The sequence below is a fragment of the Macrobrachium nipponense genome, chromosome 13 (genome assembly GCF_015104395.2).
Source record: "Macrobrachium nipponense isolate FS-2020 chromosome 13, ASM1510439v2, whole genome shotgun sequence".
In the NCBI taxonomy this organism is placed as follows: domain Eukaryota; kingdom Metazoa; phylum Arthropoda; class Malacostraca; order Decapoda; family Palaemonidae; genus Macrobrachium; species Macrobrachium nipponense.
The window spans coordinates 90,765,142-90,899,317 of record NC_087206.1 but is presented as its reverse complement, the minus strand read 5'-3'; the positions used below and the strand labels follow the sequence as shown (position 1 = coordinate 90,899,317).

Here is a 134,176-nt window from a genome sequence, read left to right as displayed (position 1 = left end):
CAGCATAGTCCGGCGTCACAGGCATCTCCAATTCAGCCAAATTCATCATCGGGACGGCGGCAGATCCAGGGGCGAACTTTTCGGACAGCGAAAGTCGGGAGTCGCAGCACATAGAATCCAGGTGGCGGCGGCACGCCCCTCTTAGGTAACTGCAGCATCGGCTTTTGATTGATGCAGTGGGAGTCACAGACGCAATGTGTTGCGTGTAAACCACATGAGGAGGGGCGGCGTACGCTGGTGTGGACACTGTATTCGTAGTCGTTGTGACTACACCATGAGTTACAACTGCCGACCCCGCCAGTCGTTGAATTAAGCCCTGGATACTGGGAGCGCCCTGCAGTCCCAACGACGCCCACACCTGTCCAAGGTCGTCACTCACAGAAGGCACACCTGAGGGAGGAACCGGGTCAGTTAGAGGGGCACCCTCACGCCTGGGGGAGGACGAACCCCACCCAGAGCGGACGGAAGACCGAATACAATTGGACATCCGGGTATCGGGCGCCCTCCTCCACACTCGCGGATCGAGTGAGGAGAAGGACTCCGAAACCCCCCCCGCAGGGGAAGGCGCAAACCGTGGGGGCTGAGCTGGAGGTAGGAAGGATTGACGAGGTATCCGTCACCAAAGGAGTCGCTGGAGAGCTTTCCGACGACTCCTTGGTCGATCTACGCCTCTTCCTACCCTCGTACAGCACCCACTGCGCCTCGGACAAATTCACACAAACATTACATGGTTCGGTTCGGGAACACTCTTGCCCCCGACACCGATAACATAATTCATGTGGATCTATGTCAGGATAAGAGCGGAACCGTCCGCCGCATTTACGCCCCTCCAGCCCGGACACACTCTACGGGCAGCTGGTGGCGCGGCGAAAGCTCTTCAAGATCCATAATTAAATTCACTTCACAATCAATGAAAAATGAAAAAAAGAGTACTTACAATTTCATTCAAAACCACAAACAAACCAGTCAGAAGAAATTGTAAACATCCAAAGCACATGACGAAATAGCGGGCAGAGCGATGACGAGCACGTCCTGTCACACCATGGCCGAAAGCAAAAGTGATTCCTTCACCGCCGCGCGCGCGATCGGACAAGCAGTTAACTACCGAACCCCTTGTTCGAAAGCTTACGACCTATCCAGCTGCCGCTAGTACCTTCCTATTGTAAAAGGACCGAAGGTTTGTATGCCGTGTCGGAACAAGTAATTTTTATTACCATGAGATTACATGCAAAATTCTCAAGAAGAGTCTTTTCTTCCACTAATTAAGGACACATCCTTGCCTAAACATATTACAGTGGAGTCTCTTAAACAACCATTTACAAATATATTATGTAATTATAATGCAGTACTAATAATTTTTTGCCTAATTTTACATATAAAAACATTAACGCTAAATAAAAAAAAAAGTATTTCTATTTATTTAAGCGATAAAGCAATCTCCTCGAAGAATGCCGAGTTTTTCTCGGCATGAACGCGGAGGCCGACTTTTTCTCGGCATTGAAAGCTGGGTTCTCCGTCCGTAGAGTTTTTTCTCGGCAAATTGGCGGGAAAATCGGCATTTCGGCAACCCTGTCAGGCAGTTCAATACGCAGTAGCTCTCGGTGACTCGTCATCCTGAGTTGCCAGGTAACACATTATTCCACGAAGGAATGCGTTCGGCTAGAACCATCGAGCATAAAGAATACGCTCGAGCAATTATATTTAAACGAAACGGATTTCGGTAAATACAAAAGCTGATTTGGTGTTGTCATGACAATACCAAGTATCCAAAATCGAAACTGATAACTGCTGGGAGGTTGCAGGCAACCCCGAGTTGCAGTTCAATTAAGATACAATTCGTCTCGGTCACAAACCGTAGAGTTAACTACGGTATGCGCCTACCCCCCGGACAATTCAACTGTTAAAAGAATCATGTCGCGAGGGTAATATACGTAGTATATTTGTAGGTTCTGTACCACGACCTCCATCCTAAATTCTTTCCTCTCGAGGAATGAGAATAAGGATTGGAGATCGACCGCCTTCGTTCTCTAGTCAAGAGAGTGAAGGAGAAGTCTTTCCAAAGGAAAGCTTCAATGGTGAACAGAATACCGAAGACGATAGTTCAAGCCAAACTGGAAGTTCCCGTCCGTTCTTCTCTATTCCAGGTTAATCGCCTACTGTGAGATACTCTTCTTTCAGCAGCAGTCTTCTTCCAAATGCTAGAAATTACAGGAATTCGAGCATAAGCGAGGTTCCCGATTATCGTGTAACAATTATCGGGGATTCTCGCTCACTTTGGACCGTGGTCTCGCCTAAGTGTTTGGAATCGTAAAAAACTCGAACACTCTGAGTGCGCTAGAAATTCCGTAGAATTCTAAGCACTCTGCGAAACCCCCCACCGAATTCGTCAAACGATATCGGCTGGTGGTCCTCTCGATTCCCGTAGAAATCGAGAAAGGGGCAGGATCCCTCCTCAACGACCGGGGCTTACGTCAGGTAGGACCCGAAGGTCCCCCGGTAGCGCAGCCCCTAACGTGGGATCTTACAGAGAAATCTCTGTAGGATCCCTCCCCTTTCCCTCGTAGCCGTAAGGAGAGAGGGAATGGGGGAGGAATTGGATACTGGCTCGCCTTCCCAGCGGAACTAGCAGTTGGAGAAGAAAAAGGAGCAGCCATCGCCTTACGGCGATGGCCTCTCAGAGCCTGGGAAAACGTATCGTCAGGAGAAAACGTTTTCCCGAGGAGGGTTACGAACTCATACTGTAGGTAAGGGTCTGCCGCCACTGTGAACGTCGTCTGGGTGGGGCTGATCGACACCTGACAGGAGAGAGCCGATACCGTCCTCCGACTCATTCCAGTCCTCGTCGAGGTCGAAACCTCTCAGGAGGACCGAAGGGGTATTCAAATACGGTGTCCGAAGACACGTAGAAACGCCTCTGTCGCAGTAGAGGAGGTGAAGTAGCTTGTTCGACCGCCAGAACTGAGAGAGCCTTCTTGTCCGGAGACGAGAGACTACCTGGTTCAACACAGTCGGCAAGCTCCGATCGCGGCAGACCCACCGTCGATTTGGGTTCCCTCTCGGGCCCCAAAACGACTCGAGCCGAGACGTGGCTCTGCTGGTGGGAGCGGCGATCCTTCCCCGAGGTCGTTGTGCTGACGAATCGGAAGTCACAGCATCTTGCACAGTAGGACCGTTAAGCCCTTCGAACAAGAGCATATTCCGAGAACCTTCCTCCTAAGAAGGGGGAACAACAGCGACAGCCCTCTCGGTCTTCTCCATCCACTTGCGCATACGTCCTGGCCGGTCCAAGAACCGTGCCTGGCACGTAGGGCGTCGTGGTGGGATTATGAGGGGCGCACCCCTCACGATCACTCCTCAATACCTCGCTCCTCCCGGTGTAACCCGAGGAGGTTGAAGGTGCGGGAGAGGCAGACCTGACGCTCCCTCCTCGCTCGCTGGCAGAACCAGCAGGCTTGGAGGGCTGCAGGCGATCGTCAACCCGCGGTGGCGATCGAGCTGCAGGCCTGGTCGAACCGTCTCGCTGTGGAGAACGGCTGGATACTGAGCACAGCGGCCCCGATCTCGAGTGTCAGAAGAGCTGGTTGCTGGTTGCCGTACCCGATCGCTCTCTGTGAGAGCGACGGTCAGGCGACCTGCAGGCTCCACTGTCACAGTGAGACCGGTGCTTGTCCTCACGGCACGTCACGTCGCTGGTTCCAGCCGTGGCTGGCACCGGCGAACGGGAGGACCTCTTCCCAGCCTCAGCCCGTGGCCGGTCGTGGACCGTCACGTCCCCGGGTAGCCAGCTGGTCGCCGCGAGAGCGAGAGCTGGACTGGTGAGAGTCGCGTGAGCTGGTCTGGTGAGAGTCGCGTGAGCGGCTGTCACCAGTCTTCCGCCCAGTGCCGTGAACCTGACGCTGAGCGGGCTCAGAGGTCTGGTTCCTGGCTGCACGGTCGCTGGTAGGCGACCGTACACTCGGTACCTCCGCGAACGAGAGGCCGAGACGGACCCTGATGCAGTGGCAGAACCACTGACACCAGGTGAGGAAGTACCGGTGTTAGCCGGTACCCCTCTGGTCCCCGTAGTCTTCTTCCTTGCGGAAGAAGAGACGGGCCCCGCTCCCGAAGGAGCAGGAGGACCAGCGGAAGGAACCCTCCCGTCCCACCGAGGTGAGACGGGTCCCGAGAAGCTCCCGAGGGAGACTTCTTAGGAGGGAGGAGGCAACCTTCTTCTTCCTCGGCTGTGAAGCCTTAGAAGTCGAAGGGGAAGAGGCGGCAGCCGACGACGATGAAGAAGATGAAGACGACGACGACGACACCTTCCTCCTCTTCTTCGTCAGCTTCCTCAGGACAGACGTAAGATCTGCTATCCAGGGCGGAGCCGGGGCTGCTGTAGCCGAAGCCACAGGGCCCGGACGCACCTGTACAGACAGACCAAAGTCTGGGGTAGTACCACCACGAACAGGGACGACGTCAGCAGGTATGGGCATCTCAGGAACAGCAGGCACAGCCAGCACAGCATCGGTAGGGACAGCCAGCGCAGCAACGGCAGGGACAGCCAGCGCAGCAACGGCAGGGACAGCCAGCGCAGCAACTGCATGGACAGTCAGCCCAGAATCGGCAGGTACGGCAGGCAGCACCGGAAACACAGGAAGTGGAGCAGCAGCCAGCAACATCCTGGTACCGGCGGCAGGTCCAGGGGTGAGCTCTAGGGCAGCGGAAGTGTGGTCGCGGCAGCGCGGCAACCACGAGCGGCGGCGGCACGCCCCCCTCTCGGTACGGCGAACGGCACTTCACAGCGGCTGTAGGCAAGACTGTTACCACGTGAGGCGAGTACACCAGGTGAGGAGGGACGTCGTCACCTGGAGCGTGGTCCCCACTCCATGGGTGACCGCAGTAGGCCCAGACATAGAACCGCAGCCCCTGGACACTAGCACGCCCTGCAAATGGAAGGACGCCCATACCTCACCAAGGTCCACCCTCGTGGCAGTAGCACCTGCGGAAATAACAGTAGTAGTGATTAGTGGGGGGGAAGTCCCCTCGCGCGGGGGGGTGAGCCCCACACCGAACGAGTGGAAGACCCCGAATACAATTGTACATCGGGCACCGAGCGCCCTCCCCCGCGCTCGACGGATCGGGCGAGGAGAAGAACCCAGATAACCTCCCCCCGAAGGGGAAGGGCCATCTGTGGGAGCTGAGCGGGGGGGGGGATTCTCGTTCCCCACACCCGCACAGCACCCATGTACCCAACAATAATAAAAAGAGCCCGAGAGCAATCGTGCCCTCGGCCCGAATGCAAGGGCATAAGGATCAATTCCCTGACTGAGCGGAACTTGAACCAAATAAATATTGATGCAATCAATAATAAAAGGAATAAAATGAAAAAGAATCTTGCATTACGATTCACTTCACAATGAATAAGGGCTCGGAACGAGCGCATTTGCGCCCTCGGTACCGAGCGCAAGGGTAAAAGGACCCATTCCCGATTATGAACGGAAACCTTGATCCATAATGAATTGATGCAATCAAAATATATATGAAAATGAAAAAGAATACTGCGCTTGCGATTTCACTTCATACAAAATAAAAAGGGGAAGGATCAATTCCCGGGAAATAGCGGAAACATTGATCCAAGTAAATAATGCAATCTCAATAAAATATGAAAATGAAAAAGAATACTGCACTTGCGATTTCACTTCATTCAAATAAAAAGGGGAAAGGATCAATTTCCGGGTAAGAGCGGAAACTGATCCAAAATGAGTATTGCTACAATCAAAATAAATATATGAAAATGAAAAAGAATACTGTACTTGCGATTCCACTTCCATACAGAATAAGTTTTCGTGCCGAGCGCATTCGCTCGGCAACGAGCATACAGGTCAAAAAAAAATAAATGAAAAGGGCACTTACTTACGATTTTCATCTACACATTTTCAACCAAAATATAAGCTCGGAGCGAGCGCTCTCCCGCCCTCGGCACCGAGCATACACAATACGAGGATCATTTCTGGGAAAAATGAATTCCTGCACTTACGCCCTTCAGTCCCGGCACTCGGGTAATCGGAGGGCGTGGAGAAACCAAGATCCTTTAATTCACAATTGAATTCAATGGAAATAAAGATGAAATGATTGTACTTACAATTCAGTTTCACTAGATAAATAGAAAAAGAAAATCACAACCATGCGAAAGCAACGACGATGAAGCGGGCAGAGAGCGATGATACACGTCTACACGCCAGCAGGCCGAAAGCAAAAGTGGTTTGTTTACCTCCCAGTCGCGCGCGCGCCTGTCGGACAAGCAGTTAACTACCGAACCCCTTGTTCGAAAGCTTACGACCTATCCAGCTGCCGCTAGTACCTTCCTATTGTAAAAGGACCGAAGGTTTGTATGCCGTGTCGGAACAAAGAACGTTCTAATTCAGAAAAATAATTACTTAAATTTGAGTCAGAGTCGAGTTAATTTTTCAATAACAAATATTTTCAAATTAATCATCATAAATATGTAAAATATTGATGTTTTACTACTTATTTAAAAATTAGCTAAGAGCACGCTTCTCGTCATCTTCTACCAAAACAGCTGTTTACTCCTGGCTTGTTTGTTGGTGAGAAATTGTGTTTCGATTGTTGTGATGAAAGTGCTCCAGCGTCTGTGGGTACAAGTGGTGTGCGGATCTATCACAGGAAATGGAAAGTTTGTTGACACAAGCGACTCCGTAAACATCGAGATGGCGTCAATCTTCGAAACATTTTTAGTTGTAAGTAAAAATTTCTAAAGCGTTTTGGTGAGATTTCCACTGCCGTGGACGCCATTTTCAGTACCCTCTGTTTAAATCTTAAAATTTGGCCTTAATTTCTAACTTTGGAGAAAATACTTACTTCGAAAGGAGAGTAGAGGTCTTTAGCTCCGTTTCTCACCAACAACAAGTCGCGACTGATGCCCATCTCGGGTGTCAGGACGCGTTATAATGTACTTTTTCGGAGGGTGGCAAGCGTTGATTGTAGGTGGCCTGGTTGGCCTGCCGTGGTGATCTACCCTAATGCCCGGAAATCAGGCCTACCTACGTCCTTCCTTGATACCTAGGCCTGCTACCCTGCAAAAGGCCAAAAAGAAAACCGAAATAACGTACCTGATATTCTTCTAGCTCTATCTCGGTGAATTGGCTGTTGCCCTGACCCATGATGTTGGTCCAAACAAGTCTTTCACTTTTACTAGGCACTTTATACCAAGCTCAGATTAGCCGTACAGATGAATAAAAGGCCCAACTATCTTCCAAGAACAAAGAAGGTACGTCTGAGTATCCTTTAACGCTTATTTGTTCAATTTGAAGGCCTCAGAAATCCCATTTACTTTGATACTTCCGTTATGAGCCCACGAAAATGAACTTCGACATTGTGTAAACAAAAAAGTATTATAACAGTAGTAGTAGACTACGTTACACCATCTTTTCAACAGCTCCTCAATTTGCACGTAGAATTAGCTTGTGTTTTTTTAAATTTTATATAACCATTTCCAATAGGCTACGTCTACCTAAATTTTATCTCTTAAAATAAAAGCTGCTAATTTTCTAGCCATATCACGCCTTTTTCGTAAAATTACTGCTTTTCCAAAAGGCTGCAGGTACCTACGTTCGTTGCAGAGGCGGATTTAATAAGGGTTCGGGGCGGGACATTGGATATGAATATGAGAACATGTTTTTCTTATAATAGGATTGAATGAAATTAGAAGAACTGGGGAATCTTGTTCAGTTAAAAGAGGGTCATATATTTTGCTTCAGAGGACATGAAAGGAACAAACAAAATGGAGTTATTTTTCTGAATAGAAATGTTGCAGGTAGCATATACGAATTTTATAGTATTATTGATAGAATTGGAGGATTGATTATCAAAATAAACAAGAAGTATAAACTGAAGATCATTCAAACGTATACACCAACATCCCATACAGAGGAAGAAATAGAATTTTTTTATGAAGATCTGGCGATATCTTTGAAAAAACATTAGATTCAATTTACATTTGTTTTGGTAGATTTCAATGCTAAAGTAAGTCAAAAGAAGAGAGGAGAATCAGGTGTAGGTAAATTTGGAGTAGGCACAAGAAATGACAAGAGGAGACCTACTTGTAGAATTTACTGAAAGAAACAATATAAAAATCATGAACACCTTTTTTATATATATAAAAAGGAACATAGAAAATGGACATGGAGAAACCCAAACGGAAAAACGAAACACGAAATATATGTAACAGTGTTGAAAAACTTAGTCAAGCGACAATAGAATGGTAAGAATTAAGTTTGTCTAGATCTAAGTAAAGAAAGAGAAAAACTAATTTTAAGAAAAAAAAAAATAAACACTCCAGTAATAAGAGAAAAATCTGATGAGTTTAGTTTAGCAATAAAAATAGACTCCCAGCTACATGATGAAATGGAAGCAAGTAAAGAAGAAATGAAAAGTAACTTAACAAAATTTGTATATTGGAATCAGCACAAGAGATAGGTGGAACATTTCCTAAACAAGATCAAGGAAAACTATCAGAAAACACCAAAACTTAATAAACGATGGGAAATGATGGTAAAATCCAAGAGAGATGAAATAGAACCAGCAGAACTATCAAAAACAATAAACAAACTAAAAACCCAAGACGTTCGTAAGCACAATCAGACCACAATTGGGGAAACACTAAAGAATGAAAGCATTAAGTTGGTGAAAAGAAGCCTCTGAACAGGGCGCCAAAAGATATTTGCTTTAATGGATGAAAATGGAAATATTGTCAACAAAAGAGACGGAGTGATAAAAATTGCTGAGAATTTCTATAGAATGCTGTACAGTAGTGATATAGGAAATATCTGTCAGTAGAAATAACGAAACACCTGAGCCAGTACCACAAAAGTAACAGTAGGAGAAGTAAAGCAAGCATTAAAAGGCATGAAAAGAAACAAAGCTGCAGAAGATGGCTTAACAATTGATTTAATAATAGATGGAGGAGATTTCATAACAGTAAAACTCGCTTAACTTTACACAAAATGCTTGCAAGAATGCTTTATACCTATGGCATGGAAAAACTTAATCATTATATTATTCACAAAAAGGGAGACACAAAAGTCAGGAAAAATTACTGCCCAATAAGTTTACTCTCAGTAATATATAAAATATTTACAAAGATCATATTAGGCCAATTAGAAAGACAGCTAGACTATAATCAACTAAGAGAGCAGGCAGGTTTTAGAGGCGGGTATTCAACAACTGACCATATCCATGTAATTAACCAGCTAAAGGGAAAATCAACAGAGTATGACAAACCACTGTGTATGGCATTTGTAGACTATGAGAAAGCTTTTGATTCTGTCAAAACTTCAGCAGTAATGAAAGCCCTTCAAAAACAAGGAATAGATGAATCTTATCTAAGAACACTTGAAGATATCTACACGGGAAGTACAGCAATCCTAAAACTACATAAAGACGGAGAAATTTCAGAATGAGAAAGAGGTTAGACAGGGAGACCACATCTCTCCTAAATTATTCACAGCGTGCCTAGAAGTTTTTAAAAATTTAGATTAGGAAAATGTAGGAATTAACATTAATGGGGAATATCGTAACAACTTCAGATTTGCAGATGACGTAGTTCTACTCAGTGAATCAGGTGAGGAATTACAAAAGATGATATAAGATTTGAATAGAGAAAGCAGAAATGTAGAACTGAAAATGAATATGAGTAAAACTAAAATAATGTTTAATTCAAATGCAGAGAAAACAAATAATGGTTATGGACGAACCTCTGGAGATTGTTAATTGTTTGTTTATTTTTACGTTGCATGAAACTAGTGGTTAGCAACGGGTCAAACGGCTTTACGTGACGAGAGTGAACTTCTATCACCAGAAATACACATCTCTGACTCCTAAATGGATGGCCGAGAATTGAACTCACAGCCTCCAAGGTGGCATGCCAAGACCAAACTGACCATGCAAACAAGGTGCTTAGATGGCGCTGGACTGACGAGCTAAGAAAATTTGCAGGTATAGAATGGCATTGAAAGACCATAAACAGAAGGGAGTGGAAGGACATGTCTGAGGCCTTTGTCCTGCAGTGGACTAGCAATGGCTGATGATGATAATGATATATATATATATATATATATATATATATATATATATATATATATATATATATATATATATGTTGTCTCGAATGATATATATATATATCATTCGAGCTACAAATGTCCTTTAATATCTAATTCGCTCTACCTTGGAATTGATATATTTTCATATATGTAAACCGAAGGGGAAGTTTTAGTTGATAATAATTTCGCCCCCTCATCGGATTGAACCGCCGTCCCGCGGATAGGCACGAAATCAGGACGACATTGACGTTACCGATTTGGCTAACAGTGAGGTTATAAGTTTATACCGATTCTGACCTTACAAATCACCGTTGAACTCGTTTTTTTTCATAATTAGAATCGATATGCAATCCCCTCTACCATGTTAGCCAATTTGAACGTTTGACAAACGTAGCCATATTATGAATAATTATCACATCACCATGATTCATATAAATCATTCGAGCTACAAATATCCTTTAATATCTAATACGCTCTACCTCGGAATTGAGATATTTTCACATATGTAAACCGAAGGGCAATTTTTAGTTGATAATAATTTCGTCCCCTCATGGGATCGAACCACCATCCAGCGGACAAGCACGAAATCGTGACGACATTGACGTTACCAATTCAGCTAACAGTGAGGCTATAAGTTTATACCGATTCTGACCTTACAAATCACTGTCAAACTCGGTTTTTTCGTAATTAGAATCGATATGCAACCCCCACTACCATGTTAGCCAATTCGAATGTTTGACGAATGTAGCCATATTATAAATAATTATACATCATCATGATTCATATAAATCATTCCAGCTACAAATGTCCTTTAATCTCTAATTCGCTCTACCTCGGAATTGACCTATTTTGATATATGTAAACCGAAGGGGAATTTTTAGTTGATGATAATTTTGTCCCCTCATGGGATCGAACCACAATCCAGCGGACAAGCACAAAATCAGGATGACATTGACATTACTGATTCGGCTAACAGTGAAGCTATAAGTTTATACTGATTCTGACCTTACGAATCACCGTCGAACTCAGTTTTTTTATAATTAGAATTGATATGCAACCCCCTCTACCATGTTAGCCAATTCGAACGTTTGACGAACATATCCATATTATGAATAATTATCACATCATCATGATTCATATAAATAATTTGAGCTACAAATGTCCTTTAATATTTAATTCGCTCTACCTCAGAATTGATATATTTTCATATATGTAAACCATAGGGGAATTTTTAGTTGATTATAATTTCGTCCCCTTATGGGATCGAACCACCGTCCAGCGGACAGGCTCATATGAGATCAGGACGACATTGACGTTACTGATTCGGCTAACAGTGAGGCTATAAGTTTATACCGATTCTGACTTTACAAATCACTGTCGAACTCGGTTTTTTCGTAAATAGAATCGATATGCAACCCCCTCTACCATGTTAGCCAATTCGAATGTTTGATGAATGTAGCCATATTATGTTGGCTGAATTGGTAACGTCAATGTCGTCTGATTTTGTGCCCGTCTGCTTGACTGTGGTTCGATCCCATGAGGGGACAAAATTATCATCAACTGAAAATTCCCCTTCTGTTTACATATATGAAAACATATCAATTCCAAGGTTGAGCAAATTAGATATTAAAGGACATTTGTAACTCAAATGATTTGTATGAATCACGGTGATGTGATAAATATTCATGATATGGTTACATTCGTCAAACGTTCGAATTGGCTAACATGGTAGAGGGGGTTGCATATCGATTCTAATTACGAAAAAAGAGAGTTTGATAGTGATTTGTAAGGTCAGAATCGGTATAAACTTATAGCCTCACTGTTAGCTGAATCGGTAACGTCAATGTCGTCCTGATTTTGTGCCTGTCCGCTGGACGGTGGTTCGATCCCATGAGGGGGCGAAATTATTATCAACTAAAACTTCCCCTTTGGTTTACACATATGAAAATATATCAATTCCAAGGTAGAGCAAATTAGATATTAAAGGACATTTGCAGCTCGAATGATTTATATGAATCACGGTGATGTGATAATTCTATATATATATATATATATATATATATATATATATATATATATATTATATATATATATATATATATATATATATATATATATATCTATATATATATACATACATACAGTGTTCCCCCCGTATTCGCGGATTTCTCTCTGGACCATATCTACCCACTATTTGCTGGGGATTCGCCTATTCGCAGGATTTTCTGGCAAAAATCATCACCAATTAGTGTATTTTAATGTTATTTTCATGACAATGCATTTTTATGGTAAAAAAATTATTTACTAATTTTCAAATATTAATACTGATTAATACTGTATTAGTAAGTTTAATAAGTTTAAATGATATCACATAGTAAAAATAATAATTCTCTCTCTCTCCTACACAGACGCATGGTTTTTTGTGTGGTAAATAATTGATTTTATATTTTCAAATATTAATATTAATGTATACAGAAATAACATCAATTTATTAAAGAAAATACTAAAATGAATTAGTAAGATTTTAGTTTATAAATTTGAAAAATTATGGAAGAATGAAGGAAATCCCAGTCTTCTCTCTCAAACTCCAGGTACTAAAACTGTCAAACATATCAAATAATGGGAGGAGGGGGAGGAGCTGTTGTGTTGTTGCCACCAAGTGTTCATGCAATTTCTCTCTCTCTCTCTCATTTACTGAGACTTGAGAATTTTTATAGTACATGTACTATTTGTTTTTAATACTTTAAAATAATAATAATAATAATAATAATAATAATAATAATAATAATAATAATAATAATAATGATAATAATATAACTGTAATTACAAAATTCATATTATGTGATAGTATTTTAAAGAAATCCAATAATCTATCCATTTCACTCTTTTAATTAAGGATAACTCCTCTCTCTCTCTCTTTTGCCACACAGGATATGTATGTCATAGTGGTAACTCCCTCTGTTTTGCTGGAAGCGATATAAGTATTTTCTGAGAGAACAGAGAGATAAACACACACACTCTCTCTCTCTCTTTACTGAGATGAAAGAATTTCATCTATGTATGAGTATGTAAAATGTTTATTGATATTTTCTGTTGTTAATAATAATAATAATAATAATAATAATAATAATAATAACTGTAATTACAAAATTCGTATGTGGTAGTATTTTAAAGATAAAAAAGACCTTACCACTTCACTTACGTAAGGATAACTCCTCTCTCTTACTGTGATAAGAGAATTTTTACAGTAGATGAATGTGTTTATTAATATTTTCAAATAATAATAATAATATTATAACTAACTTCAAATGAAAATTCTTCCCTTCGTCTTTTTCTTTATCAATTTCCCTACCTTCTCATAACTCCAGTGACGCTCAGAGCTGGGAAACTGTCAAATTTGTCAAGTAACAGTGCCATACAATGGTCAACGAATTTAATGGTTTTTATGCTCTCTCTCACCGAGGAGATTCTTTTTATGGTACATGCATGTAAAAAGTTTATTATTAATATTTTCCAATAATAGTACTATTAGCGTAATAATACTATAAATGTAATTACAAAATTCATATGTGAGTATTTTAAATACAATAATCTTTCCATTTCACTCTTTTAAATACTGTAAGGACAATCTCTCTCTCTCTCTCTCTTTTGGCTGCAAGTGTTAGAAGTAGGTATGTATGTACGTACGTATATACCTTTAAGGGTGTTAATGTTTAGGATTACTTTGAAATTATATTGATACAGTCTCTAAGATTAATACATTAATATGATAATAATTTAAGGTAAATTTGATGTAGGATGTTACATAAGATTTACATTTGGTGTTTCTGTTTCTTCCTTCTCTCTCTCTCTCTCTCTCAGCAAAAGAATTGATATACAGACAAACATAATTGTTCAGTCCTTTCTTTCTCCCTTCTCTGGAATAGATATATGTATTTATGGGAGGGGAAATAAGTGTTGCCTATAGAAGTTCCTTTCAATCTATTGATATCGTAAGGAGTTATTCTCTCTCTCTCTCTCTCTCTCTCTGTTATTGGCTGTTTATATATTTCTAATGGTAAAATGTTTAAGATGACTTTGGAATGATATTAATAATACGAATTCAATGGTATCTTTGATGTAGGATGATACTTTAAGTATACATTTGGTATTTGAACTTTCAAGATAGGCAGATATGGGCATTTTTAGAGGGGAGTTCTAACTATTCGCAACTTTGTGCTGTTTGCGGGAGTCCCTGGTACACATCCCCTGCGAATATGGGCGGAACACTGTATATGTATGTATGTATGTATGTATGTATGTATGTATGTATGTATGTATGTATGTATGTATGTATATATATATATATAATATATACATATATATATATATGTATATATTTTTATCTATATATTTTATAATAAAAGGAGCCCATAAAAAACACCAAAATATAAAGAGAAAAGTACTATATATCTATATATATAAAATTATATAATATATATAATATATATATATATATATATATATATATATATATATATATATATATATATGATATATATATATATATATAATATATTATATTATATATATATATATATATATATATATAGATATATATATATATATATTATTATATATTTATATATATTGATATATATAGTACTTTTCTCTTTATATTTGGTGTTTTTGTATGGGCTCCTTTTATTATTATTATAAAATATATAAATATATAATATATAAAATATATATATCTATATATATATATATAAATATAGTATATATATATATACATATATATATATATATATATATATACTATATATAATATATATATATTATACACACACAGTAGTACCTTGAGATACGAAAGGCTCAACTTACGAAAAACTCGAGATACAAAAGCCAATGCGAAAAATTTAACGGCTCTACATACGAAAAGTTTTCAAGATACGAAAGGTTTCTGAAAGTCCGAGATTCGCCCGATAACAATTTTGAAACTCGCGCTGCGCGCCGCCATCTTAGTTCTAGTAGACTCGCCACCATCCTCCTACTCTCCCATTGGTTCCTGATGCTAGCCACTGCCATGAGATCCTTCTCTCCTATTGGACAGCATCCCTCCCATCATGCATCTTACACGTACGTGGTGGCGTGCCTACCCCGGCCACTTCGTACCAGAATCTTTATCGTACACACGTGGCATTCGTTCGGTCCAACCATTTTGTTTAGTAACGTAAATTTGTTAGTGATTTCGTTGTGCTACTTTATCATGTTGTGTGAGAACCTAATTAGTATATGTACTACATAACTTAATTACGTACAGTATAGTCATGGGTCCCAAGAAAGTTGCTGAAGTTCACAGAAAGAAGAGAATGCTTTCTATGCAGACAAAAATGGAGATAATAAAGAGGAGCCATGTACATAATGAAATGGAAAGGCTGCTTCTTGTATGGATTGAGGACAAAGAAATCGATGGCGATACGATAACCGAGACGGCAATCTGCCAGAAGGCCAGCGCTATTTTCAGCGATTTGATTGCCCAAGCCGAAATGACAGCGGAGAGGGGACATCAACGGCAACCCCAGAGTTCAAGGCTTCCCATGGGTGGTTAAAAAAATTCCATAAACGGACTGGCATCCATTCGGTGGTGAAGAAATTGAAATTACGTAAAGTATAAAAAAGTAAAAAGAAATGTAAAAATAAAAAAAAAATGACAAAATAAATTTTATTTTAAGTTTTTTGTAAAGTTAAGTGTTACAGTTTTGTTAATGTGTTTTGTAAAGTTTACTTTGTTTTTCTGACATTTTTTTATGTGTTTCGTAAAGTTAAGTGTACGTATCTGCCGTTTGTCCTCCTCCTCTGTTGCCACTTTCGGAGATAGCCTCACTCGAAAGGTAAGCTTCCACATTTTACGTACAGTATTTCTTGTATACCATGTACACTAATACACTTTATTTACAGGTTATTTTGCATTTTGTTATTAATTTAGGTATTGAATGGTCCAAATTGTTGTAGTATTTCATTGTTTATAGGTCAATTTAGCTTTATTATGAAATTTACTGGGGTGTTTTTGGAGGGCTTGGAACGGATTAGCCATTTTACATGTAAAATGTGGTCCAAGATATGAAAACCTCATGATACGAAGGGCGCCTCGGAACGGATTAATTTCGTATCTCGAGGTACTACTTATATTCTTGTGTATTGGTGGCCTTGAGATCCCAAATACGTAAAGGAAAAATATTAGAGGGAATAATGGAGGGTAAAGTGCTTCTAACTTACCTTAAAAAGGATTGATTTGGTTATTTTTACTCTGGAAAGGTTGCCATTAAAAACCAGCTAATTAATCTACATTATTTATTTACAAGAGGCCATTGAATGGCCTGGGATAAAGTAAGGGCAACTTGTCTGCACGTGGACCAATCCTCTCGCTCACAATAGGGAAAAGCTGGCCATAATCAGATTAACGTCAATGCTGGTTTCCAAAATTACTCATAGTTATCTTGCGTTAAGGAAGCACTTGAGACCAATGAGACGTGACACTCGACTAGGCAAAGATCTGGAAGAGTTCCCAGATTAGAGACAGAATAAAATAAAGACTTCTTGCACAAAGTTACAATTATTCACTTTTATCTAACACACTGGGGGGAGGAACTCTAGTGCTTAAATGAAATATTCAATGAAGACTTAAGCTTGAACAGGTCACAGGGGTAGCACGTGCCCCAATGATGACAAAGGAATTTCAATAGAAAAGTGATAAAAAAGGAGTTTTGAAATTGGAATTAGCAAGAGTCCTTGGAGAAACAGGGCTGGTTGGATTTTGCACTTTCTAGACGTACCTTTGATCCTTAGGGCTTGAACCTGGGTCATGATGTATGAAGGGGGCCTCCAACCACCTGGGACGACACAAAGGCTCACTTCAGTCAGATGAGAGGGCACGTCTGCCCTGCCGCAGTTACTGAGACAGAGGCTGGGCGTTTTTGAATCACCTGAGATTTCACACACAGCCTCCGGCATTGTCTGAAAGATGCGAAAACACATCCAGCGAATTGGAAGGAAAAGAGGTCTTATGTTGGGAATTCCTAAAGCTCACATCGAGGCCTATCTAATCCTGTGACCTGCCTTTTTTAATCTAACCTCGAGGCCTAAGTTAATGGCTTATTTTCTTTCTCCGCTCCTAAACGGAAATGCCTTTTCTGGCATGCGTTCTCCCTCCTACAGTCAGCTGATTTGGAGAAAATGGGTGCACTTCAACTGGATCTTTCAACTGGCTAGAGAGAGAGAGAGAGAGAGAGAGAGAGAGAGAGAGAGAGAGAGAAAATCGAGAGAGAGAAAGAGAGAGCGAGAGAGAGAGAGAGAGAGAGAGAGAGAGAGAGAGAGAGTCTTTCATAATTTACATAGATGCTAACAGGGTTAACCAAAGGGTTTGTTTTATACCCAAAATTTTAATTGTTTTATATATTGCAGTTCTTCTATAAGTTCAATTACCTCTAAAATAAGAAAAGATGTGTGTGCATATAATGATAACAGTATTACCATCCATACCATCAGTTCACATGTCAAGACCAGGTGTAGGTGAAGAGGCATGCTTTAAGCTAATAAGAGCCACATACTAAGCTATACTGGGTTCATCAACTGTACACCATTCACCAGAAAATAAATTTGACTGATAGTAAAAAGACTTAGAAATTGCTCTTATGGCATGAAGTTGAAGGGGATTTCCTTCTGACACAAGGCATCTAGTAACTCTGGTTGGCAAAACAATTGTAAACAGTAAGCTTTTGATTTTCCTAAAGGATGAATGTATATTTCTTAAAATTCTGCTTGTTATTTGCATTATAAGAAATTCAACTGGAGCCATCAGTTTTTGCCATTTGATGGCAAGTCGTTCATTGCAAATTTTAATGTGCTCTGTAGAATTTTCTGTACGAGTAAATCTACAATCAATTTGTTTTGACAGATTTCATATATGTGTTCCTAAAAAATATTTTTTAATTAAAATTAAATCTGAATTAGTTGTGCTAATCCCGTTGGGCTATCCAGGGGGTGGCTCTACCCTTATAATGCTTTCATAGCTGTCAGTTTGTCAAAACCAGACCCAGAAGAAACTCAAAGGGGAGTAATTTTTGCACTATGATATTGAAACTTGCACAGAATATTCACCTATATGCACAGAATACATCAGCTAAATTTCATCTTCCTAAGTTGAATAGTATTTATTTTTTAAATATTTTTCACTTTTTTTGGTTGTTTTTTCTTCTATCTTTAAAAGCTATCTCCTCCCTTATTTATGAATTAATTCGAAAAAATTTAAATCCAGCATAAAGCTTATAGTATACCAAATAGAAATAAACTAGCATATTTCATAGTTTTCCTTTTTTTTTGTCTTGTCTGAAAAAACAAAAATTTGAAGAAAAAAAATCAAAATTTTCAAATTTCAATATATTATTATAATTTTTTTTTTCGGCGATATGAAAAATGTAATAGGATGTTTTATTTCTACAATCACCCAGAATTATAATACTTTTTAAATTTTCAAAATTGGTTCATAAATAAGGAAGTAGTTAGCATTTGAATAAAAAAAAATGCTACTTTGAGAAAAAGCAGTTTAAAGTTTCATGATTCGTATTACTACTATCAGGGCAAATTGTATCATCTTCATCATCTGATAGCACTAATGAAAAGTCGTCCTCGATATCATCAAATAACCCCACAGTTTCACTTACATTAGTAGGTGTCTTGTAGAATATATTTGTAGGAAAACCAATGTTTTCCATTTCACACATGCTCGACGGAGTTTCCAAGTTGCCATTTCCTGTTCCATTCTTTCTTTTTTGTTCACGTTCCTTTTTCATCTTTTTGTGTAATTTTTGCATGGTTTTTGCAGACACTAAACGCTTGTTCGACCACTTCTTCTTAGGCATGATTATCAGCCAAAAAAACAAGCAAATACCCGATAAAAACAGACAAGAGCTGATCAAGAATAACAGCACATGCGCGAACACGCCCCCTAAACAGAATTGATCGGGAAACACTCACTGTCCACATGGTGATGGAGATGATGTTGTTGATACAACATTACGACGATGCCAGAGGGAAAAATATCGTACCATAACAAACAAAATAAAAATCAATATCAAAGCAAATAATTGAAAAGTAACTAGGACAGTGGACGTTATGGATGACAGATAGATTCTGCTGTCTGCATATAAACGCACAAAATTGCATTGTTTACCTATTAAAATACTTCAGATCGCTTTCATCTTTCGTTTGGCAACATTACACACCTCTAGGATGCTGGAGAGTGGGTAAACTAAAATTCGTGTTCCTGATCCAAAATTCGAGTTTTTCCCCTTAAAGGAATGGACGTTTTATAAAACTTACCTGATCAGACACATCAAATATCTGAGTCATACAGGTAAAGACAACGAACATCGTCCATTCTTAGCCTCTTCTCTGTTTTAGTACGTGTCAAGGTAATTATCAAAGAATACAGTAATCCATCTTGAAGGCTGTCAAAACTATTAAGAAACTGAGAAAATTGGTCAGTTGGATGGAAAGGGTAAAGGTTATATATCATCATAGTTAACATTTATAATGTCAGATATTAGGGGCTGGACAGAATGGGTATTAAAACCCTCGTGGAAGTTCTGATTGCAAATGGTAATCTATCACACAAACCACAGGTAGAAGGAAAACAGAAACCTCAACAATAAATCCTTCATCATTTACTCCATTTACGCATTTTACATGCGTCATTCAACTTCAATACTTAAGAAATCTGTACAATATATAACAAGTTTCTATTATAAAAAAAATTTAAAACAAAAAACTGGCAATTTATGCCCTAACTATATACAAAAGAATACAATTAAATATATGCTACTTTTTTTCACCCAAGTATGCTCTATGATTCTTACTTTCAATCATCTTTAAAATTAAGACTTCCCAAACAAGGTTTAGTTATACATAGTTATGGCAGTGTTAAGAAAACATACCTCCTTTGGGTTGAGAATAAAATTAAGTATGTGATTAAACAAAAAGAATCATAATCTTTGCAATGAAAACCTATAAGGGGTTAAATACTAACACAGAGCTTAAGGTTTGATGTGATTTGTCTTAACTACTTGTTCACATCTTGTACAAAATCCTACCAAAATTTGTACAGTGAAAGTATTCTTCCCATCCAAACTGGAAAGAGAAATAATTAAACACATGTCTTGTATAAGAAATTACACCCCATCAGAATTCAGAGAGAAAAAAATATTCAAACAATTATTAAAGATCATTTCATGTGGACTTGAATCTATCAAAAGATAATTTTGTTTCATTCAAGTAGTTTTTCTTCCAGATTGATCGTTCAAAATGCGAAATCAAATAAAAATTATGACAACAACTAAATATTTTGTACAATTTGCTTTGGCAGTGCTACAGCTTAGCATTCAAACTTAATGTGTAACAAACAGAAATCAACAAACGAAAAACTGCTTTCATCTCTGACACAATAAAATTTCCACCGTTCAAGGAGATAAACAAACCTAAAGTTGGTAAATACATTCACTGCATTTTGGTCAGGAGAGTATAGCCTTTGGGAACATTCAATTTGCATGTACAAATAAGTAAGTTTTCAGCCAAATAATACTCATTGGATGTCAGACAAATACTAGCACAGGTAATTACAAAAACATCACTTCCCAAAATGCTAAAGGAAATATGCCACAGTACAGTTGTGTTACAAACAATATATTAAGTACGTAGTTGGTAGGAACATGGCGTATGTTATCCGAGAGGTAATAATAGTACTGCTGTATACTTAGACCACTGAATTCAAATGCCACATTTCCTAGAGGGCTTGTCCAATAAAACAAAATAATGCAGGGAGACAATAAATACAAACTTACAATTATGTAGCTGGACAAATACAGTTATGAATAGCAACAAATACTGCACAGGTGTAAAAACATGGGAACTTTGGGCAGAAAAAAATAAATTATAATAACAAAGAACTCATTTAATAATGTATTTAATTCAATGACACTCAATTTACTTGTAAAACTGTATCTTACGAACAATTCTGATTGTATTAACCTTTAAAGATTTTTGAGGGTCCAGAGTTTGTTCACAGCAAAACACATTTTGTTCTGGCTTACTGCTTCTGAGAACCGAGACAGTTTTCTTTCATTAATGACTGAATAAGTGTAATGGTTTGTAGCAAAAATACTTTGAAAACAGAAAACAGAACTACATAATAATAATAATGTGTTGATGTTAGCTGAGAACAGAAACTGCTTTGCTTTTCAGAATTCTCTTTTCACACAATACAGCTTGACAAACCTATTTTACACTATGGAAAGTATTTATTTTGCTTCAAATGATGAAGACTATTGCAGCTTATGACTGCATAAGAAAAAAACTTGGAAAAGAAGCAAAAACACAGCATATGAAAAAACATGAAAACAAAGAAAAACATTGCATATGAAAAAAGATGAGAAAAGGAGAAAGGCAAAAACAATTCTATGATATCCTATTTAGAATGGGTTAATTATTCTCAGAACCACCATACTTTTGGGCAAAATTATATTAAACCCACCTCAATACCTTCCAGGTGTCATCACAATACTAACCGACATTCAAATCTTTAGGGTTAATTTTTTTCTTCTAAATTTTCACAGGGATGATGTCTGCAAAATCTCTTGGGATGAAAATCCCATGATGTCACCTGACATCAACAGAATCTCAAGTATGAAATTTCTAGTACATCACTGGACATCACCAGAATCTCGAAGGGTTAACAGATATCCTCCAGAAAGATGATGATGATGATGGTGACTACTTCTTTCCATGATTAACAGGACTGAAAGACTGGCAAATTTCTCAAGTACTACAAGCATGACAAGTCACATTCAAATGTCAAGCTTTTCAAAAGCAAAGGTTAAAGGAACAAGCAGTCCAATGATTTTTTTTATCCAGATCCAAAAAAAAAAAAGGTAGAACAACTGACCCTAATAATGAAAGAAACAAAACACTTACATCATGAAGGACTAAAAGTTATTGGAGTCAGAAAAAACTGAAGCAGGATGATATTTCAAAAACTTGAAAGCTGCCAAAATGTGCAATCTGAGGATACTAATTTGCACAAAGTAGATATGGAAGGAGCTGGACTGAAGGGTATTATGAGATCACTTTGAAGTTAGAGGAAATCTTTCCTTGAGTTCAACAGAAAGAAGACCAAGAGATGAGGTAAGAATTAGGTCACTGATCACAACCCTATAAATGATAAATAGTTATTGCTTTACTAATGGGATGAAGAAAAAGTTTGGAGAAATGAACTCCCAAAATACCAACAGAAGTGAGTGTCTTGTAGATATTAAATCTTGCAAAAAAAAAATTAAATAAAAAAGTATAACTATCTCACAGATAATGACTTTTGCAGTGACTAACTAGCAATTCAATACAGTAGGCTTAATGATTTTTTGTACACGGCATGTCAAATTAAGGAGACATCTGAAAACTCTGCTATGTTATTAGTTAACAGTTACTTAATCAATATTCTGTCAATTAATATATTTGCTTTTGTCAAGTGTTTACATGTTTAGCTGCTTCATACCAAAAGTAGCTTTGCAAACAGCTTCTTCATGGCTTACAAAAAGTATGTTTCCTGCTACACACTGTAGTTACTACATGTCTCCTTGGCTTGCTGTTGTGTACTGAAATTCACAAAGCTAAATGTATCTGCAAAAAAGTAAGTCTTGACCCCGAGACATGAATGGTTGTGGATTTACAACTCAAATGAGAAAATGATGTGTAAGGGAAAGGGTAAACAAGTGGCTAAAACAAATAGGTCACAAATACCGTATGAAGTTCACATACTCCCTGATGATAGATGCAAAAGTGACTGGACTTTGGTATCTTTCAAATCTACCAGCACAAGATCAGCTCTACAATTGAGGTTCACGAAAGGATTCAGATTCTCATAGGCCTTCACAGCCCCCCATGATACTCAACTATACATATAATGGACTGCAAAAACTGGACTGGAATCGTTAAAAACCTACAGTATGTGGCTTTCATGTTTACCATCTGGTCTATCTGCTATCCTGAATCACATGTAACTGAGATATTGTTGCAACATTCATACACTTCTTATTCTTGCAGTAAATGCAGTAAAACTTAAAAAAAAAAAAAAAGTGCTAAAAAGAATTTTATCTTGCCTTCTTAGTACAAAACTGTACAAAAACTGATACAGGAAATTATTTCACACTTATATGAAGAGTTTGTCCCACCTGAAATGACTACATAAAAGCTCTACAACTCAAATAACATTATTACATGTAATTAAAACCATAAACCATATAACAAAGTATGAGTGGTTATTCACTTGGCCGTCAAGTCTTCTGACCAAGCTTTTACATACATCTCCTTTACAAGTTTTATTTCTATTATAATTGTACTTCTATTCCAGATATAAAACCATTACATTTTATACATCTACCATTGTGATGGTACATGTCCAAAGCTTAAAATATTTTTCTACTGAAACTGATGAATTCAAATGATTTGTTTTGTCAAAACAGAATCCTGGTTCTCTGTTTAAGTGAATCAATTAGTTTTTAACCTTTTTAACATTTGTAAACAAGTGGCATCCATGGTACACATTGGCTGACAGTTAAACACTGATGGTCAAGGAAAGGGGAAAGAACATATACTGAAGTATATAGTCAAGGCCATGTAAGTTGAAACCACTTTTAAAGTAACAATTCTACCTCAAAATCGTTGATTAATAAACCCATCATCAATAATCGTTAAAGGATTCATCCACAAGTCCTGAGTGGTGAAATTTAAACTTAACAGCACTATTTTAAGAACTTACCAGCAGTTACTGACCAGAGAAGTGATATCACCAATCACTTGTTCTTTGCTTTGAAACTTCATATGCTGAACTTACCATTCCTAAATTACTTTAAATCTATCTTTCACAAAGGGTCATACATGCATAACATTCTGAAAGTGATACTATGAAGTCCAGTTATGACTGACTGGTCTGTACACAGATCACTTAACTGCCAGCAAGTGGGCTTTCTGTCAACTACAAAAATCTGAAAAAATTATGTTCACAAAAATGAAACCATAATACTACTGTCTTCACTGAATAAATATTAAAAATTCTTTTTCTTTGACAATACATACATTCACCATATATTTGCAATTGGCAGTGTGTAACAATCATCTGACATACCTTAACATAGGCTTAGTCTCAAATATGAAAAAATGCTGGAAACTGCTTACTGTAACCCAATGTGTAAATTATGAAAACATCCTTCTTGCAAATGGTAATCAAATACCTTGCAGACTAACACCATGCACTCTAAGTTGTGAACTAAATATCCTTTTCATTTAGTTTTAATCAGAGTAAACAAAACAAAGTAGCTTTTGAGATATCTGATTCCATATTGTTCATGCACACATCAAATGTTCTTATTTTATATCATCCTGCAACAGCTGGGGAGTGGAATCACACTTTCAAATAGCAGATTTCAATACACTGTGGTTTGCCTCTCTCAGTGGAGTGTAATATTAAAGGTACTAAAATCAAGTATCATTTATTTTGTTTTTTGTTCTTTCTAAATTTTGGCTTAATTAATTTTGCAAAATTTCAGGTTGCTCTAACATTAAAGGGAATGCTGTCTTATGGACTCAAAAAACTGCCAAATTAAATTTATTCTCATCTGTCAATCCCTTTAAATGACACTTTCATAAAATTGTGTAGTACTCCAGGTGAATTTAAATAAATCTGTTAATACCCTCCAACAAAACACACAACCCAACAGAAAGGCCTTTCTATATGTAATATATAAAACTACTTTCTTAATACTATTCTTTTGGTTCCAGCCATTGACTAAACTCACTCTGATGCATTTTCATAAAAACCAGATTCTACTATACAAGTCCCTTTCTTAATAAAACCCCACGTGAAAAAAATATAATAAACAAAATAGCACTGACTTTTACATATCTTTATGAAGCTTACAAATTTTCCACTTTCTTGACCATGAATCCAATATATGATTCTTGTCCATAAGTTCGGCGGGGGGACCTTCCAAAAGAATCAACGTCACTGGTAATAACAAACGCTTTTCCACCTTGTTCGTAAGAAAGACCTCAGCGGCAGCCACGCTGAACATGCTCTGCTCAACGTGGGCATGAAGAAACGGCAAAACAGTAATTTTCTGATAAAGTCTATATAAATCTGGGTACATCTGGGCTAGGTCTTGCTTTGATACAATGATGGACAGTAAATGCAAGAGACTACTGTCATGACTCTCCCCTAACTGCTTCCCTAACGAATGTAATTTTGCCAAGTATTGCGAACTGTTCCCTTGATATTCTGACATCAGATTTGGAGAGATCATTTCCAAGTCTGCTGAAGACAAGTGCCTCATATTTTTAGAAAATATATCAGTAATTTCTTTCCCAGGAGAGAGCAAGGTCAACATCACATGTGAGAGAAAGATATCTATAAGTGACATTACATTATACTCATTCAAGTTCTCGTGCTTCAGCTCAGGTAACCTTTGGCAGATCTGAGATCTAAACTCCTTCATTAATTGACATAATGACTGGGGATCAGTATGCTTGGTACTCATGATTGAATGAAGCTTAGTTAGCAGTGATGAACATCTCAACAAAGAATCATAGTCTTGTAATTCTAGGACACTGAATCCAAAAGCTTCCATATTACCAGTTGTCTTATATATGTCTTGAGAAATTTTTCTTAGCACTTTGATATTGCCAAAAAAGAAATTAACGATTCTTGAATTAACAATACAATTATGACTGTATGGTTCAGTCATGTTCATGAGTTCTGACGCTTCAGGAAACTGTGCAAACTTATGGTAGGATGCTTTACATAACCGAGTTAATACAGACAAATGTTGGAAGAGGTTCTTCAGAAAACTTGCCTTGTCCAGCCACTCAAGACAAACAGACAGTGGTGGATAACGTACTGGTACCTGAAGCATTACTGAAGAATCAATAGTTGTTTCAATCAAATTTGATAAACTAGTATATGATATCAATTTACTCATATTCACATTACGCTTTCTTAAGTAGGTTAAACATGACATTGCCTGACCTGGGTACCCTATTTGGCTGCAAAAGAAATGTTCCTCACTTTCACCCCTGTTGTTTAGCCATCGTATTATGGCATAGTCTTTATCTTTCACCGCTATGACACTAAAGAAAGGACTTTCTGAAAGAGATTCAAACAGTTTATCTTCTATGCACTCAGCTATGTGCTTGATCATGTATGAGATAAAATATTCTTTCTGTGGTGACTGTTGGGGGCCAGGAAATGTACCTCCAGCTAAATCACTGACGGTTCTAATGATGTCCTCCACACCAGAGATTTCTTGCAAGTGCCCCTTCAACACAGGATACACATAATCAAACAATTCTACCACTTTTTCTCTCTTAAAAGCCACTACCCTATGCATAGAGGTTTCTTTATGATACCGAAGCTGACCCGCAACTAAATACACATCTTTTGGAGTCTGAAGCCTGAATACTTCAATGTCATTACGATCTGAGGATGACCACTCACATATACTGCAAATAAAAGCCCTTTCATGCTCCACATAGTACATCCAAGGAAAAACCTTTTGCCAAGTCTCTATACACTCAGATACCTTTGGAAGTGAGGGCCTCTCTTCACCCTGTTTACCTTGCTTTGACTGGGTAGGGTGCACCTGTGCAGAAGACCAATTCCTCATATTGGCTATTCCAGGATTACTAAATAAGTTTTCTTGGGGGGCTATTGCATGTCCAGGTTGAATTCCCTGATTATTAATTCCAAAATGAGTGCCCATAGATGCTGGAATGTTAGGTGAAGAGATATTACCTGCAAGACTTTGGGGCATATGCAGTCTGTTCTGAAGGGACTCAAAGTCCACAGAAGTTGACCTAGAGGAAAGTGAATATCGATCATCTCTACAAGGATTCTGAATTGGTTGAAATATTTCACATTTAGTCTGAGAATCAGGTGACGCAGATAAACTCTGTTTAAACTGAGGCTGACTATGTGATTGCACTATTTGAGAAGACTGCAAATAGGATGGTCCACTCTGCCCTTGTTGACTGTGAGGGACTCTAACAATTCCTGGGGTAGATTGAACACAAGTCGATCCAGGAACACTGGTGGCTGCAAGGTTAATTCTGTTTAAGTCTCCAGGTCCAATAACTTGCTGATCATGGCTATATGCAGATTCCAACTGTTCTGGCCTTTTACTTTTAGGTCCACTCTTCTTTACTAGTGACAACACAGACTTTCCAAAAGTTTTGGAACTTTTTTTCTTTGTCTGTAAGGAATCAGTCTCCCATTTCATATCTTTGTAGTAATCCTGGTCTTTGTGCATATCTTTGGAGTCATCCTGGTCTTTGTGTTGCCACATGTGGTAAGCCCTGTCTTCAACACTTATGATTCGGGGCAAATTTTCTTCGTCATTTGCAGGGCTGCTTGATCGTTCATCCCTAGGAGAATCTTCCAGTTTCACTTGGGGAATCTTGCTTTCCCTTAACGAAGAACAGCTTTCTTGCTGAGGTTTATCACCTGCAGAAGAATGACCAAGCGAATGGGCTTCTTGGAATTTTGAATCACTCTGTTTAGGAGAGTTTCTTGTGGTTGCATCAATCATCATATGCTCGGAAGACTTAAGTTCTCTTTTGAAAGGGACATCACCCTTCTTGATATTTTCCTTACTGACTTCTGATGAAAAATTACCAGAATTATCTTGCACAAGACTTGATCTGGACATTTTTGCAACATCCTTTGATTTTTCTGACTGACGCTTCTCCTTACCCATTAAAAGATTGACGAGCCTATTGTTAACAAAAGTATCACATATCCCAAGACCCAATCCAGGTTTACTGACTGCATTAGAAAGCTGATTAGTATCAGTAGAGCCTTCAGCTTTAGCTGTCTTTATGAATTTTGAGGGTTTATTCACTGATGAGTTACTTTTTCTTTTTGTTATGTTAGTCTTTTCCACAGTTTCAGTTTTGACATTGTTTATTGAACTAAGTGCTAAAAGACTGCTTGGATCACTTTCACTACCATTAAATGACTGGTTACTAACTGTTTTAACTACAGATGCCGCCTGCAATTTTTCAGAGGTACACATTGAATTACTCTCTTCATCCGAGTCAGCTTGAATTTCTTCATCAGTTATTTTCCAAGCATCCAGTCGCATAATTCCGAGAAGCAAGGATTCAAGTAGCTCTGAAAAAAAATGCAAGAAAAATTCAACTATAGTCAAAAGAAAATGACTATGAACATGGCTGTCATTAGCTATGTTGCCAAACTTCTTCCTGACTTATAATCTGACTACAGCTAATATGCATTCCTCAACTCTGGGTTCTTTAATCTGGTCATAAGATCCTACTTATTCCTCCTAAGGGCTGTCCAGAAGAAAGAGACCATTCACAGACAAGGCCAACTTAATTTACAATTTACCATCGCTTGAGCAGCCAATAACAGTATTTTTTTGTTTTATCGCATTGTATCATTTATTTTTATCGGCGAGTCTGGACTAGATATTGGGCATAAGTATAATTCATTCAGATAATTAGAAATGACATCATCCTCATCCTACTTTCCAACCAAAGTAGTTCAATGATGATTTCAATTCTTCAGATTTCAATTCTTTGGTCCAATTTACATCTTCATGGTTAGATACACATGGGAAGATGTGGCACTGTGCTTGCCACATCTACATGATATCCCAACTTAGGTCACGGTTTTATGAATTAAATTTGGGAAAAGTGGTGATGGCTAAAATGTTCTACATTTTCGTAGTCATTTGGGCTTGACTGTATAAGTATTTCTGAAATTTTACATCATATATGAATGCTCTCTATTTACATGCCAAATAGGCTAGTAAAAAATTAGAACGAGTAATAGAACGGTAGTTACAAATAAAAGTAAAAGCTTCAAAAATTATATTACTGTCAATATGTAAATGCTTTATGATCAAGGAGATGGTACTTAGTGACTGAAATAATGTCTTCTGCTTCCTCACAATAATTTTTCCCAAAGTATTATTTCTTTGAACAGCTTTTTTTTTCTTCAATGTATTTATGAGTATTCATTTATTGGAAATAAGTACTCTTTTATGGTAATTATTTATCATTTTGAGTGACTAAGAGCATATCCCCACGAAACCCCTGGTATAACGGGGTTATTTCCCAAATAACTGACTAATGAGCTATTTCTTACAAATCAACTTAAATCATATTATGCCAGTTGGCTAAAAGACTGCTGATGTGAAATCATCAAACCAAAATTAAGAATATTTCCAATTCTGCATATTACCTGGCCTACGCATAACTCTCTCTGCTTCATTTCTCAAATTGCGTGTACCTTCTCGAACATATTTCTTCCAATTTTCTTCCTCCTCAGGATTTAGAGCCAAATAAAATGGATCTCTTTTTCCTGTGAAGAAAAATTTGTAAGTAAACAATTTCATTATAGGCTTTTCCCCACATTTTGTTGTTTTCCAAAGAAACATTTTAATATTATTTTAAACAGCTGAATTAGTAGTAAGTATATGGTAATAAAATTAAACACTGAATTATTTTTACAAAGTATATTTTTCTTTTAAACAAAGCCATCACTCATATAGGTCCATATTTATGGTCTCTAAATGTTACCAGGTGCACTCTTTCAACTAAGAAAGAAAAGAATCATTAGAAGCTTTGAACATGTGCCACCTTGAGCCTTAGGTATTCATCAATCACCTGGCTCAACTTAGGTGAAAAGATTGCGCTGATGAGTGTGTCCCAGTGGTGACTGAGACCTGACAACTATAGGAGACCACTTTAAGATGAGAAGTAAAGTAAGGAGTGGAGCATATGCTACCGAATAGAGGGTTGGATATTTGTATACCAAGTGACCACACTATCAGTATGACTATCTTACTCACCTGTATCAGACCAGTCCAGGGAATGACGTGTCAATTCCTTAACCCGCCCGAAGGAAGAAGGAAAGGTACAAGAGAAAGAAAGAGACCAGCCAACTCATCACTTACTTTCATCCACACAATCATCTCAGGTAAGATACAAAAGTGCCCTGTTAAGGGCAACTATGAGTTACACAACCTGTTGGGCAGCCACCACAGGACCAAGGGAAAACGTGTCAGCAGATCTGTGGGCAACATCCTTAAGACAGGAAAAGGTGAACTTGGACTGGCGTAACCAATTACCAGCGCTCAGCACTCTATGTAAAACCAAGTTCTTTTTGAAAACTATAGAGGGACCAATACCCCAAACATCATGCACTCTAAGCGTGCACAGACGTAGTGACGGAATCATCAAGAGTCAAATATGCCTGTCTGATGGCTTCCCGTATCCAAAAAGAGATAGTATTCTTCGACACCTCTTTCTTTGTACGTCCTGTGCTAACGAAAAGTCTGTGGCAGCCTGGCCGAAGGTGCCATGTCCTTTCAAGATAGCAATGCAGGGCCTGGACAGGACACAACAAAAGCTCTTGAGCATCACCACCCACAAAGTCATTCAGTGATGGAATGGAAAATGAAGTGAACCTATCATTGTACAGAGGGATTTTGGGTCTTGGTCACGAATTCTGGGACAAACTTGAAGGACACCGACCCCCAACCCCTGGTGTGCTTCACATTATATCTCAGCCGTAGAGCTCTCCTACCCTCTTCAAAGATGCCAAGGCCAGGAGGAAAACCGTCTTGAGCATCAAGTTCCTGTCAGATGAGTGATGCAAAGGCTAATATGGACCCTTAATGAAGCTCTTGAGAACCAAGGAAACATCCCACGTCAGAGGCTTGAGCTCCCTAAGAGAACTCGATTGCTCAAACCCCTTAACTAGCAAAGAAAGTTCCCAGGATGAGGAGATATCAATACCTCTAATGCATAACACTAAACTCAGGGCCACCCTGTAGCCTCTAATGGCAGAAACGGACAAATGTTTCTCATCTCTGAGGAAGGTTAAAAAGTCTGCTATTCGCTAAATAGAGGTTGAGAGTAGAGAAAAACCCTGTTTACGATACCAATCACAGTAGATTGCCCATCTGCCTTGGTAAACTGCAGAGGTCGACCTTCTGAGACTGCTGGACATATGCCCTGCTGTTCTCTGAGAAAAGCCTCTAGCTCGGAGGAGATACTTGATAGCCTCCAACCGTAAAAAGACAGGGATTCTACTGACTGGTGGAACCTTTCCGCCAAGGGGGAATTTCCCTTGGAACCTCCGACAACAACGACAGCAGATCTGGAAATCATTCTGCCTGAGACACTGCAAACTTATCAGCTGTTCAGAACTTGACGGATCAAACAAAACGGAGGGAAGGCATACACCTGTAGGTTGTCCCAGGGATGTTGGAACGCGTCCTCTGCTAACGCTTAAGGATATGGAACCACTGAACAGAATATCTCCAGTTTCGTATTGAACCAAGTCACGAAAAGGTCCAGCATGGGTCTCCCCAAAACCTGGAAGAGCTTGTCTGCTACTACCTGATACAGGGACCACTCTTGTGCCTAGGATCTGATCCCAACGACTGAGTTTGTCTGCGACCACATTCTGTTTGCCTAGGATATACCTGGCTGAAAGCTCTACCGAACTGCTGACTGCCCACTGGTGAACCTCGATGGTCAAGGTGTGAAGTTGATGTGAAACTAGGCCTCCCTGCTTGTTCACATAGGTGACCACTATGGTGTTGTCCAACATGAGAACGACAGAACAACCCTCTACCTTCTCCCAAAACTCCTTCAGACCCAGGAAGGCTGCCTTCAACTACAAGACGTTGATATGCTGCTGTTTGTCCCCCAAACTCCAAACGCCTGAGGAAATGAGGCTGCCTACATGAAACCCCCAACATGTGAGGGAGGCGTCTTAAAATGGAAGGAAGTCCGGTGGGAGAGAACGCAGAGGGGCACCCTTCAAAAGATTTCAGTCGTCCAACCACCAACGAAGGTCTTCTCTCACTTCCAGAGACAGAGGAACCTTTAACGGGGTGAGTCCCCTACTGGAGACCAGAATTCCCCCACTCTCCATTGTAGAGACTGAAGATGAAGATGCCCATGAGGGACCAGCTTCTCCAGGGAAGACAAAATTCCTAGAAGAACCTGCCACTGATGAGCTGACAGATGTGGTTCCGACAGGAAGTCGCGCGCCACCACTCGCAACTTCTCCAACCTTTGATCTGATGGGAAAACTCTTGCAACCGCCGTATCGATGACCATGCTCAGGTAGAGGATCCTTTGACTAGGTATAAGGTTTGACTTTTCCTGGTTGACCACGATGCCCAGTTCCAGACAGAACCGAAGCAGACAATCTCTGTCCTGCAGCAGCTTTTCCCTGGAACCTGCTAAAACTAACCAATCGTCGAGGTGCCTCAGCAAACGGACCCCCTGAGCATGGGCCCAACTTGAAACGAAAGAGAAGACCCTTGTAAACACTTGAGGGGCTGTGGTCAGCCCCAAGCACGGGACTTTGAATTCGAAGACCTTGTCCCCGAGAGAGAAGCGAAGGAACTTCCTGAACGTTGGATGACTAGGGATCTGGAAGTATGCATCCCTTAAGTCTATCGACAGCATGAAGTCGCCTTCCCTCACAGCTGCCAAAACTGAACGTGGGGTCTCCATCTTGAACCGTGTCTTCCTGATGAAGTGATTCAGGGTGGATAAGTTGATCACAGGCCTCCATCCTCCCGACGCCTTGAGCACCGAGAAGATGTGACTGTAAAACCCTGGAGACGGACGCACTACTTCCTCTATCGCATCCTTGTCCAGCATCTTCTGCACTTCCTCCCGAAGAGCCAAGAACTTCAGAGAATCTGGAGGATACGCCCTCCTGAGCTGTGGCTTGTCCGAGAGAGGAGAGAAGTCGAACAGCAGTAGGTACCCACCCGAAGGACATTACCACCCACTTCCCCACCCCATAACTCTGCCACTGTGCCCAATGGCCCATCAGGCAACCCCCCTACCTCTGGCACAGGAGAGGGAGAGGCGCCTAACCTACCAACGACCCCCTTTAACTCTGCCCCTGGGGCCCCTTCTCGGCTTAAAAGGAATGGGAGCGAAAGGGACACTGGTCCTCTCTCTGACTTAGGCTGGGACAAACAGGGAGGCCCTGCTGAAACCAAACTCCTCGACAGCCTACCAGGCAATGATCTTTGTGACTGTTGCTGGGCAGGGGGAGGAGGAGGAGCCAGACGTTTCTGAGGACGAGACTTAGACTTAGACACAGCCTGGTGCAACTAGTCTGTCCTTGGTGTCAGCCCGGCGCCGGTCTATCACATCCTCCAGCTCAGTCCGAGGGAACAAAAATTGAGACTCCAACAGATCCCCATTCCTCAAAGCCAGCAAGGACTCAGGGTCAACTGATTTTTCCATATAGGATAAAGCTGCGTCTCTTCTAATCAGGAGTAGGTTAGCCAATAAATTAACACTTAACACCGAGGTGAGCCATATATGAAAACGCCTTGCCCCCGGACAGCAACAAACTGGCAAGAGAGGACGCACACACCAACCCTTCTGGGGACCTGTCAGAAGCTATCTTGGCCAAGACCACCGACCAGAAGTCCAGCCAAGAAACCGTCTGCAATATGGAGGCTGCCGTAGATTCCAACGCTGAGGCATCCTATGGAGACAAGGATGGAGCCACCGACCTCACCTGCTCCAAAGTCAATCCTGGCTTCAGACGAATGACGTCCTGGTTAAGATGACGCGACGTTTGTAGCATAGTACATCCTATGCCTCTTGAGAGGTGGGGGTAGTAGCTTGGCAGAGCCCCTAGAGCGAAGCAAACCGTCCCACCAGTCCAGCTCTCAAAAGAAATGGTTCTTGGAGAGGGACAGAAGCCCGTTGAGAAGCTAGGTAAATTGATATCTAACCACTCAGAACCTGAGTGACGTACAATGATACATGGGATAACCATTGTATAGGGAACCAAAGAGAAACTTTGACTGTCCAATAACAAACCAAGACACCAGGGTTTGTATTACTCCAAACTCCTCCTTGCCAAGGAGTGGAGCATATGCTACCATATAGCGGGTAAGATATTTGTATACAGTAATCCCTCACCTATCGCTATTAATGGGGACCAGAACCGACCGCGATAAGTGGAAAACTGCAAAGTAGGTTCCCCCTGTTTTTTAAATATGTTATTGTTATAATACAATTAAGTTTGTTCATACTTACCTGGCAGATATATATATAGCTGTATTTCTGACGTCCGACAGAATTTCAAAATTCGCGGCACACGTAGTGGGGCGGTCAGGTGGTAGTACCCATTCCCGCCGCTGGGAGGCGGATATCAGGAACCATTCCCATTTTCTATTCATATTTATTCATGGCCCTTGTCTCCTGAGGGGAGGAGGGTGGGCACTCTAATTATATATATCTGCCAGGTAAGTATGAACAAACTTAATTGTATTATAACAATAAAATTTTGTTCATGAAACTTACCTGTCAGATATATATATAGCTGAATCACACCTTCGGATGGTGGGTAGAGACAGACTAGGATTTTTTAGGAAATTTAAATTAAAATAAAAGATTAACTTATTGGTTCCTTACCTGATAGCAAAGTAGACTATGTGATTACTGTCACCTAAAGCCTGCTTATGCTTTATCAGAGTTGCCAGCCAGGTTTTGACCTGTAGTGCTGGTGCTCTCTGGATGCTCTGTCAACGGGGACGTGACCACAATGCGACAAGACCATCTAGCCAAACATATGGCAGTAACATATGGCAGTAACACAGCAACCGACCACCACCTGACCAACTAACCAAAAAACCCCTGATATTAACACTATGGAATGGGAGATTTTCACAGAAGATCTCACCATCAACCAAAAACACAATAAACTAACCTAACTAAGCTAAGGGATAGGGAGAGAGCTACCTTCAGCCCCCAAAACTGTGTCTGCCGAAATGTAAGGTCCCAAAGAACTACAGTTCTCGTAAATCGTTCTCACATCCCGGAGGTAATGTGAGGCGAATACGGAATTGCTCCTCCAGAAGGTGCTATCAAGAATATCTCTGATAGACATGTTCCTTTGGAAGGCAAGAGAGGTAGCTACGGCTCTGACCTCGTGAGCTTTCCACTTTAAAAAGAGGCTCATATCAGTCTTCTGGCAAGATGAATGAGCCTCTTTAATGACGTCCCTCAAGAAGAAGCAACAGCATTCTTCGACAACGGCAAATCTGGTCTCTTCACCGAGCACCAGAGATTACCTGAGGGACCTCTTATCTCTCTAGTCCTATTCACATAGAACTTGAGAGCCCTGACAGGGCACAGGGCTCTCTCTGGTTCTTGACCCACGAGACTCGATTTCCTTTGATTTCAAAGCTCTTTGGCCAAGGATTAGACGGGTTCTCGTTCTTAGCCAAGAAAGAAGGGTTCAACGAGCAGACAGCGCTGTCTCCCTTGAAACCCACTAGGCTACTGAACGCTTGGATTTCACTAACTCTCTTCGCCGTCGCCAGAGAAGCTAGGAAAAGCGTTTTTCTCGTTAAGTCCCTTAGAGAAGCTTCATGGAGAGGCTCAAAGGGACTTAGCATCAGATGTTTCAACACCACATCTAAATTCCATGAGGGCGGTCTTGCTTGTGGAACTTTGGTGGTTTCGAACGACCTTAAGAGATCGTGCAGATCCTTATTGTCGGAGAGGTCCATTCCTCTGTGGCGAAAAACGGCAGACAACATACTCCTATAACCCTTGATTGTAGGAACTGCCAATTTTTTGCACATTTCTTAGATAGAGTAAGAAATCTGCTATCTGATTCACAGAGGTCGTGGAAGAGGAAATTCCTTCCTTCTTGCACCATGCCCTGAAGGAGGACCACTTAGACTGGTAGACAGCTCTTGAAGAGGCTCTTCGAGCATTAGCGATTGCTCTCGCAGCTGCCTTTGAAAAGCCTCTCGCTCTGGCCAACTTTTCGATAGTCTGAACGCAGTCAGGGCCAGAGCGGAGAGGTTTTGATGAAACCTTTTGAAGTGAGGCTGTCTGAGTAGATCTCTCCTCCAGGGCAACGTTCTTGGGAAGTCCACAAGGAACGTCATGACCTCTGTGAACCACTCTCTTGCTGGCCACATTGGGGCAATCAGAGTCAACCTTGTCCCTTCTGACGCTGTGAACTTCCTCATTACGTCCCCCATGATCTTGAATGGGGGAAAGGCGTAAAGATCCAGGTCTGTCCAGTTCCAGAGCAACGCGTCCACTGCAATTGCCCCTGGGTCCAGAACCGGGGAGCAATACAGAGGAAGCCTCTTCGTCCTTGATGTAGCGAACAGGTCTACTAGAGGACGTCCCCACAATCTCCATAACTATTGACAGACTTCCTGGTGCAAGGTCCATTCTGTTGGTAGAATCTGATTTCGGCGGCTGAGAAGGTCCGCCCCGACATTCTGAACCCCTGCCACGAATCTTGTCAGGATCTTGATGCGCCTTGCGTCTGCCCATAGCAGAACTTCCTTTTCGCCAGGAGAAAAAGGGATCTGGAGCGAGTCCCTCCCTGATTCTTTAGATACGCAAGGGCTGTGGTACTGTCCGAGTTGACTTGAACAACCTTGCTTGACAGTTTTTCTTCGAAGAACTGCAGCGACAGGAATATCGCTGCCAGTTCCTTTACATTGATGTGCCAGGCTACCTGTTCCCCTCTCCAGGAGCCTGACACTTCTTCCCCCCCTAGTGTTGCTCCCCAACCGGAAATGGAAGCGTCTGAGAACAACACTAGGTCGGGGCTCAGAAGATTTAAGGAGAGGCCCTCTCGTAACTTCTGAGGGTCGAGCCACCATCTTAAGTGTACTTTTACTTCGTTGGAGATCCTTAGGATCGCATTCAGGTCCTCTTTCGACGTCCATTCTTCCGCAAGGAAAAATTGAAGAGGCCTGAGGTGCAGTCTTCCCAGCGAGACAAACTTTTCTAGCGAGGAAATGGTGCCCAGCAGACTCATCCACTCCCTCACCGAACAAGCTTCTCTCTCTAGGAAGGCTGCGACTTTCTCTAACCCCAGTCGCTGACGTTCCTGGGATGGAAACGCCCGAAAAGCCACTGAATCCATCTGAATCCCCAGATACACGATGGACTGTGTCGGGGTCAGATGCGACTTTTCGGTGTTGACCAAAAGACCCAGAGACTTTGCTAGGGCTAGCGTAAACTGAAGGTCCTTCAGACACTTCTGCCTCGACGACGCTCTGATCAGCCAATCGTCGAGGTAGAGGGATATCCTGATTCCTGACGAATGGAGCCACTTCGCTACATTCCTCATAATCATTGTGAAAACCATCGGGGCCGTGCTGAGACCGAAACAAAGGGCTCTGAACTGCCAAACCCTGTTGTCCAAGACGAATCTCAGGTACTTCCTTGAAAGAGGGTGGACTGGGACGTGGAAGTACGCGTCCTGCAGGTCTAGAGACACCATCCAGTCGCCAGGTCTCAATGCTCCCAGCACCGACTGAGGCGTCTCCATTTTGAACTTTATCTTTTCTACAAAAAGATTGAGCCTGCTCACATCCAGGACCGGGCGCCAACCTGACGACTGCTTCGGCACTAGGAAAATCCTGTTGTAGAAGCCCGGTGACTCTAGGTCCAAGACTTGTTCCACCGCTCTTTTTTCGACCATCTGGTCTAATAGATCGAAAAGAACACTTTTCTTCTCTCCCTGATAGGATGGAGAGAGGTCTCTGGGAGTTGATGTCAAAGGAGGAGGATGTAGAAAGGGGATCTTGTACCCCCGCTCTACTATCTTGAGGGTCCAAGGATCTGCCCCTCTCTGCCTCCAAGCCTCCGCAAAGAATTCCAGTCTGGCCCCGACTGGTGTCTGAAGGACGAGATCTTCATTTGCTGTTTTTGGGTTTGAATGAAGCTCTTCCTCTCGAAAACCCTCTCCCTCGAGGGAGCTGCTCTCGATGGGTGCCCCACGAAAGGGTTTGACTTTCTTAGGGGGTTTGCTGAATGTCGAAGTGGAAGGAACCGCTGGACGTCTTGAAGACTGAACCAAGAGGTCCTGGGTCGCCTTTTCTTGCAGACTCTGTGCAAGATCCTTTACCATAGCCTGGGGGAAGAGATGGTCCGAAAGAGGCGCAAAGAGCAATTCCGCTTTCTGAGCGGGAGATACCGACTTAGCAGTAAAACTGCACAGCAGTGCTCTTTTCTTCAGGAAGGCAGTTCCAAAATTCGAAACTAGCTCCTCCGAACCATCCCTGACGGCCTTGTCCATACATGACAACACGCTGGACAGCTCCCCAGACTAAGAGAATCAGGACTCCTAGACTGAAGGTCCAAAACTCCCAGACACCAATCTAGGAAATTAAACACGTTAAGGGTACGAAGCAGTCCCTTCAAGTGGTGGTCAGTCTCTACCGGAGTCCAGGACACCTTAGCAGACGCTAAGAGAGACCTCCTCTGGGCGTCCACTAAACTGGAGAAGTCACCCAAAGCGGACGAAGGGACCTTTACTCCCACATCCTCCTTGGTCTCATACCAAACTCCTCCTTTCCCGGCGAGTCTAGAGGGTGGATGGGCGAAAGTGGTCTTGCCCTGATCCTTCCTTCTGGACATAAAGTCTTGAAGTTTCTTAAACGCCCTCTTGGTCGACAGCGATGTCTTCATTCCGACGAATTCAGGGGTCTTTACGGTCTTGGAAGACGAAAGTTGAGAGGGAGGAGACCTAGGGGCTGTCGGCTGGAACTTCTCCCCGAAGGCTGAACGTAACAGCCTAACAAGAACCTTGTAGTCCGAGACAGCTGAAGCTACCGGTTGTTCTTCTTCGACGGAACTCCCCGGACTACTAAGTTCCCCTTCCTCCCTAAGAGGAACTGGAGAACGCCCATCAGGAGAGGGAGTACGTCCCGCAGTCTCAATCCTGAACAAAGACTTCCGTTGGTTGGAAGTATCCGCTACAGGTACGGAAGCGGCCTTACGTTGATCTTTAGAGGTACGGACATCCTGCGAAAGAGGAGCGTCCTTAGAAGCCACGTGAACTGTCTTAACAGAAACGTCTCTACGAAAGGAAGCGCGAGCTTCCTGACGAGCGGCGCCAAAAGCGTCCTGCTTAGCCAAGCGAGCGTCCTGCTTTGCATTCTCAAAAGCGTCCTGCTTCGCTCGAAAAGCGTCCTGCTTCACACGGCGAGCGTCCTGCGGAGCGTCCTCAAAGGCGTCCTGTCTATAACTAGAAGCGTCCTGCTTCGCGCGCCGAGCGTCCTGCCGAGCGTCCTTAACAGTGTCTTGAAGAGAGCTCAAAGCGTCCTGTCTAGAACGCCGAGCGTCCTGCCGAGCGTCCTCAACCGCTACCTGCCGAGAGCGCAAAGCGTCCTGCTTCGAACGCCGAGCGTCTTGACGAGCGTCCTCTCCTGAGAGAGTAAAAGATCTGCTAGGAGAACGAGAACGTTGACGATCCGGAGGCGGAGAGAGAGACGAGCGAGCCGAGAGAGAATGAGGCCGCTTCGTCCTCTTGACGGGCAGCCGAACGTCCTTCCTACGCTTAGGCTCGACTGCTGCTGGGCAAGTCCTCTGAGCCATCAGCGACGTAATCTGGTCCTGAAGGGACACAAGGATATCCTTCGTAGGTGACGAAGGAGCAAAAGAAGGGGCAGGACTGAGACTGCGAGAAGGCGAGGGGCGAGGGGACGCCTCCTTCCTTCTAGCAGGTACAGCTATCTGCCTCTCAGGTGAACACGCCTGTGCGTGGAAACGAACGTCCTCATCGGTAGAAAGCCTTCCTCTCTTCTGCGGAGGAAAGGCGTCAAAAGCGTCCTCTGACGAAAGAGGAGACATAGGACGTGAAGCGTCCTCAAAGCGAAAGGTCCTTTTCAACGGACGCGAGTCTCTCCGAGCGCTCCACCCCTTGCGCGGGGAGGACGCTTCGGAGGACGAAAAGCAGTCTTTCAGGACACGCGCTCGTGCGCGCTCCTTGGCAGCCTGGGATTTAGCAACAAGGCCTGCCGAAGGGACGCCAGATCGGTGGGGAGCCCCCGTAACCCTCTTGCGGCTTTCGACATACCCACTCCCTGAGTCCTGGGAGTCCGATAGAGGTCTAGGCCTAGAGGCATTATGGGGCCGATCTGACGCCCCCTCCACAACACTAGGGGCACTAACACAAACTTTCACAGGGCCGGTTTCTAGGGCCAATACCTTAGATTCGAGAGCACGAATAGACTCTAGAATCAGAGAAAGGGTGTTACCTTCTCCAGACACAGCACTGGGGCCCGAAGGCAACAAAACAGGATTAGGTTGGGCAAAATCTACTGGTGTTAGAGGAGGAGAAATGTTACTATCCTTACCTTTAGTAGAGCTGCCCTTGGAGGAAGACCTCCTGACTCTATCGCGCTCCAATTTACGTCGATAGGTCTCATACATCCTCCATTTATCATCATCCAAATCCTTACATTCATTGCACCGATCATCAGCCACGCAAACATGCCCCCTGCAATCCATACAAATTGTGTGAGGATCAACTGAAGGTTTAAGAAGCCTCACCTTACATTCACTCCTCACACACACTCTGAAACTTCCCGAACTTGATCCAGACATCATGTATCCAGAAAAGCCAATCCAAAATCAAAAACCAAACCACTATAACGCGTGCCAATCCAACAATCCAGAAGTCGATACCAAAAGTCAATCCAGATAATATTAAGCGAGATAATGAAAAAATCCTAGACGGAGGTACTGTAAACAGATGTTTGCAGCACCGGCGACAGAAAAAATATGAATAGAAAATGGGAATGGTTCCTGATATCCGCCTCCCAGCGGCGGGAATGGGTACTACCACCTGACCGCCCCACTACATGTGCCGCGAATTTTGAAATTCTGTCGGACGTCAGAAATACAGCTATATATATATCTGACAGGTAAGTTTCATGAACAAAACGTACGTTTTTTGTGTGTACACGTACATGTATAAATAATAACTTTATTCTTATAACAAGATACATAACTCACCTCTATCAATGACGATGATCTTGATAAAGGACGATTACTATCTTGTTACATGACGATGAAACACCTGTGCAATATGATGGAGGTGAAGAAGATGAAGATGATTTACTGCACAGGTTAATGAGAGCTTTACTTTACTGTTCCTCAGGTGACGCCTCATCGTCAGTTGTTAGAGGCGGTGGATCGCCGATGGCAGCTTCCGATAGAGCTGGAGAAACTGCAGGAGGCCGCGTAGTGGCTCGGTAGGAAGCCCGAGAGGCAGCAGGAGGTGTATCCAACACTTCTGCAGGAGGTTTTCGGCGCACCAGGAATATCGTATCGTGATGGACGTTGTTGACGTTGTTTTTTCATCTGAGCAAAGATGCTCTTGTACAGTGCCATTACACCGTCAATACGGTTACTGAATTCGATGGCTCTGACCATGTTATCATCGATTTCTTGCGCCCTTTGTTGCATAGCCCGTGTCATGTTACAGAGCTCTTGCAGACTGTCCAATGTAAGGCCACATTGCTAAGGTTTGTCGTCGTCACTGTCGTCGGCTGCCTCTTCTTCTTCCTCACTCGCCGATCTTGTCATTTCGACGAGGTCCTCATCGGTTAGGGGCTCCGAGTGGCACTCGATCAGTGAGTTGAAGTCTTCCGCCATCATGTCGGAGAAACCTTCGTTGGCTACCAACCGCGCCAGCCTCACAGCCTTATCTACGGCGGAGTGATGAACTTCGTCTGGCGTAAATCCCTCATAGTCATGAACAGCGTCTGGCCACAATTTTCTCCAACTTGCATTCAGTGTTTGCTGTTTCATCTCCTTAAGAGCGTTCTGAGTGTTGGCCAGGCACGTCGCAATGTTGTACTTCCGCCAATATCTCTTGAGGCTGAAGTCATCGTTGCCTTCATCGATGGAGGAGATGAGACCCTCCATTGTGGACCTCGTGTAGAGGGCCTTGAAGGCCCGAATGACCCCCTGATCCATTGGTTGTATGAGGAAAGTGGTGTTGGGGGGGCAGGAACTCCACTTGGACCCCGTCGTAATGCAGGTCCGTTGCATGTCCTCCTGCACAGTCCATCAAGAGGAGGACCTTAAAGGGCAGCCCATTTTCCGCGAGGTACAACTTCACCTGCGGAATAAGGCAGTTCACGAACCAGTCGAGTGTGAGGGCTTTAGTTATCGATGCCTTCTTATTACTCATCCAGTAGATGGGGAGCAAGGCTTTGTTTTTGTTTTTCAAAGCAAGAGGATTCAACGACTTGTAAATTAAGCTGGGCTTGAGCATGAAGCCTGCTGCATTCCCGCACATGAGCAGAGTGACTCTATCTTTGTGGGCCTTGAACCCTGGCTTCTTCACTTCGTCCTTGTAAAGGAATGTCCGGGACGGCATCCTCTTCTAGAAGAGGCCAGTTTCATCCATATTGAACACCTGTTCCGGGATATAGCCGCCCTCTTTAATTAATTCAGGGAACTCGTCCTCGGCGTAACGAAGAGCTGCCTCTTGGTCTGCTGAGGCGGCCTCCCCATTCCCCATACAACGGAACGCTGCGAAGGCCAAACCTCCTCTTGAATTTCTCAAACCAGCCCTTGCTGGCAACAAAACCACGTTTTTCTCGTGGGGCAGGATCATCTTCATCGTCGTCACCTTCATTCGATCCCCCTTCAGGAACGAGGCTATCATAAAGGGTTTTGGCTTTAGTTCGAATGACGTTGGTATCGAGACTAACCTTCTTTTCCTGACATTCCTTTATCCACACTGATAACGCTTTCTCCATTTGCACGATCCTCTTATTACAAGGAGTCACAACGTGCTTAGTGTCCTTGGAGAACGTTATTGAGGCAGTTTTACGGATTTTTAATTCATCTTTTATTATGTAGCGAACCGTTGATTCATTCAGTCCGTACATGTGGGCAACACGCATAGCTACTGCCTTCCTTAAGCATGTCCAATAATTTCACTTTCTCATTCACCGTCATCATTTTTCTCTTCTTCTTGGGTTCACCAGAGGATGTAGAGGGTGTAGGACGTTTAGGAGCCCTTTCCAAGGGCGTCACAAGCACTACTTTGCACTAAAAAAGCACAAAAGAACAGCTAAAACTTTCATGCGGCAAGAGTAAGCGACACGAGCGCGAGAGAACAATGAATGCGGTCTTCCTTCGCTGGGCGCTCGGCAGGGAGAGATGCTGGGTAACACGTCTCGGCGGCTCGGCCAATCAGCTTGCGAGATTCAGGAGCCGAGATGGCCAGCGAATCAGAGAGGGGGATTTTGAGTTACGCGCCATCTCCGTGTTGATACCTGATGTTCTAATATACTCTCTTTGCCTTCTGCTAGCGCCCGCACCATTTTTTCTCAATTTCGAATTTTTTATGAATATTTTTGAAAATCCGCGATGCACTGAGGGTGCGAAACTTGAGGCGCGAAGTATCGAGGGATTACTGTATTGCACGACCACACTATCAGTATGACTACCTTACTCACCTGTATCAGACCAGTCCAGCGAATGACGTGTCTATTCCTTAAACCGCCCGAAGGAAGAAAGAGAGGTACAAGAGAAAGAAGGAGACCAGCCAACTCACTCATTCTCTCATCCACACAATCATCTTAGGTAAGATACAAAGGTGCCCTGTTAAGGGCAACTATGAGTTACACAACCTGTTGGGCAGCCACCACAGGACCCAGGGAAAACGTGTCCGTAGATCTGTGGGCAACATCCTTAAGATAGAAGGAGGTGAACGTGGACTGGCGTACCCAAGTACCAGCACTCAACACTCTATGTACAGCCAAGTTCTTTTTGAAAGTCAGAGAGGGACCAATACCTCTAAGGTCATGTGCTCTAGCCTGCACAGACATGGTGGTGGAATCATCAAGTGTCAAGTACGCCTGTCTGTTTGCGACAGCCTAGACTAAGGTGCTGAGGCCTTTTAAGATGGCAACGCAGGGCCTGGACAGGGCACAACAAAAGCTCTTGAGCATCACCACCCACAAAGTCAGTCAGTGATAGAATGGAAAACGAAGTGAACCTGTCATCATGCACTGAGGAATTTTGGGTCTTGGCCACGAATTCCGGGACAAATTCAAAGGACATTGACCCTTAACCTTAACCTCTGGAGTTCTCCTACCCTCCTGTAAGATGCCAAAGCCAGAAGGAAAACTGTTTTGAGCGTCAGGTTCCTGTCAGATGAGCGACGCATGGGCTCACATGGACTTTTGGTGAAGCTCTTAAGAACCAAGGAAACATCCCACGTTGGAGGCTTCAGTTCTCTAGGAGAACTCGACTGCTCAAACCCCTTAACTAGCAAGGAAAGTTCCCAGGAAGAGATGTTGATACCCTTAAGGCATAACACCAAACTCAGTGCCGCCCTGTAGCCTCTAATAGCAGAAACAGACAAACGTTTCTCGTCTCTGAGGAAGGTTAAAAAGTCTGCTATTCGCTGAATAGAGGTCGCGAGTGGAGAAAAACCCCGTTTACGACATCAATCACAGTAGATCGCTCATTTGCCATGGTAAACTGCGGAGGTCGACTTTCCAAGACTGCTGGACATGTGCCCAGCTGTTCTCTGAGAAAAGCCTCTCGCTCGGAGGAGATACTTGATAGCCTCTAACCGTGAAGAGACAGGGATTCTACTGACTGGTGGAACCTTTCTGCATGGGGCTGACACAGATGATGTCGCCAAGGGGGAATCTCCCTCGGAACCTCTGACAACGACAGCAGATCTGGAAACCATTCTGCCTGAGGCCACAGAGGGGCTACCAAAGTCATCCTGAGACCCTGTGAACTCATCAGCCTGTTCAGAACTTGATGGATCAAACAAAACGGAGGGAAGGCATACATACACCTACAGGTTGTCCCAGGGATGTTGGAATGTGTCCTCTGCCAATTATAAAGGATCTGGAACCACTGAACAAAATACCTCCAGCTTCCTGTTGAAGCGTGTTGCGAAAAGATCCAGCATGGGTCTCCCCACCCAAAATCTGGAAAAGCTTGTCTGCCACCACTTGATGAAGGGGACCACTCTGTGCCTAGGATCTGATCCTGGCGACTGAGTTTGTCTGCAACCACGTTCCGTTTCCCTTGGATATACCTGGCTGAGAGCTCTACCAAATTGCTGACCGCCCACTGGTGAACCTTGATGGTCAAAGCATGAAGTTGATGTGAAACCAGGCCTCCCTGTTTGTTCACATAGGCTACCACCATGGTGTTGTCCAACATGAGAACGACAGAATGACCCTCTACCTTCCCCCGAAACTCCTTCCGACCCAGGAAAGCCCCCTTCAATTCCAAGACGTTGATATGTTGCTGCTTGTCCTTCAAACTCCAAACGCCTAAAGCAATGAGGCTGCCTAAATGAGCCCCCAACCTGCGAGGGAGGCATCTGAGAACAGAAGGAAGTCTGGTGGGAGAGATTGATTGATTGATTGATTGTGTATTATATCTGGCGTCACAACATCTGGGTAATTGACACCGAAATAAATTAAATATAAAAAAATTAAATTTTTTATAAACTAAATATAAAAAGATCTATAAATATATTATATAAAAATTTTGTTCATATATAAGTTCTTACATAGACAATCTATGTATAATTTAAATTTGGTTAAGGAGGCCCGCCTCCCTCATAAAAATATATATCTGCTCTATATTACAATCCTTTCCAAGAATTGTAGCTAGGATAAAATTACCTACTCTGTCACGACCCCAAGACAGTAACCTATGTCTCAAATTCAAGAATCTGGGACATTCAACCAGCAAATGTCTAACAGTCAAGGGCACAGTACAGTTCTCGCAAAACGGAGGATTTTCACGAGACATCAAGAACCCATGGGTGAGTCTTGTATGTCCAATCCTCAATCGGCACAACATCGTTTCTTGTCTCCTTGGCATATACGGATATGACCAAGGAGACACTGATGACGTGATACTACGCATTTTTTGATTATTTAAAATATCCTCCCACTGGGACTGCCAACATTTTTTAACTCTCTGACCTACTAGAGGATACAAATCCCGATATGGTAGTAGGCATCTTGTGGGTTCTGAGGAGCTGACTGCAGACTTTGCAAGTTGGTCAGCTTTCTCATTCCCAGCCACCCCAACATGGGAAGGCACCCAACAGAACTTTATTTCTTTCCCTCTACTTTTTAGTAAAAGCAGCCATTCCAATATATCTAAAATCAGAGGGTTTAAAGGGTTAAAAATTTCCAGTGACTGAAGAACACTTCTTGAGTCACAATATATAATAAAATTATTTTCATTCCGAATTAAAACTTCCTTTAAAGCTTTTAAAATTCCATATAGTTCTGCTGTAAAAATCGATGCAACAGATGATAACCTGCCACTTCTCTCTACATCAGGGAAGGCTACACCAAAGCCGACGCCAGCATCTGACTTTGAGCCATCCGTGAAAACTGCAATGGAGTCATCATGTTGCACGGAATGTTCTAAAAATATTGACCGCATGGCCTCACTGGACAATTCTGTCTTGGTAAAGTTAAAATATCTACAAAATTTTACCTCTGGAAAGTTCCAGGGGGGACTAACTGAATATTTTGCTGGTAAAATCTCGATTCTTGGCATATTTAATTCACGGACAATAAAATTTACTCTAAAAGCAAATGGATGAGGTTGCTTGGGGTGATTTTCATAAAACTGCCAATGCCTTTCATTTTTCATACAAATGCTGGTTAAAGACCTAGGTAGCCTCTGGAATCTATACCAGCTCCGAACCAGCAGACGCTTGTAATGAAGATCCAGTGGCACCTCATCAGCATCTACAAGCATGCTCTCGGTGGGAGATGATTTAAATGCTCCTGTACATAATCGTATTCCTCCATGATGAATTGAGTTGAGCATTTTAAGGCTATTTGGCTTCGCAGAAGTGTACACCTCACACCCATAACTTAATTTTGAAAAGACCAAGGCTTTATATAATCTCAACATCTGAGTTCGGTCTGCACCCCACGAAGTGTGAGACACGACTTTCAGCAAATTCATTGCTTTCAAGCATTTTGCCTTAATATATTTCAGATGTGGAATCCAAGTCAGCTTACTATCAAAAATCAAACCAAGAAACCTTGTTTCACCAACACAAGGAATTCTCTGCCTATGAATGAATAGATCTGGATCAGGGTGTATTCCCCTTATACGACAAAAGTGCATAGTTATCGTTTTACTGGCAGAAAATCTAAAACCATTAACCTCAGCCCATTTTACTATATTATCAATGCAGAGCTGAAGGCGGCGTTCAGCCACTGCCATCCTTGATGCTGCAAAGGAAATTGACAGGTCATCTACAAATAGGGTATAGGTTATATCTGGGGGAATTATTTTAGAAACCCCATTGATTACCAAGGCGAACAAGGTTACACTTAAAACACTTCCTTGTGGTACTCCTTCTTCTTGATTGAACACATCTGACAATGTTGCTCCAACCTGAACCTGAAATATCCTATTTTTTAAAAAAGCCTTATAAACAGGGGCAAATTGCCTCTCAGGTTACATTCATAAAGGACCCTCAAAATGCCATATCTCCATGTTGTATCATAAGCCTTCTCTAGATCAAAGAAAACGGTGATGTGATGCTGTTTGTTGGCAAAAGCTTCACATATTGAAGATTCCATTCGTACCAATACATCAGTTGTGGAGTGCATACTCCGAAAACCACACTGAGCAGGCGAAAGGTATTTACCTCTCTCCAAGTACCACATCAATCGTGTGTTCACCATTTTTTCCATGATCTTACACAAACAAGATGTCAATGCAATAGGACGATAATTTTCTGTCTTGAACGGATCTTTTCCAGGTTTCACAAATGGCAGTAATTTTAACTTCTCCCAAAGCTTGGGGAAGATATGTTCTCGGTAAATTCTGTTAATTAGGCTTAATATGAAAAGTCTGGTATTTTCAGGGGTATGCTTAATCATTGAATATGTTATATCATCCAGTCCAGGAGCTGATTCATTACATTTATTCAAGGCCGATTCAAATTCTCTAATCGTAAAAGGAGCATTGTACTGCTCATGTCTTGAGGTATTAAAATCAATTTCGACCTGTTCCATTATCCGTCTTTGAGCTGAATAGGGTCTATCATCATTTTTCTTAGCAACATTAGCAAATGATTAGCAAACTCATTTGCCACTAACTGGGGGTCTGCTACCTCGCAACCATTCACCTTGATAACTGGAGGTTGACAAGGAGTGAACTTGCCTGCTATTTTTCTAACTCTCTTCCAAACTAGGGTCAGAGGAGTTTTTGAATTTAGTGAAGATATGAAAATTGTCCAAGATTCTTTTCGTGCTTTTTTGATTTCCAAGCGAAAATGAGCTCTCGCTTTTCGAAATTCTACACGATAATACTCACATTTTCGTCTGCGGTATCTGGTGAAGGCAGATCTCATAGTTCTATGGGTTTCCTGGCATTTACGAGTCCACCAGGGAACTGGTCGGCGGACAAATTTGCCTGAAGTCCTAGGTATAGATTGAAGACCAGCCGAGAACATTATTGTATTCAAAAAGTCAAGAGCGTCATCTACACAGGGAAAGTCATCAGCAGAGTCATCTATTGAGCTGTGCTCCTGGAACGTTGACCAATCAGCTTTACCAATGTTCCATTTGGGTAGCCTTGAAGATGGAGGACTTGATGCTACACTCACCACTATTGGAAAATGGTCACTGGTAAATCTATCATTTATAGCTTTCCAAGTAAAGTCAATAAGACAGTCATCACTACATATAGATAAATCAATTGCTGATAACGTGCCTGTTTGAACATGAAAATGCGTAGACTCCCCAGAGTTGAGGATCCCCACATTTTCATCTTCTATGATGGAACCTAAGCACCTTCCTCTTTGATTGGTGATGATATCACCCCAAAGAGGGTTTCTTCCTTACTTCCATATCTCCCAAAATCAGAAAAGGACGTGGTAACTGTTGAATAAGAGATTTGAATTCATTGATGGGGAAGACTTCGTTAGGTGGTAGATAGAGAGAGCATACTGTATATTTTCTTTGCAAATGGATCTGCACACCAATCACTTGCAATGCTGATTGAATAATAATAGGATTTTGTGGGTGTCATTTCGAACATACAAAACACACCACCATGGCTTCCAACATTTAAATTATAGGTGGACGTGATAGGATGTATACTCTCGTGGGCTGGGGCACATATTATTACCAATCATGGTCTCCTGCAGAGCTATACAAACAGGAGACACTTCTGATATGAGCAGCCTTAACTCTTCCCATTTAGCTCTCAATCCCTGACAGTTCCACTGGAGAAAATTAATGAATTTTATTTTTCCTTTAGAGGCTGTTACATTAGAGCCTCTTTTAAGAGCTTTCAGCTTACAACCTTGCTCTTTTTTTTCTGGAAGGGGACCGATTGTTTAGGGCTGCCTTCCTTTTTAGAGGGTTATCAGTCTCAGGAACAGCAGACAAAGCTGGTGTCGCCTGAAGAGGGGTGTGAGGATTGGACACTGGTGCATCCTCCAAAGCATTTATAGCTAGTACATCCTCCAGAGAGGTGGGAGTGCCAGGTATACCCTCCACAGCCTCCACAGAGGAAGGTGTACCAGAAATCACTGGTTTTGCTTCCATAGAAGCAATGGTGCCAGAAACCACCGGCACTGCCTCTAAAGAGGTGGTAGTGCCAGAATCAACTGGCACCACCTCTGAAGAGGCAGGAGTACCAGAAATCACTGGCACGGCCTCCGAGGAGGCAGGAGCACCAGATATCACTGGCGCAGCCTCCGAAGAGGCAGGAGCACCAGAAATCACTGGTGCAGCCTCCGGAGAGGCAAGAGCACCAGAAATCACTGGCGCAGCCTCTGAAGAGGAAGGAGCGCCAGCAACAATTGGCGCCACCTCCAAAGAGGCACGAGTAAGGGTCGTTACCAGTTTCTTATTTAAATTATCCTTATTAACATTTATATTTCTCTTTCGGTTGGCAGCGACACTGGAAAAGGATATTCCTGGTCTAACATATTGATTCGATACTCTCTCTTTTGCCTCCCTAAATGTGATACGTTCTGTTACCCTTAAAGTTTGAATCTCTTTTTCCATGATGTATACATCACAATTAAGTGAAGATGATGGATGATTTTCTCCACAATGTATGCATCTGGCTTGATTATTACATATGCCATGCTCTGGTTCACTGCATTTGACACAAATGGCTGGCTTGCCTTGCAGTTTCTGTCTACAGGACCCTAACATATGTCCAAATTCTTGGCAATGGAAACATCTCCTTGGTCTTGGGATATATTGTTTAATCTTGAAATGTAGCCAGGCTGCTTTTACTACAGTAGGTAATCTAGTAGAATTAAATGTAATAATCAAATTGGGAAGTGGTACAAAGACTCCATTTACCTTCTTCTTCATTCGCTCAACTCTTATTACACCTTGATCTTTTAGTTCCTCTACAAGTTTTTCTTCGGCGTATGTCATCAGTTGGGGAGCATATATCATTCCCTTGGAGTGATTCCAAAAAGCATGTGCTCCACATTGTACTTTGACTCCTCCAAGGTGTGATAATATTTTCAGTTTTTCAGTCTCTTTGGCTGAGGTAGATTCCACCGTCAGCTTTCCTCTACCTTCATGGGAAATCTTAGGCTCACGGCCACAACACTTCACAATGTCTCGATATACAGCAAAAATATCATAACCATCTTCTTCCAAATTTAAAGTTAAATACTTTTCATATGACTTTTCAAATATTCCAGGTCCAATTTCAAACATATGTCTGCTTAATTTCCCTTTACTCTGTACAGGAGCATAGGGTTTCAGTGTAATTACACTGGAAGATTTTTTTGATTTTTGCCAGAGGAAGGTTGTCAGGGGAGGTTCCAGTAGTCGTTACCTGTGCCGATTTACCGCCATCAAAGGGTCCAGGGGTACTTGTATCTTTATTTTCTGATTCCATAAAGATCAAAGTAAAAAAAAAAAAATATATATATATATATATATATATATATATATAAATAAAACCTGAAAACCTTAAAAAGATATCATCAACCTTTCATGGAGATTATTCTTCCACTAATGGCACAAGTGAGAACCGACTCCCAAATGTCCGCATCCCTACCCTACCCCACAGGGGGATGGCACAACATAATTCGAGTGGCCCAAGTGTAAGCCAAACCCGCTTGATAGGACTGAGAGTATTACCAGAATACAATCATCCCCACTCTAATCACATTATGGGCAAACCGGACAGAATGCCGAGAGTCCTATCCACAAAACTAGACCCCCCTGGAATCCGTGGTCCAGCCCTGCAAAATAGTTCCGCCTGATATCACTCAGGTCCGAACATTATCGGGCAGTTGATGGTCCTGCCACAGTTCCCACTATTTAGCTTCAGATATAAAACCCCAGTCCCAGCTATGATATCTCTTCTGTTTACCAGGTCCAGTAAATTTTAGCAAAGGTGGAAATTTCCAAATAATTAATCCAAAAAAAAAAAAAAAAAAAATTACATGAAGGAGAAGGATTTAGTAAGAATGAAAAAATTGCAGAAAGAAGAAAAAGTTCTGACTAATTTAGTTGGATCAGCAGCTGGGCCCCAAGGACCAGTGAGAAAGCAACCCCACCAGGCATCACGCCCCAGCTGCTGGTCCCTAAGCCCCCTACCCACGTCAAGGGGTCAGCATCTAGGGGGCCGGTGGGAGAGAACGCAGAGGGATACCCTTCAACAGATTCTGGTCGTCCAACCACCAACGAAGGTCTTCTCTCACTTCCTGAGACAGAGGAACTATAAACAGGGGAGAGTCCCCCACCAGAGACCAGAATTCTCCCAGTCTCCATTGCAGAGACCGAAGATGAAGATGCCCATGAGGGACCAGCTTTTCCAGGGAAGACAAAACTCCTAGACGAACCTGCCACTGATGAGCTGACTGATGTGACTATGACAGGAAGTTGCGTGCTACCGCCCACAACTTCTCCAATCTCTGATCCGACAGGAAAACTTTTGCCACTGTCGTATCGATGACCATGCCCAGGTAGAGAATCCTTTGAGTGGGTACGAGGTTCGACTTTTCCTGGTTGACTAATATGCCCAGGTCCAGACAGAACCGAAGTAGACGATCCCTGTCCTGCAGCAGTTTCTCCCTGGAAACTGCCAAGTCTAACCAATCATCGAGGTACCTCAGCAAACGGATCCCCTGAGCATGGGCCCAACTTGACACGAGAGAGAAGACCCTTGTGAACACTTGAGGGGCCGTCGTCAGCCCGAAGCACAAGACTTTGAACTTGAAGATCTTGTCTGCAAGAGAGAAGTGAAGGAACTTCCTGGACGTGGGATGAACAGGTGATTTGGAAGTATGCATCCCTTAAGTCTATTGAACCGTGTCTTCCTGATGAAGGGATTCAAGGTGGATAAGTCAATCACAGGCCTCCATCCTCCCGACGCCTTGGGCACCAAGAAGATGTGACTGTAAAACCCCGGGGACGGACGCACTACTTAATCTATCGCATCCTTGTCCAACATTTTCTGCACCTCCTCCCATAGAAGCAAGAACTTCAGAGAATCTGGAGGATATGTCTTCCTGAGCTGCGGCTTGTCTGACAGAGGAGGAGAGAAGTCGAATGGCAGTAGGTATCCCACCCGAAGGACATCTACCACCCACTTCTCTGCCCCATAACTCTGCCACTTGGCCCAATGGCCAGCCAGGCACCCCCCCACCCATGCCGCAGGAGAGGGAGGGGCGCCTAACCTACCGCCGACCCCCTTTACCTCTGCCCCTTGGGCCCCTTCTTGGCTTAAAGGAACGAGAGTGAAAGGGGCGTTGATCTTCTGACTTGGGCTGTGTTGAACGGGAAGGCCCTTCCGAAATCGAGGTCCTTGACGGCTTACCAGGCGACAATCTCCTTGACTGCTGCTGGACAGGGGGAGGAGGAGGAGTCGGGTGTCTCCGAGACGAGACTCCTACTTAGACACGGTCTGGTGCACCAGTCGGTCTTTGGTATCAGCCCGCGCCGGTCTATCGCATTTTCGAGTTCTGTCCGAGGAAACAAAAATTAAGACTCCAAAAGATCTCCGTTCCTCAATGCCAGCAAGGACTCGGTGTCGAGCGATCTCTCCATCCTAGACAAAGCCACGTCCCTTCTAATCAGAAGAAGATTAGCCCATAAATTGGCACTGAGGTGAGCCAAATATGAAAATGCCTTGCCCCCAGACTGCAACAGACAGGCAAGTGAGGAGGCACTCATCAACCCTTCCGGGGACCTGTCGGAAGCTATTTTGGCAATAACCACAGACCAGAGGTCCAGCCAAGAAATTGTCTGCAACATGGATGCCACCGTAGATTCCAATGCTGAGGCATCTTGCGGAGACAAGGACGGGGCCACCGACCTCACCTGTTCCAAAGTCAAACCCGGCTTCAGGCGAATGACGTCTGGGTTAAGATGGCGTGACAGCAAAAATGCAGAGCTCGTAGCATAGTACTTCCTATGTCTCGTGAGAGGTGGGGGTAGTAGTTTGGTAGAGCCCCTAGAGCGAAGCAACCTATCCCGGTCCGAAACAGAGGCGTTAACCTTCTGCAAGACCAACAGAACGTGCCCCGACAAAGGAAGCTGAAAAGATGATTTGGGGTCCTGAGTAGCTCCCATCAAGGCTTCCAAGCAAGAAGGAGTGTAAAACGACCGAGCCTGAGTTCTACTTTCCAAACTGTTAAACCCATGAACGAGATCAACAACTTCTGAAAAGGAAGACAGAAACTCTTGCGTGTCTCCCTCCTCCTGCTCTGGCAACGGAGACCGACGACGAGAAGGATGTGTAGGCTCTTCTAAGGCGCCTTCTCCACCAAAATTAATGAAAGGGTTAGCCGCCAAACAGTCTGAAACCCCAACTAACCTGTCTGGGTTGGGTCCAAGCTTCGGCCTCCAAGACAAACCCACTATAACACTAAGAACATCACTTACCTCAACAGATGACTCCACATGTCCATGAATGGTCACGGTCATGGCGGACGTACGTACGTGAGATGGGAGGGAAACTCGAACACTTGAGATCGAAGGAGAATCCCTTAGAGTCGAACTCTTGGAAGCACCAGTGAGAGAGGCAGGCAAACACTACAGCTGCACCAACTCCTTGCTCACTACCTTCGACCTCTTGCCAGGCGCATTGAGAGCCTTACGACAACGAATAGGCCTTGGAGAAGAAGGAGCACTAACATCACATGCACAGGCAGGGGAGGTTGTAACACTCATCTGTGCAGGCTCATCTAAAGGGCCTTCCTCGTTTAAATTAACGGAAGAACCAGCAGCCAAACAGCCCGAAAGACCAACTAACCTGTCTGGGCTGGATCCAAGTGCCGACTCCGTGACGAACCAACCACAACACCAGGAACATCACTGTGCACTCTCCCAACAGATGACTCTTTAACATAGCTGTGAACGGGCACGGGCGTGGCAGACGTACGAACGTGAGCTGGAGAGGAATCTCGAACACTTGAGATCGAATGAGAATCCTTCGGAGTTGAACTCTTGGAAGTACCAGGGAGAGGGGCAGGCAAACACTCCTGTTGCACCAACTCCGCGCTCACAACCTTCAACCTCTTGACAGGCGCCTTGAGATCCTTTCAGCAACAAATAGGCCCTGGAGAAGAAGAAGTGGGAGCACCTGCAACATGTGCACGAATGGGGGAGGTTGCAACACGCTCACAATTCGATGCAGAGGACGAAGCAGCCACTGCAGATTGCACACGGGAAGATACACAACACTCTGAAACACCAACACTCAGGAACACAGGCGTGTTGCTCGTCACTCGCAGGCGAAGAAAGGGCAAAGTCCTTAGCCTTCCAACGCTTGATACGCCGATGTGGCGGAGATGGGGGAGAAGGAGAGGAAGACAGCACTGGTTCCTTACGCAATCTCTTCGCAGGAGGTGGGGGTGATGCAACACGCTTGCTTCCAGTCCTCCTAGCCGACATGGCAGCCAACTTATCTTCCAAAACAGAGTCCAATCTCTTAAGAACTGCCTGGCATAAAGCCTCAGATGGATCAGTAAGAGAAGGCTCTGATGACACGGAAGGGAGATGCAGCAAACTGGATAGCAGAGATGATGTCAAGGCAGCGAACGATGACGACACAGATGAGCGAGGCAGCGCAGTGGAGAAGACTGGGAGTGAGGTCATAGATAGAAGTGACATCTTAAGTGGCGATGACGTCACGGCTTCCCTTCAATCCGAACGAGAAGCAGATGCCACTGGCAGAGGGATACAAAATGACTGACCCTGTGACGTCACTAGCGGGCCTGACGCCACGGCTTCCCTCTGACTCGAAGAAGCGGCAGCTGTCACTAGCGGAGCAATACAAAATGGCTGACCTCGGCTACCCACAAAGACGAGGCCAGGAGGAGGGGGGAGGGCCTGGACAGCATGAGGAGGGGGGTAGCGAGCATCCATGAAGTGCATCAGCAAACCCTCCAAGGACGGAGAACCCCATATCCCAAGTCTTCCAAAGTGCCGCCATTTTGGACACCTCTGACGGCAATAAAAGACAATGATCAAAAAGCTTCCTCCCTCTCAGGAATCAAATTAACTCCCAAAGAAGAAGGGGCGACATTACAAAAATCAGCCTGAGGGCCCCCCGATTCTTCCAACGACGAATCGATGGAAGAAAAGGAAGAGGACAGAGGCGCAACACTACTGTGGGGTGTGATCGCAGCAGGAGGCCAAGAAGGAGCACAAGAACCCATAATAACAGCACACACACATACACACTCAACACAATCAAAACAAGCAATGAACCGGATAAAGGCCAAGGGAGGTCAACCACAACTGTCGCCCAGGTGGTTAAGAAAAGACTGACGCGGTGGCATAGATGTGTGGTCCTTGACCACTCTTCACCCAATAACTGCATGCGTTGCCAAATCTCACAAGATTCCTTGCTTTCATCTGTGATTTAACCGGATCCTATCCTATTGTCAAGACTGAAGGTTTGTTCATGTATGAACAAAATAAAGATCCATGAAAGCTACTCTGTACCTGTGTCAGTTCCATTCAAAGCTGGCAATGTTAATTTTAGAAATAACTACTGTCCTGTAACCAACTTACCTCCAACACGTGATTTCAAGAAGTACCCCTTGGCTCTCTTCACAGCAGCAATTGAAAGTTTTTTCCCCCACATCTTCCCACCAAGTTCCTTGCAGTAAGATGGGAACAGGTAACTGTGATAATAATATAGAATTAATAATTAACATATGTGAAAAAGCAAATAGTGAATAGTACTACTCAAAGCTATACAATTTTATCCTTCTTTCAATATACTTCTTGACAATAAAGTCATACCAATCATAATGGCACTAGTTATAATATATCAATGCATCAAACTATTTTATCATACTAGCCTAGGCTAGTGAAATGATGTATGGCCTAAGCTGTATCATACCAACATGAGCTTTAGAATAAAGCAAGTCCAAAAATCTACTCTGCTTACAAATCCTGTGTCTATGATGATTATAATAAAATACAGTAACCACTGAATCATCAAGGTTAATAGAGCCAAGGACCTGTTGGATAATGGCAAAATCCAGATAAGGCAGAGTAAAAAAAACACTACCAGTGTTCTAGGACAACTTCATAGCCTTCCTCAACTTTGTCAGTACCACATAACTATAACCACTCAATAAGCTTATAAACAACAACCATCACACTTTGATCTGAAAACTTTATACAAAAGGCAGTTATCTACCTTTTTCTTCATTTTCATAACAAAATATACAGCGTAAATACACTTTGAAAAAATGCAACCCCCTTCTTTTCTCTCTCATAAAGGGCACAATTAAGTATAGCCTATTGTGTTTACTCACAGCCTACCATCATTTTATGACCATTAATGTATTTTTACACAGCAACTTTCTTTGTAAGTTACTATACTGTATTACCCTGCACAAGATATAAAACATGTGAGTGAACTACTAACCTAGGCTAGGTATTACACTCACAATATCCATTTGCAAAAGTCAAAAAGGCTATTACAGCTTTATCTAAGACCAGTAGGGTGCCCTAAAGGCGATAACTCGTAAAGCTTAAAGTTAAACCATCAAAGGGTTAACTTGGTAACTAAGAACTCCCTGCTATATAAACGTTATCATTAATTGCATTTCAGTCTTTCAACATCACACTGTTAATGTGACAAACGTTACCTTCTCTACACAGTGTGTAAGTTCAAGTGTGAGTTTCTTAGCTCGGTATCGTGCTTGCCAGTTCTCTTTTTTGCTTTGCTTGATGTACTGTTAGAGTATTTAATCATAAGCTGACTCTAAGTATGATTATCCCATATATCATAACAGTACACAACAGAATATCTTATCACTGTTGACATTTCAACTCTGTTATCTCTCTCTCTCTCTCTCTCTCACACGTGCATGATATAGTTTATCTTTTCGGTTCTAAAAATACAGTAAAAATATAGATGAGAATAGCATAAAATATAAATAAAAAATCATAAGCATAACAACTTGAAACAAGCCCTAACAAGTAAGAAATCTACCTAGCCCTCTTCACCCATCCAACATAGCATCCCCACCATTCGAAGTCCAGGTAACTGTTTCCCAGCTCCACCCACCTTCCAAAACAACCCCTTCTCTTGTGTGAGTTCCTCTACACAACCTTACTGGCCCTCCTCTCCCATGGGGCCAATCTATCTGACCCACCCAAGGTATCTGGAGAAAGAGGTAGCATCATCCCCATTGAATGCTATGGTAATAAACCCAAATATGATTATTACCTATTTGTTTTTTGTTTCTCTATAATAAAAATAGCTTCGCAAGCTTAAAGGAAAGTTTAGATTTTTTGTTGCACTGCTGATACTGATACTGACAATAATAAAAAAATAAAAAACAATAAAAACCCAGCCGTACTTGAAAACTACTTCATCCTGATTGGCTAGCTCTGAGTGACATCTCTGAGCTCCTCCCCCTTTATACCATGCTCGTCATCTTTTAGTTGTCAAAGCGAAAAGGCGGTCTTTTTAACTATGTTGACATTTTAACATAGCTAAATTATGGTGTCTTGTGCCACATAAATCAGAAAAACAAGGAAATGGGTACTAACCACCTGACTCCCACTACGTGTGTCGTAAGTTTTTTAAATTCTGTCGGACTTCGGAGAATACAGCTATATATATCTGACAGGTAAGTTTCATGAACAAACAGAAAAACAAGGAAATTTGTAAATTTTCATTGCTTACCGAGACGTCATATCTATAGTAAGACGTCTTCATCCATTTAACATACGAATTTTTGTCAGTCAGGCTTGGAGTAATTACATTATGCTTGATGTCAATTACAGTTACATTTATAATTACCAGGCCTATTATGAAATTACAATTACAACTATAATTAATATTATATAGAAATAAAGAAGTACAATTACAATTACCTTAAAAATGTGTAAATATTACATTTCAGAGCCGTTGTTAGGCTCAGAGGTCTGGATAAACTAATCCTTTATAATAATAATAACAATTAAATGGCAATCAAAATTACAACAACCCTGCTATCAACACACAGCCCTGGTGCAAAGGGGGTGTGGCCTAGGCAGGCAAGAGATGCTGACGAGTCAATTTCCTTCGCTCCAGATGCAACTACTTTACTTATAACCACCTTGGACCCACCCACCAACCTTGGAAACTTCTCAAGACCTCCCCCGCCCCCAAAACCCTGTCTCAGTCTGTTGAGTGTAAGCAGTGCTATCAACATTTTCCCCAAGGCTGCACAGCATTGTCAACCATAGGAGAGCAGTTTTTTCAAACTTTTTCAAATTTATTCTTATATATACAGTCGGTCCCCAGATATCAGCAGTTGTGGTTAATGGCAATCTGGTTTTATGGCTCTTGTCTTGTGCCATAAAATCTGTGATTTATGGCGCCATAACAGGCCAAGTTTCGGTTAATGGCGCCATAAGGTACTGATAATAGAGTTATGGCCCCATAACGTAACTAAAAGAGGTGCCATTAACCGGTTATCGCTGCCTTTAACCGAAACTTGGTGCCACAAATCGCTGAGTTTCGGCTAATGGCAGTTTTTGCTTATCAGCAACTTGCTGAGAACAGGACCCCCACCAATAACTATGGACTGCCTGTATCTTAGGGGCCTTGGTCCTTGGTTTGGGTGCATCGGATACAGGCGGCCCGCGGTTAATGCCACAATCGCTCAGCGGCGAATCAGTTTTATGGCTGTCGTCAAAATTTTCATTAAAAAAATAAGGCATTTTGAGGTATTTTTATGGCACAATTTTTGGTCAACAGTGCCGCTAGCGCCTGTCTGTCTAATGAGTACATACATTTGTAGAAATACCAATTAGCCCATAAAGGTTATGCAAATGATATTAAAAAATTTATAGAGAGATATTACATAGGTATTGGGGGTAAAATATATGCCTCTGAAGCTGTTCTATGCCAAAAATATAGAGTTAAATGAGTGCAAATCTAGCTATGGATGTGTCGATTTATAAATGTTCATGCTTTTATGTTTAAAATGTGTATGAAAATGTATTACGTACACGGTATTTTTATTTCTGCACAGAAATATGATACAAAGGCAGCTTTTGAAACTGCCCTTCATGTTATCAAATACGATGTTTTTTCATGTTCATTCTTGTAAGCCGCTGTCTGTCGCTCTTCAGAAAATATGGAGTTTTAAAAAGTGCAACTTTAGAAATCGATGTGTTGATTTTATAAATGTTCATGCTTTTATGTTTAAAATGTGTATGAAAATGTATTACGTATAGGGTATTTTTATTTCTGTGCAGAAATATGATACTAAGGCAGCTTTTTGAAACTGCCCTTCATGTTATCAAATACGATGTTTTTTCATGTTCGTTCTTGTAAGTTGCCTCCTGCCGCTCTTCCGAAAATATTGAGTTATAAAAAGTGCAACTTTAGCCATCTATGTATCAATTTTATAAATGTTCATGCTTCTATGTTTAAAATGTGTATGAAAATATAATATGTATAGGGTATCTTTATTTTTGTACATAAATATAATACAAATTAAGGCAGCTTTTGTAACTACCCTCCGTGTTGTCAGAGGATGTTTTTTCATGTTTGTTCTTGTCTGCCACTGTTCCGAAAAATGCAAGGTGTTATTTTATTAATTATGCATCTTTTCCATAAATCCTTTAACCCTCTTACGCCGATTGGACGTATTAAACGTCGAGTCAAAATGTCTCCCGTATGCCGATTGGACGTATCATACGTCGGCTCAAAAAAGTTTTTTTTAAAAATTCGCGGAAAAATACTTATAGGCCTACCAGCCGAAAACTTTTGTATCACGCGCCTTGGGGGATGCTGGGAGTTCACGGATCAAGGCGTTGTTTTGTTTACAATCGCTACGCAGGCGCGCAAGCGCGAATTTCTTTCTTATCGCACTAAAAAGTATCAGTGACATCTCGGAAATTATTTCGTCACTTTCACATAATTATTGTACCATTTTAAATTATCCTTTACATGAAGTATTATATATGAAAATGTGCGCAATTTCATGCACAATACAACTAAAAAATATTCATGATTGTAGCTTTTATCAGTTTTGAAATATTTTCATATAAATAATGATAAGTGCAAAAATTTCAACCTTCGGTCAACTTTGACTCTACAGAAATGGTCGAGAAACGCAATTGTAAGCTACAACTCTTACATTATAGTAATATTCAATCATTTGCCTTCATTTTGCAACAAATTGGACGTCTCTAGCACAATATTTCGATTTATGGTGAATTTATGAAAAAACTTTTTCCTTACGTTCGTGCGATAACTCTTCCGATAAATTTTTTCGTGCGATTGTCCTAATGTTTGCACCCTTTTAAATTTGCCGTTACATAAAGTTTTATATATGGAAATGTGCGCAATTTCATGCACAATACAACAAAAAACAACCCATGGTTGTAGCTTTTATCAGTTTTGAAATATTTTCATATAAATAACGTTAAGTGCAAAAATTTCAACTTTCGGTCAACTTTGACTCTACCGAAATGGTCGAAAAACGCAATTGTAAGCTAAAACTCTTATATTTAGTAATATTCAATCATTTACCTTCATTTTGCAACGACTTGGAAGTCTCTAGCACAATATTTCGATTTATGGTGAATTTATGAAAAAAAAAAAAAACATTACGTTCGCGCGGTAACTTCCGAAAAAATCAGAATTTTTTTGTGCGATTGTCGAAATGTTTGCACCATTTAAAATTAGCTGTTACATAAAGTTTTATATATGAAAATGTGCGTAATTTCATGTAGAATACAACTAAAAATGATTGAAGGTTGTAGCTTTTCTCTTTTTCGAACTATTTGCATATAAATCACGATAAATAGAAAAAAAACCACGTTCGGTCAAATTTGACTCTACCGAAATAGTTGAAAAACGCAATTGTAAGCTAAAACTCTTACGGCCTAGTAATATTCTGTCATTTTTCTTCATTTTGAAACAAATTTGAAGTCTCTAAAACAATATTGTGATTTATGGTGAATTTTTGAAAAATATATTTACCTTCACTCCCCGCGCCGATTCGCGGCCGCAAGTCTCCGAAATACGTACATGGCATTATCCTAATATTTGCTCCTTTTCATATTAGCCTTTTTATAGAGTTTCATATATCAAAATATGCACAAATTCATGAAGAATACAATAAAAAATAATTGAAGGTTGTAGCTTTTTCGATCTTCGAAATATGTCCATATAAAAAAATATATATATTAAAATTTCGACATTCGGTCAAATTTAACTCGTCCGAAATGGTCGAAATCTGCAATTCTAATCTAAAACTCTTACAGTATCGTAATATTCAATCATTTTTCTTAATTTTGAAACAAATTGGAAGTCTCTAGAACATTATTTAGAATTACGGTGAATTTTTGAAAATAACATTTTTTTACGTCCGCTCGTTACGAATTCGTACATCATTTTGTGATAATATTTTTCCGGTGTTGCTTTTATTGTTTTACAATGTATTATATATCAAAATGATTGCAATTTAGTGTACAATACAACGCAAAAAAAAGTAACTGGTTAGCTTTGACCGTTTTCTGCACAGCGTGATTTGAATACAATTATGTATGAATTTTTTTTTTTCGCTACCATATATCGCATTTTTTACATATGATAATGATATCATTTTTCATTTCTGATGGTTGCATTCTAAAATTCAGGCAATGACAAAAAAAGGAGCCAAAAATGAACTCTTAATCTTCAAAAGTACGCGCGCTGTAATTTTTTGAAAAAATTATTTTTTCCACTTCCGCGCTCACTCCAAACCAGGCCCGGCATACGGGAGACGTTTTGATTTTTAGGGCTCCGGCGTAAGAGAGTTAAAAAGTTATACATTACTTCACTGTATCCAATAATATTGTATGCATTCTCATATTATTGTATTACAAAATACTACGGCAAATCTAAGCCAGTATTCTGCAGAGCGGCCAATGTTTTGGTTTCAAATCAGCTGATGCTGAATACGAGTTTGTTTTGCCACGTTTCGCCATCTTTAACGCAATTCTGAGCAAATTATCTTGCTTCTAGTTAGCTTAAACGAATATCTAGATACTTGACTTATATGAGACAAGGTTATTTTTCCTTATACGACGTGTTTTTAGGTGGAAATATGAATTGAATATATCTCGTTGTGATTGTGAACTCATTTTTTTTCCTTAACAGATTACATTGGAGGCATGTTTATTGCGTAAAAAAATTATGTGAATCAGTTCACAATTTTCCTTTATATCACCGTAATACGAACTTTACGTTATTTATCTTATATCGGCGTAAAACCAACATTAAATGTGTTCTTTCAAGCACAGTAGTTTTGATTAAAATGGTAGGCTAAGCCTCGTCCAGTTCCGATAACCAGCAAATGCATGAACAGATTCACATTATGATATTAACTGACAATAAAGGTAATAAAACCATTCTCACCTTATATTATTGGCAAATCTTCATAATATATAGCCTATTCATGAATAATTCCACATCATTGACATCAACTTGTAGTTGAGCGGCCAGCAGAAATGTAAACATCAAGTTACACTTCACAGCACCTTTGTCATTCTTAACCTTTTAGAAATGTTAATAGTAGAAGTGTAATTACATTAGTAAGAACATTTAGGAAAACATTAATTTTCAATTCGAACTTCATTATTGTTTTGGTATAACATACGTAATCAACTTCTCTGAACACTGCAGTCATACAAACGATAATTGTCATAAATTATCGTATTGTTGTTTGTGATCGGCGACGAAGTGTAAACGTCATAAAACCATTTTCACCTTATATATTATTGTCATATATTCATAATAAAACTCATATCTTATATATTATTGGCATATCTTCATAATAAAAAGCCTCTTCAAGGAATAATTCCTTGGGGAATGCATTTTTCAAAAAAATACACTTTACATGTTGACAGTATGCAATGATTACTTTATTTTGATGTGATTACATTAATATTACAGTATGGTACTCTAAGCAGTACAGTAACTATTTTTTTATCATAAATATATATTCATTCACGAAAAAAATATGTATGACCACCGTGACATCACCAAACCTACAGTCTCGTCGGTACATGCTATTTTTACACAATGTGATAGTGGTTACACCGTTCTACAAACTACCAATGTATTTTTATGTAAGTATCCTCTAAATTCTGTCATAAATCACTTTACTTACTTTTTTTGTGGAGCCCAAATACTACGTATATCCTGGAAAATTAACGAAATCGCGAATTTTATCATAGAGCAAGATTCACTAATTACAATAAAAGAACAAGATGGTCTCCGACATTTGTAGGTACATGTGTTGCCATATGTTTATTCTTTCTTTGATTTACGAAACTGTGCTTCAATACAACTTTTATATTTGACTCAGTGATGATCACATATTATAACACTATCCATGTTTCATTTCTGATCACCATAAAAATATTAAAAATACAAATTTCATTATGTTATTCTCGAGCTAAGCTAGTAACAATACTCTCGCCCTAAGCTGCTCTCTCAAGCTATTCAAGTTACTCTCGTCCTAAGCTGCTCTCTCTCTCTCTCTCTCTCTCTCTCTCTCTCTCTCTCCTCTCTCTCTCTCTCTCTCCTCTCTCTCTCTCATCTCTTCTCTCTTTTTCACCATAAAAAATTTAAAATAAAATACAAATTTCATCATGTTATTCTCGAGCTAAGCTAGTAACAGTACTCTCGTTCTAAGCTGCTCTCTCAAGCTATTCAAGTTACTCTCGTCTTAAGCTGCTCTCTCTCTCTCTCTCTCTCTCTCTCAATGAAATATGAATTACTGTATCATGATATCATAAACTATTATGTACAAAGTTAAAAATGATAATAATTCCATTAAAAAATTCATTTCTTTTAGCAACTAAATTGTTTTCCAAAATAATTCTTTCGGTAATAAATGTCCATCAGCTGATTCGAAACTAAACAAAAGACAAAAATAGATTTTTATTGCTGTATTTTGCTGTTTATACATTAATATTATAGTTGGGTGCTGTAATCTTTACAGTAAATCATGTTTTTTTTTATCATAAATATGTTCATTCACAAAATAGATATACTATGTACTTTTAGTTTGGTGCAGCAGCCAAATCATGAAAATAGGAAGGAATTGTTAGGTAATGTACTTTTGTTTGCTGATCTGATGAAGGGGAAATTGAAGATAGGAAAGAATAACTTTGAAACTGTCTTGGGTGGGTTAATTAATAAAGTAGGCAGTTTAAAGCAAATTTTACGGGGGGTACCAGGATAACACGGGTATTTACTTATCACGGGGGGTTCTGGGCCCTATTCCCTGCAATTATCGAGGCCCTACTTTACTGCATAAATATAATTTCACTTTTTGTGCCATCGCGGGATTACGGCGCTGTTTGACTGGTCAGGGCACTGTTAACTGGTCTAGAATTTTGAAAGGTGTGCGGCGGCCGTGGGCTTTAATATCGCTTAGCGTCGAAAATCACTTAGCGTCTGCAGCCAGGAACGGAACCCCTGCCGCTAACCGATGGGTGCCTGTTTTGTCACATTTCGGATGTCAATTCGGAAAATTGAATGCTTATTGTAGTAAAAATCTTTGTAATTGTTGCATACATAATTTAGTGTACAGGCAGTCCCCGGTTATCGGCAGTTTTGGTTAATGGTAATCCGGTTTTATGGCACTTAACTGGTGCCATAAGGGCCGAGTTTCAGTTATCGGTGCCATAAAGTGCCGATAATAGTTATGGCGTCATAACATACCTAACAGAGGTGCCATTAACCCTTAAACGCCTACTGGACGTATTTTACGTCGAGATAAATCGTCTGTCGTGTGCCGACTGGACGTAATTTACGTCGACATAGAAAAGTTTTTTTTTAAATTCACAGAAAAATACTTATAGGCCTACCAGCCACAAACTTTTGTATCACGCGCCTTGGGGGATGCTGGGAGTTAACGGATCAAGGTGTTGCTTTGTTTACAATCGTTACGCAGGTGTGCAAGCGCGAATTTTTTTCTTATCACACTAAAAAGTATCAGTGACACATCTCAGAAATTATTTTGTCACTTTGACATAATTTTTACACCATTTTTAATAAGCCGTTACATGGAGTATTATATATGAAAATGTGTGCAATTTCATGTAGAATACAACAAAATATACTCATGATTGTAGCTTTTATCAGTTTTGAAATATTTTCATATAAATAACGATAAAAGCCAAAATTTCAACCTTCAGTCAACTTTGACTCTACCAAAATGGTCGAAAAACGCAATTGCAAGTCTCTTAGCACAATATTTCGATTTATGGTGAATTTATGAAAAAAAAAACTTCTATCTTACGTCTGCGCGGTAACCGAAAAAATCATACATGCCATTGACGTAATGTTTCCACCATTTTTAATTAGCCGTTACACAAAGCTTTATATGTGGAAATGTGCACAATTTCATGCACAATACAACTAAAAACAACCCATGGTTGTAGCTTTTATCAGTTTTGAAATATTTTCATATAAATAACGATGTGCCAAAATTTCAACATTCGGTCAACTTTGACTCTACCAAAATGGTCGAAAAATGCAATTGTAAGCTAAAACTCTTATATTCTAGTAATATTCAATCATTTACCTTCATTTTGCAACAAATTGGAAGTCTCTAGCACAATATTTCGATTTATGGTGAATTTATGAAAAAAAAAAAAATTCCTTACATCCGCACGGTTAACTCTTCCGAAAAAATCATATGTGCGATTGGCGTAATGTTTGCACCATTTTCAATTAGCCGTTACATAAAGTTTTATATATGAAAATGTGCGCAATGTTATGTAGAATACAACAATAAATAATTGAAGGTTGTAGCTTTTCTCATTTTCGAAATATTTGCATATAAATCACGATAAATAAAAAAAACCACGTTCTGTCAACTTTGACTCTACTGAAATGGTCGAAAAACGCAATTTTAACCCCTTCTTTACCGGGTGGGTGAGCAGAATGTAAACATTGTGTTCGCTGCCGAACTGAATCTCTCGGTAGTGACTCGAGTTTGGAGGGGTGCCCATCGTAAAAATATTTGCCAAAAATACACTAATCAAGACAGGCTAATGAAATTATCAGGTATTATTAGCACTATAATAACGCATATTCTCTGTTAGTTTTATCATCCTACAGGGAAAATAAATGATTTTATGAAAAAAAATGTGAAACTCAGTGTCCCTTGTACAAGGGACACTGGTGGTCGATGAGAAAACTACGGTCTTGAATAGAAATTCGGTCTTACAGAATGTTGGTATATTGCACCTGGAACATGCACATAAAGTATTATCAAAATAGAACAGTAAATAAGCACGTAATAACAAAAAAAAAGAGCAAAAACTAAAGCGAAAGCCCCGCCAATAAATATGGAAATCGCAAATTTTATAGTATATCTTTCAAAAATTGGGCGATGTCATTTTCTACGTTTTCTAAGATTAGTTTCATCACAGAAAACAACTTTAGGGGCATTAGGGGTATCTAAACTAATTTTTCAAGTTTCTTGTCCTCAGAAAAAATCGCTTTTTTGCTTTTTCTCTGGTTTGGTTTTTTATATATAAAGTTACTATAAGGCTTTATTTCTACCTTCATTTATCTGGTGTTCATATCTTTTATTTGTAAAATGTAATAAGTGAATAAATAAATAAATACAGTAAATGATGATACAACTGGTTTTTTACTTGGGTAGAAGTTATTACATGTTTACGCTTGTCTGGTTTTGAGATTTTTTGTTGAGACGCAGTTCATCTGTCACCTACACACGACTATAAGCAGTAATAATACTATTTTTTGGGGTTCATCATACGTCTGGCATCGTGTCATACTGTTTATTTTGCTCCAAACTCTTCAAACTGAAATTACAGAATGATTGGAAGTCCCTATCTGAAAAGAGGAGTTTTGGTGGTACTATGCGTACCACCTTTATGCACCCGGTGCGGTATAGTAGACTTCAATGGTGGTACCCAGGTACCTCCAAACAAACTTTCGGTAATGAAGAGGTTAAGCTAAAACTCTTACAGTCTAGTAATATTCAGTCATTTATCTTCATTTTGAAACAAATTCGAAGTCTCTAGCACAATATTTAGATTTATGGTGAATTTTTAAATAAAACTTTCCTTCCCTCCGAGTGCGGATTCTCTGCCGCAAATCTCCGAAATGCGTACGTCGCATTCTCGAAACCTTTGTTCTGTTTCATATTAGGCGTTTCATAGAGTTTTATATATGAAAATGTGTGCAATTTCATGTAGAATACAACAATAAATAATTGAAGGTTGTAGCTTTTCTCTTTTTTGAAATATTTACATATAAAAAAAAATATATAAAAAAATCTGACAATGGTCAACTTTAACTCGTCCGAAATGGTCGAAAACTGCAATTGTAAGCTAAAACTCTTACAGTATAGTAATATTCAATTATTTATCTTCATTTTGAAATAAATTGGAAGTCTCGAGAACAATATTTAGATTTATGGTGAATTTAAAAAAAACAATTTTTTTACGTCCGCGCGTTACGAATTCATGCATCATTTTGTGATAATATTTTCTCTGTTGCTTTGATCGTATTACAATGAGTTATATACCAAAATAATCACAATTTAGTGTACAATACAACGAAAAAAATTAACTCGTTAGCTTTAACCGTTTTGCTCACAGCACAATTTGAATACAATTATATATGAAATTTTGTTTTCGCGCTATCATATATCGCATTGTTTATATTATGATAATGATCATTTTTTTCATTTCTGATGGTTGCATACTAAACTTCAGGAAAAAAAAAAAAAAAAAAAAAAAAATGAACTCTAATCTTGAAAAATAAGCGTGCTGTGATTTTTTGAAAAAAATATTTTTTCTGCTTCCGCGCTCACTCTGAGACCACCCAGGTATACGGGAGACGATTTTTAATATACTGCTTAGGTGTTTAAGGGTTAACTGGTTATTGGCACCATTAAGCGAAACTTGGTGCCATAGGCGCCATAAATTGCTGAGTTTCGGTTAATGGCGGTTTTCGCTTATCAGCATCCCGCCAAGACCGGAACCCCCGCTGATAACCGGGGACTGCCTGTACTAATTTTGTTGAGTCCTGCAGATAAAAAGCAAAAACATTTTATCAAATGACAAATTCTTACCATAACAGCTTCTTAAGCTGTATATATGACAGAGATCTTGTTTCCGTGTTTTGAAGTATCATTGCCATAAGTACCGATAGTGTGCACTTGGGTTTTTTGAATACCTTCTTGACTTTCTTAAGTGGCCCACTTTCTGGACAAATGGAGATATCTTTCTTCTCCTTTACAGGACTATCTGAGCCTTCCTGAGATGCAGAACTTTCAGAACTGTTTTGTCTTTCCTAGAAAGAAAGAAGGATGTGGTAGGCAATACATACAACAGTTTTAGATACATATTACAGTTGGGAAACGCTTTACAGTATCTAATGCCCTAGAGTTAATAAAGTTATTCTTGTGGATACTAGACATCTAATTTAACGTGTTATCTCTGCTATGCAAAGATAATAGCATCATTTACATAAATAATTAGTTTAATCACTTGTTTTAAAGATCAAATCACATAGCATATGAATATACATTCAAACAAAAGCAATGGGGCAAGAACACTATCCCAAGGAACACCAAATCCACTAATAATATTAAGATATGGTCCAACGATGCCCTTTTAAGTATGAAAACAAGGGCTCACGATCAACACTAAAGTTACAACCAAATGTATGAAAGAACATCTCAAGCATCCAGCCTCTTGTGAAAGCCAGACTACAAACTATGCAACAGATAATTATTCAACAAACATTCAATGTTTTGCCAACAGACATTAAAAAATTTGAGATGAACAAGCATTACAGACAGTATTACAGACAGTGAATAGTAATCAGCAACAGACAGTGAATGGTAATCAGCAGACTGGAGGTACTCAAACAACATTAACTCACTGGATAAATATTAAAATTTTCAAACAAAAAAACTTGTGTCTACATCTCCATAAACATCAAGACTGTAAAAGATTTTTAACTTCACAAAACCAAAAACTAAACTCATCAGTTAAGCATCAGGAAAGAGAAAATGATACATATGAATTTTTCATTGCTCTCATGCTGTCAAACACATTGACTAAGTGTTATCTTTTCCTTAGGATAGTGAGTGATATACAACAAGAATGGGTTTTTCACTTAAAAAGTGATGAAGGTCAAGCCATAACACATAAAAAAATTAAACTGAAGATGACTAGGCCAAGGAATGTTCAATACTGTCTTCCTAGCACACTTCTACGGGATAGTTGACCAATCGCAACATGGAGAGCAAGATGAGCAAGATGGACTAGAACAATGCTCATTCAGCACCTGTATAATGTATACAGGTGCAGGTTTCTGTCAAAATTGGACATAAAAGCATTGGAAGGTTTAGCTAGTTCAACCCAACACATCTTCACCAAGTCATCTTTAAATGACCTAGCAGAATTCCAATGAAATATACAGTAAAAATAAAGTAGGTACTAAAGGCAAACAATACAAATGAAACATATAAGTTCACAATACTTACAAAAATACTTAAAAAGCACTATTCAATTAAGGCAAGAAAAGAAGATTACTAAACAAAAAATATATATTATACAAGTTATCCAAATAAAGCCAAAAACATTCCTCAAGAAGTGCTTAAAGAACCAGTTACCAACTGCAATAGCAGTATTTACTGTCAGCAGTAATGTCATGGAAAAAACCTGTACTGAAACCACAAAATTAAAACATTAACACACAATAAAAATGCACTAAATGAAGGTATGATGAAAAGAAGAATGCAAACACAACTCACCCATTGAAATATTTGAACAAATTCTGAGGACTAGTGAAAAGTGAACATGTTATCAAGGACTAACTACCAGTTAGTTCTCTTTTCACTACCTGCTCAATTATTTTCTCTTTTGTGAAATTTAGGACGTCTGTGGCATGTAGCTAACAACAAAATGGGCTGAATTATACATGAAGGGTTTGTTGTAGGACAAAACAGATTTGGCAAGGAGTTATTAAAGACCCTTCAAACAATAAAGGCCCCAATAAACATGGACTTGTAGATGTAACATGCAATGCATAAATGACTAAAGCACAACCAAAACTTTAAACAATATCAAAACTATATAAAATGAGTCACACATGCCTTGCACGTAAGCAACAATTAAGCTTACTATACGGTGACCACAGTAATTTATAAACAGTACAGTTTAGAAGCACAGGACATGGCCTACCAAACTCACATATCAATTTTTAGACATACTGTATTATGCTTATTTACAAAGGACTTTCTGCCTAACCATTACTAAATCTTATTGCTGTTAATGAAACCAAAAAAAAAAATTTACAATATACAAAACAATGACTGTCAGCACAAAAATCTTGACTTACTCTTATCTTCTCATTTTTTAAACGCCGTAAAGTTTTCAATGTGGACTTGTTAATCCCGTACTCATGTGACAGGGCCTCTATCGATACTCCACGCTCAAGCTTCCCCATAATCTTGACTCGGGTGGAAAAGGTCAGTGCCCTCTTGGAGTTACTAGAAGATTCACTACCGATATGGCTTGCTAACTTAAAGGACTTGAAAAAAATAAATGTACAAATATAAATGCAATATTTCAATTCATGACATGTATAGAACTACAAACAACAGCATATCAGTTTATGTGGTTACTATGCATTATAAGGAAATATTAATCAAGAATACTGATAAAAAGTTAATGAGACTGCATAAAAGTATGAAAGTGCTCAATTAAGGAAAAAGATCAGAATAAAAATGTTTGTTTCATAGATACATACAGTCTTAATTCTGCTTAAGCAATTAAAGAAAGTCCTGCACTGTTTCAACTGTAAATGACTAAAGAGCTGGACCTGGTAAGAACTATCCTGTCAGAGGATGTGTTGTTTTACCGACTAAAGGTAATTAATTCTTAACTGTTTGCAAACTAGAAAACTTATAAGTTAATGGCTCATCTTTAAGCACTTGATACTTATTACTAAGAAACAGCTATTTCACCCTTAGATGGAAAATTATCCCTCAGTGTGTGGCTGAGTGACAACTGTTCAGATGACCTGAATGTAGGTTAAGATCCTCAGGGTGGGAGTGCCCCACTTGATAGCCTCTACTTGGTGATGAAAGCTCAGTGTGAGGAGCTGAATGCTGTGTGTTTGCAGGCGGAGGAATTTCCATGGTGATGAACATCTTACAACTTGAGATCAAAACCATGAGATTCAAGCTCTCTCCTCTTCCCCTAGCCCTCTAAGTACATCCTAGAGCTCTCTTTCATCCTCAAAGTAGGCAAGAGCACCTTCACAAGATTCTACTTACATGATGTTACACACAAATTACTTGATGTTTATTGACTGGGCCAATCATCGAGACGGATCATGTTTTACAACTGGAGGAATCTGTGTCAGTGATCCTCACCTTCATTCTAATCTCTCACAAGTAGCTTGAACTGCAATTCAGGCTAGAATTGGAAGTGTCTGTTTCCTGGAGTACCTGCCATTGCACCTCCTGTGTTTGGTAAGTATCCTATATTGTCATTATGACTTATACTGCAAACCCAATACTTTTTCAATGAAGCAACAAATAGATCATTTTAAATTATCTATTTGTTGCTTCATTGCTGTCATTAGGAAGGGATTGAACGTCTTAGTCTTGGTCTACTCTTTTCGCCCATGGCTCATCTTTTATCATCCTCTTTAAATTACATTTCAGGCTTTTTTATATTACAATTAAACATTTGTTTATAAAACCATTCATCATAAACCTGTACACTCCTCCCCATTTAACACTTCAAAATAAGTTAGCAAGATGAAATGGTGCCCTGCCTCTCAGGCCAGTGGAGTGTGAACTGAGCATGAGCAGTAAGACTTCTCCTTTCCTTCAAGATCTATCAAAAAATGTTGTTGGCAAGGGTGGTCAGTATACTTCATAATGCTCTACAAAACACTATGCAGTCATAACAACCAAAAATGTAGTTTGAAATTACAACAAGTCTCAACCAATAGTATGCCTACCAAATTACAATATTTATAGGTGCTTCTGAAGAAAAAAGAGGTTTTCATTGGACTGCACTTTAAATACAACACTGCATCACTCTTGCTTTCATATAGTCTATCTGTTTAATTGATTTAAGTATGTTTCTGCACAAGGTAGACCAAGTATTGCAAGACTAGCTCACAGTTTAGGTTAAGTTAGCAAGGGCTAGGGGTAGGTAACAGCCTGTTTTAGCATTTCATGCCCATGGCTCTACTGGTGTGAATAAACGAGAGGTTATTGTACACTGATCAGAGAGGATGGGAGGATTTGCTGAATGCTGAGGACAGAGGAAAAGCACATATAAACATACAAAAGTGGAAACACTTTTGTACAGTTGAAAAAAAATTGCCAAGGGTGTCTCACTTTTAGTCTTACCATCATCATTATGGTAAGACTATTAACATAACATCTTTATAATAAAATCAAGTTTTATATATACTTACCCAGTAATTAATTAGCTAACAACTTGTTGCCTCAGCAGCTTGAAAATTAAAAATTTGCTGGTAACACTTCACAGATTTACTGCAGGTGACTGGTCCTGCCCCCTAATGGGAATACTACCAAGAACTACTAGCAGACAACTTCATTCTGTTTATTCCCAAATGTCCATCAGCGAGGAGGATGGAGGGCTCTGTCCGTAAATACTGTGTAATTATATATAAAATTTCATTTTACCATAAAAATGTCATTTTTACATAAGTAACTTACCCAGTAATTACTTGGCTGATTCCACATCAACAGGAGGTGGGATACATTGACATATTCTACTCCAAAATATTAAGTCATGTAATGAATTTTGAAATAGAAAGAGTTGCTGACATTGAGTACAAAGCTTGTAGTTCTTCATTAGTTAAGAGAACCTGCAGTCGCAAACAGCCTCTGGTTGCTGCTCAACTTAACCTGTAGCAGTGTGGCAATAAAGCCAGGAGCGCCTCTTATTAAGTGGGAACACTGTAGCAAAGGAGTACAGGTAGTATTCAAGTTATGATAATTCGATTTTACGATGGGGTTAGCAATTAATACCGGTACGATAATATTTTGAAAATACATATTTTATGTAGTAACTTTACTTGCTATGAGATCGTCAAGGAAATATACTGTTAAATTTAAACTGCAAGTTGTAGCTGAAGCTGAAAAAATAATATTGAGGCTGCTAATGACTATTACCATGCATCAGCAACATGGATAAAACTCCCAAACTTTGATATGAATTCAAACACAACCATAGATAAAACAGAGAAAATTATTTTAATCAAAACTATTGGGCATGAAAGAGCACATTTTATTGTTATTTTCATACCGATAAACGATGGATGTAAAGCTTTGTATTACGATGAAAGCAAATGAAACTAATGAACGGAATCACTGGATTTTTACGCAATCCATTAAAAAAAAAAAAAATAATTTTGTTTACAGAGAGATGAATTAAAGTCAAATTTCGACTTGAAAACACGTCATAAAATGAAAAATTACTTTGTTCCATACAGGCATCCCTTGGTTAACAGCAGGGGGTTCCATTCCCAGCCGATGCTGCTAACCGAAAATCAGCGATAACAGCACTATAAACCTGCTTAACGGTGCTGCTAACTGAATATCAGCGCTGTTAACCAGAGATTGGCGCTGCTGTTTACTAGAAAATGGCGCTGCTAACCAGATATTGGCACTGAAAATCCAGTTAACAGCATCGCTAGACAAGCACTGTAAAACCGGACAGCCGTTAACTGATACCGCTGTTAACCGAGGGCTGCTTGTATAGGTAAAGTACATGTATCATTTATGCTAACTAGGAGCAAGAACATGCTCTAAGAATGGAAATCAGCCATCAGCTGATTTCCAAACCAAAACATTGACCACTATGTTAGTATTTTATATTATGAATAATATGAAAATAGTATATACAATATTATTGGATACAGCAAAGTAATGTACAACTTTAAAAAAACTTCGGGGAAAACATGCATGTTAATTACGTTTGTATTTTATAATCATATGTAATGATCAGCATGCCTGACACCGTTCATTTACGCTGAAGTCAGACTGAATCTGATTCTCGTTTCTTGTTCAATTTCTTTTTGTACTGAATTATCATGTGATCTGAGTCTCGTTTTGTGTTCAATTCTTTCTGTACAAAATTATCATATGTCAGAATTCATTGAACCTCCAGAATTAGCCAATATTAATAATTACTATACTGTATGGAAATACACAGGTTACTGTCATACAGACATATCTCAAATTCTATCAAATGCTATTGAAAACTGCAGATATGCATATCATTACTGAAAATATATGTCCCGTGGCTAACATAATGGTATTGACGTTTAGTATGCTGCTCAGAACGAGCAATTAACCTTCATCAACCATAACTGAATTACACTGAGTACAGTTGACCTCCGCTATTTGCAGACTCACAATTCATGAATTTTTCTATGGATTGTATACAGGGTGTTTCGAAATTAAAGGGCTCCCTCTACAGCATAGACTAAAATTGATATGAACAAAAACAAAAGAAATTCAGAACAGGTATTTATTTAAGTTTCTCTCTGAGTATTTTATATTTTGTTTGGCCTCCATCTGCCTGTACCACAGCCTGCATTCTTGAGGGGTATGATTTCAGCAAATCGCAAAAAAGCTGAGACTCAAACTCCATTTCCCTCAGCACTTTGGTCACCTCTCTTCGCAGGTCGTCAAGGCTTGGTATACCATCATAGTTCATTGCACATGCTTCAACATGATCATTTAAGATACTACCAATATTTTCACACACACTGAGGTCAGGGGAGCTACCTGGAAATTCACTTGACAAGTAGAAATCTAACCACTGTTTTGAAGCAGCTCCTGTGTCTGAAGAGCCTTGAAACATGGTGCCTTATCATGCAAAAATTTGACTTCTTCAACTGATAACACATTTTCAGGATCTTTGAGGCAAGGAAATACTCCACCAGTAAGCACAGTTTCTCTGAAGTATTCGCCATTCCATGACTCCCTTTTCTTTGATGATCCACATTAACCGTTTGGCTGTGAAACAGAGAAAAATTCCCAAACATTCAGAAAATTTCACAACTTGGCGATAGCGCACATCATTGCTAATATCATCCAACTTTGCAGCCCAAATGATGTCATTTTTATGATTTGGCTTCCTGACTGTGTAAATGAAGAATTCATCTGATACGGCAACATGGAGAAAGTCAGCTTCATCCCAATCTTTAAGAAATGAACCACAAAACATGAACGGTCTTCTCTCTGTTGCTGAATGATGCTGGGCTTGCTGATAACATGAAATGACTTGATACCAGATTTTTTCAACTCACGATATACAGCACTATAACTTCTCATCTTTCTTGGTCTACCCGCTGCCTCAGCTATGATGTATTTTGACTCATGAGAAAGGACTTCAGGCCTTCCAAGATTCTCAACTATTTTGCAATGACAGCCATATAGATTTTTGTTCCAGTTTCTTTTAACAAAGGAACATGAAATGAAGGATGCGCTAGCATCCCTGGTCTCTCTGAAGGTTATAGCCTGGATTCAGTCAATCCATCTGATTTCCTCCGATTCGTTAGCCATGGCTGTATCTAACTCCGTCACTCAGTCTGAAAATACAAGAAATGTAAAATGGAAAATAGCTAAATAGAAACTTGGAGATAGGCTGTAGCAGAAAACTTCATAACTTCCCATTTGTTCTGGGGAGGGGGGAGCTCTAATTTCAAAACACCCGGTATATACATTATTCACTGAAAATTTGCCTATTCGCTGTATTTTTCACTGAGAAATATTCACGAATGACTATTTTTTTTATTATTTTTGTGACTAAATGCATTTTTAGAGATAAAACTATTAAAAAACTTGGGTATAAGCATTTTTAGAGGTTTTTTGCGTCTTAACTACCAAAATAGGCAGTTCTAAGCAATTTTAGTGGGGTTTTTAGGGGGTTTAAAGTACTATTCACGGATTTAAGCTATTTGCAGGGGGTCTGGTAACCATCTCCAGGGAATACGGGGGATCTACTGTACCATCATATATACATATCCAAACTACTATCACACATTATTGAGACGTGCAGATATGCATTTCATTACAAAAAAAAAAAATTGGTCCGTTAGTGAATACAATGGTATTACTTTCATTACGCTCTTGGACAAGGAATGCTAACCTTTATGGACACTAGTTGAAGTACCCAGAGTACTATTTACAAATGCACCTCAATTCATATCAAACATTATTGAGACTCATAGATATATACATTTCAATATCGAAAATATTGGGTAGGTAGAGAAAACAAAATCTACTTTTGTTATGCTAATCAGTAAACTAGGTAACGAACGCAAAATTAAGTTGCTACGATAGTACTCAGAAAAGAGAAGTGTACCTTTACCGACAAGGTTTCCTCAAATCTATCTAATATCAATTGAGACTCTCAGATATGTATTCACTTCCAAAAAATATGAGCCCGGTAGCAAACACAAAACTATGGCAATGAATGCAATGTACAAAGTTTACATTATTATACTACTTACTTGTAGCATGTCTCGAACATAAGTATTGGTTCAGCAACGTATGCAATGTTTACGTTATTATGTTAACCTGTAAGGGTAGTAGCGCAGCAAACTACACTAGTGTTAGTTAAACAATTTGACTGTGAATTTGCTACTGCAGTAAAATATGAAAAACTTGAATCAGCCCCATTAATAACAAAAATATAAAATACTGTCCTGAGAGCTAAAAGTTTGAAGGCCACCCGAAATCAGCGATAATCCTTCACTGAAATCCGATCTCCAACTGGAGAATTTAAGAACACAGGTGACACCAAAATCAGTGTTACTCAAACATTAGCAGAAATAGAATGAAGTTGTCTGCTAGTAGTTCTTGGAATTCCTGTTAGTGGGCAGGACCAGTCACCTGCACTAAATCTGTGAAGTGTTACCCGCAAATTTTTTAATTTTGAAGCCGCCGAGGCAAGAAATTGTTAGCTAGGTAATTACTGGGTAAGTTACTTATATATAAAACAATACTTTTAACAACATTCAGGTAAGAGACCTCTACAAGCAGAACGGTTGAATATAATAGCTGTTATTACTGCATTTAATTACAGCTTCCTTTATGCATCTTAAAACCTTTTCTGGTGTGTTTCCTAAGGTCATCTTATGTTCTGATGTAATTCCTGATTTCCTTTGATGCTAAGACTTACCCTGATGGTCATCCTACCTGTGGCAGAGGATACAAAAAATAGTCAAGTTCCTTGATGTTAGCCCTAAAAGAAGTGTGAAGGAAATCTGGAAGAGCTTCATGGTAAGGGATGCAATTGCCTAGACTATAGGCGGCTTGGATGAGCTGCATTCATCAATCTAGGCAGCTTGGATGAGCTGCATCCATCAATGGTAAATGCCATTCTGGGATACAGTATTCTCTGCATGCATGACCAAGATGCATTCCATCATGACGAATGGTATTGTGAAAAACCAGATGTCAATCTTAAAAACTTAGGGTAAAACAAGGATGGGTTTCAAACTTACAACATTAAATAAGGTTATATGAACACCTGCAGTCTTAAAGACAAACTCAGGATAGTATCAATAAATATGATATTGTTATGATACAATAAAGTTTGTTCATACTTACCTGGCAGATATATATAATCAAGTACCCACCAACCTCCCCTCAGGGGACAGTGGAAATAAAAATTATGAATAGAAAATGGGAATGGTTCCTGATACCCGCCTCCCAGCGGCGGGAATGGGTACTAACCACCTGGCCAACCACTGCATGTGCCGGAAGTTTTTGAAATTCTGTCGGACTTCAGAAAATACAGCTATATATATATCTGCCAGGTAAGTATGAACAAACTTTATTGTATCATAACAATATCATTTTGTTCATGAAACTTACCTGTCATATATATATAGCTGAATCCCACCGTTGGAGGTGGGAAGGGACAGAATAGAAGGATTTTGGGAAACAAATGCATGCAGATGATTTACATCTTGGTCCCACCTGTTAGCATAGCTGACTTCGTGATTACTGTCACCCAAGTCTGCTTCTGCTTTACTAGAGTTGCCAGCGAGGTAGAGACCTATAAAGCTGGTGCACTCCAGATGATCTGTCAACGGGGGCGTGACCACAATGTGACTAGACCATATTGACCATACCATGAGGGCTAAGAAGTAAAATAAATACATGATATATATATATATATATTATATGATATATATATAGATATAGTATATATATATATATATATATATATATATATATACATATCACCACCTGACCAACCTAGCCAAAGTTAAGGTGTTTTAACTAAGGCTTAAGAGTTAAGAAGTCGCCATTGGCGGCGACTCAATAACTAAATTAAGAGCTCTTCCTAACCATTTTCTACAGGATAGGATGAGTGGTACTTCTTGCCCCCAAGATTGTGTCTGCAGACACGTATGGCCCTAGCGAGCAGCAGATCTCATATGCCGTCTTCACATCCTGCAGGAAGTGAAGCGAACACAGAGTTGCTTCGCTAAAACGTGGTACTCAGTATGTTACTGAGTGCCATGCTCTGTTGAAATGCTTCCGAGGCTGCGCCCTCACCTCGTGAGCATTCAGATCAAAAGATTTCAAATCTTTGTGCAAACACAATGAAGGAGCCTTTTTGAAAGAACTCCTTAACACTAAAGCTAGGGTGTTCTTTGATATGGGCAAGTCTGGTCTTTTTCAGAACACTGCAGATTGTCCGAAGGACTTCGACTTTCTTTAGTTTTATGTAGATAAAACTTGAGAGACCCGACAGGGCACAGGACTCTCTCTGGCTCTTGCCCAATAACTTTTGCCATCCCTTGATTCCAAGCTCCTGGCCCAAGGACTAGACGGGTTTCCATTCTTAGGCCACAATGGAAGGTTTAGCGAACACACCGCATTGTGTTCCCTAAAGCCAAAACTTCTGACGATGGCTTAAAACCTCACTAACCCTCTTTGTCGTATCTAGAGTGGTTAGAAAATAGGCCTTTCTGGTCACGTACAATAAGTTAACCAAAAGGAGAGGTTCGAAATGCTTTGACATCAAGAACTTCAGACTACGTCTAAGTTCCATATAGAAAGCTTCGATCTGGACATGCACAGTCAGTCCGTCTGTACTAAAGTCAGGTGACCGACCAGTTGACCAGTCAGACGAATCAAGGACAGCAAGGCTGTACCCTGAAGACCATAAGGCACTATTCTTCGCTGAAGGATGAGTGTCTGGACTGCCTGGGCGATTCAAGCTAAGCAAACCTTGGGGGGTGTATCAACGCAACCCAACATCGTTAGCGAATCAACTCCTGAGCAACTCCTGACTCCAGCTTCTGGTGCCAGGAGAAAGGAGCGAGGAGCAAAAAGGGGATTCAGTCCTGAAGGACGAATGCCTGACAGTCCAACCTGGTCTCATGTAAAACGATCATCGGGGGTGTATGAACGCAACCGACTTCGTCAACAAGAAACTCAGGGCTACTATATGTCGCCTGATCTCGCACGAGTGTCTGACTCCGAGAAAACAGGTGCGACAAAAAGTAGATGGTGAGCGAGTTTCGAGATTCCACAGAACTCAAAGATCGGGAAGGGCTTTGTTGTTTGACAGAAGCAAATCTCTGAGCCCAAAGGCCATCAACAACATATTTGCGTATTCTTTAATAGTTGTGACTGCCAGCTTATCCCATTCCTCAAACGGAAAGGGAAGACGGTAATCTTATGCTGTCAACATCTCGATAGTCTGAACGTGGTCAGACTCAGAGCGGAGAGGTTATAGGTACCTTTCGTGTTAGAGTAGACCGACTCTCTCGGAAAAGGTCCTTGGAAAGTGAACTAAGAAGGACGTGACCTCTGTGAATCTAGGATCTTGAAGGCCAACATGGGGCGATCAGCGTCATTGTCGCTCCCTGTGACGTCATAAATCATATTATTACATTTCCTAAGCGTTTGAAAAAGGGGAAAAGAGACTAAACATCCATCCCCGTTCAATATCATAGGATGGCGTTTAATGGTACCGCTCCCGGATCGAGAATAAGGGAGCAGAGAAGAAGAAGCCTCTTCGTCCTCAACATAGCATAGAGATGAATGAAAGGACGTCCCTAAAGTCTCCACAACTCTCAACATACTTCTAAAGAAAGATTCCACTCGGAAGTCAGTAGTTGCTGCCGTCGATCGAGACGATTCGTACGGACTTTTGCAATCCTGTAACGAACCTCTAGAGGATCGTTACATTCTACGTCTGTTGTTATAATATGCTCTTTCTCGTAAACCCGAACAGGGACCGAGAAAAGATATGAGAGAGCTGTGGAAGATCAGAGTTGATATGGACCACTGGTTCCAAAAACTCGTTTCGAGGACTGGAGGGACGACCGAATTGCTTCCACTTCTTTCAGATTATGATCCAGGACATCTGAAACCCTCTCCAGATGTCCGGCACCTTCTTTCTATCACCTCAGGTGATACTTGACGCACTGAGAGATGTTCAGAATCATTCCTAGATCTTTAATAAAATTTCAGTTTCCCGGTAGGAAAAACATGTAGAGGTCTGAATTGCAGTCTATTCAGGGAAACAAACTTCTTTAGGAAGGAAATGGTCCCCAGCAAGCTCATCCATTCCCTCACACAGTATGTTTACTTCCCTAATAAGGCTGCGCTTTACCTAAGCAGGAGAGCATATAAAAGTGCAATGTTGCGGTAGACTCGTAGTCCTATACCGTGCGGTAACGAGCACCGAAAGGATTAAGAGATATCTCTGTTGAACACAGTAAGGCAAAACGAATGCAATGTTTATTCATTCATGTAAGAAATCCCCTCAATCTTAGGCTAAAGTCCGTGATTGTAGGGCAGAGATACAGTTAGTCAGTCAATCCCGCAGGAGAGACGTAACCGCCAGCACAGAGATACGGTTAGTCAGTCAATCCCGCAGGAGAGAGAGACGTAACCTACCGCGCATGACAGCGCACGAGCTGGTACTGGCTCGGTTGGACTGGAGGACAGTCACAGCAGCAGCTTACGATCGTCGTCTCTTAACTTTATGCCTGGGTTGCCAGCTACCCTATTCTACGAAGAAATAGGTCCGTTATTTTTGAGCAGAAAGAGACTCTCAAGCTGGTATATTTCAGCAAAACAGAAAACGTTAAATATATAGATGCGTTTGTGTCGTCATAACACTACCATACAACGGTAAAAGATAAATCGGAAACTCCTGGAAGGCTGCAGGGAGTAACGATTAAATGTCCTTAAAAAAAATAGACAATAGACCTCTCGGTTGCCATCCGAAGAGGTAACTACAGCAAGCGTATATGACTTGAACCAACCAGTAGTAAAATAACGCAAGGCAAAATATGATATATTACAATAAAGTTTGTTCATACTTACCTGGCAGACATATATATATAGCTGAATTCGGAAATACAGCTACATACATATCTGACAAGCAAGTTTCATGAACAAAACTTAAGAGAATCGAAGCAGACAGCTCAAGCCTCTTATGTTATTGGACATAAGCGTTCACTGACGTAGTCTACAAGTCTATTTCTTGTACGAGTCTGCGAATGACGAATGAGAGCTCTTCCGAATCTTGTCAATAAGAGCTTATCCGCTTACGCAATATCAAGTTAATGAGATGTTTGTCAATGAGAACTAACCCATTTACGGGACAAAGAGATATTTTGTCAATGAGGGGATACCCACTTACTTGACAAAACGATAGTATATTGTCAATGGGGGAAAGTCACTGAATTGACAAAACGTAATCCAGGAAGTCAAGCATTTTATTTTTCCGATTCCCGTCTCAAACGAGGAAGGGGCAAGAATCCTGTTAAGAGACTGGGCTTACAGCAGGTAGAACGACGATGTTCAATTCGGCAGCGTAGTCCCGACTAGAAACTAACAAAATCTATCATCTGAAAAATCCTTTCAGATGGGCTAAAAAGCTTGCAAAATTATCCTGGGAAGAGGAAGAAACTCTCCAACCAGCTTCCTCTCCCGTATCACAACTAATGCCTGCTAAAGCTTAAAATTTATTGGCAGTATGGCAAAGGAAGTCCTGTCTTGCGCTTTCCTGAAGAGCGTCCTTTTGATGAGTGCCTTTGCAAGAATCCTACTGAACGTTGCCGAGAGTCCTGACGTGCAGGACGTCGAGCTTTTACATAACCCGTAACTGCCTTATCGCAAAGTCTTGACTACGGTAGAGCAAACGAGATCTTCCCTTGAGCTTTCCTTAACTCCATCCACCTTTGAGAAAAGCAATATAATATTGACAGAGACCTCTTGAATTCACGAAACCCGAGGTCTTGCTGGGTTTCGAAGACGAAGTTGTCTGTTCACTTTAAGCTTCCTCCGAAGCACTGCTTACTTCACATTCTTTGCATGTGAGGTATAAGGTATCACCGAAGGTAGAGGTAAAAATTCTTGAGGCCCAAATTGTAAACAAGAGCTTGAAGAGTTCAACAGAAACATTCAGCCAGGCGACACACCTGGCGTGCGCTCGGCGTCCACTGGCGAGCACGCTTGGCATCCACTGGCACGCGCGCTCGGTATCCACTGGCGCGCGCTCGGCGTCCACTGGTGCGCGCACCTGGCGTCCATCCAAGCGTCCCGTCCAAGCCGAGCGTCAAAAGAAGCGTGCAGAAAAGCGTCACGCTCCTGACAGGCGTCAAAACAAGCGAGAGAAACTGCCTTCAGGGAAGAGCGAGATACATCTTGGAGAGAAATCCGACTGCACGAAGCAGTCTCAGGAGAAGGGTTGATCGTGTGAGAATACGAGGGGCGAGGGAACGCCTTCTTATTCTCACAGTAACAAAGCTCGGACGTCCGCTCTCAAAAGCGTCCTGCTACTAAGACTTCTTTTCCATATTTCTCGGTGGAAAGACGTACACGTGATCAGGCAACGTTCGCCTTCTTACTTCTCACTGAAACACATAACGAGAGAGAGAGAGGACGTGAAGCGTCCTCTTCTATAAAGCTTCTATTTAGAGGGCGCGAGTCCTTCCGCTCCAACCCCTGCGCGGGGAGGACGCTTCGGAGGACGAGAAGCAATCCTTCAGGATTCGTGCACGTGCACGCACTTTGGCAGTCTGGGGATTTTCATCAGAAACTGCCGAAGGCACGCCAGATCGGTGGGGGTTCCTCGTAACCCTCCTTCGGCTTTCGACATGCTCTCTCCCCGGGTCCTGGGAGTCAAGCAGAGGTCCCGGCCTAGAGGCGAAATAAGGCCGATCTGACGCACCCTCCACTTACACAAGGGGCACTGTCACTGCACTTAGCCACTTCACTATTGCTCTCTAAAGCAAGCACTTTCGATTCTAAGTTACGAATCGAAAGAGTATTAGAGAAAGGGCAATAACCTCTACAGACACTGTTTTAGGGCCCGAAGGCAACATTACAGGGTTAGGAGTAACAATAACAGAAGTAGCACTCTTCACAACAATGAAGGAGAGCGATCACCTCTCGCAGACATATTCATAACCCGTAGGCCATACTACAGGGTTAGGCAAAATAAAGTCTACATGAAGGTTAGCAGGTTCACTACCCTGACTTTTGTTTACTGATTAATTGCGTACATACGAATCATACGTCTTCCTTACGGAATTAGACATGTTTACTGATTAATTGCGTACATACGAATCATACGTCTTCCTTACGGAATTAGACAAAGTCTCACACTCCTTACATGACAAATCTCAACAAAGAAGCAAGACCCATTCCCCTCGTGCATACCAAGTGCGGATCTACCGAAGCTTTCGGTAGCCACACCCTATCTTTGCAGACAACACCCTCTGAAACTAGCCTAACTAGATTCAGATATCTTATGCAAAAATGAATCAAATTCAAATCAATTTAAGATAGCGTATGCCTAGCCACAAATCCAAGTAAATAAATTAAAAGACAATTAGGATACTTAGCGGCAATGAAGTTTCCAAAATCCTAAGACGGAGGTACTGAAAACAGGTGTTTCCAGCACCGGCGACAGAAAAATTATGAATAGAAAATGGAAATGGTTCCTGATACCCGCCTCCCAGCGGTGGGAATGGGTACTAACCACCTGGCCGACCACTGCGTGTGCCGGAAGTTTTTGAAATTCTGTCGGACTTCAGAAAATACAGCTATATATATATCTGACAGGTAAGTTTCATGAACAAACAAAGGAATTTTGCAAAACAATGCAAAAATAGCTTGTCATTTTGCACTTCTATAACTGTAGCAGCTTGTCCTTAACTATTCAACTGCAATTTTGTAATTGGTTTGGTAATGTTTGGTATTAAGCTGGCCTAGGCTAGATCACACAAACTCAACCCCAAATATATTTCTTTAAACTAAGAAATCCAGCATATCAGCATACATCAAAAGGATCTCAACCACCTATTAGCACAAAACAACAAGACTTAAAACTAAAAAAAAATTATCATAACTACCAAAATATTGATAGAAAACAAGAGCTTGCTTGTAACATAAAGCAACAGAGTTACCCCTATAGTTATGTCACCTAACCTGAAAGTAAAATGTGCAATATCGATTCAAATATTGTGACATTCCTCACTTATATATATATATATATATATTATATATTAGCTCTATATATATAATATATATATATATAATATATATATATACATATATAATATATATATACACATATATATATATATATATATATATATATATATATATAAAATTCTTTATCTCCTTTATATTTCTCTAGGACATCAGTGCATTCTGACATTATCACATTAGTCTCCATCCTGAGGAAGAATTTTCACCCAAGAGAGACAAACCAAGTGCTCAAGCTCACTTTTGAATAAAATAAGAGGTCTGTATACTGTATAGTTATACTTTAAGTTTTTTATTTAGGTCACAAAATGTATAGGTAACTTAAAGGAAAATTTATATACACATCTAGACAAGTGCCAGTTTCCTTTATCAAACAGGGCACTTCTAAAGACATTTCTGTTCCTCATATTTAGCATGGTATACTTATCCTTCTTGCTTCCTATTTTAAGTACAAATAAAATGGTGGTGCTAAATTAATATGTAATTTCCTTAAATCTATAAGAACACTAAACTATTTAACTCTAACAATCACCTCTAATTCTATTACATGCCTTAGACAATAAAAAAAAAAAATCACTAACATAGCACAAACCTAACCTCAAACGTCTAACTTACATTAAGATCCTTACCTTTCTTTCTTTTAATTTCATTTTCAGCTTTATTCGTTCAACTGTACTTTTACTGATGCCATAAGCAGAAGCAACTTCACTTGATTTTTTTCCAAAATTCAAATCCTTGACAATTTTGAGCCGCAGGGCATTAGGGATGCACAAATACCGCTTAATATTTTTCCCCTACGGGTGGAAAAAAAAATAAATAAGGGAAAAAAACTCCAATTCCACGATGGTTTTTTCATGCGCTAAAAAACTGATCTCTAATTAGATGTCATATAACCTGGCAGTATGTCATAGCCAACCAGGTAAGAACTGAAAGGTAAGGATAATATAAGGAACTTAGTTAGAGACCTGAAATATGAGGAACTAGTATCATATATACAATCACTGCTATAGATTTACAGCATCAAATGGAACTCCTAATGATTAAACACATAACTCTAAATTTCCATTTCACAAAAGTCAAGGTACAGTATTGCTTTGTAGCAAACTTCATGGCATAGGAAATGCTTTCTTTAAACCATAAAAGTTTAACGTTTACCATTTAAATGCTTTCTCACAAGAAGAGCAGCTTCTATTATACAGTAATTCAAATGACTGTTATTGCTTTACAAATACCTTATCGACTGGTTTTAGAATGTGAGACTATCTGAAGCTTCAATAGAAACAGTTAACTGGAGAGTGTGGTCTAATTTCAACTCTTCCTGTTCAAATTTCTTCTCATTTGAAAACAAATCCTTTAGTGTGCTTTAAGTCAAATAGTATATATTTGGCTTAGTCTACTTTATAATAATAGTGACAACTTGTAATCACAACTTCTGTATTCAATTGCATAGCAAGGAGATTCTCAACAGCCAATTTGCAGGAAGGGAAGTGAAGAACTCCATAAGAGCAATATAGGATGGAATGGAATATAGAAATTAGGCAAATGGCCTAGGACTGGTACCTATGAGGTCATTCAGTGCAGAAGAGAAACTGAAAGTAGAAAAGTCTGAAAGATGTAACAGGAGGAAAAACTCGCAGTTGCACTATGAATCAATTTGTCAGGAGAAGGTGGATAGCAAAGTCTACAGGACAAAAATATTCCATCAAAAACCTCTGATGGGTTCATATAAAGAACAATATTTGTTTTTGAAGGCATTGCAGCAAAGCATCCTTAAAAATAGCATTTTCTTTTGTCAATAAACAAGAACATACATCAAGTAAGCATAGCATATAAAGCCTTCAAGTATTGTATATACAGGTCACTTTCAAGTCTGGTCTTTACAGCTGTGTCCACTGGTCCAACATGTTAATTAAAGGAAAACCAATAAAATAACTGAACTTCACAGTTTTCATAGCCAGACTTTACAATGAGGCAGTCATACATATTACACAAGCTATGAGTTGGACTAGTAATTTACCTTTATAATAATGATTTTATGAGAAAAATTATCTTTTTATGATGAAATAAAGTTTTATTTATACTTACAGAGTAATTATATAGCTAATATTTCAACTTGCATGGCAGCTTAAATAGAGAAATTCGCAGGTGACCAGTCCCACCCACTACTAACGGGAATACCAGGAACGACTCAGCAGACCACCTCATTCTGTTTATGCCTTATGTCCATGAGAGAGGAGGAGGAGGTGGCTCCAATCATGTTATTACTTGGTAAGTAGTACATATAAAACTTTATTTTATCATAAAAATGTTATTTTTTATATAAGAAACTTATCAAGATGACAGGAGGTGGGATACATAAGACACAGGAATTCAAAATAGAAAAGTTGCTGGCATTGAATACGTACAATGCTTAATTTTCCTTGTTAGCTAAGAGAGCTTGCAGTAAAAAACTGCCTCTGGTTGGTGCTCAACTTAACCTGTAGTGGTGTGGAGAAGGAGCTGTCCGATGGCAGGCAAATTATCAAAGGGGCTTTGCAAGGAAGGATGTAACCAAAGGCTAGCAAAAGCTTCCATAATGTCATTTTTACATAAGTAACTTACCAAGTAATTACATAGCTGATTACACATTGACATGGACTAATCTACCCCAAACCATTATGTGATAATGAATTTGTGAAAATAAAAGGGGCTGACATTTCTGAAATGCTTGCTGTTTTCTTACCTTGTAAGAGAGCTGCTGCAAGAAAATACTGCTCTGGTCAGTACTCATCTTATGTGGTAGAGGCTGGGTAGTTTCACTTGGGTAGCATACTACCTTAGTGGGAGCTTTGAAGCGAAGCCTATGGTCTAATCGCTTGCAAAGATTAAGCACATAATGCCCCTGCCCAGGTCACATTACCAACAAAGACCAGAACAACAACGTTACCTATACCAAAAAACTAAATTCCAACTCTTCACCAAAACAACTGGAGGGTATCCTGGTACCACGTACCCCCAGACTCCCCAAAAACACAACCATAAATCAAGGCAAAAAGGTAGGAAGGAATGCTGCCTAGGTTCCCTTCCCCAACACCATGCCAGCCACTGATAAGGAGCCTAACGTACTACATTCACTATATACAGATTCTATCTCTTTTAGATAGTGTGATGCAAACACTGACTTGCATCTCCAGAAAGTCGTTTGAAGGACCTCCGTCAGGGAAAGGTTCTTTTTAAATACCATAGAAGTGGAAATCGCTCTGATTTCATGCGCTTTTACCTTGAGAATAGGCAAAACTTCTTCACCTATTTGAGAGTGTAATTCTCTAATCACTTCCCTTTCTTCACCTATTTGAGAGTGTAATTCTCTAATCACTTCCCTTAAGAAGAATGACAGGGCATTCTTAGAAAGAGGATGTAAGTGATCCTTAACAGATGTCCATAAATTACTGGAAGGGGCCCTAGTCTTCTCCATCCTTTTCAAGTAGAACTTCAGGGCTCTTATTGGGCAGAGGCCTCTCTCCTCTTCTTCAAGCCCTAATAATTCTGACAAACTCTTAATTACATAAGAATGAGGCCAGGGTCTACTAGGATTCCCATTTTTTGGCAAGAAAATTCAGAGATAGTGAACAGATCGCATCTCCTCCAGAGAACCTGACACTCCTATCCATAGCCTGAAGTTCACTTACTCTTTTTGCAGTCGCTAAGGCTATTAAAAAGAGCGTCTTCTTTGTGAGGTTTCTGAATGAGGGATCCTCCATTGGTTCAAAAGGAGGGCCTGAAAGCCACTTCAAAACCATCTAAATGGCAGGCCACTGAATCTTTTCCTCTTTTACTTGTATTAAAACATTTAATCAAGTCTGAGATGTCTCGGTTTACCGACAAATCTAATCCTCTGTCTGAAAACGGAGTTGAGCATAGCTCTATAACCCTTGATCGTAGATGCAGATACTCTTTTGTTAGCACCATGTGCAGAAGATTGGTCACTTATTTTGGTATACTGCTGCAGAAGATTTACGTCTACATTCTGAAATTGCTCTAGCAGCCTTTCTTAAAAATCCTCTTGCTCTAACTAATCTGTTGACAGTTTGAATCCTGTCACAGCAAGAGAGGATAGCCCTTGATGAAACCTCTTGAAGTGCAGTTGTCTGAGCAAATTTGTCTTCAGAGGGAGCAATCTTGGGAAGTCCACTATCAGTGCCAACAGAATGAGAAAACACTCTTTTAGTAATCAGAACAGGGCTATCAAAATCATGGACACATTCCTGTGTGTTAACAACTTGTTTAGTACTTCCCTTATTAATCCAAACGGAAGGAAGGCATAAAGGAATATTTCTGACCAATCCTGTAGCATTGCATCCTTAGCCAGTGCTAGCAGACCTGGTACCGGGGAGAAGAATGTTGGTAGTCAAGAATTTCTGTGCCTTGTAAAAATAATTAATCACAGGTTTTCCCCATAACTTCCAGAGGAACCCATATACCTCCTGATCTAGTCTACTCTGTGGGGATTACTTGATTTTGTCTGCTTAACTGATCCGCAAGGACGCTGAGTTTACCCTTGTCCGATTCTCCTTGGACCACAGCAGGAGCTTCCTTGCTGCTTCGCACAGTGAAAAGGAGTGAGTTCCCCCTTCCCCCCTAGAGTTCTCCAGTAGTCCTCACCCCCAGAGTTTCCCTTTCAACAGCAGAAATATAGGGAAGGCATAAACAAATAGGTTAGTCCAAACTTGAACTATAACATCTACTGCCCAGGCTTGATGGCCAAGAAATGGGGAGGCATACAACTGGACACACCCTCCAAATCTCCTTTCAAGCTACAGGGTAAAGATCAATCGCAAAATTGTACCTATCCTGGATGATTTAATGTGTCCACCAAATATACAGTCAACCAGGAACCAACTGAGGCTCATGAACTATGAGCTAGAGAAGGCATGTTCAAGAAAACAGAAATTACCTAAATCCCTCCTGGATAGCCAACAACCTTTGCAGTTAATGAGAAGAATCACTTCTACTGGTAACCACACCTTTAAAGCGACTGGTTCCCAATAACCACTCCACCATCCTCATCTGAGGCAATTGAATAAAGTGACAGGTCTGGGCTCAAGGACACTACGGACTTCCCTGAAAGAAGAAATACTATAGACAAATGACCAATGAAGGGAAAAGACCCGTTCTCTGCTCCATGGCTACAACTCTCTCTCTCTTTAAGCCTATCCTTCTCTTCTAACTCGGCAATTTATCATCTTCTCTATCTCTTCCAAAGACCAATCCTTGCAATGATCACAAAGGTTGCCTGAATAGCAAGTCATTCTCAATGATCCATGCAAAGTTAATGCATACCTACATCAATCAATCCAACCTGGTCTTGCAACCACTACCTTATAATATCTAACAGATTTCAATAGGACAGATCAAGAAGAATCTGCATTGCGAATAAAAACCAAAATCCAGACAATTCATTCGTTAACCAAAAAAAGGAAAACCAAATGTTAAAGCATATGTCTAAACAGCCGGCTGTATTCGCCGACAGAGAAGAATGACAACCAAAACATCTGCTGTTTTACCCCCACCTTCCAAGGGTGAGAGTTCCACGCTGGACGAGTGGTTTTCGAGCTGGGCTGCCAATCCGGTGGTCCCAGGTTCGATTCCCGGCTCGGTCAACACGGAATCAGAGAAATTTATTTCTGGTGATAGAAGTTCATTTCTCGATATAGTGTGGTTCGGATCCCACAATAAGCTGTAGGTCCCGTTGCTAGGTAACCAATTGGTTCCTAGCCACGTAAAAATATCTAATCCTTCGGGCCAGCCCTAGGAGAGCTGTTAATCAGCTCAGTGGTCTGGTAAAACTAAGATATACTTAACTCCAAGGGTGAGATAACTACTGGGAGTGTTCATTAACAATTCTTTCAATTCTGACACTTGTCAAACCTGCACCAAGTAGATGCAGATAAAGCTATACGTATGTACTTGTTGATGATATCTATACAGTCTCAGAGTTGTGACTTTTTACTCCTGGGTTTCTTCAATTAAAATGTTGCTTTTCTTCATATTGGCAAAGCTCACACCATCTGCCAAGGTGTTAGTCTCTGATACTGTCACAAATCAGGAAGACATTTCAGTCATACCTCTCAAGAACGCTCATATTGGGTGTGTCACCATCTGAATTTGTTGCTCTGCCAGTTACCTGAGAGAAAGATCTGACATACCCTGCAGATATCTGCAAAACATCTCAATTTTTGTACAGAAGCACAACCAGTGTAGCCAGTGTCTTCCTACCATGAAAACCCCCAACCATGAAAAATCACCATGCAGCCCTACAGTTCAGTTCATCGCTATTTGAAGAATAGAATTTCTTCACATCTGCCCCCAAAGACTGCCAACCACTTCTTGGAGACCTGTGGTTGAAGGACCAAGCTTCCCCAGTGACATATAATTATTAATGAATCTCTAGAGGTGATGGCAGTAATAGACTCCCATGAAAAATTATATTTTTATAATAAAATAAGGTTTTGAATATACTTACCCAGTAATTATGTAGGTAGAAAGCTCTTAACTATATAATTACTGGGTAAGTGCCATATACAAAATTATTAGTTATGTGTATGAACACATTCAACCTTACTCACTAGGGGCTAGTAAAACCATTTCACAAGATCACAAAGGATATATATATATGTAGTACATGTGCATATATGATGATATATATATATATATATATATATATATAATATATATATATATATATATATATATATATATATATATATATATATGGGCTATGGTGAAGACACAAGAAGAGGAGGTGATCATTATGAGAGAAGCACCTACTGCCAAGCCCAGTTTAAAAAATATACAGTACAGGATTCTTGCACTCTTGGTGGGCGCAACTCTGTAACTACAATCGCCAGGTATCAGAAGAAAAGTACTGTTTCCAATTGGGCATCGTTTACCGTTTTTAATTAAGCATCCTTAACTAGTGAGCTATCTGTGGAACGCTGTCTTGAAGCAGGTACTCCAATGAGTGCATACAGACATGCAGGTTATTACAGATCTAAAAATGGGAAAAAGCAGATTCATACATACATATAAACAAAACTTTAAAAAGAAGACCTGTCATATGGTCACATGATGAACTAGTCCCAAAGTGGCATGTTATACAAAGGCCTTAATGACGAGCATAATAAAAGTGACCACAACACAAAGAAAAAACTCCACAACTCGGCATGCCAGAGGAAGGACTCAATGAAGATGATCAATATCCAGTAGTAACAAGAAAATACTGAAGCAAATAGCCATGTAGTTAATGACAGTGCATACACAACAGCTTCCTTACGGACTGGAAGGCTGGTGTACATTAATAAAATGTCAAATGTCATAAGGGGGTGCTTTTTTGTGGAAAATCTGAGGGGAAAAGTACAGAACATCAGTGCCCTTAATTAGGAACTCACAGAATCATGAAAGGGAAGTTGTACAGTAAACACTGAAAGAAGCAATAAACCTGTTTCTTGGAAGAAAGATAATTGCAATAAAAAACTGAAACTGAAAGAATTACAAAGCTTCCCAGTTCAGGGAACAAAATATCATTGAACTCAACAATCTGAAGGTTGCTGATTCTCATAAAGAAAATCCTTAACAAGTTAGGGATATAACATGGGGTAAGGTAACAACCTGACACAATTACCAGCTTACCCAATAAAAAATGCAATAGGTCACAGGTGTGAATAATTTAAATTGAGGGTCAAAGGCAGAAACATTGGATAAGCAAGAGCTACATATGGGACAGAAAATGCAGGTTAGGCAAACCCATAAAGTCAGATGAGAGATTATGACTACTGTAGGATACCTGGTGGTCACAGGTAAAGCAAGATAATATAGATAGCTATGGGTTCAATTGCTGCACTTTCCTTTAACAGTTGTCAAGAGAAATTAGTCCCCTGACATGACTCCAAATCTAATTGTCATGGAGTGACTGGTTCAGTGCCAAAAAAATGTGAAGACACAAAAGCAACATTCCAAAAGAAGTGACAAAGATGATTAAAAACTTGTCCCATCCTTTTAAACACATCAAATAAATTTAAAGGTGCAGACATCAAGTAAAAAATACTACTTACGCTACCGCGTATCCTGATCCTTCCAAATGTATAAGCCTTAATGAGCTCGGGCTTCATCTTCTCCATTTCAACAGAGCAGGCTTTTATTTGCCCCATTTTAATAAACTGGACTTCCTCCTTTGTTAAGGGCTTTCTAGCTGAATACACATGAACAGGGTTGGTAGCAAAGATTAGATCTTTTGCAAGTAATGTTGCATGGTCATTCATACCAGTTTGTGACGCACTACCTGGCAGAACATGGTTTTCTGTACCATATCTTTCTAAAAGTTTGTTCTCATTTGCAGTTTCCACAGATAACTCCGAGTCTTCCAACACTGCTCTGTTTTCTTGCTGATATTGTTGAACATAGTTTCCTACAGATCCTTCAACATTATGATGTTTACTTGCCTCACCTATGGACAAAGGATCACCTTCCTGTTTTTCATCTACTCCTGAGACACTGCTGGTTGTATCGTTCATAGTTGAGAGTTGCTGCATCTCACCAGCATACTGACTCTCCGGACCTTCACCTTCTCCCCCTTTTACTTCATCTGATGTCATATCCACGAAGAGCAAAGTCCTCTCTTCATTCAAATCAAGGTTCTCTCCACTTATTTGATTCTCCTCTTGTACATGCTCATCATCTACACAATTTAATTTATCCTCTTCACCAACCAGTTCCAGTGGATCAGCTCCATCACTATCCAATGAATCAACATCCTGTTTTTCAGAATCCTCCACTCCTTCTTGATGTACATCACAAGTTTCTTCTTCACCATATTCATTGACTGCTGTCAAATCTAACTTCTCTCTCTCTAAATCATTGGTTTCTCCAACTGCCTCACAAACCTCTCCTGAGGGCCTTTCTCCCTCATCATTATGTCCTTGAATCTGCTCATTTTTTAGAAACTTACTCTTATTTACTAATGACGGAACATTTTCCTCAATGCCAGTGTCTTTTTGGTATAGTCTTTTCTCTTCTTTCAAATGATGAACTTCTGTTAAACTATTGATAGTACAACTCCCCATAGGGCTGTTCACTTCCTTTGGTAGGAGACTCTTTTCATTCAATAATTCATTACCATTGTTATCTTCCTCCATACATACCATTTCATCACCAGATTTAATTACTTCAAGAACTGTTTCATCTGAAATTTTTCTGGGCAAAATCTCTCCTTTTAAATCATTTGCTTCATCTGGAGAAGGATTTTCGTAATTATCTAGATTCTTTTCCAAGACCAAGCCTGTAGATTGGACTTCATGTTCTTGATCAGAATCTTGAGACCTTCTGCATACATTAATCAAGTCATTCAGAGGGTTCTTCTCAATATTTGTCATTTCTTTCTCACCTTCAAGATTTTCAACTTCCTTTTCGCTCTCAACAAAATGCACAGGTTCTCCCTGTTTGTCATCATTTATGGAATCACTGTCTACCAACTCCAATGGCTGAGATTTCTGCAATTCTGTGTTAGTTTCATCCACATCAATATTACCTGCATTAATATTTTCATTTACATTATATAGCAGCGTTGTCTCACCCTCATTATCAAAACACTGGTTCACCTGCGTCTCATCCTTCAAGCTCCCCAAAAGAGGAACATTGCTTTGTGATAAAATAACACCACTTTCCTCAAAGGATTCACTTTCATCATCACAGGATGATATCCTTTCTCCTGATATGTTGTTGGCACCTGCACTTAATGTCTCTGCACTTGAAAAAAGTGCATCAACATTCTCTTCGTTTGTTGAATTGTTTTTTACTTCTGGACTATCATCCCAATTTCTTGAAATACTACATGAGTCAACATAAGAACTTAGATGTGCATTCATATTACTAATTTCATTGCTGGTGCTGTCTGGAATTTGTTTTTCACTAGGGAGTATGCTAACAGATTCATTTCGCTCGAGTTCAACTCTCTCTATCGCTTCATTTTGGAAAGAGTTCTGCTTCTGTTCTTCTGCATCACAAGTTTTTACAGTCACATTTACGAAATTAGTTCTCACCAAACACCGTTTTTCAGGGATTACACTTTTATCTAAAGAGTCTTTAGGTCCCTCAAAGGAGCTGTTATGTGACTCAAATTTTCTAAGGAGTTCATCTGATATGTAATTACCCTCTGACCCAAGAATAGTACCCTGAATCTCATCCAGTGTCTTTCCTGCATTTTCTTCAGCTCCAATGTTGTAATTCTGAAATGATGGATAAAATTAGTCCATTACAAACAGTGTTAATGAATAAAAAACACAGGTTACCATAATTGCAAACAAAACTTTGTGGGTTATCAGCTGGCTACCTTATGAAAAGCAAAACACTGAAAAGTAATGAAATTACAACACACTCTTTACAGGCATTAAAGGCTTCACTTGATGTGCTTTTCAAGTACTAAACTATATTAAACTGCCAAAAGTAACTGTCATGAGCATTCCCATGGGAAGGGGTTACTGGCTCAATCACAAAATTAGGCCTAATATCCACTCATTAAAGTAAAAATATAAGAATCTTGTATAATGACAGTTTGTCCATCAACTGGTGATGTAGTTCTATAGGAAAATAAGCATTCTATAAAAACCAAAGGTGCACTTGAAAACAAACTTGCCTACCTAGGCTACTACTATACAATTGATTTGCGATTTATCTACTAATTACCTAGCTTCACTTTGCGATGTGCCTAGGAAAATTTGTTGCTGTTTATTTTACTTGCTTTCGCTGTAACTTCCCTTTCATTTATTCTTTACTTTCCAATCAGATTTTCTGTTGGCCTAATGAGCTGCTTTCACTGGGACTATTGGAGCAATTGGACTTACAGAATTCTGCTTTACCAGGCTAATTAGAGTTGAAGCCTACTGTGTAATAAAAATAATAATAGGCCACATGATAATGATAATGAACATAACCATAATAGCCTAACTCAGGCCTACAATGACAGGTCTGCCATTATTCGTCATGTTCAAGCTTCGAGTCCTAGCCTTTGTCTACGCCTACTAACCATCACCAATATTAAATATCAAGGGCATGGTGCCCCATGGCATCTATATTGACAGACAGAATGAAAGTAAATGCACCTGTGTAAGAAAGAATGGGCTTAAATAATCAATAGGCCTCTGTTAAAGGCCTTACGACATGGTGGCTGAGGGCATGAAGGAATCTAACCCTGCTACAGTTTCCATTTAAGAACAATACAATAAATAATGACATTTCCGTTCATTTCATACCAGAGCCGCATTTCCCCTGGATCGATCTGCCTCGGCTTCGACGAGAGGAGGATCATCAACCTGGTATAATGGACAGAAGTCCATTTCCGCGGAAATAACTTCGGAAGTTCACTACATCACATCCTCCATTCCTCTAGGTAAACTAAACGTAAACAATAAAGTTATCGTGCATCTTTCAACCAAGTTGTCGTGTTTCTTGTTTTAAAATCATTATTACGCGTATTAATTGAATATGTAACAAAACCCTCTTATGAAATTTTTAACTGACATTCTTATTGATATATAAGTCCAAAGAAGCTTTGTTAATCTCTTTATCATATATCATCTGACTGGAATTCATCAGAACTGAAGAAGTTTTCGGACTTCGTGTCTTTAAATCATAATTAACGCTTATTAATCAATTATTAAGTAACATACAGCTATTATGAATTTAAAATGATCTTTTTTCATTGATATTAAAACCCCAAAAAGTCTTTTTGATTCCTTTTATTGTTAATCATATGATTGCAATTCATCAAAACAGGAAACAAAAACTCTCGAACGTTTTAGAATTTTTCTTCTTATAATAATTTGCTGGAATGTTGGTCTCAATAAATTTCCAAGTGAGTTTTTTTTTCTCTAGTTTACATATAAAATATTTGTATTTATTTAGTCTTCCTTTATTTGCGCTATTGATTTGTAACACAATTATTATGAAATTATTTAATTGGTTACATATAACGTCATAATGTAACTACTTACTGAAGATCATCCTTTTATTATGTTTTTTACCAATAAAGATATTTATTAATTAGTTTTCAATTAACTTTTACCAAAATCTGTGCGTTAAATTAAGCATTTATGAGTTCTCCGTATGAATTCAGAGGTAGTTCGGTACTACCAGTTAATGTCTTGACTGAATATATGCTTGTAATAATCAATTAACTTAATTCTCGACCGATTACGATAATTATAAGCTGTATATCAAAGCAGGTGCATAAAATTGCCTGCAAAGAATCTATAGGTAAGTACGGGCTATCCATCACGCTCACAAGTATCGGGTAATAGTGAGTTACTTGTAGTAATTAGTTTTTAATTTTAGAGAGAATAAACACTAAATGAATCTAACACTTCTTGTCTCCTTGTATCACAAAGTTTTGCTTTGAATTCGTTGTATTTTGTTTTATTCATTTTAGGTATAAACCTTTGCAAAAAATTCTTCGTCAGTTGCATCAACAAGGAAAATAACATAAGAATGACTGAAGAATGTGTTTGAATCCAAATAGACATTTCGTCGTTAAGAGGAGTGGTAATAGGCCTACTGGCAAGGCCATCTACTGCCCATCTTCTCCTAGACGTCCTCCTGAAATACAAGAACTGGGAACAAGAGATTTACATTTGTCTTTGGTGCTAACAGGACTAATACTGAAATTCAGAGGGAATTCAAATTGTAAAACCTGAAGATAGAGAGTAATGTTATGGCAATATTACAGGTGGTAATGTTTGCCAGTAACGAAACTAGAATTGAACACTACATCAGGCAAGCTATATGAAATATGAATACGTAAGTAAAGCAGCAGTAGAACAGGTCTACGATGACTTACAATACATAAAGGGTATCCATGAACTTATTGGAGAGAGAGAGAGAGAGAGAGAGAGAGAGAGAGATGAGAGAGAGAGAGAGAGAGAGAGAGAGAGAGAGAGAGAGAGAGAGAGAGAGAGAGAGAGAGTCAACACTTCCTCCAAAGTCCGAACTTTGCTGGCCAGCGTCCTATTTTCAGAACGTTTCGACAGCTGTAAGTTGTTGTAGGCTGAGTTGACCTTACGCTAGCACAAGCTCTTGATCTTTGAGCAACCCGCAATGTAACGAAAGTATGTAAAATATGTGTGTGTGTGTGTGTGTGTGTGTGTGTGTATTTCTCTACCACAATAAGAATACGCTTTTCAGATGCCGAGCGTGTTGGTAATAAATCATATTTTTGTTGTATAGTGTAAATTTTTGCTTAATTCTTGACAGTTTTTTAAGGAGTTTCCTGCTAACTGTTTTTTGATGCGGTCGTTCTGCTTTGCTTAAAATATTACAAAAAATGTAGAAAAGGGTTATGCTTATCTTCGGGGGCGGGGCGGGGCGGGGCGGGAATCTATTCATATCTTTTCTTTGCAGTGGTTATTGGTGTCGAATGTCTCCTCTTAGAAGTAGGCTGGGTTCTGTTAGCTAGTCTGGTCGCCAAGGGTAGGAGGATCGTGAGGAAGAAGTATAGGTGCTGGAGAAAATGTAGGATTGGAAAGGTGAGGAAATGTCCTTTCAGAGCGGAAGGAATAACGGATGATCAAGGTGTTGGCCAGAGTGGTGATAATTATGATGGGATTATTGTTCTTCCGCATCTCGATCCGTTTCTCTTCAGGTTTTTTTATAGCATTTGCTGGAAATTATCGTTGGTCTGTGGTTTAGATTGTAAGGGCTGTCATTTTATTAGGTTTGGGTCGTTCGCTGTGGCCTTTACTGTTGTTTAGGGATTTGGGGTCTGTATGAAGGCTGGGCCTTGGTGAAGGTTAGTTTTTTCCTTCTCCAGTGCTATTCTTTACTGTTGTATTCTATATCACTTGTAGGTACTGTGCATGGAGCAGTTTGTGTAACTATAACCTGACTTTTTTTTGTTATTTGTTAGTTCTCCTTGGTATAGCATTTTTTAAAACAAATAACAATTAACACATCATGTGTGGGCAGACTGCTGTTCTAATGATGCTTGTATTTATTTAATTCATTTGTAACATCTCAGTGGTTCTGGTGTTTTAACTGTTTTGTAGCGAAAAATATCTACATGTTGGTTCACTGCTTGGTACTTTTCCTTTCAGTGGTGCCACTTTTCCATTGCATCGTGGCACATCAGCAATGTTGGGTGGGCTTGTCTAGATTGACCTATTATAACACTCAGAGGTGTTTGGGGGGGGGGGGGGGGGGGATCGTATTTCTTTCCTTGAGACTAGGACTTGCCAACGACTTGAGTCGTGGAGGGGCACTTCTCTCTAGAACTAGTTATTCCTGAACTTTAGCAAGAGAGGAGTGGGAAGTATCGTCCCTGTATCGTCATGTGCTGTCGTTCATAATGAGGTTTCTCATTCCGTGCCTTCATCTCTGATGAGTTTCTTCGGTTGCTTGGTATTTTCCTGTTGATTCTCTGTCATTCTTGTCAGAGGAACGGGGTGTAAGGGAAGGTTCACTTTTACTTGTGGATACCACGCTTTTGGCTGGTGTAAATACACGGGCCAGAGGACTGGGGCATACTTTAACATTATTTTGTTGACATTTTATTTTACTCAACACTCGAGTACTTTCAGGCCCTTTTTCAAGAGATGTGTGTGGTGTCAGCTTGGGTCAAGGCCCAGCAGTCTTCTGGAACTACTTCTTGTTGAGCCATCATTGATGTGATGGCTGTTCTGGTTTCCTTGAGAGTTGCTAATCCCCTCTCGTCGCCCTTTTTGAATGATCACCTTGCCACATAAACAGAAGGTGCTGGTTTGCTAGTTAGTATTTGATAAGTTTAAAGTGACATGCTGGTAAACGAGAGGCTGTGCTCTAACCCACTGTAGTGGTTATGGTTACTCTTTCTAGAATTGGACAATTTCAAGTTCACCAGTTCCGGAGACAGATGCAAATGGATTCATCTTGTAAACGTGTTGGCTGTAAGGCCAGGTAATTTGCAGTTAATCAACCAGTCAACGAAGGTGAATTAGAATGATAAGAGAGTTACTGTGGTACTTCACATATTTAAAATGGTATTCCAAGCGGGAGGAAACAGCAGTGTATTAGAATAACTGCATATAAGCTAATTCTCTCGCTCATTGTTTCAATGTTTTTCCATTTTTTCCTCTTCGTGACCATAATCTTGTTTCTTTGTCATTCTTCTTTGGATTTTCAGTCAAACTTTCTCATTATATAAACTCACTCTCTCTCTCTCTCTTTGCCTTTACCAACGTAAATATACTTCATTTAATAGTATTGTTTTTATTAGTGACTTAACGTTGCACAACTATTTTTTTTATCAGAACTGTTGTGAAGGTCAAGAGTAAAGAGGATAGACTTAGTTCCAAAAAATTTTATTTCGTAACATCTCCACATTAAGAAATATAGTTCTATATCATCAAAAGTTTTGTTTGTCTCGACAAAGTAAGAAAATACGAAAATAAAAACGATCTCAAGAGAATCACAAGAAATCACAATGCGCTTTGAAAATAAATCTACCGACAACTCAAACAGAAGCAGGCTTACTGCACCACCTTGAGGGATGTCTAAACAGTGCCAGTGTCGTCTGGAGGCACAGCCGGCACAGGCTGCTGCGGCCCTTGAGTTTTTACTGTCTGGGCACTGGAAGACTCACCGCAGGGCGCTGCGCTATAAAGGATCGTCTCTATGGCACCGAGGATCATCATTTTGAACTTGTTTTTCTGCCTGTCCTTCATTCTGTGCATCTCCGGCAAGAGACTCTTCAGAAACAGCAAGTCGGGGTCTTCGGGCTGGGCGTCGAATTTTGATTTCAAGGCGAAGTACTCCTTCGTCAGCTTGTCGTATGAGGGACTTACCTCTACCCTCTCGACCCCGTCCTCCTCCTCCTCCAGTAGTCTGCGTCGCTTCTTGACGGGCAGCTCGTGGAGCTCCTGCACTGGAGAGAGGACGCTGAGGGGCGGGGAGGCCATCCCGTCCGGAGGCTGGTGGTGATGGTGGTCGGAGTTCATTTCCGTTGGGGTGTTGTTGTAGGGATCTTCTTCCTCTCTGATTTCTGCTTCGGTCGTCAGGTCGTACTCGTAGTCAGCCTCGTGAAATTCCTCTTCCTTGACCATGTCCACGACGGACGCGAATTGCCCCGGCTGGCGGATCTTGATGTAGGGGATCAGGAACTCCATGTACTTGGCCAGGTAGTAGGACTTCTTGCACCTTGCCCCTGGGCCGTAGGCGTACTGATTGCGCAGGTGTCGACACAACGATGATCTCAGATTTTTCCATTTTTCCTTGCAGTTGGCGCCTGAAATTGAATAAAAACAATCATGAATGCTACAGCTTATTCTGTAAATCAATTAACTGTAATAATAATTAAAAAAAGTTATTAGCTAACTAGTTTATTTCCAGGGTACTCGTTACAAAATTATCTGAAAAACAGCGTCATGACGCGACAAGATTTAGAAAGAACTCTTCGAAATTATGTACCTATAACAGTCGTATATCTTCCAACGACTAATACTGACTATCAATTCAAAGATTAATCAATATATCAATAAAGCAACTGTGCAGCAAAATTTATAGGCGTCTTCAATATCATCAAAGTACTCAGACTTTGAAGCTCCAATGTCAAGAATGATAAAAACTACTCATTCGGCTATTCATTTTAGTCAACAACGGAAGTACCAATGATACTTCTTACCGGCTGTTTGTCTATTTTATCCTTATTTTAAGGAACGATACACATAACATCTAAGAAAAGGTTATGACAATAAACTCTGCTCTGAAGGAATGCAGATCAGGGTCGAAGTTATAAAAGAATTGGTTTGAAAGTATAGTGGATATGAATAAAATTAAAGTAGTGGATATATTATCAAATAAACATTACGAGGGTATTACCGAAGAGTACTTGAGTGGACTTTAAACTTTACCTTAAACTTTAACTTTAGGAATTTACAGTCCAAAGGGTTGATCGATACCAAAAGCTTTAAATTCTCAGGATAAAACTGCCCTTTGTAAACCGTTCATATAACTTGACTTGACACGCAACATTACAGTCCAAGGGAGATGGATTATACCAGAAGCATTAAATTCTAACGATAAAATTATCCTTCACAAACCGTCTACACGATCCCAAACTTAATTTTGGACAATGTTCCCGCAACTGTGGCAACATTACATCAGTATCTGAGCATTTTCTTGCAGCACAATAACTTCAAAACAGAATGTTCCCAAAACTGCCGCAACAGTACCTCTGCATTTTCTTGCAGCACAGTAACTTCAGAACAGAAATATAGAAAAAAAAACAGACATTTTGTGAGAATGCCCACTTTCAGGGCGAAGCCTCACTGAGATTGGGCATATTTCTGCCACATTAGGGTATCTGGGTCTGCAAAATCTTATTTTTGGGAAATGTAAATATCTATTGTAAATGCTGTAGAAGCGACGTATCCTGATGACCAATCCTCCAAGAAACTTGAATTTTTATGCAATAATAATAATTTTGTTAAGAAATTCACAGTCTCGTGAAAACAAATTGTTAAAAAATATCCACAATTATATATTAAAAATATATGTCTATGTAAAAATAGAACTAAGGCTTTCGAACCTGAACGGTGTTCATCATCAGTATAACATTTTAACGTTACACTGATGAGGAACACCATTCAGGTGTTCGAAAGTCTTTTGTTTTATTTTTATATAGAAATATATTTTTAATAAATAATTGTGGATATTTTTTAACAACAACAACAACAACAACAACAACAACAATAATAATAATAATAATAATAATAATAATAATAATAATAATAATAATAATAATAATAATATAATAATAATAATAATAATAATGCCACCTTGCCTCTTAGCAACAAAACCATTTATTGCACTGAGAAAGTATTTGAGGTGAGAGACGGCATATACCTTTAAGCCTCTCACGGTGGTTGGTGGTATAGCTTCCACTGACGTTCCTGGATTTATAATGTACCTGCGTTCGCGCCCAAGTACAGGTAAATCTATTATCGAGAAAAAATTCCCCTTCGGTTAAGCATATATGAAAATATATTAATTCCGAGGTAAAGAGCGAATTAGATATTAAAGGACATTGTAGCTCGATATATATATATATATATATATATATATATATATATATATATATATATATATATATATATATAGTATCACGTGTATGTATCAATTCGAAGCTGAACATGATTTTAATTGGACTTCAGTGGCTGTGAACTCCACTTTCTTTTAATGTAGCCTTGAACTTTCTCTCAGGGAGTAACCTTTCACTCCACTTTCTCTTTATTAGTACCTTGAGTGCCTTATTCTATTTACAAGTACATTTGAATTAAAATTTTCTTTTTAGAGGTAACCTTGACTTTCACTTTCCTTTACAGAAGCCTTAAACTATACTTTCTCTTCAGGAGTAACATTGAATACTTTCTCTTGTAGTAACCTTGAGTTATCCTTTCACTTTATAGTAACTTTGAACTTCACTTTCTTTTCAGGAATACCTTTTAGCATCACTTTCTCCTTTAGAAGTAACCTTAAGCTTCACTTTCTCTTTAATATTAGCTTTCAGTCTCACTTAAACCATAACGCTGAACCTCGCTTTCTTTAAGAGCTTTACTTTTTCTTTAAGAACAACCTTAAGCTTCACTAGCTCTTCACAAATAACTGTAAGCTTCACTTTCTCCTTAGGAGCAACCTCACTTTTTTTTCAAGCATTGCTTTCTCTTTAGGATTGATTTCCATCTTCACTTTCAAAAAAGAAACAGCCAAAACCTCACTTTCTCCTCAGAAACAACCATGAACAATACATTTTCACCTTCAGTGACCTTCAACCTAAATTGTATAAGTCAAGGTCTGGTGGACGCGGGTCTCAGTAACCTTGAACTTGGCCTTCGGTGGCTAGACGGGGCACGTGCTCTGAGACACCTGTTGTTGGTGGTGTTCTGCTGGGCTAGCCTCACCAACTGACACTTGTTTACTCCTTACACCTGTCTACGTATCTAGACCGTGCACCTGTTTTACTCCAAGTTCGTAAAAAGGTATCGCGAAAGAAAGAGCCAGATGCATGATGATGATCTTGTTTACGAACTTAGCAAAAAGAACAGCTTATACCCATAAGCAGTATAACTGGAAATGCAGTTAACGTCAATTATGAAATCTAAGGAATATTAATCAAATAGCATTTCACTATAGTTCATCTTACAACTCTTTTTTTACTCGTTGGCTGCGTTCTTCAAAGCTATATACCCTGTAGTTGACATTTAAACATGTTATTCTTATTTCCCAAAACCCAACTATGTTTCCTCGATGTATTTCACCTGGGGAATTACAAAAGTAACTCGGTCGTTTAATAACGGAAGCAGACCTGCGATAATCGCGATTCTTCGGAGGGATTGAGGATGTAAATCCATAAATAAGCGCCATGACAAAACAACACGCTCCCTCCTTCCTCTGTCTACGGGATGCCTCGGACAAGAGACATGAATTCCGAAGACTGAGAGAGAGAGAGAGAGAGGAGAGAGAGAGAGATAGTGTAGCAAGGCAGCAGCATGCACGCACAGACTCGTACACTCACACATACGCACGAACACACACAACCACACTCCCACACCTTCGCTGTGCTCGAGGCTAACGAGAGAGAGAGAGAGAGAGAGAGAGAGAGAGAGAGGAGAGAGAGAGAGAGAGAGAGAGAGAGAGAGAGAGAGAGGAAGGGGACGGACGACGTGGAACAAAGCAAAGCAGCAGCAGCAGTGGCGAAAAAACACACTGTTCTCCTGCTCAACTCACTTGATTCGTTCAGCGCCTCAGCCACTAATCTCCAGTGGTACTCTTGTTCCTGCTTGTTCACATGTCCGTGCACCGTCGACGTATAGAGCGCCGGATGCTTCTCCACTTCCCTCACGAACAGAATGTTGAATTTGGGATCGTCCTTCATTGTAGCACCATCTCCCTCAATGTCTGCGACACGCACTGGTTTGTGTAGTCTTTGTTGAGAGCGGCGGACATGTCAGACGCACGTTCGATTCCCTACAAAATTGTGTCCGTTTGGCGTGGCGAGTCTTAGGTACGCCGGCGTTTTTTGTTTTCCTTTCCCCCGCGGGGGAATGACAGACGGGTCTTCTTGTCTCTCTCGGGCGTTCGATAGACTTCTGTCCTTCCCTAATAAGCATTTCGCTGCTTTGGGGAGGACTAAAAGGTCCTTTTAAGCCGATGCTAATCGGACAAAAACCGTGTTCCCACGACATTCAGACACGAGCCAAAACAGCTTCTTAGTCTAGGTATATGAACAATAGGTCTAGCTGAATACAGGCATAATTGTTTGAAGAAGTTCACCCTTTCTGTCTCTCGATCTCGCATATACTTTCACTGAAGATGGATAACGAGAAATTAAACAGAAAGAGCTCTCTCTCTCTGTCTGCTCTCACTGAGGAGTAATGACAAGACGATAGACAGTAGGAGCTCTCTCTCTCTCTCTCTCTCTCTCTCTCTCTCTCTCTCTCTCTCTCTCTCTCTCATTATATCTCGGCTGTTCCTCACCTCCATAAATCGTTCGTCTGTCTACTATCACTGAGGATTAATGACAAAAGAAGATAGACAGTAGGATGTCTCCATCTCTCTCTCTCTCTCTTAGTTGTTCCTCATCTTTGTAAATCTTTTTCTACTTGCAGGTGACGAGATAAGAAAGGTACGCGGGACAGTTTCAGTGGTAGAAGTATTGATTTTGCGTTTAGCTGCAATAAAACTTGATAGACAGCACAGGCGATAGGTTCCCCTGATAAATGTCGAGGTAAATGGGTTAACATTTGTCACGCATATTGCCGTGAACAAGTTCAGATGACAGGGTGCTAGCTGGAGTTAGACGTCATTGCGTATGGAATGTAAATAAATAAATAAATATGTAAATAAACATAAAAACGTAAATAAGCAAATGAAAAATTAGCTAGATAAACAAATCACACGAATAAATGAGAAACTTGGCTCTGCTTCCAGGGTAAAATCACGCCAGTTTCACCTACCTTCTGTTGCTATACTTCGGAGAGGTCTTATACTGATGGAAATCTAACAATGCTAAATTAACTATTTAATTGTTATTCTGTCAAGGGAATAGATTGGACACACGGGTGACGAGGTCATTACATAGGCCTCCTATGTGCCCAGCAGATGATGTTTACAGATCTAAAGCAACCTTACGTAGCTGGCGACGTGACGATAGGCCTAACACAAAAGAACCTCAACCAGAGTGACAATTTCCTTTCAAAGCCGCAACTGAAGGAGATTAAATCATTCAGTAATTCACTCTTAAATTCACATTTCCCTGAATACATAACGACAGCCATGTTTTTCCAAATGAACATACTCCATAACTACAGTTGTATTTCTGATAATAAACCCACTGTATAACTAGTCATATTTTCCTACAATAAAATCTCTCTCTCTCTCTCTCTCTCTCTCTCTCTCTCTCTCTCTCTCTCTCTCTCTCTACATACATACTACTACATACATACATACATACATACATATATATATATATATATATATATATATATATTATATCTATGTATATATATATATATATATATAATATATATATATATATATATATATATATATACTATATATATATATGTATAACAGAATCACGAAAGTTAGGAACGTGATAAATCCAATAATAAAAGATAAATGCCACGAAGGAAAAATAAACGAAGGAGTCTGCGAGATCTTTTCGGCTGACAAAGCCCTTTACTGAAGCAGCTACTGACAAAAATACGAGGAAAGACAATACAAGAAGGTTCGTATAACTGACAGGTAGGGATTATAAAAGGATTAGTGCCTAGAATCCGACACACCTGGAAGATAAGAAACCTTCCCAAACAAGCATAAACAAAGGGTGCAATTAAAGGTTTAAGACAATCATCTTAGATACAATCTCCAGACAATTAAAGGATTATAGGTGACAGCTATACGGAACCTGGTAGACAAAACCATATTCACAAAAAATGACAGACATACATTACAATAATTTATATAACTCTAAGGCAACTGATTTTTATTTAAGTCAGTAATTATATATTTGAGGTCATTCTTAAACATGTTACAGATACAAGGGTCTAAATGAAAAAGGCCACGACTAACATTGAAATTACAATGAAAAGTAAGTTGTATTAAAGCAGATTCTAAAAGATTTCGTGATAAGACATCTCTTGACCGTGCAATTACTGAACTGTCAATCCAATTAATTCGGTGGTTGTTTTCACTTAAATGAATAAATAATGCATTAGATTTTTGCCCAGTTTTTACAGAGTATTTATGCTGGCTTAGCCTTACTTCTAAGCCCTTGCTCGACTGTCGAGGTAGAATTGAGGGACAATCCATACATGGAATTTTATATATTATGTTGTTGCTTTCTCTGGGGCCATTTTTTATTAACATTCTTTTTAGTGTGTTATTATAGGAAGAAACAAGGTTGACATTAAAAGCTTTTAACAATGGTTTAATGGTTTCAAATCCGTTAAAATAAGGCAAACTGAGAATGTTCTTAGAATTTTCTTTCTGTGTGTTGTTTTCAGTATAAAACTTTTTGTGGCTTTATTATAACAAATGTCTAATATATGTGAAGGATAGCATAAATCTTTCCCTATTTTTCTTATGTTATTCAATTTCTTGATCCAAATATTGTGGACTGACAATTCGTAATGCTCGTAAAAACATAGAGGAAAAAATTGATATTTTTATATTAAGATGGTGGCCTGAGAAGAAATGAAACATAAGTTAAGTTGTTAGTCGGTTTCCTATAAATACTGAATTTACATTGAAATGGTTCTCTATGTATCAAAACGTCTAAGAAAGGGAGGCAATTGTCTTTTTCTAATTCTAGAGTAAACTTAATCGATGGTACTGGTTATTTAAGTTAGAGAGTAAATCATTTACATCAATACCGGCAGGAAGAACAGCTAAACAATCATCAACGTAACGATACCACTTTACAGGAATATGAATGATATTAGGTAAGTAGCGTTTTTCGAAGAATTCCATATACAGGTTTGAGAGCAATGGTGATAAAGGATTTCCCATTGCCATGCCAAAAATTTGTTGATAAAATTCACCATTGAATATAAACTTACAATCACAAATGCACAAACTCGTGAGTGAAATAATGTGACTTATAGGTAGAGGTAATTCATGCTGAGTTAGTTCATTGCTAAGATATTCTAAAATAGAGTCTATAGGGACTTTAGTAAAAAGAGAACATACGTCAAAACTAACGAATCTATCAGTAGGGCAAAGAGCAATTTTGTATAATTTATCAACTAAATCTAGAGAATTATATATATGAGAATCGGAGATGGTTCCAAGTAACGGGGACAAGATCTTAGTGATATATTTCGAGAGTTTATATGAAATTGAACCAACAGTACTGATAATAGGCCGCATAGGGTTATTTTCTTTGTGCGTTTTGACTAATCCATATAAGTAAGGTAGCGAAGGAGAATTGACTGACAATTTGCCTAGTAGTTCTGTTTTATCTTTAAGGATACTTTTCACTATGCTATTGAAGTTTTTTATGACTTGATCAAGAGGATTTTTTGTTAGTTTTTTATAAGTCACATCATCATCCAGTAGGGCTTGCATACGTGATATGTAGTCAGCTTTATCTAAAATTACTATACTATTTGACTTATCAGCTTTTGTAATGTGGATAGTATTGTCCTTTTTAAGATCGGTCAAACTTTTCTTATAGACTCTATTTTAGAATATCTTAGCAATGAACTAACTCAGCATGAATTACCTCTACCTATAAGTCACATTATTTCACTCACGAGTTTGTGCATTTGTGATTGTAAGTTTATATTCAATGGTGAATTTTATCAACAAATTTTTGGCATGGCAATGGGAAATCCTTTATCACCATTGCTCTCAAACCTGTATATGGAATTCTTCGAAAAACGCTACTTACCTAATATCATTCATATTCCTGTAAAGTGGTATCGTTACGTTGATGATTGTTTAGCTGTTCTTCCTGCCGGTATTGATGTAAATGATTTACTCTCTAACTTAAATAACCAGGTACCATCGATTAAGTTTACTCTAGAATTAGAAAAAGACAATTGCCTCCCTTTCTTAGACGTTTTGATACATAGAGAACCATTTCAATGTAAATTCAGTATTTATAGGAAACCGACTAACAACTTAACTTATGTTCATTTCTTCTCAGGCCACCATCTTAATATAAAAATATCAATTTTTTCCTCTATGTTTTTACGAGCATTACGAATTGTCAGTCCACAATATTTGGATCAAGAAATTGAATACATAAGAAAAATAGGGAAAGATTTATGCTATCCTTCACATATATTAGACATTTGTTATAATAAAGCCCACAAAAAGTTTTATACTGAAAACAACACACAGAAAGAAAATTCTAAGAACATTCTCAGTTTGCCTTATTTTAACGGATTTGAAACCATTAAACCATTGTTAAAAGCTTTTAATGTCAACCTTGTTTCTTCCTATAATAACACACTAAAAAAAATGTTAATAAAAAATGGCCCCAGAGAAAGCAACAACATAATATATAAAATTCCATGTATGGATTGTCCCTCATTCTACCTCGGACAGTCGAGCAAGGGCTTAGAAGTAAGGCTAAGCCAGCATAAATACTCTGTAAAAACTGGGCAAAAATCTAATGCATTATTTATTCATTTAAGTGAAAACAACCACCGAATTAATTGGATTGACAGTTCAGTAATTGCACGGTCAAGAGATGTCTTATCACGAAATCTTTTAGAATCTGCTTTAATACAACTTACTTTTCATTGTAATTTCAATGTTAGTCGTGGCCTTTTTCATTTAGACCTTTGTATCTGTAACATGTTTAAGAATGACCTCAAATATATAATTACTGACTTAAATAAAAATCAGTTGCCTTAGAGTTATATAAAAAAAAAAAAAAAAAAAATTTTATTGTAATGTATGTCTGTCATTTTTTGTGAATATGGTTTTGTCTACCAGGTTCCGTATAGCTGTCACCTATAATCCTTTAATTGTCTGAGATTGTATCTAAGATGATTGTCTTAAACCTTTAATTGCACCCTTTGTTTATGCTTGTTTGGGAAGGTTTCTTATCTTCCAGGTGTGTCGGATTCTAGGCACTAATCCTTTTATAATCCCTACCTGTCAGTTATACGAACCTTCTTGTATTGTCTTTCCTCGTATTTTTGTCAGTAGCTGCTTCAGTAAAGGGCTTGTCAGCCGAAAGATCTCGCAGACTCCTTCGTTTATTTTTCCTTCGTGGCATTTATCTTTATATATATATATATATATATATATATATATATATATATATATATATACATCATCTATATATATATATATATATATATATATATATATATTATATATAATGTATATATATTTATGCTCATATATTTCTAACAAACCCCTTCTATGCAATTTCAGATAATTTTTCCAGATCAGTCATGAATCTACAGTTCTAAGAATTAGAGTCGCGTTTCTGATTTAAACCTTTCTGATCTAAATTCGACCATTCGGTTAGCTCAGGACAGTAGCTGTTAACATGATCTAGTCTCCTTGCAGTAGCTGTTAACATGATCTAGTCTCCTTGCAGTAGCTGTTAACATGATCTAGTCTCCTTGCAGCAACTGTTCATCCTATCTCCTTGCAGTAGCTGTTAACATGATCTAGTCTCCTTGCATAGCTGTTAACGATCTAGTCTCCTTGCAGCAGCTGTTAACATGCATGCTTTAGTCTCCTTGCAGAGTCAGCTGCAAGCTAACACGATCTAGTCTCTTTGCAGTAGCTGTTAACATGCTCTAGTCTCCTTGCAGTAGCTGTTAACACGATCTAGTCTCCTTGCAGCAGCTGTTCACATGCTTTAGTCTCCTTGCAGCAGCTGTTAACATGCTCTAGTCTCCTTGCAGCAGCTGTTAACATGCTCTAGTCTCCTTGCAGCAGCTGTTAACATGATCTAGTCTCCTTGCAGCAGCTGTTAACATGCTCTAGTCTCCTTGCCGCAGCTGTTAACATGCTCTAGTCTCCTTACAGTGGCTGTTAACATGATCTAGTCTCCTTGCAGTAGCTGTTAATATGATCTAGTCTCCTTGCACCAGCTGTTAACATGCTCTAGTCTCCTTGCAGCAGCTGTTAACATACTCTAGTCTCCTTGCAGCTGCTGTTAACATGCTCTAGTCTCCTTGCAGCAGCTGTTAACATACTCTAGTATCCTTGCAGCAGCTGTTAACATAATTCACAGTAGCTTGGCATCAACTGTTAAATCCAGTCTCTGAGCAGTGGCTGTTAACATAATCCAAGTTGCTTTGTGGCAGCTGTTACATAATCCAGAGTCTCATTTCAGTAGCTGTAAATATAATCTACAGTCTCTTTGCAGCAGTTGTCAGCACAACCCAGGGCCTATACAGCAGTTGTTAACATAATCCAAAGGCCTGTACCGAGGGGCGGGGTGGGGGGGGAGGGGGGGTGGCGGTCGGGAGGTCGAACACACACCCCCACGAAAACAAAGAAAATTTCTGGAAGTCCATATTTTCTGTGACTATCCTTTTCATTGAACTGTACTTACACAGTAATAAATGATCATTGTTTTTTGTCAAGTCAAAGTATATAACATAACAGCAAATAAAGTAATATGCATGTTGCTGTTACCATAATAAATGAATCAACCAATAAAACTGAAGCAATAATCTTGAATTTCAGTGCAAACTTTCAACATTTGAAGTAAAATTCTGTCAACCAAAGTCAGTACTCTGCATAACATCTGATTAGATGTTATAGAAGGGCATAGACCGCATAGGTACCCAATTTTTCCTCTTAATATAACTAAAATAACTTTTTCAATTATTTCATCTTGTATATACTACCTATATATGCAATGACATTTGTAGAAGAAAAGGTCCAGTTTTGGGAAAAACGACCCCTCCCCCTAAAAAAAACTTTGGGGACGGGCCTGATCCAGTCTCTTTGCAGCTGCTGTTAACATAATTCACAGCCTCTTTGCAGAAGTAGCCAACATAATCCATAGCCTCTTTGCAACAGCTGTTAACATAATTCAGTATCTGCAGCAGCTGCTAACATATTCGAGAGACACTTTGCAGCAGCTGTAAACATAATCCAGTCTCTTTGTAGCAGTTGTCAATGCAATCCAGGGCCTCTACTGCTAACATATTCGAGAGACACTTTGCAGCAACTGTTAACATAATCCAGATACTTTGCAGCAGCTGTTAACATCACCCAGAGTCGTTTTTGCAGCAGGTGATTACATAAACCAGAATCTTTGCGGCCGTTTTTGAGATTATTCATTCTTTTTGCAGCAGCTGTTAACATAATCCATACCAGCTTTTTAGCAGCTATAAAAATAATCCTGCACTGATATCCTTCTTTGTGTGTGAGCGTGTTTATCACTTCAATTGACACGTTCCCCAGTACTATAGCTGGAAAACTCCAAGATTCAGTTTAATCTCCAAAATAAAACCTAATTTTCTATCAGTAGTTTTATCCTCACTAATTCATTTTTATGTCCCTAACGTTATCTGCATTGCAGTTTATAATAATCGTTTACCAAGGAACACATCAGGTCTCTAATCCCCTTCAACACTTGACCAAACTTAAAGCAAGTGCACGTACTGGCACAAAGCCCACTCAATCTAACCTATTTTGAATCTGTCCTGTAGAATACGCGGTTGAGGTCTGACATCAGCTTTATGCTGGGGTCACACATTCACGTATCACGACGGCGTATGCCCACGTATGTGGATCTTGGGCATCATCGCGGTGAAATGACCTTGAACAGCTGGTAAACAGGACACGGGCTACCGGACGTAAAGCCAGCGACGTAAATTGCGCCGCAAATGTACGCGCAAAGAAAGCAAGGTCGGACGTCTACCTGGAACTTACGCCGATCAACTTCACGTCAAGACCACGCCCACCGTTGTGGGGCTGTGCTGTTGCCAGGGGTATGAGCACATTACTACAGTTTTTTAATTTTTTTTTTATTTTTATTCTGTTTGAATCCGCGAAAGACATCTACAACACAGCTGAATATTACAGTTGAAAATTATATGCACACAAAATCGAGATTTATTATCATTGAGAGAGAGAGAGAGAGAGAGAGAGAGAGAGATTTACCAAGATATATACTTTCTAATTGTACAACAAAAACATTTCAGTAGACGCAATTAGAATAATGGTTGTAAATGAGCACATCACTGATTATATATTAACCCCATTTCTGAATGATATTTATAGCAATAACCAAGTAACCAGTCGACAAGGAATACAATACGTAGTTTTAGGAATTATGATTTATGAACGCTTTGGGAGCTCTTATATAAGATTAGCACTAGAATTGTCTTGCTTCGATTTTACCATTCAGACATACACTTAGACTTATAAAACTGTTGACTATGGGCGATTTATATTTAAGCGATATAGAATAACATCTAATAACTTATCAAACATTCTTAAAAATAAATAGGAATTCTACCTATTCAAGATAATATTTTTTAGATGTATATAGGAATTCCTCTTAGATATTTACATTATTTGTTACACCATTATTGTAAGACTGCTATTCAGAAGAAATAAATATATTCGACACTTCCATAATCTGAGAATACCGTGTTACCGGGAAAGTGTTCGTGTGTGTGTGTGTGTGTGTGTGTGTGTGTGAAAGTTATTCTAGCAGATTATACTAGACGTTTGCTGTCTACAAGTGAAGTCTTTTGTTATTTTTGGCCTAAGCAATAAAGGTTATTTCAAAAAGGACTACTAGACATCCTAACAATTGTCTTCGTCAGAAATTTCCCCAGTATTTTATATTCGTTATCCATTTCCCACTCGCCTTTTATTGAAACCTTGTCTCCATATTCTGAATCGTGATCAGCCACCTGAGACACAAAGAAACAGCCCCTGGGCTATGAAGCCATTAGTCCTGCTCCCACACAAATGGTTCGCACTGCATGGGTCCATATAAGTACTCGTCCAACCCGGGATTATTCATAGCCTAAAGGAAACCTTACCAATAACACCAGGCCCCAACTCCTCTACTGTTCCTGCGTTGCTAATCATAATTAATTCTTACTGGAGCAGGTGTGACAGACGACGTATAGGCGGTAGATGCCGGAATCCTGTTGACGAAAATGACCCGGTTGTTGATTTCTGGTTTGAGATTTGTGTACCGGAACGCTGGAATACTACCTTGGGAATAGAGCCTGGGATTACCCTGTATCCCTCTGACAGATTCCAATTCATTGTTTGACTGATGATAGCGGTCAAAAGTCAGGAGAAAGTGGAAATCGTATTAGGAGCCAGTGCTAAAGGATTATTCCAAAATCCGCCATTGTCAATGAAAGAAATAACTGAGACCGTCAGGTCTTGGGATAATCCTGTGGCCATATTTTCAAGTTGATTTTCCAACAGATGACCCGAGGGCGCCGACCTGACCTTTTATACCACGCTACTGCGTTGCCATGTCGTACAGGGTTGTAAATGTGTGAATCGGTTTCGCCGTAGGCTGCAGCGCAATTAGGAGGCCCACGTGCTTCGCGGCGGAAAGAAAACAACGACGGCGAACAATGCAGGTGACCCTAGCGCGTACCCCGCAGCAGTCACCGTGGGTCCCACGTGCAATGCCTGGAGCTACGTCAGGAGACATTTGGCGTGACCACCACGACTTGTTTTGAACATTTCAAAACTGGAGTGGGCTACGGCGCCCTAGTGGGCGGAGCTTAGCACCGGACGACACGTCGCCGTACGTTTACGATTTTACGTGTGTTTTACGTTACATTTACGGTTTACTGACGTGAGCTGTTGCCAACTACCAATTTCCGCTCATGCGTGGCCGTGCGTGCGTTGATACGTGAATGTGTGACCTTAGCATTACTCTTGACTTGACTTTGTGGCTACAGGAATGTTTCCTTCTGGGCGAGAAACCTCAGACACTCTGGCTGAATTAGCAATGTAGCCACAAGAGTCCCATTTCTTCAGACACCTCACATTGACATCATTTGTACAAAATGTTGTGTTAGTAAGGTTTGAAATAATGATTATGATAGTGAACTAACAACACAGCTCAGCTTTTATAATTTGCAGTCCACGTCAGAGAGACACCGGATGATACTTCTGCTTGAGTTCGCCTGTAAACAAGTCAAAAGTTTCATCTCTGTGAAGAACAGCCTGTCTGCATGACGTGTGAAATGCAAGTGAACATGAATGGGAAGGACATAAGACACACACACACACACACAACACACACACACACACACACATATATATATATATATATCAATTCAAGCTACAAATGTCCTTTAATATCTAAATTCACTTTACCTCCCAAATGATATATTTTCATATATGTACCGAAGGGGAATTTTTTTAATTGATAATAATTTCGTCCCCCCATGGGATCGAACCACCGTCCAAGTGGACGGGGACGAAATCAGGACCGTCAGTGACGCTATCCAATCAGCCAACAGAGACGCTAATAAGTTCATATCGATTCTGACCTTACAAATCACCCTCGATCTGGATGCTTTCGTAATTAGAATCGATATGGAACCCCGTCTACCATGTTGGCCAATTCGAGCGTTTGACAGCACGTAGCCTTTTGTTATGAATAATTATCACATCGAACCGTGATCCATTTATATATCAATTCAAGCTACAAATGTCCTTTAATATCTAAATTCACTTTACCTCCCAAATGATATATTTTCATATATGTACCGAAGGGGAATTTTTTTACGTGCTGTCAAACGCTCGAATTGGCCAACATGGTAGACGGGGTTCCATATCGATTCTAATTACGAAAGCATCCAGATCGAGGGTGATTTGTAAGGTCAGAATCGATATGAACTTATTAGCGTCTCTGTTGGCTGATTGGATAGCGTCACTGACGGTCCTGATTTCGTCCCCGTCCACTTGGACGGTGGTTCGATCCCATGGGGGGACGAAATTATTATCAATTAAAAAAATTCCCCTTCGGTACATATATGAAAATATATCATTTGGGAGGTAAAGTGAATTTAGATATTAAAGGACATTTGTAGCTTGAATTGATATATAAATGGATCACGGTTCGATGTGATAATTATTCATAACAAAAGGCTACGTGCTGTCAAACGCTCGAATTGGCCAACATGGTAGACGGGGTTCCATATCGATTCTAATTACGAAAGCATCCAGATCGAGGGTGATTTGTAAGGTCAGAATCGATATGAACTTATTAGCGTCTCTGTTGGCTGATTGGATAGCGTCACTGACGGTCCTGATTTCGTCCCCGTCCACTTGGACGGTGGTACGATCCCATGGGGGGACGAAATTATTATCAATTAAAAAAATTCCCCTTCGGTACATATATGAAAATATATCATTTGGGAGGTAAAGTGAATTTAGATATTAAAGGACATTTGTAGCTTGAATTGATATATAAATGGATCACGGTTCGATGTGATAATTATTCATATATATATATATATATATATATATATATATATATATATATATATTATATATATATGTGTGTGTGTGTGTGTGTGTTGTGTGTGTGTGTATGTATTAGCATAAAACCTGTCCTCATCATCATATTCATTACAATGATGAAAATAATTTCATTTCCGTGTTCAGTGAGCATCATTATACACTTCCTTATTGCTCTTGCATGAGAAAATATACATAAGTTTTGATCAAAGTGAAAATAATTTTGTCTTCTATATCCAATGGAAAGGAAAGTATGAAACGTTAAAATAGAACTCTGAAGTTATTATCTCTCACTGTTGTTCAAATGTATTCAGAGGATAAAATATAAAATGCATTCAGAAAATAAATTATCATGATATCTAAAAGTTCTTCTGGTCTCCTCGTAAAGTAAAGCTGCTTATTTTGCTCAGTAAAGACCAATGTTCTGCCGTGACACCTGCGCCTACTGAAATACTAGAAGCTGTAAACAGAGAAGGAATTATTATTATTACTATTATATTCAGATGATGAAGTCTATTCATAAGGAACAAGTCCATAGGGCCAACTGACTTGAAATTTAGCTTCCAAAGAATATGGTGTTCATTTGAAAGAAGTTACAGAAGATAAAGGAAGTATATACATAAAAAAAGATCAGTTAGTTATAAGGAAAGAAAAAGAGTAAATTTATAAAATACGATAACTAAATATAGATATAAATAAATTATCAAAATACGAGGTGAACTGTTTTGACTTGTTTTCAGGTAGTAAGGCATCGCTTGAACTTCTAAGGCTCTAATCGCACACCATCCTAAGTAGGGTCAACGCAAGGAATAAGAGACCTCTGGCGCTGAGTCTGAGTTCTACATAGAAGAACATCGGTAATAATTAAACATGCAATACATCACACGGGTACACAGTGTTGTGAAAAACAGGTCCGTTAGTCCGGCTGGCCCTCGGCAGCGCTCACAGCACAGCACAGCAGAGTGGAGAGAAGTCAGCCCAGCAGAGAGACACCGAGACATGATCGTCATCAGAGGCTTTTACGCTGTGAGGAGGATCGACCGGCTTCCCCAGCACGAGAGGTTGGGACGTGGGACACGATTCGCGATGTCGGCGGGAGCGCTATGTCGAGACGATCCAGAGTCTGGATTGCCGCGAGCCGTGGAGGGATGCACCCCTCTGGCGGCTGGCCGCGCTTAGTCTTTCCGCGTCTGTGACTTATAGATGAAAATCGTCTTTCCCAAGCCTCCTCCTACATGGTACTACAGTACACAAAGGAGATGCGGCCGCGAGCGTCTGTGGCGATCTCCAGCTCTGGCAGGTTTTAAAAGCACTGTTTCTATCAGTCACAGAATGCTTGGTTTGGTTTCGCCCCAGACATAACTGACGTGAAACTGAACCCCTGTGTTCATCATGAATCAATGCATCTCCCAAGAAAGTCATCTTAAAAACCAGTCAAAACTATTCTCCTTTCACGATGTTTGCAAACTAGATCCTTTATTGCAAGACTGATGGGATATTTCTTACATCACAAGGTCATCAGGAAGAAGTGCTCATTGTTTCAGCAACAATTTTGAGCACTCCTTTGATTTAATGGAGACCATCAGCACCTGTAGTAGTAGTACCTACTATCTCCAATTCTCTGCATGGTCCGTAAAACCCGGATATTTACACAAAATGAAGACGACTGAAACAAAGATTTCCTTACTCTGAGCAGTTATCAGGAAACAGATCACTTAATAAACTGACACATTTAAATTGGAAAAGTCTCTTTACTAATGTTGTCTTATACTGAAGAGGCCTTATGTCAGCACACACTCTTGAAGAACTGTTGATTGCAGCTTGTTTATATGAGTGAAATGGATTCAGTCTAGAATTAATATATATATAAAATTACATTTTTGCTTTCAGTTGTGTGGTGAGATCATTTTCTTGTTGGCACATTCACCTGTGCTTAAATTTAGGACCCGAGGGGGGGTTGGGTGTCTAGTGCTGTCAGTGCACCTCACGTGTACACTGTAGGGATTACTTGAGGGTCTTTGAAGTGTCCCATCGGCCCCTAGACGCAACCTTTCATTTGTTTTCACTGTACCTCCGTTCATATTTCTCTACCATCTGACTTCCCACCCTCTCATAGCAACTGTTTCCTCGTGCAACTGCATTGAGGTTTTCCTTCTGTTGCACCTTTCAAACCCTCTTATCTAATACCTAACGTCAATTTCCCTTTCAGCGCTGAATGACCACATATGTCCAAGCGCTTGGCCTTTGGCCTAAAATTTCATATTCTCTTACATTTAGGAAGACAAGAATGAGCAATATTCTTATTTGTTCAAATCACAAACATTTTTAGGCAGTGACTTCAAATCCTTACTTTTGAAGAACATGTTTACCAAACTGAAACAAGTTTACAAAATTTGTAAAATTTTTATTTCAACATTGACACTTATATTGGCAGTTTCAGATACAGCTGAATAATATAATAATGAACAAAAACATTTATAGATAGCTACTGAGGTTCCTTTACTGTAGAGAAAATTCATCCCAAGCCACAGTGTTTGGTCTCCCAGTTAACAACCATATTTTACAGATTCCAGGAGACAGCAGAATATAAATTGGACGTACTTTAGAGCCATGCAAAGCTGTAATAGTTTACGTAAAAGCGGAAAAAAGATGACATATCAGAACCCAAAAACGCCTTTGCTCTTGGTAAATATAACACCAAATCCTAGAAGCTGCCTTTGGAAATAAATCGTCCCTATTGTATCCGCAATTTGATGTAAATAAATATTATAATGATAATATTTAGGCTAAACCTGAAATTACGCAGATATTTCTTCTGCCGGTTTGATCCCATTGCACACATTCTTTGCACCAAATAGACATTTTTTTATGACAAAATCGAAGCCATTCTTGGTTCGTGCTAGTGCAACACAGCCTCAGCAAAAGTGCGGGATACCGGTTTTTGCCAGAAACATTGACTCTGCGCCAGGTTTGGCAACAAAAACGTCATCAAGGCATTAAGCTTGTGTGTGCATCAAAGGCTGAGGTTGCAACAGAAAAGTACAAATCAGTGATACAAGTCAGCGTTGAAGCTATTCTGAGCTATTTATGAGCCCAAACTGACTACTGCGGCTAAAACTCAGAAAAGACAAGAGTGGTGGAATTACACCACATGGTGATCTAAATACGAAAGATATGTTTGTTCCGCACGTGCCTGAGTGATTGAAATAACACAGAAGAGGATTTTCAGTTATCCTAAATCCTTACGATTATCAGTGTTGTTGGTGGAGATTAAGTTGGCCTTATGCCAGCTCATAGCGCAGCCCGTAGATTATCAGTGACGTCAATTTTTGTCACAAACTTCGGTCAAATGCGACGGGATAGTGAGGATAAAATCAGAAACTGGTACCGACGTCACTTCCATTATCAGAGTTGCCATTTTTGTCACTAAATTAAACAAACATCATCGCACGACCGCAAAGACAAAGACACGCTCTTAGGGCAGATAAAATGGACGAAAAATTTACAGATTTTAAAAGATACAGTTGATTCAAGCGCTCTTACAAAAGGACAAGAAATGTTCACATTCTGTTAACAATGAGTCAGATGTAATAATAATGCACATTTCTTTTTCGTACTTAGCTTAAACATCTTTTCCGAAAGGCGTTCGACAGGGTCACTAGCGGATCCAGAAAAATTTAATTTGGGGGAGGGGGACCAATTTTCTTAATACACAAGTTCCACGCTGGACGAGTGGTTTTCGAGCTGGGCTGCCAATCCGGTAGTCCCAGGTTCGATTCCCGGCTCGGTCAACGCGGAATCAGAGAAATTTATTTCTGGTGATAAAAGTTCATTTCTCGATATAGTGTGGTTCGGATCCCACAATAAGCTGTAGGTCCCGTTGCTAGGTAACCAATTGGTTCCTAGCCACGTAAAAATATCTAATCCTTTCGGGCCAGCCCTAGGAGAGCTGTTAATCAGCTCAGTGGTCTGGTAAAACTAAGATATCCTTAACTTTTTCATAATACACACACACACACACACACATATATATATATATATACAATTTTCTTCAGCTAATCATTCAGTATTTCAGTAGAAATTATGAAATGGACAGCAACCGTTTGTTTTATCAAGAAATGCCGAATCCATCTTTATCATCAGGGTAATTGTTAATTAGTTTTTTTGCCTCAAAAATTTTAAATGATTAATTTTATAATAGATTTCTATATTTTTTCCATTTCTATATCTCTCATTTATGTTATTATCTAAATCTTCAATATTATTATTTTGAAATTATTTTTCCTTGGAGGCGCATGTGTCCAGGTGCCCGGCCGCCATAGATCCGCTAGTGGGTCAGAGGGTGCTCGTTTTTGTTTTGTCCACATTCAAAACATACGAATGACGTCAAATTGCTTTAAAAAAAATTGCAGAGTGAGTACAAGTCTATATAAAAGTATACAGCCTGATATCTAAAGACGAAATATATCGATTTCTGAAAGCATCTTATTCAATTGGACTTATTAGAATCATAAAAATAATTTTGCATATATAAACATACACACACACACACACACAGCCCACACACACACACACACACATATATATATATATATATATATATATATATATATATATATATATAATATCTATGCTTGCTTCCATGTCAAAAGGTCCGTATTATGTCAGCCACCTTTTGACAAATGGCTGTTTATTTTTGTATAGACTAAAGAAACCGTACATTTACTAACAAGTAAACTGAAAATTGGCACTCATGCTATTGTTTTGTCAGCAAGTGCATTAATGCTGCGTTTCAGGTCTTGTCATTGCAAGCGTCGACTACATTCGGTCACAACTCCTAAATTTGAGGTCGCTGACTCAAGCTCATTTTCATTCTTACAGTTCTTGAATTAATTTTATGTAGAACTTTTTACCTAAAAGCTTCTTTTGCAAGAAGAGGAATTTCGTTTTCCCCAAAACATCTCGCAAAGAAGTGACGATCTACTACTTTCTTGTTAGTTATCTGAAACGGATGTAGCGCTGAGTGAGCGCTCTCTTTGTTACCCGGTCCCTACAGCTACAAACTCTCTCTCTCTCTCTTCTCTCTCTCTCTCTCTCTCTCTCAAGCTCTGTTCAATACGCACTCCTTCCTACTCCTGCAGAAGGATTCAGCTGTTCAGCTTTAACTCCAAGCTAAGCATTATTGTAATTTGCTGATCTCTTTTTCGAGTTTGGTTGCTGTCACGCCAAAGGATATATGAACAGGACAAAATAGTAGATGAAAATATGGTGGCCGGTATTCATGTCACAGGAAAAAAGTCACATTCATTTATGGAGGTCGGTACTCAAGTCAAAGGGAAAAATTCAGAGTATGTCTTTGGGGGTCATTGTCTTGTTGATATTTAGTCTTGTTTATGTTTTTACGGTCGTCTCCGACGGGCTCGAGCTCAACACGTCGCTCAGTTTGCAAAATACATACCAGGTTAAACGTTTCGGGATCACTATCTAGGAAAGAATAATGTGACTATTTTTTACCTGAAATCGGAAATAGATAAGTAGTATCTTTTTCAACCACATTACCCCCCCCCCCCCCCCCCCCTTCCCATTCCAACCCCCCCACACAAAACCTGCAAAAATCTAAGCCCGTTTTGGTAGGCAAGGGCATTACAAAAGAATAGTAAATAAAAGCATCACTTTGGAAAAAAAAATCAAGAAAAACTGACTTGGAAAAAGTTACTTCGCAAAAACCCAATGAGACGACTTGTAAGTCACTTCTCCCGGTATGATAAGCGCCAAGCTCATGGGCAGTGAAGCTTCAGATTATGATTTTCTTCTCCAGGACCGAGTAATGATGTTTTGAACAAGAAAACAGCACTAAGATCTAATTCCTTCCTAACTGCCACAGAAAAATGTCTTTTTTTTTTTTTTTAATCATATACCTTGCTGGGTGAGGATGAAGGAACGAACTCTCTACATATGAAATCTGGATTCCCTGAGGCCGTTGCGCAATTCGAACCTCAAAACCCAAGCGAAGACGCAATGTCCTCGCAGCTACCCTAAAAAAATTCTCCGCAGATTTTATCATTTAATGACATTTTTATCCATTTATTAATTTGTTGTTTATTTTTCTTTTGTAATAACTGATCTCTTCTCTGTATTTCTTATTACCTTCTGTTACATCCTTCATGTAAACGCTATATTCTTTGGAAGCTTGAATTTCAGGTCATTGGCCCCGTGGGCTTGTGAATAAGGTTCATCTTCTGAATATAATAATAATAATAATACCATTTTTGCAATAACCTATCAGTTTTACATATGATAATTAATGACTCACAGATTTGCACAGACAAAGAGGAAATTCAGGGCATAAATAACACTAAAAGCAGAGAGCCCAAGAGCTAATTTGCAGATCTGATGAACTCTGCTCAGGACATAAGTAATAGCTCTTCATGGCTTCCTCACAGGAGGCCTTTAGATAAATATTTCGCTCATATTTAGTTGTGTTTCACTTTCCTCCTCGGCTTCTGAACGTTCTGTTCACTGGAGTATTGATTAATGCTGTACACAATTGTCAAGAGCTCTTCTCCTATTATGATTTTATTTATTCAGCTGTTAAGGCATGACACTGTTTCCAAAGCTGGTGTACGAGATGCGTCTAAGAGTTGATTGCAACCGCACCATAATCTCCTTTAGCATGAACATACAGAAAACATAAACGTAAGACCATCGATACAGGCAAGACAAAATCAAATGAAAGATGAACGAATATTAAACTATTCCTTATAACCTGATACCTACCAAAAGAGGAGGACAAAAAAAAAGAAAAGAAAAAAAGACATTGATGAACAGTACACGACGACAGGAAAACTTAAGCTAGCCAGAGCGTGGCCACCGACAGGCGACAGAGAGCTAGATGCTGAGAGAACAGAGAAACAGCCATTGGCACTGGCAGAAAGCATCTGAACGGCTCTTCTTCCGTATGCGCAGCCAACTCTCGTCACTAAGTCCTTATATCAGAAAGGCTAGGATCCCTTGCTTGTTCTCTTCAGTGGCCGCGGCCTTTCGAGATCAGCGCGTTTTCACCCCAATGGATAAAATACACAGGAACTTTATTACGATGCAGTGCGTGGGATTACGTACTTATGCCGTCTCTCCTCGCTGGTCTTCCAAGTTCCAGCTGATGCTTCCCACATCGGTGGCCATGGCTGTAGGCTGTTGTGATTTTCCTTCACAAATGATACTTCGCTGATATTGCTGGTATTCATCACATTTGTTAAAATAGGATTGTATCATAGATATGATTATGAGGCTGAAGTTTCATTTGTACGGTACGATTTTCTCTTTATTGGGGCTGAGAGATCACAAAAGTGGTGTGTAAGGAAGAGTCTACCACACTTGCAATTTATGCAACGTAGCCAGCAGATATTGCATGGACAAGAGGTACTGGCGGCCAAAAAAGGTCACGTTTGGCATGATTCACTATCTGGTTTACACAATGGTTTTTCACAAACTATGCTGCTGTTCGTTCGTACAAGGAATATTATTATGAGCAAAACATTTGGCAAAATTAATACAAAAGTTTTGCTATAAGGGAAATTCTGCTAATGACAAAATTTACCCCTTTGATTGGTGGTGTGTATCAAACTTACAATAAAAATAATCAAAATATATAGAAAACAAAGCAATAATTTGATTTTCTACCATGTTGACCCAACATTATTATTATATTATCAGTACTATTATTCAGATGAACCCTGATTATACGGAACAAGCCCACAGAGCCAATGACTTGGAATTCAAGCTTCCAAAGAATATGGCGGTCATTAGGATGAGAACGTAAAACGAAATACTTCCATGACAATGCCAAACTCTGGAGCAATAACTTCTCCCTGTCGTTGAAAATTTTTTACAGGCAAATACTCTGACATAGTCAATTCTGTCAGCAAAAACAGTCAACAGACTATGATGCTCTATAAAATACGCCAGAGTCTACCTTCATAATTGTAATGTGTGCCGGTGATAGGCAAAAATCTCAGGCCAGAGAGAAAAAGGCTTTGCTTGAATTCTCAAAGCATGGTGTTGTGTGTGCTCCATTTCCAGGGAGACGCTAAATTATCGACCATGCCTTTAGGACACACCCCTCACCACTCACTTGTTCTCGTCTGAGACTCACCCCTTCTCTCGTCTTAATCGTTAATCAAGATTATTGGTGTTCGTTTCGCTATCTTTCTGATTTCCATTTACCCTCTTAGCCTTACTCCTCTCTCTCAATATGCTGACTTCGATACATTCCGTTGAAACCGGCCAATGTATCTGTTGACCTCAACAGTGAATAAAATAAATGGTGCTAATCGTCAGTAAGCTGCAGTGGCTCGTTGCTATGAGTGAAGAAAGGCAAGGGGCTTGCAACATCACTCAAGGCTAATTTCTTAGAATTGAAGGTAAGGGTATTGAAACAGCCACAGATAAAATGGAAAATTTCGGAATAAAAAGGGAATGGGGGTATGGACTTTATTTTTTCTTCTTTTTTTTTTACTGAGGTAATAAACTCCCCCCTTTCCTTGCCATCGCTCCTGATAACAGTATAGGTAAAAGGAAGGCACCTTGGTCCAGTCCTACCTGATGGGCGATATATATGAAGTCTTGAAGCGTTGGGACTATTCACACTAAATTGGACTATCTTTATGGCACGGGTACAACAGTTTCTTTACAATAAACGGTTAAAATAGTTACTTAACTTCTATTTAACGGTTTCTATGTAAAAATGTTCTTGTTAATGATTTCGTCGCTCAATTACACTTATGGGTAAGGAAAACTATAATTATAGCAAAGTAATTCATACCTACAATAATGCTCTTATTACTATTATTATTGCTATTATATTATTATTATTATTATTTTTGCTCTATCACAGTCCTTTAATTCGACTGGGTGGTATTTATAGAGTGGGGTTCCGGGTTGCATCCTGCCTCCTTAGTTATTATTATTATTATTATTATTATTATTAATTATTATTATTATTATTATTACAACAAATGTAATATCATTTTCAATCCATATTAAAATACAGCCAAAAAAATACATTAAATATACATTAAAGCTTATGATTTTGTCCTACAAACGTTTACTTTATCATTTCCTTATGTAAACTGCAACATTATAAGCGTAAAATTATCCACGCACAGCACAAGTATAATTTACTAATGAAAGGTATTTCACCAAGGTATATAGAATAATGCTGGGGTCACACATTCACGTATCACGACGGCGTATGCCCACGTATGTGGATCGTGGGCATCATCGCAGTGAAATGACCTTGAATAGCTGGTAAACAGGACACGGGCTAACGGATGTAAAGCCAGCACCGTAAATTGCGCCGCAAATGTACGCGCAAAGAAAGCAAGGTCGGACGTCTACCTGAAACTAACGCCGATATTGTAATGTTCTATGTACGTCAACTTCACGTCAAGACCACGCCCACCGTTGTGGTGCCGTAGGGTACAAAAGGGCGGGCCTGTGAACAGAGCTTGCCGTTCCGTAAACAATCATTGTAACAGCTCGTCTCTTCGTTGTTTTCCTACAAGTTTATCTATTTTAGTTTTATGGTAACTTTTTGATAGTAGCCATCTGTAATATATATAATATGTAATTTATGTAACATCACAAATAAATGAACATAGGATAAGTACTATATAAGACTAGCACTAGAATTTTCTTGCTTCGATTTTACCATTCAGACATACACTTAGACATATAAAACTGTTGACTATGGGCGATTTATATTTAAGCGATATTGAATAACATCTAATAACTTATCAAACATTCTTGGAAATAAATAGGAATTCTACCTATTCAAGATAATATTTTTTAGATGTATATAAGAATTCCTCTCAGATATTTACATTATTTGTTACACCATTATTGTAAGACTGCTAGTCAGAAGAAATGAATATCTTCGACAAGGGAAGGTTCTGTCCCTCGTCAATGGGGGTAGCTTGCTTCATGGAGAGTTTCCGTGTCGCTGTCATCAGTCAGAATCTCATCCAACTCCGACTCCTGTAGGTGGAAGTTGACATTTTCCCTGTCCTGAATGTCTGCAGGAGTGGTTGTAGGAGTCTTTTCCGGGCCGAAAGAAGGTCCTGCAAAATGTGACGTTGATGGTCCCTTCCTTGGTCGTTTTAGGTTCGGCATCTTGAAGGGCGCTGTGGAGAGCTTGAAGGAAACTGCTGGTCTCGGGAGACGGAAACAACAGCTGACCTGAGGGTTGTTGTTGTTGTTGTTGTTGTATTAAGCCAACACTTCTTGTTGGCACGGGCCTTTCCCTTGTTCAGCCCGTAGGTGATCTGAAAAGATTCTTTAGGTACATGGTTAGTTTTTTTTTGAAATTGGAAATATCTTTAGTTGTAGAGATAGGAGTGGACAGGGGAAGGATGATGGTGTCAGTAAGAGAGGGCCATCATGTCATATTATAGAAGAAGTTTGAATGAGTGTAAGGCTTTCGAAAATCGGAGAAGCGGTGCAGGTGGGGTTGTCCAACCCTTTACTCCCTTGGGTCCCTGCGGGAGGATTTTAGTTGTAGGTAAAGTTTTTTTAAAAGAATGATAGTGGATGATGTGGATAGAGCCTTACAATGAGGGGATGTGGTGAGGGTGATTGATTTTATTAGCTTGATTACCTTGGTGGAGGTAGGTTGTAGAGCACCTGGGCATGCTCTTCTAAGTTTTCAATGATTGTCTTTGGGTGGGACTGTGGCAGCTGCATGCTCAGCTCTTGGTGCAGGTATTGCATTTTGTGCTGCACCTCTTAGCTGTGCTGTTTCTCTGCATTCCAGCAGGTAGTGAAGGAGTGGTTGCTGTGTTTCTTCTTGACAGTGTTCACATGGTCTGACACTGTTTTCCACAATTTCCCAGCAGGCTTTATATCCTAGCCTGAGTCTGTGGATGATCACAGCAAGTTTTCTTGGTGTGTGCCTGTCTATGGGAGGAGGCACTAGACCAGTCGATTTCTTATACCATCTGGCAGACGGTGAGTTCTTTTCTACCCACTCACGATGGTCATTTATCAATTTTTCTTTGCAGAGTGGTTTCATTGCATTTTTGACTTGTTGCAGTGCAGGTTGTATATGTACTTGCACTCTGTCAATGTGTTTTGTAGTCTTTTGGCTAGCTCATCAGCCCTCTCATTGCCTGGAATTCCTATGTGACTGGGTATCCAGTTTAAGGTGACAGGTCTTCCTCTTTCGCTGTGCTGGTGTAGCAGTGTTTTAATTCCAGCCAGCAGTGCCTTATTTTCTTTAATTTTCTGTTGTTGCAGGGCTTGCATTGAGGACTTTGAGTCTGTGTGGATGATTACAGGCCCTACTTCATTCTCCAGTGAGTACAGCAGTGCCTGTCTTATTGCTGTTAACTCTGTCTGCATAGTGGAGGCGTGGTTGGAGGTCCTCCAGCAGGCTGTGAAGTTTCTTGAATATACTGCAGCTCCCGTAGTTTGATTCTCAGGATCTACAGTGCCATCAGTGTAGTATGTTTGTGCCCCTATGGTCTCAGTGTTTCTGATTGCTTCATAGGCTGCCGCTCTTAGCTCTTCTCCTGTGCAGTCCTCTTTTGCTCTTGGCAGGCTTGTGTATTTGTATATTGTAGTGTCTTCTTCCAGGGTGGTAGTTGTTGTGTGCCCTGTGTTGTGTCTGGACCTAGTTGCAGCAGTGTTTCTGTCATGCCTAGACTTTTGATGTTGTCACTTTGGTCCTTACCATAGGAACTCGAAGTTTGAATCTGTGGGTGTTTGGCAAGTTCCTCTCTTGCTCTTTTCTTAGAGATGGAGTCTCTTTCTGAGAGGAACATCTTGGCCATTGTGCTTACATTTCGCTGTGCAATCCTATCCTCTAGCTTTGGCAGGTTAGTTTCAAGCCTGAGGTTGCACAGTCTTGTCCATGTAGGTGCTCCTAGCATGAGTTTCATTGCATTGTTTTGAATGACCTCCAGTGATTCTTTCTGAGCCTCTGTCAGCCTTATCAGAGTGGGGGCAGCATAGTCCACCAATGTTCTGGTGCAGGCTAGGTAGTACTTCCTTTGTATGTGTTCATTTGCTCCTTCCTTCAGGGATGACATGTATCTCATGCAGCAAGTCTTGCATTTGCTCTTTCTCTCAAGTACTTGATTTCTTCCTTGAAAGTTAGCTGCTGATCTATGACAACTCCTAGGTACATGTAGCTGTCTACCCATTCTATGGGCTCAGCTCCTATTGTTAGTGGTTGCAGCGGTCTGTGGGCTTTTATTGTCATGGCCTTTGTTTTATTTATGTTTATTTTTAGGCCTAGCTCATTTGATTTATTGTGATGTCATTGAGTGCCCTTTGCATTCTGGGTACTCTAACAGCTCCTCTTGCTACTACACACACATCATCGGCATAGATGAAGATTTCTACGCCTTCTGGAAGCTGCAGGGAGGCTATATTCTCCATTAGTATATTGAATAAAAATGGACTCAGAATTCCTCCCTGAGGGGTGCCGTTTTCCAAGTCGTGGAATGTAGACATCACTCCTTGGAATTTTACTCTGGCCCTGCCTTCTCAGCACGTAGTTTTTGTCCAGGCTAGTAAGTGTCCTTGGACTCCCTTCCTTACTACTGATTGTAGTATTGCTGCTGGACTGGCTAGTTCAAAAGCCTTTTCAAAATCTATGAAGACTACTGTAGCCTTCTTCTGATTTATATAGCTGAGAACATCTGTTATGCACTCTGTAGTTCCGACTCCTTCCTGATATGCATATAGCTGCTTGTGCAGTGGACCAATTTTGTACTTCATTCTATTTAGTACCATTTTTTCTCCAGTTTTCTCAATGCATGACACCAATGCGATTGGTCTTGGGTTCTCTGGATCTTTAGGTTTGGGGATTGGCTGCGTGTCTTGCTGCCGCCAGGTTTGTGGTCTTGTGTGCTCGATGTGTGTTTTGTTCAGGATTCTCAGAAAGGCTGTTTCTCCTGCAGGACCCATTTTGCTGATCATGGTGTATGTTATCCTGTCTGCTCCTGGTGCTGTGTCTCTGCCAACTTTAAAAACTGCTTTCAGTTCCTCTACTGTGTAAGGGATGTCAGTATCGTCTGGTCTGTGGCAGGCCGCATCGATCTCCTCCCATCGAATCGGTGCTAGTTGATCCTGAATTCTTCTTGTTTCAGGGGAGAGGTTACCTGAGCTAGTCCTATTGGCGAAGGATGTTGCCAGTCTTTCCGCTTCTTCTAGTGGGTGAGGGTGAGTTGCTACGGGTGTTCTCTTCTTTCCGGCTACTCTGTTCAGCCACTTCCATAGCTCCGAGAGAGATGTGTACTGTGATAGTTTTGTACACCATTCCATCCACTTTTCGATTCTTATCTCTTGCAGCTGAACCTGAGGGCGCCGACCTGACCTTTTATACCACGCTACAGCGTTGCCATGTCGTACAGGGTGTTAAGGGAAAGAGCTACAGTCACTTTGGTCGCGGGGGTAGTTGTGGGGTATTTCCGTGATAGGCCTGGACGGCAGGGTCAGAACAATCAACTCGAGTATACCTTGGGAACAACTTAAGTATACCTTGGGTTGAAGGTATTGGAGATTAGGCCTGTAAGTGTCATAGTATGTCCTTTTCACTCTGTTATCTTGTATACGTTTGGTGTTATTTTGAATTCATATAGATCACTGTACACATACAAAATCGTGGATTGATAATGTTTGGTTTTCTAATATATAATAGAAGTCTTAAATTAATATGCTTGATAGGACTTGAAAAAATCGATTAGTATTTGACCTGACCGTTATTTACAAAGGCTTATTTATATTACATTGTTTGATAAACTAACAAATATACATAGATAACAGAAAACAGTATCTGGCTTCATAATAGAAATGAAAAATACTTAACAAAACGAAAAAATCTTTTAGAATTGTCACGGCATAAAACATCCGACATCTGATAAAAAAAAAAAAACAATATCACTATAAAAGGCAAGGATACACAATTTTCAATATGGCGTGCCAAGTCGTAAAATACTCCAGTGTCTGGTTTAAGTGTATTTTCTCATTTCCCATAAGCATGCCTAAAGTTTTTTTCTGTCTTAAGGTCCCCTTGAATTCAACACATCAAACCAGGAGTGAGCAAGCTTTTATAAAGTCCCTTGTACTTTCTCAGAACATTCTCTTCAAAAGTCCCTGACTTCCATAAAATCTAAAGCTTTAGATGTTGTTCCCGAAAGAAGCTGCACTGCTTTCTTCACCTAAATAAGTTGAGTACTATCTGTTAAATGTATGTTTCTCTGTTAAGCGATATGTGGGTTTCAAGTCACTTCACTTCTTTCGACAATTTCCCTAACACATCCGCTTAGAACAAAATCTCCATTTTGCAATTCAAACCCAGAATCAAGAAAAAGACTTGATATGAGTTCATATTTAACCCTATCTAGTAACGAAAAAAATAAAATGCTTCATTAATCAGTAATTATTGTCATTCTCATAGTTACGTGTTGCCCGGACGGCCAATGAGAGCCAAGAATCATAACTCAAAACTGGGTTTTACCTGTTATATTTTCTGAAAATGGAGGTACTGATGCCACCTGTTGGCAACTTTGAGAAACACAGGTCAACTACGCCATTCAAACGAGAAACTGCTGTTTTTCGCAGCAGGACAAAGAAAATTTCCAAGTGCATAAATGCTACAACAACAATAATAAAATCCCATATTAACTAACCTAATAATAATGTTTAAATAAGACTTTTCAGGAAAAATATTAAAATATCACAAGGGAAGTTACTTACAACGTCTTCTGGTATTACATAAAATAGCGGGGCTGAAGGTGAACGGGCAGCCAGAATAACCAACATATTTACGGTACACCACATATGCTTATGGGCAAATATACGGCTTATACTATGCCATAACATAAAGATAAGAGTTTGTTTTGAATCTGGTTAGTTTGAACCTCGCTAAAAACATCAGGTAACTTTACTCGCCCAATTAGCAATTGTTTAAAGTTTGTGAAGGTTAGTATTCCCGCCTGCAAGGGCTACTGAGTCTAGGGTCTAGACGAGGGGTTTTCAATCTTTTCCCCGTCACGTACCCTTTCGGGTATTTGTAATGTCAGTAATGTACCCTCTTCACTTTGTATAACGTGAAAAACAAAACCAACTCAGAAAAACTATACAGTGGGGAAGTAAGTAGTACATAACTCTCCTGACATAACCAGTAATATGGTAAACAACGAATTCCATTAAAAAAAATAGTTATTTTATAATTATTTACCTCTGCAGTAAATTTTCAAGGTTGTGGTACTGAGCTGCAAAAACAAAATACATTATTATTACATCAGCTGCAAAGGCAGTTAAGGAAATGGCTGATTTTCATTAATTATCCTAGTTGGCCGAGGAGCAGTTTTTGCTAAAGCACGTTGAAGGTTGGCATTTAACATTCATTCGAGTGCCATGGGGAGAGCGTAACCCCTGACAGACTCTTGGCGTACTGTTGAAAACCCTTGGTCTAGGCAATGCAAAGTTTCATGTAAAAGCATAATCCATCGTCGGCGTTAGTATTCAAGAAATTAAAGCATTGCTTATGTAAATCAATAACTAATAGATGGTTTTCGATCCAGGATGAGGCCCGGATATAAACACGGAAGTCGGCCATGTTGTAGGGCTGGTGTGTCGAGCAAAAGCGGCACAGGCAATCATAAGAATAATTTTTCGGATATTTGCAATATTGTACCTATTAATCATTTAAATATGGTGAACACTTGCAGCGTGTTTAGGTGACACAATAGGTCAAACAGAGACGGCAAATTGTGTAACTCAGTCTCTGCTGTTATGAGAAATCAGAGATAAAATTCAAGAGATAGTGAAAGGAGAGCACTGTGGATTTCCAGGATAAACAGGGCTAATTTTCAGCCCTCAAGACACGAAAATCTGCTCAGATCCCTTCAAGAGTGATAAGGGTTATTAATTAATAGTGTAATAAGTGATAATGATGAATAATTAAAGAAGCCTAGGTCATAAATATTTCACAAAGTGATTCATTAACCACCACAGAATCTCCGCAACCATCAATGCTAGATCCCTGACTTCGCCCAAGACCGACCCGACCAATGAGAATTCAACTCTAAGTCTGAGCCGCTATAAATACCGTTACGAGGACTCTTGTTACCTATAGTCCTTCTACAGACTCGTCTAGAAGATGACCTGCGAGGAGGTCAAAACCTCACGTGAACACCAGCCATACCAGCATCAACACCAGCTGTAAACCAAAGACGACTTCGCCCTGGAATTGAACTATACCTACATACCGGCACTGATTGTGACCCCTGCTTGACCTGAACCTGAGATCCCGTTTTAATATAATAAAAGATTACCTTCAGCATTTTTATAATTTTCAGAAATTCACAATACGAATATTGGCCGGTTAATCAGAAACATCGCTGAGCCAGAAAGCGGATTGTAAGAAAAATAGAAAAAAAATATACATATGAAATCAACTCGCTTAATTCTGCAATTCTCTTTGACAGTATTTGCCTAAAAGAGGGTCTTTTACAAATAAATAAATAAATAAATGAATAAATAAAAAATAAATAAATAAATAAATAATAATAATAATAATAATAATAATAATAATAATAATAATAATAATAATAATAATAATAATAATAATAATAATAATAATAATAATAATAACAGGTATCATCAGCGAAAAGCTATGCAACTACCTAGAGAATACAAACACCATCCCCCACCAACAGAAAGGCTGCAGAAGGAAGTGTAGGGGCACAAAAGACCAGCTCCTGATAGACAAAATGGTAATGAAGAACAGTAAGAGAAGGAAAACCAACCTAAGCATGGGATGAATAGACTATAAGAAAGCCTTCGACATGATACCACACACATGGCTAATAGAATGCCTGAAAATATATGTGGCAGAGGAAAACACCATCAGCTTCCTCAAAAATACAATGCGCAACTGGAATACAATACTTACAAGCTCTGGAATAAGACTAGCAGAGGTTAATATCAGCAGAGGGGTCTTCCAGGGCGACTCACTGTCCCCACTACTCTTCGTAGTAGCCATGATTCCCAAGACAAAAGTACTGCAGAAGATGGATGCTGGGTACCAACTCAAGAAAAGAGGCAACAGAATTAACCATCTGATGTTCATGGACGACATCAAGCTGTATGGTAAGAGCATCAAGGAAATAGATACCCTAATCCAGACTGTAAGGATTGTATCTGGGGACATCAGGATGGAGTTTGGAATAGAACAATGCGCCTTAGTCAACATACAAAAGGGCAAAGTAACAAGGACTGAAGGGATAAAGCTGCCAGATGGGAGCAACATCAAACACATAGATGAGACGGGATACAAATACCTGGGATTAATGGAAGGAGGGGATATAAAACACCAAGAGATGAAGGACACGATCAGGAAAGAGTATATGTAGAGACTCAAGGCGATACTCAAGTCAAAACTCAACGCCGGAAATATGATAAAAGCCATAAACACATGGGCAGTGCCAGTAATCAGATACAGCGTAGGAATAGTGGAATGGAGGAAGGCAGACCTCCGCAACTTAGACCA

General features: G+C 39.9%; 3 protein-coding genes across 4 annotated transcripts; all 3 read right to left on the bottom strand.

Annotated features, from left to right (window-relative positions):
* Window positions 1–16,452: 16,452 nt before the first annotated feature.
* On the bottom strand, window positions 16,453–19,653 carry LOC135225199 (uncharacterized). Its single transcript, XM_064264505.1, has 3 exons — window positions 18,800–19,653; window positions 16,913–17,093; window positions 16,453–16,632 (listed from the first exon to the last, which is right to left on the bottom strand). The coding sequence occupies exons 1-3, from the start codon at window positions 18,995–18,997 to the stop codon at window positions 16,562–16,564; spliced, it is 450 nt and encodes a 149-aa protein (XP_064120575.1). The 5' UTR covers window positions 18,998–19,653; the 3' UTR covers window positions 16,453–16,561.
* Window positions 19,654–19,785: 132 nt separating this feature from the next.
* Window positions 19,786–96,531, bottom strand: LOC135225198 (uncharacterized). Of its 2 annotated transcripts, XM_064264503.1 has the most exons (8): window positions 96,396–96,531; window positions 93,204–95,372; window positions 85,743–85,907; window positions 70,917–71,108; window positions 68,638–68,858; window positions 56,075–56,187; window positions 29,440–29,559; window positions 19,786–28,347 (listed from the first exon to the last, which is right to left on the bottom strand). In XM_064264503.1, the coding sequence occupies exons 1-8, from the start codon at window positions 96,477–96,479 to the stop codon at window positions 25,079–25,081; spliced, it is 6,333 nt and encodes a 2,110-aa protein (XP_064120573.1). In that variant the 5' UTR covers window positions 96,480–96,531; the 3' UTR covers window positions 19,786–25,078. The 2 variants fall into 2 exon arrangements, with proteins under 2 accessions (XP_064120573.1, XP_064120574.1); XM_064264504.1 differs by lacking the exon at window positions 85,743–85,907.
* A 3,925-nt stretch (window positions 96,532–100,456) lies between these two features.
* LOC135225196 (uncharacterized) lies at window positions 100,457–105,406 on the bottom strand. The gene is made up of 2 exons (XM_064264497.1): window positions 104,896–105,406; window positions 100,457–101,395 (listed from the first exon to the last, which is right to left on the bottom strand). The coding sequence occupies exons 1-2, from the start codon at window positions 105,041–105,043 to the stop codon at window positions 100,665–100,667; spliced, it is 879 nt and encodes a 292-aa protein (XP_064120567.1). The 5' UTR covers window positions 105,044–105,406; the 3' UTR covers window positions 100,457–100,664.
* Between the last annotated feature and the right edge of the window lie 28,770 nt (window positions 105,407–134,176).

Bases quoted from the DNA above. Each gene is read 5' to 3' on its own strand.
- LOC135225196 (XM_064264497.1), bottom strand. From the start codon at position 105,043: ATGAAGGACGATCCCAAATTCAACATTCTGTTCGTGAGGGAAGTGGAG. The intron at 101,396-104,895 runs GTGAGTTGAGCA...ATTCAATTTCAG, and splicing joins TGAGGCGCTGAACGAATCAA to GCGCCAACTGCAAGGAAAAA.
- LOC135225198 (XM_064264503.1), bottom strand. From the start codon at position 96,479: ATGGACTTCTGTCCATTATACCAGGTTGATGATCCTCCTCTCGTCGAA. The intron at 95,373-96,395 runs GTATGAAATGAA...CCATCATTTCAG, and splicing joins CCAGGGGAAATGCGGCTCTG to AATTACAACATTGGAGCTGA. The intron at 28,348-29,439 runs GTAATATGCAGA...ATTTTTTTTCAG, and splicing joins GAGAGTTATGCGTAGGCCAG to AGCTACTTGAATCCTTGCTT.
- LOC135225199 (XM_064264505.1), bottom strand. From the start codon at position 18,997: ATGCCTAAGAAGAAGTGGTCGAACAAGCGTTTAGTGTCTGCAAAAACC. The intron at 17,094-18,799 runs GTAAGTGAAACT...CGCATCTTTCAG, and splicing joins TCTACAAGACACCTACTAAT to ACAATGCCGGAGGCTGTGTG. The intron at 16,633-16,912 runs GTACGTCTAGAA...GAACTCTTCCAG, and splicing joins TCAAGCCCTAAGGATCAAAG to ATCTTTGCCTAGTCGAGTGT.